This window comes from Schistocerca cancellata, chromosome 2 (assembly GCF_023864275.1).
Source record: "Schistocerca cancellata isolate TAMUIC-IGC-003103 chromosome 2, iqSchCanc2.1, whole genome shotgun sequence".
Taxonomy (NCBI): Eukaryota; Metazoa; Arthropoda; class Insecta; order Orthoptera; family Acrididae; genus Schistocerca; species Schistocerca cancellata.
The window spans coordinates 259,874,880-259,991,957 of NC_064627.1; the positions used below are offsets into that span (position 1 = coordinate 259,874,880).

Genomic DNA, 117,078 nt, shown 5'->3' on the forward strand with positions numbered 1-117,078 from the left:
CAAGATTAATGTTCCTGTGTGTGTTAATAATTTTGGTCAACGAGACGTAGTGATACCCTGTGGAACCGTACTTGCATGTGGACAAGAGTTAGGTGAGTAAGGATTACAGTGTGACAAGCCGTTAAAAAGTAAGAAAAAGAAGCAGTTACCCATGAAGAAACTGCATGTCGTGCCAACACATCTCAGTAAGCATGCAAGCAGACGCTTGCTTTAACCATTGGGTGTGTGTGGAGTTCTTAGCATAAGTTAATTTAAGTTAGCTTACGTAGTGTGTAAGTTTAGGGACCGATGACCTTAGCAGTTTGGTCCCTTAAGAATTCACATACATTTGAAGATTTGTCTTTACAGCCGGCCGGAGTGGCCGTGCGGTTCTAGGCGCTGCAGTCGGGAACCCAGCGACCGCTACGCTCGCAGGTTCGAACCCTGCCTCGGGCATGGATGTGTGTGATGTCCTTAGGTTAGTTAGGTTTAATTAGTTCTAAGTTCTAGGCGACTGATGACCTCAGAAGTTAAGTCGCATAGTGCTCAGAGCCATTTGAACCATTTGTCTTTACTTAGAGAAAAGTATTATCTCATCAATAACCTTCAAATCGTGAGCTACATACTCAGTTTCTTATTTATGAAATTAGTCAATTTACTCTTGGCACATTCGTTGCCTATGTCTTCGGTCACTTTCAGAACTCAGTTTACTAATGAAATTAATTAATTCAGTAAGATTGAACCTCAAATTACTGGTGTATCCATGTATTACCATAAAAAAATAAAAACGGTCAGTAGTTGAGGGAGTATGAATCAGGACAGTGGCGAATTTAAGTTTACAAAGATAATGACAAGTTTTTATTCTTTGTCTTATAACTACAATAAGCTGATAAATCTTATTAAAAAGTGACAAACACAAATCAGAAAAGGGATGCTGGTTGATTGGCAATTCTATTCAAATGGAATCAACTACGACCAAGTACACCACAGATTAAGGTTCAACAGAGAACAAGGAGCTATGAATACTGTTTAATAACCCTACGCCGGTACAGCAATACTTTACCCTTTCACTTCGATTCAGGCGGAGGCAGAAAACGGAACGCTGTGGGCGAGGAGCGGCGCGCTGCAACACCTGTAATGTTCTGACAGTACACGAATATCTGCAAACTACACGGACTGCCGTTCTAATTAGTAGAACGCGGGGACCTTCCCTATTAGAGGCCTGAAATTTCGACAGTTTTCAGAGTGAGGTGTACCCGTTCGCTGGTCTGGCCAAACCAATTTGACTCACAGGAACGACAACGCGTGCTGGATTTGTCATACGTCAGACTGCCGTCTCAGGACGAGTAAGTTCCCGCTCATGACACACGATATGTCTGAGATGATATGCAGTTCCACTGTCGGTACAGTTGGAAACTGCCACTTGCTCTTAGGCCACCACAAGCTGTAAACCAAAAGTCTCACTCACTAGGGAGAGATCGGAAGTTCTCCTCCAGGTCACTTTGTGCAGACCAATTGAACTGACCTCAACTCATTGAATCTCGCGTCTTAACTGTTGTGTTGGTCTGGTAGCCAATCCAGGCAAAACACCGGGGTTCCCACGCTCGGGGAGCAAGCCTGTGCTTCAGAGATCTTGAGAAGAGCCAATCAGTGACTCAAAATCTCTCTTGTTGCAAAAAGAAGATTTTAGACTAGGGAGGCGTCATTCTCATGATGAGCATGGCCATGTTTTGGCAAAAAAACGTCTACCTATACGGGACCACAGTCCCTTTTTTTTGTGGAGAGACCTAATTTTTCCAGGCCGAACACTTTCAATTTCTGAAAGAAGGCTGTTAAGCTTCCCAAACTGTCGTGACCATGAAGTATATGTTTCTACCACTCGCTAAAATAACTTGGCGACTTCCTGTCGTCAGAGGAGTTATAGTCTTACTTCACATGCACCAGTCACTCGGTCTGTATCGTCCCAGCTTCTAACATGAGAATTCTTGGAGATTTATAACCATTCCACCATTTGCACAAAAGCTCAAATTACAGCAGTCGTTCGTAAATGGCTTCCTCCACCTACTTTCCACCATTTAACCGTCCTTGCTGCGGTCTGCCGCCTGGCCCAGGTAAAATGTTTTGCAAACCAGCATCCTCTTGCTCCAGCCATAAGTGGGAAGAGGGGAGTGGCATGGTCCAAAGTTCCTCTGCAGGTATAATTCACAGAGCGTTGCTTCCCAGAATCACTTGCACAGCCAGGCTTCTGGACACAACATTTATGGCCGGGAATCCATCTTTCTCCCTGTTCTCTGTCACCCCCACTATGGACTCTCGAGCATAAGTTCTCTACAGGCTACACATGCATTTATGTGAACATTCGGCCCACTATTTTCTCATGTAAAAAGTCTTAAACCACACAGACGACATGTAGTGCTGGGAAACACCGAGATCATGACCTGAAATATGAATATTAATACCTGTGTCACAGAGAAACTTGTCACATCTTATTCTGGAAGAGTATTCTTCGTTGACAGAGGAACATCAATAGTTCCCAGAAATTAGACCTCATACAGCACGAAATTCCAACTGGAGATGCTAGGCCAATTACACGGAAACCACGCTGACTACTTTTACATCTACAATTAATTGTGGAGGATAGTATCAAAAAGTAGCTAGATGCGTGAGTCATCCAGTCTTCAGCTAGCCCCTGGTCTTCAGTGATTGTTCTGGTCCCAAAGAAATCAATCAGTGAAGAGAAAATATATCATCTATTTGTCGATAAGAGAGCAATAAACAGAGTAATGACTCTGGATATGTACCCTCCAACCCGTATCGACGAAACACTTGACAGATAAAGAAACTGTAGGTATTTTACCATCTCTGTTATGCATTCTGGGTAACACCAAATTCCAATGGAACCCCACAACCGATCGTAAACTGTCTTTGTTGTGGATTGGCAAGAGTGCCAACCCGGTATGAGAGGAAGCCGAAAGGCACGCGTTTTAGCTCACGCAGGCTGGCGTGAGGTCTGGAACAGGTCAAGGAAATTAGACTAGCAAGAAAGGACGTGGCTGTGGAATACTTAACTTTAATCCATAAATGGTGAACATCGCTCTTGACGGTACATGTTTTACAGCATCAATAGTAACTGGTAATGGCGCCTTGCTAGGTCGTAGAAAATGACGTAGCTGAAGGCTATGCTAACTATCGTCTCGGCAAATGAGAGCGTATTTTGTCAGTGAACCATCGCTAGCAAAGTCGGTTGTACAACTGGGCGAGTGCTAGGAAGTCTCTCCAGACCTGCCGTGTGGCGGCGCTCGGTCTGCAATCACTGATAGTGGCGACATGCGGGTCCGACGTATACTAACGGACCGCGGCCGACTTAAAGGCTACCACCTAGCAAGTGTGGTGTCTGGCGGTGACACCACAGTCTTTGTAGTATCACCTGTTTTGTACGAATTTTTATGGATGCCTTTAGGTCAAAGAAAAGTATCAGGTACCTTCCAAAGCTTTGCTAACTTACTGTTGAGAGGACTGAAGCCTACCATGTGTCATGCCTGTCTTGATGAGATAGTCGTTATTTCAAGGACTATTAACGAACATGTGGATAGAGCGAGGAATGCATCTTCAAGGTTGCAAAATGTGCACCCAATTTTAAAGAGAGAAAAATGTTCTTTTGCAGAGACACAGGTCAAGTACCGAGGGCATACCATCAGTCCATCTGAAGTGGAAAAAATTTGGAAATTTGTGTTAAGATCTTGTGGGACCAAACTGCTGAGCTAAGCTTTCACACTACTTAATCTAACTTAAACTAACTTACGCTAAGGTCGACATACAAACCCAGGCCCAAGGGAGGACTCGAACCTCCGACAGGGAGAGCCGTGCAGACCGTGACAGGACGGCCGAGACCGCGCGGCTACCCTACACTGCCATCTAGAGTGAAACCACATCCCCATTTAAGAGATGCAGTAAAATGTTTTCCAGTTGCTACCAACACACAAGAATTGTAGTCTATTCTCAGATCAGCAAACTACTATCATCGTTTTGTGAGAGACTATGCCGTGATTACTAAGACGTTAGCAAAATTACAGAAAAAACGTGCTGTTTTTGAATGGACAGAAGAATATGACTTAGCTATGAAACAAGGTTGATAAGCTCAACCCTGTTAATTTTCCCAGATTCTCAAAACCATTTATCCTCTAATTTTGCTGTTGGAGCAGTTCTGTCAAGAACACAGTGATGAAGGAAGGTCTATTGGCTACTCTATAAGGCAGAAATTAACTACAGGGCAACTGAAAAATAATTACTGGCCCTTGTATTTGGAGTAAACTATTTTAAATGTTACTTAAATGGAAGAAAATTTACTGTGGTCACTGACCGTGCTGCCATTTTGTGGATGTCGAGTTTAAAGGACACCAGTAATCCTTTAACCTGCTGGGCATTAAAATTACTGGATCATAATCATGACGAACACCATACATCGGGTCGTTTACAATAAAATGCTGATGCTCTAAGTCGAAAAGTCAGGATGGTGGACAGACGATGTTTTGATAGAAGTTCAAGAAGCACAAGAGACACATGTGTAATGTCACCTGATTTCGTTGCAGAAGATGGTATTACACTTAATAAAATCCCGTGGCCAGATAGTGGTAATTCCTGGAGAGGTACCATGAAGTATAATAGCTGAGTGCCGTGTCAGTTTACAAGCATGCCACAGTGGACAAAGGGCTACAGACACCTGGTCGCAACACGTTCGTGAGGAGGAGGTGACAGAGCGGTGTGTAAAAATATAACCGTAATTGGTTGCCTTGCGCACTGAGAGACCAACCCACCCCAAACAAGGGTTCCTCTGCATCCTCTCCCAGAAACACCATTTAAAATCATTGCCGTCGACATTGTCGACACTTTTCCACAAAGTAATAAGTACCTTTTGTTCATCATTTATCATTTTTGCATATGTCTGATTTTGGTACCTCTGGCTGATATAACAGCAGAAACTGTAGCTCGAGCATTTGTTACTCATTTGGTCTTACCTTTTGGCACTCCGATCGCTATCCTTAACGACCACGGAACGAATTTCATGTTCTACCTTTTTGTACAGGTATGAAAGCCATTGCGAATAAGGAAACTGGAAACGACGTCCTTCCACAGAAGGCGAATGGCTCCATTCTACAGTATGAATGCTATCCTATTGTGTAAATCGAGCAAACAATGATTGAGACAGGTATATTTTGTATGTAGTTTCTGCATATAGCAGCTGCATTGGTGAGTCGACTGGATATTCCCTCTAAGAGGCCATATGTGGAAGACCTATAAACTCACCGTTCGAAGTAGACACCAGGCGTCGAGTGCAGCAGAACAATGCCAAAACTGCTGCCAAACGATTGTAACATAGCAACAATGGAGCTCTTCTTCCCCATTAGAAAATAGGTGATTTGGTTTTGCTTCAAATCCAGTCATTAATAAGGGGAAAACAAAGAAATTTCGTCCCCTTATGAAGTCCCTTATCCAATTTTACGTTTAACATCCCCTGTCAATGTCGAAATTCAGTATCCAGACCGTGCTGTTATTATCCACTTCGACAGATTAAAGCTATAGCACGGACAAGTTCCGCCACCTCCCGTAGTAGCTTCAGGTGCATTTCAATGAAAACACACTATAACGGAGAAAGTAAAGATGAAAATGATTAAACGGCCTCCTGCCCGTCCATGTGTCTGCTTTGAGAAACAAACATCCGTGCCTTATTGCGTACAGCTTTGCTAACAGTGGTGTTGTAAATTCCACGAAAGTTCACTGACGGAAAAATTATTAGAACAAAAAATAATTAATATAGAGTAATGGTGTGGCCGAGCCGTTCTAGACGCTTCAGTCTGGAACCGCGCGACCGCTACGGTCGCAGGTTCGAATCCTGCCTCGGGCATGGATGTGTGTGATGTCCTTAGGTTAGTTAGGTTTAAGTAGTTCTAAGTTCTAGGGGACTTATGACCTCAGATGTTGAGTCCCATAGTGGACAGAGCCATTTGAACCATGTTTTTTTTGCCGGCCGAAGTGGCCGAGCGGTTAAAGGCGCTACAGTCTGGAACCACACGATCGCTACGGTCGCAGGTTCGAATCCTGCCTCGGGCATGGATGTGTGTGATCTCCTTAGGTTAGTTAGGTTTAAGTAGTTCTAAGTTCTAGGGGACTTATGACCACAGGAGTTGAGTCCCATAGTGCTCAGAGCCATTTTGAACCATGTTTTTTAAACATATTACGTGATTAACCTTGCGAGATTTCAGGTTAACGTAAGTGCGAGGTAAGCCATTGCAGATGTGAAATACTGATACGTTAATTACCGCTGTAACCGCCAGAATGTTAAATACAAGCATGTATTGTGTCGTACAGGTGCCAGATGTCAGTTTGTAGAATGGCCTTCCCTGCCTGTTACACTTGATCGTTCAATACAGGGACAGTTAATGCTGGTCGTGGATGACGGTGGAGTTTCCGTCCAAAAGTATTCCATATGTGCTCGACTGGAGACAGATCTGGTGATCGAGCGGGCCAAGGCAACATGTAGACACTCTGTAGAGCATGTTGGGTTACAAGAGCGGTATGTGGGCAAGCGTAATCCTGTTGGAAAAAACATCCCCTGGAATGCTGTTCATGAATGGGAGCACATCAGGTCGAATCACCAGACTGACGTACAGATTTACAATCAGGGTGCGTACGATTACCACGGCAGTGCTCCTGCTGTCACACGAAATCATAACCCAGACCATAACTCCACGAGTAGGTGCAATGTGACCAGCACGTAGACAGGTTGGTTTCAGGTCCTCAGGTGGCTCCTTCTAACCAACACACGGCCTCCACTGGCGCCGAGGCAAAACCAGGTTCGTCAGAAAACACACAGACCTCCATCCCGCCCTCGAGTTATCTCTCGCTCGACACCAATGAAGTCGCAAATGGCCTTAGTTTGGGATCAGTGAAATACATGCTACAGGTCGTCTGGCTCCTTGAAGTGAACGATTTCTAACAGTCCGTTGTAATACCGTGATGCCAACTGCCGTCCAGACTACTGTTGCAGATGCTGTACGATGCACCAGAGACATACAACGAACGCGATGGTCTGTCCTCTCGGTAGTGCCAAGTCGCGTCTGGATGCCGATGTACTTGCGACCATATATTTCCATGACCCCTCCTGCCAGAAATCATATCCAGTGGCTACACTACTGTCAACTCTTTTTGCAGTGTCGCAGAAGGAACATCTAGCTTTACGTAGCTCTGTTACACTACCTCGATCAACTCAGTGCAGCGTTGATAATGGCGTCTTTGTCGCCTTAAAGGCATAATTAACTAACATCAACTCACCACTTCCAATCTCAAAGGAAACTAACGCTGACTGCTGTTACAAGGTGTATTTAAAGCAAACTTCATAGTGGCGCTATCAGCCCTATTCATGTACGACTGGCACGAAATCTGAGTAGACATCATCTTTCAGAAGCAGAAATAGCTGATCAACTTAAGTTTATGCCGTACAACTCCTTGTTGATGTTCTGATTTTTTTCCGTCAGTATATTTGTCATTTGCAAGTGTTCTGTTGTCAGTATGAGAGTATTAGCTTGGAAAGACATTCTGTTCCATTGGTTGTCGTGTAGGAGACTTTTCTGTAATTTTGTTATTGTCTGTGCAGCAAAACGGAGTTGAGGAGCAGATTTTCCACAAAAGTAAGTAAGCAGGAGTCCCAGGCTTTGGCACCCATTTCCACTCACCGCTTCAATCTACGCTCATGCTCATAAATTAAGGATAATTGCAGAATTGTGTGCCACACGACGTGGCTCTACACAAAACTGGCGCTAATAGCATAGGCACATAGGGAACACACGCGACACAGATCTGTAAGTCCACGGTATTGGCGATAAGTTGAGAAAACCGTCCCTAAACACATGTGCTAGAAAACGCCACTGTTTCCGGCGCATGTACGCTGACATCAGTATGTGATACGATCACCATGCACACGTACACAGGCCGCACAAAGAGGTTCGCATACTCTGGATCAGGTGACCAAGCAGCTGCTGGGGTATAGCCTCCCATTCTTGCACCAGTGCCTGTCGGAGGTCCTGAAGTGTCGTAGGGGTTTGAAGACGTGCAGCGATACGTCGACCGAGAGCATCCCAGACGTGCTCTTCTGTTTCAAGGTACTCCTCCACGATGGCAGCTCGGTGGGGCCGTGCGTTATATCCATCAGGAGGAAGGTGGTACCCACTGCACCTCTGAAAAGGCGGACATACTGATGCAAAATGACGTCCCGATATACCTGACCTGATACAGTTCCTCTATCAAAGACATGTAGGGGTGTACGTGCACCAATCATAATCCCACCTCACACCATCAAACCACGACTTCCATACAAGTCCCATTCAAGGACATTTAGGGGTTGGTATCTGGTTCCTGGTTCATGTCAGATGAAAACCGGCGGGAATCACTGTTCAGACTAAACCTGGACTCGTCCGTGAACATAACCTGGGATCACTGTTCCAATGACCGTGTACTGTGTTCTTGTCACCAGACTTTACGGGCTCTCCGGTGACAATGGGTCAGTGGAATGCACCTTGCAGGTCTCCGGGCGAATAAAGCATGTCTGTTCAGTCGTCTGTACACTGTGTGTCTGGAGACAATTGCTCTAGTGGCTGCGATAAGGTCCCGAGCAAGGCTATCTGCAGTACTCCGTGGCCGTCTGCGGGCACTGATGGTGAGATATTGGTCTTCTTGGTATTGTACACTGTGGACGTCCCGTACTGTAGCGCCTGGACACGTTTCCTGTCTGCTGGAATCGTTGCTATAATCTTGAGATCACACTTTGTGGTACACGGAGGGCCTGTGCTACGACCTGCTGTGTTCGGCCATCTTTCAGTCGCCGTAGTATTATACCCCTTATAACGTCATCAATATGCGTTCTTTGAGCCATTTTCAACACACAGTCATCATTAGCACGCCTGAAAGCGTCTGCTCACTTACTCGCTGCACAGTACTCTGAGATGCACCAACACACCAAATCACTGAACACTTGCATGAATTCAGCCTATATGACAAGTTTCAATCCGGTTTCCGTAAACATCACAGCACAAACACTGCTCTAATTAAAGTAACTGATGACCTGAAATGTGCCATCGACAATCGAAAGGCAACAGTATTGACGCTACTGGACTTCAGCAAAGCTTTTGACACTGTTAACTTTGACATACTGCTCAGAAAAATGCAACAGCTTAATTTCTCTGATAGTGCAATGAGATGGTTTGAAAGCTACTTAAAAGACAGGCAGCAATGTGTTATCTGCATAAATGAAAAATCTTCCTGGAAAGATGTTTCCTCAGGAGTGCCACAAGGATCAGTCTTAGGACCACTTTTGTTTTCTTTATATGTCAACGATATTTCGTCGGTTCTGTCCTCCTGTAAATATCATTTCTATGCCGACGACCTCCAACTCTACCTAAGCGTCAGACCTGAAGACGTAAACACTGCAATCGCTCAGATGAATGATGATCTGTCTTCAGTAGTGACATGGGCGAAAAACCTGGGGCTTAAACTAAATGCAAAAAAGACGCAAGTAATCTTAACAGCCCATCAGAAATTAATAAGTTCAGATTTCCGAGAACGGCTGCCTCCTATTCTGCTCGACGGTACTCCAATACCATATCAGAAAACAGTGAAGAACTTGGGTGTAGCTTTGGATGAGCATCTCAGCTGGGCGGAGAATACAGTCGCAGTGTGCCGAAAGACGTCTGCTTGTCTCTATGCTCTCAAAAAGTTTCGGAACATATTTCCACAGGACTTGAAACGCCAGCTCGTGCAAGCACTCGTTCTACCGAACCTCCACTATTGTGATGTGATTCAGCAAGGCACGAGTAGTGAAAACAAAAGACGGCTAGAGCTAACCATGAATGCCTGTGTGCGTTACACCTGCAACATTCGCCGATATGATCATGTTAGTGCTTCATACTCCGAGCTAGGGTGGCTGCGGCCGAACAAATTGCGTGACTACCACACTCTATGTCTACTTCACAGACTCCTCGTCGCGCAAGCACCCCAGTACCTTGCTTCAGAGATTAAAAACCTGTCATGCCATCATAATCGAAACACGAAGTCACTCTTATTTGGTATCCTAACTGTGCCCACTCACAAAACAAAAACTTTTGCAAACTCCTTCTCAGTTGCCGCTGTCCGCCTCTGGAACAAACTGCCCCTTACCTTGCGCAAAATTCAATCTCCTGCTGCTTTTAAGAAGAAGTTGAAGCATTTCCTACTATCATCCTCATAAAGTTCTCCACAAAATTAATGTTCCAGGCCAATCCTCTCATCCGTCAAATAGCAAAGCTAGCGTCTCCTATCTTGCTCCTGAGATGCCTTCCTTTTCATCTATCTCTATTAGCCACCCAATCTTCTTTTCCTTTATATTTCCTTAATTATGTTTCATCATGTCTCTCTATTCTTCTCCTCCCTTCACCATGAGTCTCCCTCATACTCCCTGCTGCCAGCACTCCTATCTAAAATTTGTCTCTTCAATAATGTCTAATTATAACAGTGCTTATGATCTACGAATATAAACTCTATATGCATGTATTTTTCCAGGTGTACCTTTCTAATTGTTTATTTCAATTTTTGTGCTAGATGTAGTTTAACATGCCTACTAAAACGTATGAATGTAAAATAAGTAGAATGCCTGGTTAGATGTAAGAGAGGGCCTGATGGCCCTAATCTTGCCAGGTTAAATAAATAAATAAATAAATAAATAAATAAATAAATAAATAAATAAATAAATAAACACACCTCCATGTGGACTGCTGCGAGCTCCACCGTGCGACGACCGCAGGTCAAATACACCGCATGGTCATACCCCGAGGTGATTTAAACCAGCAAACCGCCGACCAGAGCATTGCTTCATCATGTATCAGCATTATCCTTAATTTATGATCATGAGTGTATATACATAAAATCTGTATGAGACCAGTAAATTCTCTGGAATGTGTCGTTTCATTCGTATAAGTATCTGCATCTGGGTTTCAGGCTGGATTCCCCGTTTACGTTCGATGCTGAGGTGCTATTCCAGAACATAGTGAGTCTCGGCAATTTTGTTAGTGTGTAAGGCGGAATTTAAAGTAGACTGAGGAGGTCGGGAGAATTTGGATCGATGAGGGAGGTGTGCTAGGGTGATCCGTGAAGTTGTGAAAACCGCTATGCCCCAGTGGCTTTGTGACTAACGTACCTCGCTAGTAAGCAGAAGATCTGGGTGCGATTCCCGGCCGTGGTACAAATCTTCACCTGCCGCTTTAGTTTACATACATGAAAGAAAATTGATTTTGGTGGTTACTAGATGACGTTTCCTGTTTCTAACGCCACAAAGAAATAAGTTGTAGGGTAGAAAGTGTTTGATGATTTATGCTCTAATTTATTTCATGTGCTGTGCCTAAGTTAGTTTATTACAATATACAGCAAGTTGATGAGAGCAGAGACTCCTCCTGAAGTTATTTTCGAAGTGTAAAAATGAACTAAGGAATTGCGCCGTGAACTGAATCGGTAAAACTGAACTGTTGACATCCGTTTTCCTGACTAGTAAGCATAAATGAGCAGATTACGAATGTCCTAAAACACGACCTAGTAATTTTCCCAGTTTTAGCAGTCCAAGTATACTAGGGGTAAGCAATAAAGTGGCAGGAATGTAGCATTGTTAATCAGGTTTTTTTATATTCGATAAGAAATCTTATACTGTACTACTTGAATTTTCTACGTAAAACACTTTTAGCTAAGGTCGACTGTGGACAGTTGTTATTCAGTCTAGAGAAGTAAATATATATGTCACACTCGCACACGTAAGTTCTTGCAACCAACATTAGACCCAGGTACATTTGAAGAAGCTACCGAACACACTGATCTAACCACCAGTCGTCAGAAAGACCAGTTTCCTACACTTTAATGTGGGATCTGTGCTTTAATAAGTTAAACTAGTCTTGAATGAAATCGTATTACGAGGAATTGCCTATTTTGCTTTGTGCACGATACATCAGAAGAAACAGTAAAGCGATACATTGTAATTTAAATTATATCAGTCAGGGAGTTTTTATGTCTCTATCTGAAGTAATACAAACAACTAAATCGTGCAGGCAACAAGACAGGGTGATTTCGTATGTGCCACGTTGTTGCTCCATCTTCTAAAGTCAACTGTCTCCGCTTTATCACCATTTTCCGATAAGTATTTGTGAGAGCATTATCCAAAAACAACAGTTCATGCCGAAATATTCTGACAGTAAACCAGTTAAACAGTTCAGAGAAAAATATCCGTTACCACTCCACTACGATCCTGACACAAAAAAGAACAAAATCTAATACATAAAGTGTCTGCTGTAAATGAGAGGAAGGAACTATTGTCAAGGTAAGTCACTTATTGCTGATCGTCGCTGCACGCAGAGATCTTCAGTCAGCTCTACAACAACCAGTACTTAGCCGCAGGTAGGTCAATGACAATAGATCTAGTGATTGTGCCTTCGGGGCACGACACCACGTTGTCTCACAGCCACATTCACTAGGCGTCAGTAACATGTGACAATAGAGGGACAAGAAGCACTCTAGAAGGATGCTCACAGTAAGTTTATACTAGTTGACATAAAGAGAGAGAGGCATCCGTAATTCGCTCACTTCAGACGCGAAGCAAGGAATAACTGTGTCGGAATAAGGTCAGTTTATATAAGAAAAAGCAAAAAATGCTATACTCATAACTGCGTTGTGGAGAATCTACTGCTCAAGTCACTTTGAAATTTGAGTTCTAACGTGTAAGTTCTCTTATATTATTTTGAGACTGATTACGCTGCATTTGCAAGGTTACTTATTTTGCTGTGTTTTGCTAATGACATTGTATGGAAACTAAAATATTATTAGCTACCAATGAAATTCCCTCAAACTACTTCATACCGCTCTGCAATCTTATACTACTCCATCTCTCACTTCTTTTTTATGTACTAAGGATAGCCTTTTCTTTCTTTTTTAAAAAATTTGATTGCAATGTCTTTTTTGTTAAAGTTGATCTTTAAATTCATAAATAATATATTTACTCACTGTACGCCAGGTAGGATTAATAACCAGTGAATATTTTTATACTGAACTAGAAAATTATTTGATCTTTTTCTTTCTCATACAACACCTGGACTGGTGAACCAGCGACTTAAATTCCCTTTCCCATACGCTCGACCTGGTCTTGAATAAATATTTTAAAAATGAAACACAAGTGGTTTTATGCTATCATCACTGTATGTAATAAAAAATACTTCACCACTTTAGGTGCTGGCTTACTCACTAATCAGCTTCAAAATCACCATTGTATTATTCAGTGATGGATCCACAAGTCAGTAATCAAGGAGAACGAAAGATGTTGAAAACCTATATTTCCTTTGTTGTAAGTCTACACCGCCTTTCGGCGCGTAATAAATTTATCTCATTTTAAGCTAAGGATGGTTCATGATCAGATTTGTCGACTAATGAATACCATTAGAACACTTCAAAAGTCTTAACCTAATTACATCCTAATCCTATTGAAACTGTACAAACATCTAATGAGAATCATCGGATATGCATCTACTCATTGGCAGGTAGAAACGTCTCTATGAAAATGGTTATTTAGTCTAACGACACTTCAGACTCCTCCAGACAAGCTTTCAACATCTACTAACTAAAACCCCATTAATTGTAAAATCAACAGAGGTCTCATTATCCTTTAACATTATCGTACAAATTCACATAGTTACGGATATTGTTTCCGATGACTAGTTTTTTTCCGTTATGCTAAGGTCAGCGCCATTTCTTTATGGACAAGAATGCTGAATGTTCTTTCTTTCTTCAGAATGTCACAGAGAGTCATAGTTCGCACAAGAATGAAGTTGTCACTCTTCCTCCCACACATCGATATACTGGAACAATACAGCTGCCAACAGATATCACAAAATAATAAACTAAGCATTGACGCTGTACCATTCTTCATTGTGTATATAGTACAGTGTGACTCACAACCCTGTGGTATGGTCTAGAATTTCTTTTGGTAATCACAACAGGAGTAAAAAGCTCTTTATTTTCAATAGAAACATCCCAGTTTAAAAGGGTGTGTGAATTATATACATGAAAATAAATTTTTTTGGAAATTTGTGGTAAGGTCTTATGGGACCAAACTGCTGAGGTCATCGATCCCTAAGCCTACACACTACTTAAACTGACTTACGCTAAGGACAACACACACACCCATGCCAGAGGGAGGACTCGAACCTACGACGGCGGAAAGCGCGCGGACCGTGACAAGACGCCCCACACCACTCGGCTACCCCGCGCGGCGCCATGAAAATAAACCTTCGGATATTTATTACTCTTAAATTCCGGATCAAAGAGAACCCTTACTTTGACGACCATATCTGGAGTTACTGAATTCACTGTTGTTGCTGTGTTGCCTCGCAGCTACAGTATACATTGTGGCCGATCCACCACTGAGGCAGTTCATTCATGTAGGGTGGTCAGAGACAGTTTGAAATGCTTGAAAGCGTGTTGTAGGATAGGCGTTGCACGGTTGCACAGTTTCCGAGTTAATTAGCATTCAAGTTGGCCAATGTGGCAGTTGTGCGAACAAATTCAAGCGGCCAGCCAGATACGATTAGTGTCAGTTGTTCTCATAGCAAAGATCAGCGATTCTCAATCTTTGGGGCGCGCTCCGTTAGGGTGTGTGATAACAGTAAATGGGGAAGGGGGACCGAGCTTATTGAAAAGAAAAACATGTGAATTCAAAAATGAACTTACAGTAAGAAAACAAAGCAACATACATTCGACACAATAAAAAAATTTAAATTTCCATTTACATTGATGTAATGCACTTATAAATAGGTCTGTATCAGTACTACACAATGCGTGTAATAATTAACTTTTCAATACTACGAGGTGCATTCAAGTTCTAAGGCCTCCGATTTTTTTTCTCCGGACTGGAAAGAGATAGAAACATACGCATTGTTTTAAAATGAGGCCGCATTCATTGTCAATACGTCCCAGAGATGGCAGCACCGAACGGCAGATGGAATTTTACCGCCAGCGGCGAGAACGAGAACTGTTTTAAATACTTAAAATGGCGACGTTTTCCTTACTTGAACAGCGTGCAATCATTCGTTTTCTGAATTTGCGTGGTGTGAAACCAATTGAAATTCATCGACAGTTGAAGGAGACATGTGGTGATGGAGTTATGGATGCGTCGAAAGTGCGTTCGTGGGTGCGACAGTTTAATGAAGGCAGAACATCGTGTGACAACAAACCGAAACAACCTCGGGCTCGCACAAGCCGGTCTGACGACATGATCGAGAAAGTGGAGAGAATTGTTTTGGGGGATCGCCGAATGACTGTTGAACACATCGCCTCCAGAGTTGGCATTTCTGTGGATTCTGTGCACACAATCCTGCATGACGACCTGAAAATGCGAAAAGTGTCATCTAGGTGGGTGCCACGAATGCTGACGGACGACCACATGGCTGCCCGTGTGGCATGTTGCCAAGCAATGTTGACGCGCAACGACAGCATGAATGGAACTTTCTTTTCGTCGGTTGTGACAATGGATGAGACGTAGATGCCATTTTTCAATCCAGAAACAAAGCGCCAGTCTGCTCAATGGAAGCACACAGATTCACCGCCACCAAAAAAATTTCGGGTAACCGCCAGTGCTGAACAAATGATGGTGTCCATGTTCTGGGACAGCGAGGGCGTAATCCTTACCCATTGCGTCCCAAAGGCCACTACGGTAACAGGTGCATCCTACGAAAATGTTTTGAAGAACAAATTCCTTCCTGCACTTGAACAAAAACGTCCGGGAAGGGCTGCGTGTGTCCTGTTTCACCAAGACAATGCACCTGCACATCGAGCTAACGTTACGCAACAGTTTCTTCGCGATAACAACTCTGAAGTGATTCCTCACGCTCCCTACTCACCTGACCTGGCTCCTAGTGACTTTTGGCTTTTTCCAACAATGAAAGACACTCTCCGTGGCCGCACATTCACCAGCCATGCTGCTATTGCCTCAGCGATTTTCCAGTGGTCAAAACAGACTCCTAAAGAAGCCTTCGCCGCTGCCATGGAATCATGGCGTCAGCGTTGTGAAAAATGTGTACGTCTGCAGGGCGATTACGTCGAGAAGTAACGCCAGTTTCATCGATTTCGGGTGAGTAGTTAATTAGAAAAAAAATCGGAGGCCTTAGAACTCGAATGCACCTCGTACATTAAAAACAAATTATATAATTATTAGTAAGTCCCTTGGGCCAGATTTGCAGAGCAAAGATTTTTGAAGGAGGATTTAATATTAGAAATAGACACTCCGAGCACTTGTCCTATGTTTGCTGAGATCTATACTTTGTCTTCAAAGCAGCCAACGTATAAAATTCAGTTCGCTAAGGTACCACATTGAAAACCGTATCTCTTGTTTTCAGTGCAGAAAACTCATCAATCCACGTCTGCTCGTAAGTGAAAGAGTGATTTTTTACTAAATGTCTTTTCATTTCGCCGCTTGCCGTGAAGTGCATGAAGACATTTTCTTCGGCAATTGAGAGACATTCAGGAGTATTTTCGTGCGCTACGTGCAGGACGTAGAGCTCTATGGAGTCATCGATTCCAGTTCTGTAGCGCATCGGTGTTGTCAACTATCCTAAATCAACCAACCAACCAAAAAGCTATGTACAGGGTGATTTAGGTGCCCCTTACGCTGTCGTTTTATGCAACCTGCAATGTTATGTAGCTGGCATTCATAAACCACGGGCGAGATTTTAATATTCTCTCGTTCGCTACGCGCAAACTTGGTTTACATTAGAAGCCGTAGTTGCCAAGTTATTCAAGAAAAACGTACAAAAATGACCTTCAAATGTACCCACACCCCCTCACTCAGCCGCCACTGCGCTTCTAGGGCTATACTCGGTCGCTAGTGTAACGTCCGTTATATGCAATCTGAGCAGAGAAAAATTGCTGAAAATCTTTCTAATGTATAATGTCCGAAATCGGACTGATTGATTAACGAATCGCGGTTTAAGATCACATACGACGCCGTCACATTGTTGAAAGAGGATTGTCTTGAAATTACTGTTAATCAGTAGACTGACCACGAAGTATTTTCTTTTGAATTAACAGTCTTTGTTAAAATAATTCCGTGACAAAAAAATTTAAAATTATGAGTGCGCCAATTTATGTTCACTATGGCAAATAGGACCTCGTTAAAATAGATATGCAGGTTCCGTTGGCGGCTAAACTGATCGCGACCAAGCTGGCTAATTCTGTTCACCAAAAACTCATCACTTGTTCCTTGAGATGAGGTATTAAAAGATAATAACAATATGAAAATGATGCATCACAATATAGTACATTGTTTTCACCATAACTTTTTATTTTAACGTAGCTTATACGAACTCTGTACATGTTCAATTACAAGCCAAGGGTGAAGATCAGAACCGACCGCAAGAGAGAGACCTAGAAGCAAGTGATATAAAAACAACAGAGTTTCTCCTTTCTTATTCATGGAGGTAATAAATCAGCGCTATTATATGATTGAAGTCCAAACAGCGTCCGAGTCCCTTGCTCGTGATAACAGTCTTGTTTCCACTTGAGGAAAAAACATAATTTTCCTTTCAAATCAGGTTTTTCAGGCTAAGAAAGAAGGGGAAAAAATCTCGTTGAGTCCTTACATCCTAAGCATCGTTGGAAATTTCCGGCATTACTTTGTACATCATGTTCCTTATCTGTGGTCCCGCGAAAACATCAACTTTGATCTTTGCATCAGGCAGTTTTGGAAAGAATCATGTCCGGTATTTGAAACGTGCCGAAACCTCATTCATACCTCTAATAACCTGTTTCAGTTAACCTGCCGTCATGTGGTTGGGGGCATCAACAACTATGTTGAGTCTACCAGTGATTCTCATTTGATATTATTCTTTCCCACACAAAATTCGTATTTCTTTGGCCAGTGATGTGTCTCCAGTCTCGTCTCTTACAGTGATCATCAGTGTCGTTTCTATCAGAGAGATAAAGAAGGCAAGGAAAAAGTATAATCACTCAGAAAACCAAATATTTCAGGATCTCCTGTTATCTTCCATCCATATCGGAGATATACTTGACTAGTGAATCTAAGATCATTTTGCATCACTAATATATCAGGAATGCACTGCAAATTACCAAATGTCAATGTACTTTTAACAAAAGCAAAGGAACAATGAGTATTTCGCAATCTCCTTAGAGGTAAACAGTTAGCAAAAAGTTAAAATGTAAAGACAAACAAAAGATTAAATTTTTCAACACGGTGTGACGCTGACTGACAGTTTTTATCGATTCATAGCATCTTGCTGAGTTTCAAAAAGTAGACGATTTTAACGTAATCGTTACCAGTCGTATGTCTATCACAATTTGTTTCGCTGCTGACTATTTCCCATTGCTTAGTTCTTACTGTGCTACACCTAATTGTCCATCTTCTGTTGCTTCCTCCACTTAATAATTAGACGGCGGGAAGAGTTTTCTGCAATCCTGCTTAGTGGCGTTTCAACTCGGACATGCATTTATGTCAGTTACTCAAACTTGGCTTTGTAGATACTGCAAATCTTTAATTTACAATGTTTCTCCATTCCCTTTACACTTTCGAACGTATTACTCCACTTTATCAGCAAACGTTATAAATCCCCCCTCGAATTTCTTTCTTCCTCTTTCCAGTACTAAACACAAGATCAGAATTGCTTCTCTCGGTATTTTCACCTTCCCTGACACCATCCCAATTTACTTCGCAAACTATGGAGCTATTTATTTAGTAGCTGCCATCGCTCAGTAACAAGCTCTTTTTTCCTGACATAGCGAGTCGCATATAGAATAGACCCCGCAGTGAATATATTCCCCCTTCAACCAACTTGAACTACTCCGCGAGTTATTTTACAGATTCAACTATGTTTGTCGTGTGTTGCTCCACAGCTAATAAACATTTTGTGCAACTCATTACAGAAATACAGACGGATGTTAGATGACTTTTTTTCAACCAGTTTCGGCCTTTCAGACCATCTTCAGGTACAAAAACATCACCATAGTGTACGCATATTCACACTATGATTTCCAAACATTCAACTCAGTCTGTCACAGTTATTTTAAAATCACATTTGAACAAAAACTCACACTTGTGTATATCTGTAAGGGATGACAATAACTGCTCACACACATTCCATAATACCTTTTAAATTGTTCCACATAAGATATATCGTGGAAAAGCGGTACTATCTGGCATGTTGTAAGGATGAATTACGTTCTATTACTCCCAGCGAATGTTTTATACACAGATAGGTCATGTATGTTATTTGGGACAATGATAAAGGTATTATCTAACCTGTGATGAGTGTGGACAGTTCGTGTTGCTCATTAAAGATATCCAGTGGGAGCTTCTCTTTCAACCGTGATGTTAATGAACATATGAAGGAGACTGATATGATTGACGTGTCTAGCAATCGTAATGACACATGTGTACACCATACTCATGTTTTCTTCCCCTGAAAATAGTCATAAAGTCAGAAAGTGGATCTAAAATACTTTATAAACATTCTACATAGCATCTATTGTAGGTCTACTTGTTATAAATTTCATAAACTGTTTAAGACAATTTTTCCACGAACAGGACACGTGTCTACATATGGTCCTAACCCGGTTGTGTAGCATAATGGTTCTCACAACTCACATAGACCTTAAAAGTAAACATCTCGCGAGTTACAACCGGATTCTGAGCATTGTTTACTACTTTGGGGTTTTGGAAACACTAGCAGACACGGCCTTTTTTAGCAAATTAATTAATTGCTTTTTAATTCTTTTATATCCTTTGAGAGGATTAATTTCAAACTTTTTCGCTGGCGGAATAACGTAATTTCGTAGGAATGTTTCAAGATCAAGTACGTGAATTATTCTTTAGCGCTGGTGCAAGATCTCGAAGTGGGAACAAAAAGTAGCTCGACAATTAATGTATCGCGCGTTACAGTACGTACCTCCGGGGTACCAGTGTCTCAGTCTAACAACAACGTTGACACGTGTTTGCTTCTGAAAGCTTGCAGCCGGCAACTGTCTTGCGATGGGCCACTGTCGTGCGACGACTATAATAAGTAAAATTCAACTCGTTTCCTTTATACGTTGTGATTCTCATCCATCTCATTTTGATGAGTCTACTGCGGCTGAAGTAGTTATGCGGTCTGTTACTTTTGTAGACAAAACTTCGCTGGGCACGTAGAAGTTGTGTTCACACAATATCTCCATCTCATTTTGATGAGTCTACGGCGGCTGAAGTAGTTATGCGGTCTGCTACTTCTGTAGACAAAACTTCGCTGAGCACGTAGAAAATGTGTTGACACAATATCTGGAAGATTTGTTTTTTGGAAAGAATTTTATTTTTTCGTACGTCAATGTTATCCTCTACAATAGCGCCTATTAGATATTATGCATTTATGCTTTTCCAATCGCTACGACATTTCTGGAACTCGATCTTTGGGATAGCTTTTAATTCTCTCAGCAATTAGATTTTAATCTCATCTGTGCTTGTAAACCGACTTCCCTTTAAGAGTTTCTTTATTCATGGATACAGAGGAACGTCACGTGAGGTCATGTATAGAGAATATGAAGGTTGGGGAATCATTGTTGTATTGTTTTCGGTCAATAATTCACGAACGAGAAACGAACTGTGAGTAGGTGCACTATTATGATACAGAAGTCATGAATTCTGTCTCCACGAATACTAGCTTTTTTATGCCTCCACAAAAACTACGTTGTAATAATACTCCTTACTGACCGTTAGACCTAGTAACAAGAGCTAATGGTACACAACGTCGTTAAAATCGAAGAACACTGTGAGCATGACCGCACATGTCCAGCTTTATTCGGCCTTGGTCATCCCGATTGATTACACTAGGACGAGTGACGCTCGTTTTCGACGGCGACCTTAATCCCATGTGTCATCTGCTGTTACGATATTTTTCAATATTTCTGCATGGTTATTGTCTACATGTAGCGACTCCTGAGCAACTTACATTCTACTATCTTTTTGTTAGTGATCCAAAAGTTTTGGAACAAACTTTAGTAACTCACATTCATACACAAAACACTCGAAGAAGACTGGCCAGTGTGGCCGAGCGGTTCTAGGAGCTTCAGTCTGGAACCGCGCGACCGCTACGGCTGCAGGTTCGAATCCTGCCTCGGGCATGGATGTGCATGATGTCCTTACGTTAGTTAGGTTTAAGTAGTTCTAATTACTAGGGAACTGATGACCTCAGATGTTAAGTCCCATAGTGCTCAGAGCCATTTGAACTCGAAAAAGTTTCGTTTCATAAGGCAGCTGATACGCCAACATCATCAGCGACTTGTCTGATTGTGATTCGGATAACGTTCATAATAATTTCTTTAAATTTTTCCACGATTTCAACGGCTGATGATATGGTGGGACGTACAGGGAGCTGGTCATCTTCAACATCTTAACACTTCTCTCCGAAGCGATAATACTGCTCGTAAATCCTTGTTTAGCAGACTCACCAAAAACAATATTTAGTATTTCTAAAACTCTTCTGCACTTTATTCCCTATTAACGGCAAAATTTAATACAGACTTCTCAATTTTTTAGACAAAATAAATGATAACCGGTAAACGTGGGTAGATGTAAGGACGTGACAGAATGAAAAGAAGGGGCAATCATGTTTGCCGTTGTTCATGGCCAAACGGTGTGACAAGTTGTTGGTGTTTCGCGGCCGACTGTTCAGCGTGTCTACAAGTAGTTGCGTAACACATGTGACCACGAAACACGTAGGTGTTACATGCTTCACCCACTGTCCCTGCTGTCGAGACATCTTCGCGGGTACCGGGCGCGGTTGGGCCACCCTCTCCCCAAGGGGAGTGGCGGGTTCAGCGGCGTCAATGTGGAGGCTGGCCGTGTGGCATCGCCTGCTCTGCCTGTGAGTGGACATGTGGCCGCTCCTTTAGCAAGGTCCGAGCAGGCACACGGGGGGAGGGGTTTATTAGTGATTGGGAGCTCCAACGTTAGGCGGGTGATGGAGCCACTTAGGGAAATAGCGGAAAGGTCGGGGAAGAAGGCCAGTGTTCACTCTGTCTGCTTGCCGGGGGGTCTCATCCGAGATGTGGAGGAGGCCCTGCCGGCGGCGATGGAGAGCACTGGGTGCACCCGACTGCAAATTGCTGCTCATGTCGGCACCAAAGACTCCTGCCGTCTGGGTTCAGAGGTCATCCTCAGTTCATACAGGCGGTTGGCGGAGTCGGTGAATGCGGAAAGCCTCGCTCACGGGGTGGAATCTGAGCTAACTATTTGTAGTATCGTTCCCAGAACTGATCGCGATCCTCTTTGGAGCCGAGTAGAAAGCTTAAACCAGAGGCTCAGACGATTCTGCGGAGATCTGGGGTGCAAATTTCTCGACCTCCGCTATCGGGTGGAGAAATGTAGGGTCCCCCTAAAATAGGTCAGGCGTGCACTACACGCAGGAAGCGGCTACAAGGGTAGCGGAGTACGTGTGGAGTGCACATGTGGGTTTTTTAGGTTAGAGAATTCGCTCCCTAGGCCCGACAAGACGCCTCCTGAGACGCGGCAAGGTAGGAGTAGGCAAAATTCAATAGGGAATAACAATATTAATCTGCTAATAGAAAACTGCAGGAGCGTCTATAGAAAGGTCCCAGAACTGCTCTCGTTAATAAACGGTCACAATGCCCACGTAGTACAGTAATGAAATTCTAAATTCAGATTGGAACGTATACCGCAGAGACAGGCTGGACAGTGAAGGGGGAGGCGTGTTTATAGCGATGAGAAGTGCAATAGCATCGAAGGAAATTGACGGAGATCCGAAATGTGAAATAATTTGGGTGAATGTCACGGTTAAAGCAGGCTCAGACATGGTAATTGGATGTCTCTATAGGCCCCCTGGCTCAGCAGCTGTTGTGGCTGAGCACCTGAAATATAATTTGGAAAATATTTCGAGTAGATTTCCCCGCCACGTTATAGTCCTGGGTGGAGATTTTAATTTGCCGGATATAGACTGGGAGACTCAAACGTTCGTAACAGGTGGCAGGGACAAAGAATCCAGTGAAATTTTTTTAAGTGCTTTATCTGAAAACTATCTTGAGCAGTTAAACAGAGAACCGACTCGTGGCGATAACATATTAGACCTTCTGGTGACAAACAGACCCGAACTATTTGAAACAGTTAACGCAGAGCAGGGAATCAGCGATCATAAAGCGGCTACTGCATCGATGATTTCAGCCGTAAATAGAAATATTAAAAAAGGTAGGAAGAGTTTTCTGTTTAGCAAAAGTGACAAAATGCAGATTTCAGAGTACCTGATGGCTCAACACAAAAGTTTTATCTCAAGTACAGATAGTGTTGAGGATCAGTGGACAAAGTTCAAAACCATAGTACAATATGCGTTAGATGAGTATGTGCCAAGCAAGATCGTAAGAAATGGAAAAGAGCCACCGTGGTAAACAACCGAGTTAGAAAACTGCTGCGGAAGCAAAGGGAACTTCACAGCAACCATAAACATAGCCAGAGCCTTGCAGACAAACAAAAATTACGCGAAGCGAAATGTAGTGTGAGGAGGGCTATGCGAGAGACGTCCAGTGAATTCGAAAGTAAAGTTCTGTGTACTGACTTGGCAGAAAATCCTAAGAAATTTTGGTCTTACGTCAAAGCGGTAGGTGGATCAAAACAAAATGTCCAGATACACTGTGACCAAAATGGTACTGAAACAGAGGATGACAGACTAAAGGCCGAAATACTAAATGTCTTTTTCCAATGCTGTTTCACAGAGGAAGACTGCACTGCAGTTCGTTCTCTAGATTGTCGCACAGATGACAAAATGGTAGATATCGAAATAGACGACAGAGGGACAGAGAAACAATTAAAATCGCTCAAAAGAGGAAAGGCCGCTGGACCTGATGGGATACCAGTTCGATTTTACACAGAGTACGCGAAGGAACTTGCCCCCCTTCTTGCAGCGGTGTACCGTATGTCTCTAGAAGAGCGTAGCGTTCCAAAGGATTGGAAAAGGGCACAGGTCATCCCCGTTTTCAAGAAGGGACGTCGAACAGATGTGCAGAACTATAGACCTATATCTCTAACGTCTATCAGTTGTAGAATTTTGGAACATGTATTATGTTCGAGTATAATGACTTTTCTGGAGACTAGAAATCTACAATGAAATGAACACCCTTAGCTGCTTACAGTCGCGCTATCCTCTGTGTCCTCGGTGGCTCAGATGGATACAGTGTCTGCCATGTAAGCAGGAGATCCCGGGTTCGAGTCCCGATCGGGGCACACGTTTTCATCTGTCCCAATGACGTATGTCAACGCCTGTAAACAGCTAAAGGTGTTCATTTCATTGTAATTTCATTCTAACGAGCTGCATGGTCACCGATGGTATCTGTTCTTTCGGACATCTTAGTATAACAAGAAATCTACTCTGTAGGAATCAGCATGGGTTTCGAAAAAGACGATCGTGTGAATCCCAGCTCGCGCTATTCGTCCACGAGACTCAGAGGGCCATAGACACGGGTTCCCAGGTAGATGCCCTGCTTCTTGACTTCCGCAAGGCGTTCGATACAGTTGCCCAGTTCTGTTTAATGAACAAAGTAAGAGCATATGGACTATCAGACAAATTGTGTGATTGGATCGAAGAGTTCCTAGATAACAGAACGCAGCATATCATTCTCAATGGAGAGAAGTTTTCCGAAGTAAGAGTGATTTCAGGTGTGCCGCAGGGGAGTGTCTTAGGACCGTTGCTACTCACAATATACATAAATGACCTTCTGGATGACATCGGAAGTTCACTGAGGCTTTTTGCGGATGATGCTGTGGTATATCGAGAGGTTGTAACAATGGAAAATTTTGCTGAAATGCAGGAGGATCTGCAGCGAATTGACGCATGGTGCAGGGAATGGCAATTGAATCTCAATGTAGACAAGTGTAATGTGCTGCGAATACATAGAAAGAACGATCCTTTATCATTTAGCTACAATATAGCAGGTCAGCTACTGGAAGCAGTTAATTCTGGGAGTATGCATTAGGAGTGATTTAAAATGGAATGATCATATAATTTTGATCGTCGGTAAAGCAGATGCCAGACTGAGATTCATTGGAAGAATCCTAAGGAAATGCAATCCGAAAACAAAGGAAGTAGGTTACAGTACGCTAGTTCGCCCACTGCTTGAATACTACTCACCAGTGTGGGATCCGTACCAGATAGGTTTGATAGAAGAGATAGAGAAGATCCAACGGAGAGCAGCATGCTTCGTTACAGGATCATTTAGTAATCGCGAAACCGTTACGGAGACGATAGATAAACTCCAGTGGAAGACTCTGCAGGAGAGACGCTCAGTAGCTCGGTACGGGCTTTTGTTGAAGTTTTGAGGACATACCTTCACCGAGGAGTCAAGCAGTATATCGCTCCCTCCTACGTATATCTCGCGAAGAGACAATGAGGATAAAATCAGAGAGATTAGAGCCCACACAGAGGCATACCGACAATCTTTCTTTCCACGAACAATACGAGACTGGAATAGAAGGGAGAACCGATAGAGGTACTCATAGTACCTTCCGCCACACACCGTCAGGTGGCTTACGGAGTATGGATGTAGATGTAGTCGGAATTTTGGTCGGAAAGAGATCCTGACTGAGAGGGACTGGAGTGCATTCACAGCTTGTGAATGAAAATTACTTCCAAGACCGACAGCAATAGCTAGAGGCAGTGAAAGGTCTATCTCGACCTGTTAGCGAGAGAACATTGCGATAGCAACTGCATGCAATGAGCAATTCGAGTCGGTCACCTCCCAAGAAGCCGTTGCTCCCATATGCACATAAACTTATGTGACAAAATTCGTAGGATACCTCCAAATATCCTGTCGGACTTACTTTTGCCCGGCGTAGTCAAGAAACTCTACGTGACATGAACTGAACAAGCCGTTGGAAGTTTACTGCAGAAAAATTGAGCTATGTTGCAACATAGTCGTCCATACTTACGAAAGAGTTGTCGGTGTAGGCTTTTGTGAGCGAACTGACTTCTGATTACGTCCCAAAAATATTCGACGGGGTTCATGTTGGGTGAACTGGAAGGCCAAATCATTCACTCGAATCGTCCAGAATGTTTTTCAAACCAGTCGCGGACAATTGTTGCCCAGTGACATGGTGCATTGTCATCCATAAAAATTCCGTTCTTATTTGGGAACATGAAGTCCATCACTGGCTGCAAATAGTCTCCAAGCAGCCGAATACAAGCATGTAAACACACAAATTATGGAGCCGCCATCAGCTTGCACAGTGTCATGTTGACAACTTGGGTCCACGACTGCCTGGCGCCTGCGCCACACTCGAATCCTACCATCAGATCCTACCAACTGAAATGTGGGACTTATCTGACCAGACCACGGTTTTCCGGTCATCTAGGGTCCAACCAATATGGTCATGAGTGCGGGAGAGGCATTGTAGGCGATAACGTGCTGTTAGCAAAGGCATTCGCGTCGGACGTCTGCTGTCACACCCCTTGAACGGCAAATTTCGCCGCACTGTCCTAACGATACGTTCCTCGTACGCCCCACATTGATTTCTGCGGCATTTCACGCACTGACAAATCTAGGTAAACTCCGGTACTCCCGGTCAAGTGAAGACCGTCGGCCACTGCGTTGCCCTGGTCAGAGGTAATGCCTGAAATCTGATATTCTCGGCACACTCTTGACATTGTGGATCTCAGAATATTGAATACCCTAACAATTTCCGAACAGGAATGTCCCATGCGTCTAGCTTCAACTACCATTCGTTGCTGAAAGTCTGTTAATGCACGTTGTGCAAATGAGAGCTGCACCAATGCACTGTCCTTTTATATTTTATTTACGCGATACTACCACCATCTGCATAAGTGCATATCACAATCCCACGACTTCTGTCGCGTCTATGTAAAGCTCCGCATCTTCAGTGGGGTACAAATCATCGACTGTGGACAGTTGCTGAATGGCGGAACGTAAAGTGGTCCGACGAATCGCGGTTTTGCCTATGTTCACGTAGTTGAGTGCATCGAAGGCCAAATGGAGCACTTCGTCCTGAGAGTGTGCAAGGTCAGTTTTCAAACCGGAGATGAGTCTGTGACGCTTTGGTGATGTTTTTCTTATCATGAATTTGGTTCACTCCCTGAAGTGACCACTAACTTGAGGCAGCAGATTCATTTAAACATTGTGAATGATCCAGTGTTACCTTTCAGTTTACAGCTGCATCATGAGTACGCTATTCACACCCGTGTTTTTGAAAACGACAACAGCAAAGTTCATCGGGCTGTACGGACATATGCGCCAGCCGTGGTGGCCGAGCGGTTCTAGGCGCTTCAGTCCGGAACCGCGCCAATGCTACGGTCGCAGGTTCGAATCCTGCCTCGGGCATGGATGTGTGGAATGTCCTTGGGTTTGTTAGGTTTAAGTAGTTCTAAGTTCTAGGGGACTGATGTCCTCAGATGTTAAGTCCCGTAGTGCTCAGAGCTATTTGAACCATTTTTTTAAGAATATGTGACTGGTTTTCTGAACAGTTACCCACCCTATTACATCTCGACTGGCCTGCAAGATCACCTGACTTAACCCTGTAGAAAATCTGTGGGACATGTTGGAACAATGGATAAAATGCCGACAGTAGCGTCCCCGCAATTTGGCGGAACTGCGCAATCAGATCCTCCACGAGTGGCTCAACGTGTATTCGACGTATCTGCATAACCTTATAGACTCACTTCACAACCGAATCCAGTCGGTTATCAAGTCCAGGGGCGGAATTACACGGTATTAAATGATACTTATAATCATTTCTCTAGGGGCGACTAATTTTTTGTCTGCGAACTTACAACATAGCTAACACCAGGGTCTTATCATGCTTGTTAGGCTACTAACACAACGAAAATCATGCAAATCGGACTAGCGCGACACGCAGAAATTAGAAAATTCCTTTTTCAAGTCACCTCGTACCTCGTCAGGCTGGGGCAACCTCCCGTCAGCGACTTAGAGACATACACCTTTCCGTAGAATCCAGAACACAACGAACTAGAGAATAATATCACGGCAAAGGGACATTCCCGTCTGAATTGAATCACGGACGTCTGTGACAGAAGTCTTAGAGATAAATTCTTTTTGCACATCAGCCACATCCTTAACCTACCATTTAATATTTTATTTTATTGCCACTGAAGTAATGTTTACTTGGCGAAATATTAGTCAAATCCGTTGTAACCTCCCCCTCACTTATCTACCTTAATGACAGTGAAAAATTAAACCGCGTGTACCTAATGGAAATTTGGGAAAAGCAATCGTCACCGAGGTTAATTTGTCGGTAAAGAGGGAGGAAAGGGTTACATCTAAATGAAAGGAAAAATGCTAATGAAACTGGTGGAAATTAATTTTGAAATAGGGGTAAAGTTAATAAAAAAAGTAAATGTGCGGCCGTTACGTTAACAATCAACTAGCGGTAATTAGATATTTGAGATTTGGGGGAAATTACGGCCGCCAGACCTAAGGACAATTACTATAGTAGCTGAAAAAGAAAGGTTATTACACATATAATTAGCACTAGAAGCGTGGCAACTGAAGGTTGACACGTGTAGTGTGAAAACTGAAAGTTTGTCAGAAGTAATAAATTTCGCTACACTCTGACTTAATTTAGCAATAGAATTAATAAAACCGGTAAATCGAAAGTTAATTTAGTGACTGAAGTTAATAGTGAGCTTTCTTTCTGAAGCACATCGAAATTCAGTAAAATACGGTTAGTCTTGGACTACCTCAACAATCATTTCAAAAGCTACTTGAATCTACGCAATTTAGAAATAAGAGATTTAACTTTGAACTTGAATTAAATGATTCTGAACAATTAACAATAGTGAAATTTAGTACATCCCAAGCTGAGCTGCAGTCACAGGTAAGCTAAAATATGGTAACAAAACTAGCACTCTTAATTTGTGCTTGTGTAATCTAACTATTGTAGCCAGCTATGAATACTTTAACTGAACTTTGAAATTAAAGCAGCGAAATTGTATTATATTACTTTAATGCTTTCGTTTGAATTTCAACGACACTCGGGTTCATTTCGGAAAAGGAAGGGACCCTGCTTGGCAATGCAATTGGGACAATGAGCAACAAAGGTTCATGCTAAGTTGCTGTAATTTTGTGATGCAACAATTTTAAAAGTTTGAAAAGCTGAGGTCTGCCATACAGTTCTAAAACTTTACGTGCTTCCAGTCTTCCTTGTTGGTTGATTGAAGGTTTGAAGCCATCGATCGAGGAGGTGGCGACAGTCACTCATTGTCGGCCGTCGCTGTTGCAGAAGCTGGATGTTGGCGCGCCTTCTTCTCGACACGGTCACCAGACGAAACGGGCTCATGATGTGCGCCAGCTAATGCTTCCCGTCCGCGACACCATGTCAGAAACTATCATCGCAAGTCGAGCGCAATTACATGCTGCCAAACCCCGAAAGCGCGGCAACTCGCGGGAGCTTCATCCAACACACCTGCTCCACTCGCTACTCCCGCCAGACTCCCTCTGCTCAGCCCGCGCTCCACGCGGCAGAGTTAACACTACCAAAGATCCTACACACTTTGATTCATCACACGACCTATCGATGTAATCGTTCGATAGCAGTTTTCCCTAGGCAAGACCCAGCGTAAAAATACAAATAATATTTACGAAACAAACAATTATACATCGACATAAAAGCATAAATATATATATATACAAACAGTAAAACAATTACAATATATAAAGAAACAGAAATGTCATATCTTGAGGTAACAAAACAAGGAAAAAAATTATAGTACAATAGATGGAAATAGGAGGATATGCATTTCCGGCGTTACACCGTCAATATTAGTCAAACCCGTAAAAGAACACGCCGTCCGCAGGCGAGCGCTGTGGATGCTGTAGAACTTGTTCCAGACGGCCGAGAGGCTCAACGTCGCTGACGTCATGGCATTGACTTTGTGTATATGTGAAAGTCGGCTGTATGGAATCAGTGCAGTGAGATGGCTATGCGTGGAGATGTGGTGTATCAGAACAGAGCTACTGCGTTCGAATGTGTCCACGACCACATCGTGAATGTAGTCGCCGGATTTTCTGGTGCATCAGTTCGGACTTCCCAACATGTGTCATGTCAAACGGAGTACGAGCAGTGGTCGTAAAAAGATCCTAACTAACAGCGCCCAAAAACTAGTGCCGTGCTTTGTCAGTGACACTCGTGCTAAAGGAATTTCTGTTGCCGTTGAATGCGGATGCATATCAACCAAATTCCGACCGAAGATTGCGAAGGAAACTGCAGAAATTTGGAGCCGGTTACCCCCCAACAGGCGACTGCTTACAACTGCACTTGCTGAAGCATGTCTTCAGAGGGCCAAACAACCAAGAGACTGGGCAGTAGCTGACTGGAAGCATGTACTGTCATCCGACGAACCGCGCATTTGCCTGTTTTCAAATGATGCAAAGTGTCGAGTGCCCAGTGACGCATCTCCTCCACAGTGTGTGGAGCGCGTAGTTTAAGCCGAAAGTGGTTCTGTGACGTTTTAAGAGTGTTTTCCGTTCCATGATTTTGGCCCACTCATTGACGTTACCGCTGATATGAACAAGAACGTTTATTTTCAGAATTCTTGGTTAGTTAGTTGGTTATAGATTCCATAGATCATTTGAATGAGACATTTATCGAAATGATGTGGAACGAGCCAGTTTACAGGATATATACATCTGATCAGAGTTAACGTTACTGAACACATTAACATTTTATTCCTACTCATGCATCTACACTTAAAAACTTCTCTTTCTCATTTTTTACTGCCTTCCTCTTTTTAAGGATAACTTCGTCAACTGCATAGAAGGAGTTATCCAAGAGAAATGATATGAAATTAGATTTAAAATTTTCTACGCTACCTGCCAAACATTTTATGTTATTGGCAAATGAGCAAAAAGTTTTGTTGCTGCATATTGAACTCCTCTATGAATCACTGACGGCTTTAACGATGAGTAATAAAGGCCAGCCGGCCGCTGTGGTCGAGCGGTTCTAGGCGCTTCAGTCGGGAACCACGCAGCTGCTACGGTCGCAGGTTCAAATCCTGTCTCGGCCATGGATGTGTGTGATGTCCTTAGGTTAGTTAGGTTTACGTAGTTCTAAGTCTAGGGGACTGATGGCCTCAGATATTAAGTCCTATAGTGCTTAGAGCCAATAAAGGCCAGTTTTTCCTGGAGCGTTGTAGGTGTGTACATCATTCAAATTGCGGTGGATTATTTATGACGTATTTCATTATCGGGAATACCTATTGTGACCCTCCAGGGTGCAACAACGTCACGGGGCGGGGGGAGAGGAAGGTGCAAGCTGAGTTTACCGAAAGCCATTTGTTGCTTCACAATAGCTGGAAGTCGTTTATTTAACGAGACATTCTTAGAAACATCACTAACATAAAAAATCAGTAGTAACTGCCAGATTGATTTCTGGATGATGAGCCAAAAGGAGCTAACTTATAATATTTCTTTTTTCTTTTTCAGGGCAAGTAATATCTCTCTAAAATAACAAGTTTAACAATCATGAAAATACAGCTTGAGATTCCTTTAGGCATCAGTAAGATTTCAGCCAGGCAAATCTGAACCTCACGACAATTACAGAAAGAGCATTACCAAGACAATTTGGAAACCACTCTTTGAATAGCAAACTTCAAACAAGCAAGGTGCCCCTTATTTAGAAAAATTTACAATTTCAGGATTACCATTATAATAGCTTCACAGCGCTTTCGGCGCTACCAATTTAGCAACTTATCAAACATGAAGGTAACAACGTTCAAAAGTTTACGAGTTCAGCATTTGACAATATTTTAAAATTTACAGGTCCAGGATTACAACAGAGATCTGGAACGTCCTTTGGCCACTAATAATTTTCGAACAGAAGGTAACAACGATTTTAAAATTTACAGCAATCCACAATTAAGAATTTAAAGATCTTCAAATCGAGTAGCAATAGAAGACAAGGCCGGGCTGACGCAGGCAAGGCTTGGCTAGGTTGGCTTAGGGTAGTGGACACCTTGATTTAAACTTAAGTCCCAATGCCATAAGATTAAAAACTTAACTTCTGGAAGGATGCCGTGGTAAGTGAGGAGACCGCGCCGCCTCAATGGCTACTGCAAGACACTCAATTACCAGGGGAAATCAACGTGATCACGACTCCATCAGCAGACGGTCACTCGAACACCCAGACAGTCAATCGGTCGCAACTGCGTACAACCCAACACTCCATACCAAAACGGCTCCGCACAAGTAGCCGCCCACTTGGACGAGCGACCGCCGACCAGGCCCCGTAATCGCAAACTCACCGTTCGTCACCGGTTCCTCTCTCTCAGTGCCCCACCGTCCGTCAACAACCTGGTTCCAACTTCCTCCAACCAAAGAGCGTGCAGGGAAACGAATCGTGCCAGCAAGCAACGATATAACAGCTCGGAAAACGAGCCGACAAGACTCAACAGCGCAGTTGCAATGCTCCTTCCAGTTCAAGTTTTCATCGGTATGTACACCCAAAAATCTGGAGAAATCTACCCCTCTTAATAGCTCATGCTCATGTTCATATGACTCTATTCGTTGTACAGAACCGAATGTAATGTTATTTTTTCAAATTTATGGAGAGTCTATTTTCAGAGAACCACCTAAAGATTCTTTGGAAAATAACATTTACTTATTCTTCTGTTGCTTTCTCTAATGGGATTTATTATAACACTAGTCTCGTCTGCATAAACTACCAATTTTGCTTACTGAATGTTAAGTGGAAGGTCATTCACGTTTATAAGGAATAGGAGTGGACCCAAAATTGAACCCTGTGGAACTCTCTTTGTGATTTTTACCTCAGTCCTATCCTTACGACGTCGTCTGAATTATTCAGCACAACCTTGGTGACCAAGTGTTGTCATTTCTGCTACATCGTCATGGTTAGTGTGGTGTGAACACTCGCATTTTCCATTATGACAATGGCTGTGTACACAGTGCTCCACACATTCACTCATGGTGTGACGAACTATCAGGCATCCTATCTCACCCCACCTGGCCCGCTATATTACTCAATCTTAATTCCATGGCAGTGGGATGCGACTGTTTGGAAACGTAGAATACAATATCCACGCAGTTTTGTAGCATTGCCGGATCTAATAACCAGCGACTGGTTTCAGCTGCAGAATACTTTCATAATCATCTGCAATGGCGGTCGAAGATTTCCGGTAGAAGAAGTCACCCGCGTTACGTCAAAGAGGGCGAAGGAGCGGACAGAGGTTCACTGCAAACGTTTACTCTTGGTGCAGAACCACTCGTGAACAGCGGAAAAATCAGCAAAGATCAACGCCATGAGAATGTAGAAGGCAGTGGAAAGCGCTGCAATAAAGACGTCCAGTGTCTATCCACAAGGCATGTGGCCTGTTATCTAAAAAATGTCATGACGATCTCCCATTGGCAAAAAGATTCCGGATTAGTCCCCCAATTCTGATCTCCGGGAAGGAACTGCCAATAGATAGGTAACCACGAGAAAAGATTGAATAATCAACGAAAGGGTTACATACTACGAGTATGAGCGGAGAATATCAGACGTTTGAACGTGGAGGGGAAGACAGTAAATCTCAAAAAGGAAATGCCAAGGCTCAACCTAGATACAGGGGGAGTCAGTGAAGTGAAGTGAAATGGAAGGAAGATAAGTATTTTACGTCCGATGAATAGGAATAGTTGGGCATAGGAAAGGACGACGGAGATTGAGCCACTGTGAACAGTTCAGTGATAGGATAGTTCTCGTCAGATTCGACAGCTAACCATCGCCGTCGACAACAGTTCAGGTATATATGCTGACATTGCCTGCATACGACGAAGAAAAAGGGAAAGTATATGAGGGTACTGGAAGGGTTGCTGAGTAAGTAAAGAGTGATGATGATCTAATAATCATGCGTGACTGGAATGCGTTATCTAGGGAAGGAATACAAGAAAGAATTGCGGAAAATATGGACTCGATAGCAGGAATGAGAGAGGAGAAAGACTAATTGAGTTCTACAATACATTTCAGCTAGTAGCAGCGAATTCACTGTTGAAACCCACACGAGCAGAAGATACCCTTCGAAAAGACCAGGAGACATGGGAAGATTCAAACTGGTTACATGATGCTCATACAGAGATTTCGAAACCAGATATTAGATTGTAAAGCGCACTCATGAGTAGATATAGGCTCGGATTACAATTTAATAATGACGGAGTGTAGCCTGAACTGTAAGAGAATCGTCCGGAAGAATCAGTGTGGAAACAAGTGGGATACTGAAGTACAGAGGAATGATGTCGTGCATCCGAGACTGAGGAAAGATGAGATGCATTTGAAATAAACAAAGGTCCAAGAAAGAGAAATGCGAAGAAATCTTGGGTAACAGAAGAAATACTTCAAATGATTGACGAAAGGAGGAAGCATAAAACTATTCAGAGAAATGTAGGGATACAGCAGTATAAGCCACTCACGAATGAAACAAATAGGAAATTCAACGCAACCAATGCGAAGTGGTTACTGGAAAGACGTGAAGGAATGGAAAACATAACGATAATCGGCAGTACTGACCCAGCATAAAGAAAAATTAATACAACCTTCGACTAAATTAAAAGTAAGGGCTTGAATATTAAGAGTGCAATGGGAATTCCACTGAAAAACGCAGGGGAAAGAACGCCTAGGTGGAAAGAGTGCACTCAAGGCTTCTACGAAAGGAACAGTCTGATGAGGGGATAGAAGAAGAATGGGAGTCGATAAGAGACCTTTGCAAGATTTGCGATCAAATAAGGCAGAAGAGATACGCAAAGTATCTCCAGAATTTCCAAAATCATGGCTATTCAAGTTGATGTGTAAGATGTATGAGACTGGAGATGTAACATCAGCCTTTCTACCACAATCATCCTAACAAGCCATGCATCCAAGTCGCTGACACGAATAATATACAGAAGACTGGAAATAAAACTGAGCCTCTATTAGACAACTATTTGTCTGGTGCATCAAAGAAGGAGTTCAGACGTTGCGATTGGTAGTGGAAGCAAGACACGTTCACAGGATCCGCCAACCTTGAATAGGCGTTCGATAATGTAAAATGGTGTAAGAAGTTAGAAATACTGAGCAAAATAGGAGTAATTTATAGAGAAAGACGGGTGAGATAGAGCATATGAAAAAACAAAGATGGAAAAATAAGATTAGAAGTACAAGAACGAAGTACTCGTATAGAAAAATGTATAAGACAATGATACAGTCTTTTACCCCTACTTTCCAGGCTATAGATCGAGGAAACAATGAAGAAATAAAGGAAAGACTCGCGATTAGGATTAAAATTCGGGTTGAAAGGATATCACTCCTGATGATACCACTATCCTGCATGGAAGAGTAGAAGTGTTGGAGGGTATAGGTACTGAATGGAGTGAACAGTTTAATGACCACAGAAAGTGGATTAGTGTAAGCCCTGGCAAGAGGAAAATAATGAGAAGTAGCAAAAATGAGATTAGTAAGAAACTTATCATCAAAATAGGGGAGCACGAAGTTAAGCCATTCCGTGGTCTCAGAGGCTAAATGACACATGACGGACGCTGGAGTGTGCCGAGGCAGCAGACACGACTACTCGTGCTGTATCAGGCGGAGGGCAGCTTACGTAAAAAACTGTCGTTAGTCGTCAGCTTCGGGCAAATGTGGCGTGAAACGGCTTCTGCGTGCCACATAGGGTAGCAACCGACAGGTCTCTAGGGCAGATATGGGCGGCAACAACAGCACGTGCGATTTGGGCTTGTTTCAAGAACCGTTCTGTAGGGTTGGAAAATTACCCCCTCTCTTTCTTCCTCGCGGTAAAGAGGTCTGATTGGCCTCTGTACACATATTGAAAAATATTTAAAAAATGAGTGAGGTATTCAACGAAAAATTTTAACAAGTGTCTTGTGACGTCTGCCCAGGTCAAATGACGAAAACAAGGACAAAAAAGTGGATGCATCTTGATTAGTAGTCAAAACGTCCTGGGTCCCGGGTTTGAACTTCGTCTGTGTTTAAATTTTGAATAAAAATCGTCAGCAATGGCAGCCAACGACTTCCGGCATAAGAGATAACCCTAGTTCTGCCGAGCGGTTAGCCGACACGGTATCTCAGCGTGTTCGGTCAGAGGGTTAGCTACCCTCTGTAATAAAAAAATTGAGTTAATCGATCAACAACGAACTTTAACGGATGTCTTACGACGTCCGCCCCGAGCACATGCAACGAACAAAAGCGAACAAAATGAGATTAAAAAAAAAAGCGGTTTAAGGCGCTGCAGTCATGGACTGTGCAGCTGGTCCCGGCGGAGGTTCGAGTCCTTCCTCGGGCACGGGTGTGTGTGTTTGTCCTTAGGATAATTTAGGTTAAGTAGTGTGCAAGCTTAGGGACTGATGACCTTAGCAGTTAAGTCCCATAAGATTTCACACACATTTGAACTTTTTTTTTGTCCTTGTGGTGGGAGACTGTACCTACAAGGCGGATGTATCCGCTATGATCAACAGCATGAGGACATTGAAGCAAGTGGAAAGAAACTGAATAGCCAACGATAGGGTAACGTTGTGTGAATCGGGGCGTGGAATGTCAGAAGTTAAAATGGAACAGGGAAGCTAGAAAAACTGAAAAGGGAAATGCTATAGTAGGGGGTCAGAGTGTAGTGAAACGGAAAGACAAGGATTTCTGGTCAGACGAGAACAGCAAACGGTATTGCGGGAGTGGAATTCATTCTGAGTAGGAAGGGAGGGCAGAGAGTGACTTACTGTGGGCAGTTTGGTGATAGAGCTGTTCTCATCAGAATCGACAACAAACTAACACAGGCAACAACAGTTCAGTTATACATGCCGACGTCGCGAGCACAAGGTGGGGAGAAAGAGCAAGTATATGAAGAAATTGGAATTGTAAATCAGAATGCAAAGGGAGATGAAAATATGAGTGTCGTGGGAGATTGGAATGCGGTTGTAGGGGAAGAAGCAGAAAAACGGGTTACAGGAGACTATGGGCTTGATAGTAGGAACGAGAGAAGAGAAATAGTTACTGAGTTCTGCAATAAATTCCCACTAGTAATAGCGGATACTCTGCTCGAGAATCACAAGAGGAGGAGGTAAACTTGGAAAAGGCCAGGAGATACGGGAGTTTTCCAGTTAGATTACATGCAGAGATTCCGAAACCAGCTATTGGATTGCAAGCCGTCATCTGGAGACTCAGATCATAATTTGGTATGATGAAGAGTGGGCTGAAGTTTGAAACGTTAGTCAGGAAGAATTAATGCTCAAAGCTGCGAGATACGGAGATATTAAGGAATGATGAGATACGCTTGAAGATGTTTGAGGCTATAGGTACTGCGATAGTGAATAACTCAGTAGGCAATTGAAGATGAATGGACATCTCTAAAAAGGCAAATCACAGAAACTGGAAAGTAAAACATATGTACAAAGAAGGTAACAGCGAAGAAACCGTGGTAACAGAAGTAATACTTCAGTTAATCGATTGAAGAAGGAAGTATAAAAATGTTGAACGAAATTCAATAATACAGAAATGTAATTCACTTAGGAATAAATTAGTAGGAAATGCAAGGAAACTAAGGGGAAATGATTACATAAAAATTGTGAAGAAATCGAAAAAGAAATGATTATCGGGAGGACAGACTCAGCACATAGAAAAGTCAAAGCAACTTTTGCTGAAACTAAAAGCCAGGGCGGTAACATGAAGAGTACAATGAAAATTCCACAGTTAAATACAGAGGAGAAAGCGGATAGGTGGAAAGAGTACAGTGAAGGACTCTATGAGGGGAGGACGTGTCTGACAACGTGATAGAAGAAGAAAAAGGATTCGACAGGGACAAGATAATGGATCCAGTATTATAGACAGAATTTAAAAGAGCTGTGGATGACTTACATTATATTCCACCAAAATTTCTGAAATCATTGGAGAAGTGGCAACAAAACGACTATTCACGTTGGTGTGTAAGGCGTATGAGATCGTCGATATATCAGCAGATTTTCAGAAAATCATCATCCACACAGTTCTAAAGGTGGCAAGTGTCGGCACGTGCGATAACTATCGCACAATCAGCCGAACAGTTCATGCCATCCACGTTGCTGACAAGAATAATATACAGGAGAATGGAAAAGAAAATTGAAGATCTGCACGACGACGATCAGTTTAGTTTTAAGAAAAGTGAAGCCACCAGAGAGGCAGTTCTGACCATGCGGGTGATAACTGAAGCAAGGCTGAAGATAAATCAAGACACGTTCACAGGATTTGTCGACCTAAAAGAATCATTTGAGGGTATCAAATAATGTAAGATTTTCGAAATTCTGAAAAAAAATGGGGTTTAGCTATAGGGAAAGGCAGGTAATATACAACATGTACAAGAACCAAGAGGGAACAATAAGACTGGAAGACCAAGAACGAAATGCTCCTATTAAAAAGGACGTACGACAGGAACGTAATCATACATCCCTACTGTTCGACCTATACATCGACGAAGCAATCACGGAAACACAAGAAAGATTCAAGAATGGGATAAAATTAGCTGATGACACTGTTACATTGCTGTCCTTAGTGCAAGTGACTAGGAATTACAGTACCTGTTGAATTGATTGAACAGTCTAATAAGTACGGAATATGGACTGAGAGTAAATCGAAGAAATACGAAAGTATTGAGAAATAGCAGATATGAGAAGAGCGAGAAACACACCAGAACTGCGAATCTTAAAATAGACGAAGTTAAATAATTCTTCTACCTAGGCAGCAAAATAACCCATGATGGACGGGATAAAGAGGACGTAAAAAACAACTAGCACTGGAAAAAAGTGCTTTTCTTGCCATTGCTTTTATGAAACGTAGACCTTAATTTGAGGAAAAAATTTCTGAGAATGTACGTTTGGAGTACAGCATTGTATGGTAGTGAAACGTGGGCTGTGGGAAAACTGGAATAGAAGAAATCAAAGCATTTGAGATATGGTGCTACAGACAAAAGTCGAAAGCCAAGTGGACTGATAAGGCAAGGAATGAGGAGGTTCTCTGCACAATCTGCGAGGAAAGGAATATATGGAAACCACTAACAAGAAGAAAGGACACTGTTTCCGATGTGATAGTGAAGTGCAAGCGTGAAGGGACACTTAAAGCACAAAAGCGTACAAGCCGGCCTGATCTGTTGACTGAGAGAGACCACTGACAGTTGAAGAGGGTGGTAATGTGTAATAGACAGACATCTATCCAGACCATCACACAGGAATTCCAGATTGCATCAGGATCCACTGCAAGTACTATGACAGTTAGGCGGGAGGTGAGAAAACTTGGATTTCATAGTCGAGCGGCTGCTCATAAGCGATACACCACGCCGGCAAATGCCAAACGACGTGTCTTGGTGTAAGGAGCGTAAACATTGGACGATTGAACAGTGGAAAAACGTTGTGTGGCTTGATGAATCACGGTACAAAATGTGGCGATCGATGGCAGGCTGTGGGTATGGCGAATGCCCGGTGAACGTCATCTGCCAGCGTGTGAAGTGGCAACAATAAAATTCGGAGGCATTGGTGTGATGGTGTGGTCGTGTTTACAAGGAGGGAGCTTGCACCCCTTGTTGTTTTGCGTGGCACTATCACAGCACAGGCCTACATTCATGTTTTACGCACGTTATTGGTTCCCAATCTTGAAGAGCATACAGGTATGGCGATTGCATCTTTCAACACGATCCAGCACCTGTTCATAATGCACGACATGTGGCGGAGTGGTCACACGACAATAACATCCCTGTAATAGACTGGCCTCCACAGAATCCTGACCTAAATCTTATAGAACACCTTTGCGATGTTTTAGAACGCCGACTTTGCGCCGGGCCTCACCGACCGATACCTCTCCTCAGTGCAGCACACCATGAAGAATGGGCTGCCATTCCCCAAGAAGCCTTCCAGCACGTGATTGAACGCCTGCGAGAGTGGAAGCTGTCATCAAGGCTAAGGGTGGGCCAACACCACATTGAATTCCAGCATTATTAATAGAGGACGCCACGGACTTATAAGTCATTTTCAGCCTTGTGTCCGGATACTTTTGATCGCATAGTGTAATTCCATGGGACAATAATAATAAAAACAGGGGAAGGTGGGCTAAACAAAAAGTCAAATAAAAAAAATAAATGAAGTGACAAGAACGGGAAAAGTAGCCATAGCTTTTTTTAAAGTTTTTTTTATTTCCCTGAACACTGCTGCTGCCTGTCGAGGTCGGACTAGATCCGTGATAGACCGTCTTTGTGGTCAGTAAGTTTGACCGAAAAACTTTGTTCCATATTCCTTGGTAAAAACTTTTTAGATTTTCTGTCGTCTGCTGTAAGTAAATACTATTGTTACTTTACTCTTACGTGGAGCGTAATACGTTTTTTACAATATTTTGCAATATTCAGTGTTTAAGCAACATCTCTCTGCTTACAAACGTTGTTCCTTGCACTTTTTTCGCTTTGATGGTTTCATCTGTGAACCTCTAATACCGACATGGCGTGCGATCTCGGAAAGTGGTCACACTACTTTTGGGGACATGTGGCCAATGTGGTTATTGCAATAAGTTAGTTGCTTACATGTATCCCCCATAACACTACAGATCGGACTGAGTTCTAAACACTTTTTCATAAAAAGCTATCATTCCTCATTCTGTCATTTTGTGACGATTGTTAATTATTTAATTTAACATTATTTAAAATGGGCTCTGTTCTGTTACACATTCAGGTGACAGAAGTCATGGGACAGCGATCTGCACATGTACACATGGCGGTACTATCGCGTACTCAAGGTATAAAAGGCTAGCGCTTTGTACTCAGATGATTCATGTGAAAAGGCTTTTCGAAGTTATTATGGCCGCACGACGGGAATGAACGGACTCTAGACGCAAGCGATATTCCATTTCGGAAATCGTTAGGGATTTCAGTATCCCACAATGTCAAGAGCGTGCTGAGAATACTGAACTTGCGGCAATACCTCTCACCATGGACAACCCAGATGCCGACGGCCTTCATTTAAGGACGGAGAGCAACGGCGTTTGCGTAGAGTTGTCAGTGCTAACAGACAAGCAACACTGCGTGGAGTAACCGCAGAAATCAATGTGGGACTTACGACGAACGTGTCAGTTTGGACACTGCGGTGAAATGTGGCTTGAATGGGCTATGGCAGCAGACGACAGACACGAGTACCTTTACTAACAGCCGGCGCCGCCTGCAGCGACGCTCCTGGGCTCGTGATCATGACGGGTGGACCCTAGACGGCTGGAAAACCGTGTCCTGGCCACATGAGTCCCGGTTTCAGTCAGTAAGGGCTGATGGTAGGGTTCGAGTGTGCGTAGACCCCACGAAGCAATGGACGCAACTTGTCAACAAGCCACTGCGCAGACTGGTGGTAACTCCGTAATACTAGTAGTGTGAGCTGTGTTTACATGGCATGATCTGGGTCCTCTGGTCCAAACCAACCGATCATTGGCTGGAAATTATGTTCAGTTACTTGGACATAATTTGCAGTCGTTCATGGACTTCATGTTCCCAAGCAATGACAGAATATTTATGGATGACTATGGGCCCTGTTATCAGGCCACAATTGTAAGTGACTAGTTTGAAAAACATTCAGGAGGTGATTTGGACTCCCACATTAATGAAACTTCCTGACAGATTAAAACTGTGTGCCCGACTGAGACTCGAACTCTGGACCTTTGCCTTTCGCGGGCAAGTGCTCCACCGGGCGTGAGTCGTGCTTCGGTAGCTCAGATAGTAGAGCACTTGCCCGCGAAAGGCAAAGGTCCAGAGTTCGAGTCTCGGTCGGGAACACAGTTTTAATCTGCCAGGAAGTTTCATATCAGCGCACACTCCACTGCAGAGTGAAAATCTCATTCTGGAAACATCCCCCAGGCTGTGGCTAAGCCATGTCTCCGCAGTATCCGTTCTTTCAGCAGTGCTAGGTCTGCAAGGTTCGCAGGAGAACTTCTGTAAAGTTTGGAAGGTAGGAGACGAGATACCGGCAGAAGTAAAGCTGTGAGGACCAGGCATAAGTCGTGCTTAGGTAGCTCAGATGGTAGAGCACTTGCTTGCGAAAGGCAAAGGTCCCGTGTTCGAGTCTCGGTCGGGCACACAGTTTTAATCTGCCAGGAAGTTTCATATCAGAGCACACTCCGCTGCAGAGTGAAAATCTCATTCTCCCACATTAATGTTTGCGAGACATAATTATGAGGTCAGTTAGTCCACTAAATGCTGCGCCGGTACCGCTTTCGCAATTATGACCAGCTATAGAGGCAGCACGGCTTATTATTTTTGTAGGAGATATCCAACGACTTGTTGAGTGCTTGCCACGTCAAGTTGCTGCACTGTGCCGAGCAAAAGAAGGCCCAATACTATATTAGGGGGTAATTCAAGGCTTTTGCCGCTTCAGTGTATATTCATTTTCACTTTAAAATATTTGCTTGATGCTTGTAACATGTAGATTCAAACTGAGTAGGCGGCAAGCTCTACTAGTAATGACGGTTTGGTGAAAATACAATTTTTTCCCATCTTCCCTTGGAAATAACAATTAACGAAACGCAGTGGTTAATTGGTACCGTAATATGAAGGTCGTAAATTAGAATGATGAATGGTATAAACAATCGTGCGTTCCTGAGAGGGACCGATTCAGATGCTGATTACCTCATTCCGGAGTAGGTACACATGTGAAGCGTATGGGAGCTGTGTCGGCTTTGACGGAAACGTCAGCCGAGAACAGTGGGAGGAATTATGAATAGCGGCCAGTGGCGAGTAGTTGGTCCCTGGAGAGTTATCTGCAAATAGCGGTGGGCCACGATTGGCCAGTCCGAATAGGGTAGAGGGGGAAGGGGTGGGCGGCCGGGCTGGCAGACTGCGCGACGACACTGTCGGCCCCCCGTATAAAAGACGCCGCCGCCGCAGCCGCCGCCACACTTCGGCAGACGACTCGGCTTAGACGCCCAGCGGCACACGACGGGCACCATGAGGACCTCTGTGATGCTGCTGCTGGCCTCCTTGGCCCTGCTGGGTCTGGCTCCCGGCCTCAATTGTGGTACAGGTTAGTTGACTTCCATTACCCCGGCTCTCACCCATACGTCGTCGGAAGTACGTAGCAGAGGTGAATGTATAATATAACATATGGTGAACATCTACGTATAATATTTGCCGTTTATTCATAACCCAATGTGGTTCTCTTCATCAACTTTTTATTGACTTATTTCTTTATTTGATATGACCTCTTACTGGTTCCACATCCTATTTCTTATAAAAAATAAGTCTTCTCGACGCTTCTGCTCTGTATTATATGTTATAACTTTTTACTTTACTTACATTCTTCTCTCTGCCTCACCATACAGTGCCATAAAACTACCCCGAATTTCGTTTCAGTATGTCCTTTACACGACTCTTCTATCAGTTCTTTCCTAGGACTACTTATCTCCTCATTTACTTCCAGCAGCAGTTAGTTTATTACTACCTCGAACTAGACACCTTCAAATTATTCTATCTTCTTTATTGATTTCCACAGAACATATGTCACCTACACCCAATTTTCTCCTCTGATTTATAGTTTCCGTTATCTCTTTCTTTTCTCATACACACTCTCTCTCTCTCTCTCTCTCTCTCTCTCTCTCTCACACACACACACACACACACACACACACACACATACACATGCACAGTATTCCATATTTCGAGAGGCACTAATATGTATCAAAACAACAAACAAATATCCAGTTAGCACTCGTCAACTACTGCTCTTTTCCTATACCAATATTCAAAAGTTCACTCTTTTCGTTGATAATACTCGTCAACATTATTTCAAAATACTCGAAGCGTTTGGTGGATTGATAAGAAAAAAGGAATATATCATTGATCATTGAAAAGAAGAAGTGTCTGGATGACAGGACATGTCTTAAGACATCAGGGAATAATTTCCATACTGTGAGAGCGAGCTGTTGAGGTGAAACTATAGGGCAAGGCAGAAGCCAGAATACATCCAACGAATAACAGAGAACGTAGGGTGCAAGTGCGACTATTAGATGAAGAGATTAGCACGGCAGAGGTTTTCGTAGTGGGCCACATCAAACCAATTAGAAGGCTGACGACTTTTGAGTCATCAGTCTTCTGACTGGACTGAACCAGTCCGCCATGAATTTCTTTCCTATGGCAACCTCTTCATCTTGAGTGGCACTTGCACCTTACTTCCTCAATTATTTGTTGGGTATATTCCGATCTCCATGTTCCTCTACAGTTTTTAGAGTCTATAATTCCCTCTAATACCAAGTAAGTTATTTATTGGTGTCTTACCACATGTCCGATCGTCCTGTCCTTTCTTCTTGCCAGTGATTTCCATATCGTCTTCTCTTCGCTGATTCTGAGAAGCCCTCTTCATTTCTTACCTTATCAGTCCATCTAATTTTCAAAATTCTTCTGTAGTACCACATCTCAAATGCTTAGATTTTCTTCTGTTCCGGTTTTCCCAGAGTCCATGTTTCACTACCACACAACGCTGTTCTCCAAGTGTATATTCTCACAAATTTCTTCTTCAAATTAATGCCTATGTTTGATTCTAGTAGACTTCTCTTGGCCATGAATGTCCACTTTCCCAGTGCTCATCTGCTTTTGATGTCCTCCTTGCTATGTCCATCATCGGTTATTTTGCTGCCTAGGCAGCAGAATTTCTTAACTTCGTCTGCTTTGTGACCACCAATTTCTCCGAGTCTCATTTCTCCTGCTTCTCATTACTTTCCTCTTTCTTCAGCGTAATCTCAGTCCATATTCTGTACTCATTACACTGCTTATTCCACGCAACACATCTTTTAATTCTTCAGCTTCTCTGAATATAGCAATGTCATTAGCGAACATTGTCGTTGATATCCTTTCACCTCAGATTTTAATCCCGCTCTTGAACCTTTCTTTTATTTCCGTCATTGCTTCGTCGATGTATAGTGGAACAGTAGGGGCGAAAGAAGTCATCCCTGCATTACCCCGTTTCAGTCCGAGCATTTCTTTCTTTGTCTTCCAGTCTGATCGGTGCCTCTTGTTTCTTGTACATATTGTACGAATACATTGCTCGACTTTCTCTATAGCTTAAGCCTATTTTTCTCAGAATTTCAAACATCTTATTAATGTTGCCGCCCATGCTTTTAATTTCACCAAAAGTTTTTTTGACTTTGCTATAGGCTGAGTCAGTCATACTGACGGTCATTTCTGTTTCGATTTCTTCACATTTTTCCTGTAGCCATTTTGCCTTGGATTCCATGCACTTCCTATTTATTTTACTCCTGAACGATTTATATTGTCCTGTTCCTTTCAATTCGTGAGCGCCTTTGTACTTCGTCCTTTCGTCGATCAAGTATTTCACCTGTTACCCCAGTATTTATCTTTCCAACATCTGTGCTTGTTCTTTTTAGAGGTGTCCACTACTCTTCAGTTTAACTTCTTACTGTTGTGGTCTTATTTATCGAAGTATCCACATCTTTAGCGCACTTCAAACCGTTCTCAATATTTCTAAGTACTTTAGTATCCCACTTCCTTCCACTCTGATTCTTCTGTAGGATTCTCTTTAACGTCAGCCTCCTCTTCATTATTAATAAATTGTGATCGGGGTCTATATCTGCTTTCGGGTACGCCTTACAATCCGGTACCTAATTTAGGAATCTCTGTCTGACCATGATGTAAACTAGCTGGAAGCGTCCCGTATCTCCAGGTGTTTATCCAAGTATACCTCCTCCACTGATTTTTCAGCAGTGTATTTGCTATTACTAACTGTAATATATTGGAGAACTCGATTACTTTTTCTCATTCCTACTACCAACCTCATATTCTTCCTTTCACTCTTTTTCCTATTCTTTACTTTACAAACGCATTCCAGTCTCTCATGAGTATTAGTTTTCATTTCACTTTTGCATACTGAATTACCTGTTCAGTATCCTCATATACGTTTACTATCTCTTCATCTTCTGCTTGTGCCGTCGCCGTGTACGTCTTAACTGTTTTTGTCATCATTGGTTTGCAGTCGAATCTAATGAGAACAACCCTATCACTGAACTGTTCACTCTCTGACCTATCTTTCTATTCATAACGGATCATACTCCAGTTATACCATTTGCTGCCGGTGGTGATATTACTCTGTATGTGTCGTACAACCAATCCGTATCTTCTTTCCACTTTAATTCACCGACCACACTATATTAAGAGTGAGCCTTGGTATTTCCCTTTTTAGATTTTTTAGCTTCCCTACCACTTTCAAAATTCTGACATGTCTTGGTCTGATTCACAGAACATTACCCCTTCCTAGGTTGTTCCATATTTTCTCGTTGTCATCTAACCTTTGGCAATCTCCTCTCGGAGTTTCGAATGGGGGTGTAATCCGGAATCTTTTGTCAATGGGAAGATAATCATCACACCTTTACAATCACAGGGCACATATCAGGTGGATACACTTTATGGATCTTTAATTCAGTGGTTTCATTGACTTCTGCATCCTCATGCAGTTGATTATTGCTAAGTCTTCCCCTTTAGGGGCAGTTTCCCACCGTAAGAACAAGAGAATGGCCTGAACCTCTGTCCGCTCCTCTGCCCTCTTTGACGAAGCTGTTGATAGAACAACGGTGACTTCCTATGCCGGAAGTCTTCGGCGGTCATTGCTGATGATTTTTATCAGAAATTTAAGCAGTGGTTCGGTTCGAATCCGGGACCTAGAACGTCTTAATTACCAGTGACAGACACTACCTCTAGACCGCGGGTTCACCTGACTAGTGACTTCCTCCCTTTCGTCTCTGCTTTATTAATCGTTATGGACCAGTGAACTAGGCGTAGCATCTTTGACTAGTAATGGAAACATCCTGGATTCCGAGTTCAAACCCAGCTACTGCTTAAAATTTGAGTAACGATCATCTGACTTGACAGCCTAAGACTCCCTGTACAAGCAGTCACAAAGCGTTGTCAAAGAGTGCGGAAGAGCGCACAGAGCGTCATGACAACCTCTGGCTATTGGGGCGGGAAACTGCCCCTAAAAGGTGGCAGTATTGATCAACGGCGTGAGGATGCAGAAGGCAAAATAAATCATCCCATTAAAGACTCACACTTGGTATCCACAGGACGTGTCTGTTGTAACTGGGGAAGTGTCTTAGTGATATCTAAATTGGTGAAGAACTCCAGATTAGCCCCCTAGTGCGATGTCCGGGAAGGCACTGCCATGGGGGCAGATTGAATAAACGATAAAACTTTAATATTCTACGAGCCGAAGTGTGGAATGCCATAAGTTTGAATGTTAAAGGAAAGTTAGAAAATTTGAAAAGGGAGATGGAAAGACTCAGTCTAGATGTAGCCGAGGTCACTGTAGTGAAATGGAAAGAAGGTATGGATTTCTGGTCGGACGAGTAAAGGCTAATATCAACAGAAGCAGGAAATGATATAACACGAGTAGGATTAGTTATGAATAGGAAGGAAGTACAAAGATAGAGATACTGTGAACAGTTCAGTGATAGGGTTGTTCTCATCAGATTCGGCAACAAACCAACGTCGACAACAATAGTTCAGATAGTAGGTAAAAAAGAGATGAAAATCAAACATTCGCGGGGGACTGGAGTGAGGTTGTAGCGAAAGGATGGAAGAAAGAGTTACGGGAGAACGTGGGCTTGGCATAGGTTAGTGGGTTTCTGTGAAAAGTTCAGTGATAGAGTTGATCTCCTTAAAATCGACAGTAAACTAACACCAACGACAATAGTTCTGGTATACAAAGCGAAGTCTCATGCAGAAGATTAAGAGACTGAGAAAGAACGGGTAATTCAGTAGTTCATAGGAGATGACAATCTGTCAGTCACGGAGAATTGGAACACGCTAGTAGGTGAAGGAATATAAGCCAGTTATGGGAGAATTTGGGCTTGTTAGTAGGCAGAGAGTAGAAAAAGTAATTGACTTCTGCAACAAATTTCAACTATTAATGGCGTAAAACTCTGTTAAAAAGTCACAGAAGGATTAGGTATACTTGGTAAAGGGCCAGAGGCACAAGAATATCTCAGATGGATTATAATATGGCCAGACTGGGATTCGGGAATTGGACTGTAAGGTGCGTTGTTATAAATTCAAAACTGTGATATGATGTGCGTGCAAATTACCAATGTGATCATCCTTCGGTGGAAGCCAGAAATGTAGTAAATTCAAAGAGCATACAGCGAAATCAAACAGCAAGTTTATAATGTGATTCTTCAATTTCTCCCGGCGTATTTCTTGCTCGAACAGTCCACGGGTGTGCTGCCGGTACATAGTGTCCAACGGGCACAATATTTCGGCGATCAGACATGTCGCCATCGTCAGGTGCGCTGACGAACTGAGCTCCTGAGGGCGGGCGGCCGTCCTAAACCCCCTTCCCCCGCTCTCCGCGGTCCGCGCCCGTGGCCGCGCATCGGCGGTAGCTGAGAGGCTGGCGTCGGCGTCGGTGGCGGCGTCGGTGTAACTGCCTTGTCCGCCCTGGTCGCCCGTTCGTTTTCTTTGCTGAGCCTCTTTTTCATTAGACTCAGTGCTGGTTCCCACGCCTTGCTGAGGTTATAGCCGCAATCTCAGTTCGTCAGCGCACCTGACGATGGCGACATGTCTGATCGCCGAAATATTGTGCCCGTTGGTCACTTTGGACCTGCAGTACACCCGTGGAATGGTCGAGCAGCAAGTTTATAAGTTCTAGGGATTGACACTTAGACCAAACAGATTAAGTAAAGGGTTAAAACATGGAGTGTTTAAAGTTGTTGCAATGCGTTTTATACAAATACAGATCTCAGGACCTGACATTTTGCTTTGCCATGGACTCGACTAGCATATTAAGGGATTAGGAGGGGTGGAAATGGAACGCTTCACCATTCTTCGTAGTCAGCTGTTGTGCGGTGGTGTGGGCGGCATACGCTGTATGAGTACGGGAATCATATCGTAGCTGCATGGCGGCGACTTGGCAGTCAGCATGTGTCTTCAACGGCTTTTGCGGCGAGGCTGGGACGGTTTCCGCGTTGACTGGCCGCGGCGGTTGAGTTTCAGAAGCTGCGTCCCCGCAGTGTTGGGAATTGGATGTCAGGGCAGGAAACTGTAACGTGCAGTCGAGTGTTTAATTCCCACGCACTGGACCGCAAGTGTTCATCCATTTAGCATGTAACAGAAAAAAGAGTAAATCACAAAGTACTGGCGAACATTCAGACGGGAGAAAGGATGAAATTCGAGGTCCGCAGACTAAATAGACAATGGGCTGTCGAGCTTCCATGACGTCTTGCTTTCACCCTGTCTGGCCAGCTATCTCTTCGTCTCTCCCGATTCTCCTCAGCTCACAGAATGTCAGAATTTTTCGTCCTCTCAGTCACTGGTGGGCCGAATATGCAACACCACCCACTGACTGATCGCAATTTCGTGATGATGCCTCCCACTGTAGGGTGGAAATTTCCAATCTTATGTGGGCTGACATGTGACTCGGGCACTCTCGTTTTTCTCACGTTGTCTCTGTCGAGGCCATTGCCAGCATTGGTCACAATCAATCCAGAACATTTTTCTGATGTTTGGCCGTATTCTCTAGTTGTTGTGAATGCAGCCAATCTGCTGGTGTTAGGAACTTATAAGCATCTTTCTCACAGTCCGCCCAACATTTTTAGGCAGGCCATTTCTTCTGCAGCGTTCGAAAGGTTCAAATGCCTCCGTGTGTGTATTCTTGGCGCTTTAATGTGTTCAGTCTGTCTTGGTGCCTGCAGGGCTCAACGAATTATCATCACGTTTCTCACTGTCCGCCAAAATCTTTAATGTTGGCCGATTCTTCTGGAGCCATCCAGAACTCTAACACGTCTTTCCTGCCTTAAGGACGTTTTTACATCCACGCATCGTCCAAATGCCTGCAGAGGCAGCGGGTTTTTTCATCGTCTGCCAGTCTCAACATAAGGCGTTTATTCTTAAGAGAGCCAAGGAAATTCACAAACCTCCTTCCTGCATTCGCGCCTGCACCTTTCCGCAGTTTTAACATCGGTTCCCGTCAGGTCACCGAAGTTGAGCGCTGTTGGACTTTTCTGGCATTTGGATGGGTCACGGTTTAGGTCTGGCGAGCACTATTGATAAGCAGGATGCACTCAGCCCTTGTGAGGCCAATTTATGAGTTACCTGATTGAAAAGTTGCATCGCTAATCACGAAAACTGACAGCAGCTAGGAGAACCGTGTGCGGACAACATGCCCCTCCATATTCGCAACCAGTGACGCCTGACGGCGGAAAATGACATGGTGCTTGGTCGGTACCGTTGGCCCTTAGAAGCCTGTTTGGACGGTGTCCACACTTCCAAGTTGTCCCTGCCAACAGTCCCAAGATGCTCCCAACTTCCTGGCTGGTGGTGAAAGTGCCTGGCTACGAAGGTATTTCACAGCTCCTTGTTTCTTAGCTCTTGATTCATTTGGTTGAGTCTCACGACAGATCGTGAGAAAAGTAATGACACTGAGAACACTGCTAGAAATCTGACAACGCTGTGTTCTTCTCCTTGTGTAGACCAGTGTGTTCACTCCTTTCAGATGCTCAATCCGAGTTTCATCACCTTGCATCTATCACGTGATTTTTGGGGAGCGCCATCAGTGAAGCTGTGTTTTTGTTGTGCGCTACGAAAATGTAACAGCGTAATTTATGGTAGAGCAACATTATGCTATCAAGTTTTGTATTAACCTCGGGGAATTCGTGAATGTGATCTTTCAAAAGTTGAAACAGGCGTGTGGGAAACGTTTCTTATCAAGAGTACAACTTTTCTTCTGGCACAAATCATTTTTGGAAAGCCGGGAACACTCTGGTCGTGAACCTCATCATAATTTGTTCCTCTACGACAACCAAGTGTTTGACTAAGGTGTCCTTGAAAGGCTCAGGAAAAGGGTGAATCGAGTGAGACCGGTTGTTGCAGACAAGTGCTCCATGCCACGCTGCTACTTCCGTCATGGAATTTTTCACCTCCAAGGGCATTTTTTCTTTTCCCGGATCTGAGAAATATCTTAAAAGGACGTCAGTTTGGGACCCTGGTGAACACTCAAAAGAATGTGATAGGCATGTTAAAGGTCCTACCAGTTGAAGCCTTCTGCACTTCTAACAAGTATGGGAACAACTACTCCGCCGATGTATAACTGCCGAAGGGAACCACTTTGAAGGGGACAGCACTGTTGTTTCAAAAAAATAAAAACTCTGGTAGATAAAAGATAAGTCTCAGTACTTTTTTCTCACACACCTCGTGTGTTCACCTGACGAGTCGCACATACACCTTTAGAAAATGAAAAATCTTAAAATCTTCACTCCATCATATTAATACACAAAAATCGCACTTCACACACAAGTTCCGGGTTTTTGTTTTTGAGATGTGATGTTTTTAGTTGTATTCTAGCGTGTCAAGCTTGGTTGGCCATTGATAAATCTATACAAGATACACATAAATAGACACACGAAGTTCAACAATAAGTAAAGAATACATGAAGAACATACAACACACTGAACATGTGCCGACAATGTCACAAATGTAAATAAGACATACACACAAGCAGCATGGAATTAGGATCTGTGAAAATAAAAATAAACCATGTGCAGCAATAATTTTCGTTGTGGAGATGTATATGAGAAACGAAAATACTATTCACATGTAAGATACATAGAACTAGGGCGTTTGAAACACACATAAACAGTACCCAGTAATGATATTCATAAATAAGTTGCGAATCACAAGCAACTTTATGAGAAACACACAAGACATATATAATTAAGAGATCAATCGTACACAGTTACAATGTCCGTCGAGTTCTATAAAAAAGGTACAAGCTGAGTGTCAGTTGCCGAGCGGGATTAGCCGAGCGGTCTGCGGCGCTGCTCTCATGGACTGTGCGGCTGGTCCCGGCGAAGGTTCGAGTCCTCCCGCGGACAGGGGTGTGTATATTTGTCCTTGGGATAATTTAGGTTAAGTAGCGTGTAAGCTTAGGGACTGATGACCTTAGCAGTTAAGTCCCATAAAATTTCACACACATTTGAACATTTTTTGAGTTTCAGTTCCAAATGTTTGGTCACGCAGAACAATAAATATTAGTGAGACACATTCTTAGAGTACCATTGATCAGGCCGGATAGGATGGGATGGGTAATACCTTAACGTTGTTAACAACAACTCCTCCGCGAGTTTGGTTCTCACCGTAAAAATAGTGGTGTCTTCCGGTCTATCACACTAACTACAGCCATCAGGAATAAGGTACAAATCATCGATCTCTAGAGGCATCCTCCTTATTCACTACATTTACTAGTGTCAGTTGTGCGAGCCGCTTGAAAGGACTCAAATGTCAACAATAAAAAAAAACATGCGTGTATTTAAATTCATACACAAAAAAAGAAAAGAAAAAAAAGAAAGGAAGAAAGACGCACCATGAAGGAACTAATTCGGTAAATAGGATGTATATACACAGACAAAAAAATGATAACGATTTCAGAAAAATTGAATAATTTATTCAAGACAAACAGCTTCACAAACTGAGCGAGTCAATAACCCGTTGGCCCACTTCTGGCTCGTATTCAAGCAGTTATCCGGCTTTGCAGTCATGGACAGAGCTGTTGGATGTCCTCCTGAGAGATATAGTGCTAAATTATGTCCTAATGGCGCGTGAGATCGCCAAAACCCCGAACTGTTTGGAAGGCCCTGTCCATAATGCTCCAAAATTTCTCAATTGGGAAAGATCGGGCGACGCTGCTGGCCAAGGTAGGATTTGGCAATCACGAAGACTAGAAGTGGATAGTCTCACGTGTGCGGACGGGCTTTACCTTGCTGAAATGTAAGCCGAGGTTTGGCTTGCTATGAAGGACAACAGAAAGGGGCGTAGAACATCTTCGACATACCGCTGTGCTTGAGGGTGTCACGGTGACATCCAAGGAGTCCTGCCATGAAAAGAAATGGCACCCCAGACCATCACTCCTGGATGTCAGGGGACAGTCAGCTTGGTATCCCGTTGTTGTCCAGTCCGTCTCCAGATACTTCACTGGTTATCAGGGCTCAGTTAGAAGCGGGACTCATCACTGAAGACAGTTCTACTCAAGTCAATGTGATTCCAGGTCGAATGCCATGGGCGCCATCCCCGTATTCCAGCACCTCGCTCCCGTCTTGCTCTCCTACGCCCATTATTGTGCCAGTTTTGCTAGTCAATACTCCCCACAAACGCTTGTGGAGCCCTATTTTCCTTTCTCATTGCGCCAGCGTATGCCGTCCTGTTTGTCTTGTTCCTCATTGTCGCCCAACGACCTTAAAATATCGAGGAACTGTTCTCTCGACAGGGCTCGGACGGGTGCACGCTGCACATAAGCAGGAAAGTGTGAGCGCATCGCGCTACACCAAACTTCATCTATCATTTTGTCGTCCAGTTATCCTGCCAGAACGATAAAGCGAACAACGTACGTCGCCAGGGGTTGGCGTGACCGTGACGCATACTGTCCCCGATATACTTTCATCTTCGCACTCGCCAGGTTGCAATATGTCGTCAGAAACGCGGTGCAGAAATCCTTGTAAGTACTGCTGTCGCTAATCGCTACATGAAACCAGGCAGCTTCTTCCTTCTGAGGCGCCTGCCGTGCAAAAAGCAAAGCACTGAATTCCGGCACTCCTTTCGCACGCAGATACGCGATAAAATTCTTTAGTTACGCCTTAGGGGGAACGCCACGCGATCGAACGAACTTTGACAGTGGTACACTATGTGATCAATGTATCCGGACACCTGGTTGAAAATGACTTACAAGTTCGTAGCGCCCTCCACCAGTAATGCTGGAATTCAATATGGCATTGGCCCACCCTTAGCCTTGATGATAGCTTCCACTCTCAGTCATACGTTCAATCAGGTGCTGGAAGGTATCTTGGGGAATGGCAGCCCATTCTTCACGGAGTGCAGAATGTCGGCCGGTGTGGCATGGCACGGACTTTCTAAAACATCCGAAAGGTGTTCTATAGCTTTCAGGTCAGGACTCCGCGCAGGCAGTCCTTTACAAGGATGTTGCTGTCGGGTAACCACTCCGACACACGCCATGCATTATGAAGAGGTGCTAAATCATGTTGAAAAATGCAATCGCCATCCCCGAATTGCTCTTCAACAACGGGAAGCAAGAAGCTGCTTAAAACATGAATGTAGGCCTGTGCTGTGATAGTGCCACGCAAAACAACAAGGGGAGCAATCCCCCTCCATGAAAAACACGACCACACTTTAACACCACCGCCTCCGAATTTTACTGTTGGCTCTATACACACTGCCAGATGACGTTCACTGGGTTTTCGTCATACCCACACCCTGCCATTGGATGGCCATATCGTGTGCCCTGATTCGCCACTCCAATCAGCGTTTTTCCACTGTTCAATTGTCCAACGTTTACGCTCCTTACACCAAGGGAGGCGTCGTCTGGCATTTACCAGTGTGATGTATGGCTTATGAGCAGCCGCTCGACCATGAAATTCAAGTTTTCTCACCTCCCGCCTAACTGTCATAGTACTTGCAGTGGATCCTGATGCTGTTTGGAATTCCTGTGTGATGGCCTTTACAGATGTCTGCCTATTACACATTACGGCCCTCTTCAACTGTTGGCGGTCTCTGTCAGTCAACAGACGAGGTCGGCCTGTACGCGTTTGTGCTGCTGCACATGTCCCTTCACGTTTCCACTTCACTATCATATCGGAAACAGTGGACGTACGGATGTTTAGGAGTGTGGAAATCTCGCGTACAGACGTATGACACTAGTGGCACCCAATCACCTGACCACGTTCGAAATCCGTGAGTTCCACGGAGCACCCCATTCTGTTCTCTCACGATGTGTATTGTTTACTGAGATCGCTTGATATGGAGTACCTGGCAGTAGGTGGCAGCACAATGCACCTAATATGAAAAACGTATGTTTCTGGGGGTATCCGGATACTTTTGATCGCTTAGTGTATGTCTACACCGTACTTGCGAATTACAGCCTGTAAATCCGTTGGCGTGACCCGTGTTGCAAGGATACTGGCTGTGGCATCATAGATACTTCTCACTCGAGAACAGACACTTTTCTTTGTACGGCATTACAGTGCCTGTGTTATTCCGAATTACGATGCGATGTTCTTTCGGACATATATGCACATTCAAAGGAACAGGCACTGAGGTGACTACAGCCGTTACGAAACATGCGAAATATATCCACAATTGCGGATATGGAGAATCATCAGCTATATAATGGATTGACGACAGTGAAAATTTGTGCCGGACTGGGACTCGATCCCGGATTTCCCGCTTATCCGCCGACACCGGGCAAGCGACTTTCATGTAAAAGTCTCGCCTTTACGGGAATGGTTGTACGGGTACAGGTTGTATACACATGTTTGACGACATATGGGGGTTTCGATGTGGCCGTGAGTCACGCTCCGATAGCCAAACACACACATCAAAAAAAGTTTTGCATCACCCCTTTCCGGGAACTTCAGAAGATAGACGTCGTCTGTGGATATTGTATCACAGACAGAGTCCCTTTGGCTGTTCAGAGATGTCAATAAACCCGTCCAAAGACGTAAACAACCACGCGTGAGCAGCGCCTATTAGACTGAGTGGGTCCGACAGCCGATCACTTCCAGTCATTCCAGCAGGAAGGAGGTACATGGCTCGTGTTGTGTGTACTTCAACCATGCCTAGAGGGACAATACCGCAGTTTGATCGCGTCCGCATTGTTACTTTGTGCCAATAAGGACTCTCAATGAGGGAAGTGTCCAGGTGTCTCGGAGTGAACCAAAGTGCTGTTCTTCGAACATGGAGGAGATACAGAGATACAGGAACCGTCGATGACATGCCTCGCTCAGGCCGCCCAAGGGCTACTACTGCAGGGCATGACCGCTACCTAAGGATTATGGCTCGGAGGAAACCTGACAGCAACGCCACCTTGTTGAATAATGCTTTTCGTGCAGCCATAGGACTTCATGTTATAACTCAAACTGTGCGCAATAGGTTGCATATGCGCAAATTCACTCCCGACGTCCATGGCGAGGTCCATCTTTGCAACCACGACACTATGCAGCGCGGTACAGATGGGCCCAACAGCATGCCGAATGGTCCGCCCCGGATTGGTAACGTTCTCTTCACCGATGAGTGTCGCACATGCCTTCAACCAGACAATCATCGGAGATGTGTTTGGAGGCGAACCGGTCAGGCCGAACGCCTTAGACACACTGTCCAGCGTGTGCAGCTCAAAAATGGCTCTGAGCACTATGGGACTCAACATCTGAGGTCATCACTCCCCTAGAACTTAGAACTAATTAAACCTAACTAAGGACATAACACACATCCATGCCCGAGGCAGGATTCGAACCTGCGACCGTAGCGGACGCGCGGTTCCAGACTGTAGCGCCTAGAACCGCTCGGCCACCCTCGGCCACCCTATCGAACATGCCTGGAATAGATTGAAAAGGACTGTATATGGACGACGTTCAAATGTTAAAATGTGAGTGAAATCTTATGGGACTGAACTACTAAGGTCATCAGTCCCTAAGCTTACACACTACTTAACTTAAATTATCCTAAGGACAAACACACACACCCATGCCCGAGGGAGGACTCGAACCTCCGCCGGGACCAGTCGCACAGTCAATGACTGTAGATGGACGACGTGACCCACCAACCACTCTGAGGGATCTACACCGAATCTCCGTTGAGGAGTGGGGACAATCTGGACCAACAGTGCCATGATGTACTTGTGGATAGTATTCCACGACGAATACAGGCACGCATCATTGCAAGAGGACGTGTTACTGGATATTAGAGGTACCATTGTGTACAGCAATCTGGACCGCCACCTCTGAAGGTCTGGCTGTATGGTGGAACAACATGCAATGTGTGTTTTTCATGAGCAATAAAAAGGGCGGAAATGATGTTTATGTTGATCTCTACTCTAATTTTCTGTACAGGTTCCGGAATTCTCGGAACCGAGGTGATGCAATAATTTTTTTGATGTGTTTAGTTAGGAAACAGCTTGCGATAAGCGGGAAATCCGAGTTCGAGTCCCGGCCCGACACAAAATTTCATTCCATTAAACAGTTGATTGTTGTCCATAGTCGCAACCGCGAATGCATTTCATACTCTTATTTGCGTCTGCGCAGGTGATTTACGTTCATCATGTACGCGAGTGGTGATCCCCACCATTTTTGTGTTTCTCCGCGTTTCTACGTTAGCAACATCTCCATCACACGCTTTTCTGACCTCGGCCAGAGAGCCAGTAACGTCCATGCATATATTTACAGTCTCGGATCCCAATCCGCGTCTAACTTCTGACCATCAATCTTTTGACTGCTAAGTTTTAGCTTGGCTTCTACTCTCGAAAATTGTTTCGGTCTTCTCCATAGCGGTGTTTAACTGAGCTGTGATGGTTGCTCACGTTGTGAGAATACGATCCAGTGGACCATGACTTTTCATACTCCCCACAGAGGTGCCTTGTCTTTCATCACACACTTCCGAACGTTAATCACTTGACCGGTCCATTTCCAGTGGGCTCTGACTTCCGTGCGCCCCTCAGACATGTCCTGTGTTTCCTCACTCAAACCCGAACTTTCCTCAACTGACCTGCCGGTTTCCATATCTGTCAATCTCCTCGAACTCAGTTTCACGGGAAACGTGACCACAAACCAAATGTACTATGCAGAACGAGCTGCCACAAATAGAACAATTCTCTGACAAGTCTGTTAGCTGCAAATGGAGCAATGGTAACAAGAAACAGAATATTGGCAGTAACGAACTACACATTCTAAATTTGCTTCAGAAAATACAGAGGATTCTGCGAGAGCAAACACACCATCCGTGCGTGTGACACCACTCATAATGAGGTTTGCGTATTCCGTACAGTTATGGGACGTTTATTCTGACTGAGTCGTGTCTGAAACTTTAATAAAAGTTCTCATACTAGTAATAAGGTGAAAATTACATCAAATCGAAACTCAGTGTTGTGCACCAAAATGTAAATTAAAATCTCTTATAAGATATGTAGGCAAATTACCAATGAGATCACTCCACGCTGGGAGCGAAAAGTGCAATAAATCCAAACATCACACTGTAAAATCAAAAAGTAAAAAGTTATGGGTTCTAGAGGTTTGATAGGCAGATCAAACAGATTAATTAAAAGTATGTTTTGGGGGGTATCCGGATACTTTTGATCACATAGTATATGTCTACATCGTACTTGCGAATAACAGCCTGCAAATCCGTTGGTGTGACCCGTGTTGCAAGGATACTGGCTGTGGCATCATAGATACTTCTCACTCGAGAACAGACACTTTTCTTTGTACGAAATTACGGTGCCTGTGTTATTCCGAATTACGATACTATGTTCCTTTGGGCGTATATGCATGTTCATAGGAACAGGCACTGCGGCGAAACGTACGAAATGTATGTTAATGGATGTTTACATTTATTACAACACCTTTCATACAAATAAAAATCTCTGGGGTGATGTGACGGGGCGTGGACACGACTCAGATGTCAAGATGTAGAAGAGGAGGGGCGAGGAAAGAATCATTTCATTATTCTTCATAGTCATTTTTGTGGTGGTGTGGGTAGCAGGCGCTAGGTTGGTACTGCGCTCATCTTGTAGTTGGATGGCGGCGGGTTGGTAGTTCGCATCTGTGTTTCCATTTTAACTTGCTGTGGTGGTTCTGATGCAGAAACAGCGCTGTCACAGTATTGGGAGGAAGACGTCAGGCAAGAAAAGTGTAATGTGCAGTCGAGTGCCTAATTTTCAAGCACTGGGCCGAAAAGATACGTCCATTTACACTATAACGTGAAAATGATAAGTCACAAAGTGGCGATGAACGTTCAGATGGAAGTAAGCTTCAGAATCAAACTCTGCAGACTAATAGACAATGTGCTGACTAGCCTCCATGTCGTTTTGCTCTAACGGTCTCTCTCGACTCTCCTCAGCTTACAGACTCTCAGCGTCGTCATTGGCGGGTGCGAATTTCCAGTGCCACCCAAAGACTCCTTGCCGCTTTGTGTCCACGCCTCCCAACGCAGGGTGGATATTTCTGATCCTGTGTGAACTGGCATGCTACTCGGAAACTGTTTTTTTTTTTTTCATATTTCCTCTGTCGAGGCCGTTCTCAGTGATGGTCCCATTCAACCCATCCCGTTGTTATAGACAGAGAGATGGTCTGGGTTTTCGGCGGGTCGGGGTTTAATTTCTCGTGTCTATTCGTCGTTGTCACTGTGCATGCTGCAAATTAAAATTCACCTACCTCAGAACGGCGTCTGCTCAATGTCCATTCACTTGGCAACGTAGATACTCACAAGAAAAAAATGGTTCAAATGGCTCTGAGCACTATGGGACTCAACATCTTAGGTCGTAAGTACCCTAGAACTTAGAACTACTTAAACCTAACTAACCTAAGGACATCACACACACCCATGCCCGAGGCAGGATTCGAACCTGCGACCGTAGCAGTCCCGCGGATCCGGACTGCAGCGCCAGAACCGCTAGACCACCGCGGCTGGCTACTCACAAGAGGATGTAAAAGCAACGTTGATGAAAAACACCACCTCCTATCTACAGCCACTCAGATCGCGCAACTCTAGTTGTGAAAGAAAGTTCTGTAGAAATACTGTCATCAAATTTTATCGGGCAGTAAGAAAATGGATTGGGTTCTGAAAAATAATGTCCGAAATTTCCACACAATAATTTTTATTTTGTCCTTGATAGCCAAATAAATGGTACTATTCAGTCCACATTTAAACTACTGGCTATTTCCTTCCAGATCACGATTCATACACACATTTCACAAGCACGGAAGCCAGAAATCTGTCCAAACCCGACCCAATTAGACAACATTTTCACAGTCATTAATTTCACCACTAACATCAGTTATTACATTCGGTCCTTTTTGTGGATTTCTAAAAAAGAAACTGCTCGACAAAAATGCTCAGTAGTTGAATACTGAAACATATCACGCGGATTCTATGAAGTCCAATATTTCACACGCGAATATCTGTCCAACAGATTTAGTCAAAACCTCTGAAAATTCACCAAGCAGTCCTCAACAACAACTGCTATCGACTTAGCTTACCAGTAACTCAAACACTAAGTAATTCTTCATCTTACACATTAGTTTTACTGGCACTAGCAACATGACCGTCCGCATTCAAAGCTAGCGAGCGACTCCCTTCTTCCAGCCTCACTCCCAATATAACAATCAGGTAACGAGCGGGAACCGTCTCAGTTCTGATTGGCTGATCATACTGACTGGCAATCAGAATAATGACTCGTGATCATACTCGCACCAAAACTGGTCTGTACCAACCCTTATACACAGATGCATCTGCGTCAATCTGAGTATAAATATTAACATAATGTTTAATAAACGAAAACGAAAAGACCATAATTCTGGAAATATTCTTTAGATACAGATTTTACTCCAGGTGACTTTCTGGCTGCTCTGTTACAATACAATCACACCTAGGCATACCTCATCAGCAAAATGGGTAAATCCCCTAGGATCATTTTCCCACGACAGAATTGTGTAACTCTTCCCTTTACTTAAGACGGTATATAATCCTATATTGAAATTTGACGAATGGCCCACATACACACTCTCATTTACTCACAGGCTCACATAACACATAATAAAATAAGTACTGATTTTATTAGTTCTTTCTGAAGTTATTCTATATTTCATACTACGAAAATTGTAACGTATTTGAAATTTTTTAAATTAAATTTCAGTTAAATAATCCTATCCCCTGATACTTCAGGTGAGTATTTCAATTGACAACGAAAACCAAGTCATAAATGTTCCCAGGTGAATTTCCTTTCTTAAGTGTAGTTTTTCTAACTTGAAACTAAATTTTTCTGTCTCCGAAAATATGCTCGCTAGAACGCTAAAATTTTTGCACCACCTTTCTATTAATAACAAAGGGCAGTATACAAATTTTGAAAGCGATTGCACAAAAACTACTATCCTTTATTTAGATTCTTATAGGTGGTGAATGTACGCGTTCAATAAGAGATATTGAATGACTTTCCCATGGCAGGCAGTGACAGATGCACGTGTGTCTCCCGGGTAGGCCGTTAGATGTTAGTCCCCGAAGTTACATACAGCAAGCTATCCTAAAACAAACATTCGCTCGAAACAACTTGCGACGCTACAGGTTGCAAAGTTATTTATTTCAGTAATGCTTTTCACCCTTTTGGAGGCTATTCGATTGCGTAAAAGTAACTGAGTATTAAACCCATCTGTCATAGAGTCCTAGAGAACGAGAGGTGGACGTTAATCACATCCACCATAACAGGGGCAATGCTTACAAAATTATAAACGCGGTATCAACTGTGCATGATATAACAGGTCCGCTTAGCTTTCACACAGATATGAAAGCCATTCTAGGAAATATATATTAGCTGTACACAACCTAAGGTACCATAACTTATCGAGACACGCGAATAGTTTTCTCGGGTCGATTGTACCTAACATGGACAACTTGTTCACGTTGTAAGAAATCAATTACGAAGTCCTAATGTTTAATGTCGTGGCTAGTACCCCTATCAGTTCCAAATTATTGCATCTGCGGCTGCGACCGTCAGTTGTCGTTTCATGGTGATCTCAAAAATAAAAAAGCGATTTGTAAAAAAATTGTTGCATTACATAAAGAATACGTTTCTTTTTCGTTGTGATGAATGATATTGCTTATGCTGTAACTACTGTGCATGAATAAACTGACCACAACGTAACACATTTTACAGCTGACAAGGACTTCCTGATCAGGCAGAAAAAACTTCTGCAGCTCTTATGGCACGTTGGACAACCTGCACTGCTCCCTGAAGTGAACGAGATATCCAGTTCCTTTGAACCTGAAGAACGCGTTGCACAGTTCAAGGTACGTGAACCAGCGAAACCAGTGTTTAGCTGTGGCAGGTGCTGTGTTACTAAAAATATCGTATGTAGCAGGACCGCCGGCCGGGTTGGCCGAGCGGTTCTAGGCGCTACAGTCTGGACCCGCGCGACCGCTATGGTCGCAGGTTCGCATCCTGCCTCGGGCATGGATGTGTGTGATGTCCTTAGGTTAGTTAGGTTTAAGTAGTTCTAAGTTCTAGGGGACTGATGATCTCAGCAGTTAAGTCCCATAATAGTGCTCAGAACCATTTTTTTTTTTGTTGTTGCAGGACCCAGAAATTGTCAACCAATTCGTTAAGTACTACACACACGGCTACGTAAAGAAGCGCGGCGAAGAACTGCCGGTGCACTACAAGTACGACGAGCTTCAGGTCAAGGCACTCGTCAACTTCATACACTGCGCCGAGAACTTCGATACCTTCTATAAGGTGGGTACCGGTGTTCATTTCGAATACGACTCAACAACAGAACTTTCTGATTCCTTCTGTCCATCCACAGGCAGCTGCGTGGGCCAGGGAACACGTGAACGAGGATCTGTTCTGGTACGCAATCAACGTTGTCAAGCTACACCGCGATGATCTTTTCCAACTCGCAATGCCGCCCTATTACGAGCTCTACCCCCAGCTCTTCGTTAGTGACGACGTCATCAGTGAGGCGTGGAAAGCTACCCTACGAGGTAAGAGCGACAGTCTGCTTTCTTCACCATACTTTGTTTACAGTGCAAGCTAATTCCGCGTTTTATCAATCATGTGCTATAGTGAAACTTCCTAGCAAATTCAAATTGTGTGCCGGACCGAGACTCGAACTCAGGACGTTTGCCTTCCGCAGGTGGGTGCTCTACCAACTGAGCTGTCCAAGCACGACTCTGGAATAGTCCTCACAGCTGTACTTCCACCAGTACCTCGTCTCATACCTTCTAAACTTTACAGAAATTCTCCTGTGAAACTTGATGGACTACCAATCATAGAAGACAGGATATTGCGGAGACATGGATTAGTCACAGTCTGGGGGATGTTTCAAAAACGATATTTTCACGCTTGCAGCGAAGTGTGTTCTAGCACAAAACTTCATGGCAGATTAAAAATCTGTGCGAGAGGGAGACTCGAACTCGTAACCTTTAACTTTCGCGACCTTGTACTTAAGCCACTGAGCTACCCAAACACGACTGAGGAGCCCTCCTCGCAAACATACTTCCGCTGGTACCTCGTCCTCTACCTTCCAAAGTTCACAGAAATCTCCTACGAAACTTGCTGGATTAGCGCTTCTGGAAGAAATGCTACTATGGAGACATGCTTGAGCCACCACTTAGAGGATGTTTCCAGAATGAAATTTTCACCGTGCATACGAAACTTCCTGGCAGATTAAAGCTGTGTGGCAGACAGAGACTCGAACTCTGGACCTCTGCCTTTCGAGGGCAAGTGCTTTATCGACTGAGCTACACGACTCACGATCCGCCCTCACAGCTTCTCAAGGCAGGAGACGAGGTAATGGTGGAAGAAAAGCTGTGAGAAGTAGTCGTGAGTTGTGGGTGGGCAACTCACACGGTGAAACGCTTGTCTACGAAAGGCAAAGGTCCCGACTTCGAGTCTCGGTGTGGTACACAATTCTAGTCTGCCAGGAAGTGGCATACCAGCGTAAACTCCCCGGAACAATGAAAATTTCTTTCACGTGCTATAGTGTTATTAGGAAATCTAGAGTAGATATCAGATTTAGATGAAGAGCTGTGTTTGGCGGTCAGTGGCTTGATAGACAATTCCAAGACACTCACCGTCATACACACTTGGTGCAGGGACATTCTTCCACCATCATCTTTCCTATCTTCTGACTTTATTCTTCCTAAAAATATGGTTATGGTTCTTAACTCGGTTTTCCAAAATTTTGTTGATTTCATTCTCTTTTATCTATCCATCTTGAATGCAAGAATCTTGTTTATTTTAGAATATTTTTTTCCAATTTATAGTATGTCTTAAAGTTATAATGTGTCATAACCTCTTCCCTGTCTCCATAAATTCCTATCTTCTAAGAATAAATCGCTATTTTTAAGATAAATATTTAAAGCTGCAATATTATTAATCCCAAATAAGAAATAACGAATTCTGCGCATGCGAAATTTCGTATTGTGAAAGTACGACCCGTAACAAGGTGGCAAGGTCATTTGTAAATGGCAGAAAATAAATAATAAGTAAATAATAATAATCTACCGGTCCCAAGTTTGGCAGTCTCTAAAATACTTTGAAATGTCAAAGACGGCCAAAGCTGTATACTGAAATGTTGTTGGCGTTACCTTATCCATTTCAAGTTTTATTGGTACATATTAAATATGATGCCATTCAAATTTAGTTCTTTTTTTACAGTGATGTCACAATAGAGCATGCGGCAGAGAGCAATTTTGTACTGTGATTCGTACCTCGCTTTCCCCGCACGGTTGTGAAATGTTTCTGCGTCCTTCATATGTACCCTATCGCACGCAGTCTTTCCGCATATGTATGATAGAAGTAGAGTCGTTCTATAATGGCCTCTGAAATATGCTGAGCAGCGTTTAACGAGAAGAAAGCCGTCGTTCCTTACAAGACCATCACGTAAAGTACCTGAATACATCAGACTCACACAATGCTCGTTAAAGTATATGACAGCAAACGCAACGTAGTTGATTTACGACCATGACACGCGAATTACAAATAATTATTACATTATAATAATCACATTTTCGCTGTAGTATATTAATATTGCAACGTACAGATACACGTACGTATTACAGAAACTGAAGATTCAGTTGTTTTACTCGAAAATGAGTTAATTAAGCTATACATGTTGATGAGTTAATATGATCGCTTCTTTCTTTCTTAACCGATAACAGTGTAGAGTTACAGAACACAGCATGTCATTCTCAATGGAGAGAAGTCTTCCGAAGTAAGAGTGATTTCAGGTGTGCCGCAGGGGAGTGTCGCAGGACCGTTGCTATTCACAATATACACAAATGAACATCGGAAGTTCACTGAGGCTTTTTGCGGCTGATGCTGTGGTACATCGAGATGTTGTAACAACGGAAAATTGTACTGAAATGCAGGAGGATCTGCAACGAATTGACGCATGGAGCAGGGAATGGCAACTGAATCTCAATGTAGACAAGTATAATGTGCTGCGAATACTTAGAAAGAAAGATCCTTTATCATTTAGCTACAATATAGCAGGTCAGCTACTGGAAACAGTTAATTCTGGGAGTAGGCATTAGGAGTGATTTAAAATGGAATGATCATATAAAGTTGATCGTCGGTAAAGCAGATGCCAGACTGAGATTCATTGGAAGAATCCTAAGGAAATGCAATCCGAAAACAAAGGAAGTAGGTTACAGTACGCTTGTTCGCCCACTGCTTGAATATTGCTCAGCAGTGTGGGATCCGTACCAAATAGGGTTGATAGAAGAGATAGAAAGGATCCAACGGAGAGCAGCCCCCTTCGTTACACGATCATTTAGTAATCGTGAAAGCGTTACGGAGATGATAGATACACTCCAGTGGAAGACTCTATAAGAGAGACGCTCAGTAGCTCGGTACGGGCTTTTGTTGAAGTTTCGAGAACATACCTTCAACGAGGAGTGAAGCAGTATATTGCTCCCTCCTACGTATACCTCGCGAAGAGATCAACACGAAACTGGAATAGAAGGGAGAACCGATAGAGGTACTCAAAGTACCCTCCGCCACACACCGTCAGGTGGCTTGCGGAGTATGGATGTAGACGTAGATGTAGATTAAATCTCATTTTCTTTCTGCTTGAGGAGACAGAAGAATACTGAATGATTGAGGAATAAAAACTCCATTAGATATGAATGACGTAAATTTTAGTAGAATCAGCTGCATTCTGCAATATGCGGGAGTGGATAAAAAATATGGAGACAACAAAAACACAACACATTACCTTGCATAATAAGGAGTAATAAGACCGTTGGCGTTCAAAGCAGTTTCTATTCGGCTCGGTGTGAATAAACAGAGATCCTGTACGGTTTTCAAGGGAATATTAGACCACTCCTACTGCAAAATAGGTAACGATGATGGAGATGGAGATCGATCACATTTCACGAACTTTCAATAAAGTTAAGCTTGCTTAACTGCGTGCTCACAAAACCAGTCCTGAAAGATGCGAGCTGTGAGAACAAGGGCTCTGCCGTCTTGGAACTCATCATCACCATTAGGAAACAAACATTATACCGTGGGATCGACTCGATCAGCTTAACTGTTCATATAATCGCTGGCAGTAATGCGACCTACCGGAGAAACCATGGGGCTCAACTGCTTAGTAGAGTGGTAACGTGCTCCCTTCCCATGCCAGCAGGCCCGAGCTCGATTCACTGCTGGGTTGGAGGTTTCCTCCGCTCGTGGACTGGGTGTTATGTTGACCTCACCATCATTTCATCCTCATCACCGGCGCTCAAGTCGTCCAGTGTGGCGTCGACTGCGGTAAGACTTGCACTCGGCGGCCGAACTTCCCTGGCTGCGGCCTCCCGGCCAACAATGCCATACGCTCATTTCATTTCAATTTTTTTTCATAGAATATCACGATATGGCTGGCCAAATCATCACCGAACACCCGTCATGTATCTGTCTAGGGACGTAAACTCGACGAGAAGTTGGAAAAGATATGAAACAAGACTCACCCGACCAAAATAAAATGTTCAAATGTGTGTGAAATCTTATGGTACTTAACTGCTAAGATCGTCCGTCCGTAAGCTTACACACTACTTGACCTAAATTATCCTAGGGACAAACACACACACCCATGCCTGAGGGAGGACTCGAACCTCCGCCGGGACCAGCCGCACAGTCTGACCAAAGTACTTTCTTGCATTGCTCCCTACTCAGTTTTATGGCTTCGCCATCACGTATTCCTGCTATGGGCATTGGCACAGCTAATGAGTAGTACTGGAATCCCAGCTCACCCTGCAGTTCCCTGAGTATGGAAATCCCTTCGTGTACTTTCGGTGCTAACAGGGTTCGCGAGTGGTGACTTTCAGTTCTGCAGTGACTTTTGCAGCAGTCGTCCTCTTATTCTTCGTCACAGTTCTCTTCAGCGACCGTCCGTCACGGTCACTCAACTCACACTTTCGTCCGCGTTATGACCTAGCGCGTCATATTTTTCTTCTTTCTTTGCAACATCAGACACTCCGGCTACCTAAGTTATGGCAGCATCCAACACACGGGCACCAAAAATTTGCCCACGTTTGACTTCACTTAATTCCGACATAGTACACTCACAGCTACACAGAACATTGTTCTCGCCAGACTAATACACTATTGGCCATTAAAATTGCTACACCAAGAAGAAATGCAGATGATAAACGGGTATTCATTGGACAAATATATTATACTAGAACTGACATGTGATTACATTTTACACAATTTTGGGTGCATAGATCCTGAAAAATCAGCACCCAGAACAACCACCTCTGGCCGTAATAACGGCCTTTATACCCCTGGGCATTGGGTCAAACAGAGCTTGGATGGCGTGTACAGGTACAACTGCCCATGCAGCTTCAACACGATACCACAGTTCATCAAGAGTAGTGACTGGCGTATTGAGACGAGCCAGTTGCTCGGCCACCATTGACCAGGCGTTTTCAGTTGGTGAGGGATCTGGAGAATGTGCTGGCCAGGGCAGCAGCCGAACATTTTCTGTATCCAGAAAGGCCCGTATAAGACCTGCAACATGCGATCGTGCATCATCCAGCTGAAACGTACGGCTTCGCAGGGATCAAATGAAGGGTTGAGCCACGAGTCGTAACGCATCTGAAATGTAACGTCCACTGCTCAAAGTGCCGACAGTGCGAACAAGAGGTGACCGAGGCGTGTAACCAATGGCACCCCATACCATCACGCCGGGTGATACGCCAGTATGGCGATGACGAGTACACGCTTCCAATGTGCGTTCACCGCGATGTCGCCAAACACGGATGCGACCATCATCATTATGTAAACAGAACCTGGATTCAACCGAAAAAATGACGTTTTGCCATTCGTGCACCCAGGTTCGTCGTTGAGCACACCATCGGAGGCGCTGCTGTCTGTGATGCAGCGTCAAGGGTAACCGCAGCCACGGTCTCCGAGCTGATAGTCCATGCTACTGCAAACGTCGACGAACTGTTCGTGCAGATGGTTGTTGTCTTCAAACGTCCCCATCTGTTGACTCATGGCTCGGGACGTGGCTGCACGATCCGTTACAGCCATGCAGATAAGATGCCTGTCATCTCGACTGCTAGTGATACGCGGCCGTTGGGATCCAGCACGACGTTCCGTATCACCCTCGTGAACCCACCGATCCATATTCTGCTAACAGTCATTGGATCACGGCCAACGCAATCGCTACAATCCGACCTTTATCAAAGTTGGAAACGTGATGGTACGCATTTCTTCTCCTTACACGAGGCATCACAACAACGTTTGACCAGGCAACGCCGGTCAACTGCTGTTTGTGTATGAGAAATCGGTTGGAAACTTTCCTCATGGTGCACGTTGTAGGTGTCGCCACCGGCGCCAACCTTATGTGAATGCTCTGAAAAGCTTATCATTTGCATATCAAAGCATCTTCTTCCTGTCGGTTAAATTTCGCATCTGTAGCACGTCATCTTCGTGGTGTAGCAATTTTAATGGCCAGTAATGTACTTGTAATATTGTGAACATTGAACAGGTTACGTTCGTGGTCAAATACAGCAGCGCAATCTGCAGGCTTCGCTAGCACTGCGTTTATGATCAAGCATGCATTTCTCGCAGTGCTTCCATATGTTTGTCTAACCCCTGCAAGTTTCTTCTTCTTCACCTGTCCTCGTCCATAACTAAATATATATCTTCGTTACTTCTAAAATAAGTCTGTGGTTATATTAATTAATGATTAATGCCCTCAAACCCACAACAGGGAAGACTTTCAACAAGGGGGAGCCGTACGTGATCCATGCCAACTACAGCGGCCCCCCTTATGCCGAAGAAGCTGACGAGCTGCTGTCCTACTACACTCAGGACGTGGGCCTGCTCGCCTTCCGAGACTTCCTGTGCTTCCGCTTCCCCTTCTGGGCCAAGCTGGAGGACTACGGCCAGGCCAACGAGACCCACAGGGGAGACCGCTTCTACTACGACATCAAGGCCACCCTCAGCCGATACAACCTGGAGAGGCTCTCGAACAACCTCCCTGACATTGAACCTCTCGATTACGAGAAACCAGTCCCAGGAGTCAAGCCGGAGGGCTCACTGGTACAGTCTGTCAGGACACTGGAGCAAAGGCTTTGGGAAGCAATCGATTCTGGATACGTACTTGATGTAAGCGAAACTCTCTCTTGTGTCGTCGGGATCTTTTGCAGTGGTATAATTCAATACAATCTTCTCGGTTTACAAGCTACGTTACTTTGAATAAGTATTGAGTATTCATAGGACAATGACATGGACTGAGACCAGCGTTTCGGCTCACGTCCCAAGTATGAGCTACGTCCTGTTAAAGACAACGTATGTCTTACATTCATGGCGTGTTTGACGTCCCTTGTAAAAATGGTAACATTTACGTAGAACAAACTATTCACACAGTTTCTGAGGATTGCACAGAGCGCTCACAACATATTAAACAAAGGAAACTTGAGAAGTCGCCCGTGGCTGAACATTGCCTAGAAAATGGACATAAAATACACTTTGGCTCAGACATAATTTCGAATTTGTGTTATAAAAGGAGTGGCCGAAATTAAAATAAAAAATTGAAATAAACAACAACAATATTGCAGAATGAGATTTTCACTCTGCAGCGGAGTGTGCGCTGATACGAAACATCCTGGTAGATCAAAACCGAGACTCGAACAAGGGGCCTTTGCCTTTCGCAGGCAAATACTCTCGGTCCGAGGAACAGTTTTAATCTCCCAGGAAGCTTCAGCAGCGATATCAACGGAGACCAGGGGTACACGGTCAATAAGACATGGGGTCGAACGAAAGCAGAACGAAGGTTTGATGCTTGTAGGGTGGCGGGAGCAGCCGTTTCAAACATGACTCCGGCCGCTTGCGCCACCTCACGCCCCTTGGTTCCGCAGTTGAACGGAGCTGTTATGAGCTGCCGAATTTGCCTTTTGTAAATGCTTTACTTCGACCCTCTGTGGAAGGTTCGAGACGCTGTTATTGCGTCTGTATAGGCAGCACTCCATCTCTGGCAGTCAGCGATTTTAAATCGCCATGACGGTAGTGGAGACAGCTATCGAAAGCTAGAGTTTTTATTCGAAGTGACGCGGCTTGAAAACAGAGAAGATTTAATTGCAACTGATACTTATTTTACAAAAATCAAGAATGTCGGTTTCTAAGCTGACATTGACTTCTTCATATCTCTCGTTTACAGACGGAACTCAGGAATCACTCTCTTCGTGACCCATCGAGCATTGAGATCTTCGGACGAATCGTTGAAGGTAATGCAAACTCTCTCAACAAGGACTACTACGGTTCATTCTACCATACTTTGTTGGAGTACGTGACGCACGACGGTGAATGCTGCTTTTATCACCCGGTACGACCCGTCAATGATGACTTTTTTGTATTTTGTAATTCGTTGGACACGACATTACTAATATCATCTTGCTTGTTTCATAGGCGGAACCCTCCATCGTGGGCACAACAATATCTGCCTTCAAGTCTCCTCTGTACTACAAGATTGCTAAGCGAGTTGCTCTGGTACTGGACGAGTTCAAGGACCGCCTTGGACCTTACCCACAAGAAGAGGTAGGAAAATCAGATTTTTCACGTATAGATATCATTCAGTTAAATACACTACTGGCTATTAAAATTGTTACACCAAGAAGAAATGCAGATGAGAAACGGGTATTCGTTGGACAAATATATTATACTAGAAATGGCATGTATTACATTTTCACGCAATTTGGGTGCACAGGCCCTGAGAAATCAGTACCCAGAACAACCACCTCTGGCCGTAATAACAGCCTTGATACGCCTGGGCATTGAGTCAGAGCTTGGATGGCGTGTACACGATACCACAGTTCATTAAGAATAGTGACTGGCGTATTGTAACGAGCCAGTTGCTAGGCCACCATTGACAAGACGTTTTCAATTGGTGAGAGATCTGGAGAATGTGCTGGCCAGGTCAGCAGTCGAACATGTTCTGTATCCAGAAAGGCCCCTACAGGACCTGCAACATGCAGTCGTGCATTATCCTGCTGACATGTAGGGTTTCGCAGGGATAGAATGAAGGGTAGGGCCACGGGTCGCAACACATCTGAAATGTATCGTCCACTGTTCAAAGTGCCGTCAATGCGAACAAGAGGTGACCGAAACGTGTAACCAATGGCACCCCATACCACCACGCCGGGTGATACGCCAGTATGGCGATGACGAATACACGCTTCCAATGTGCGTTCAACGCGATGTCGCCAAACACGGATGCGACCATCATGATGTTGTAAACAGAACCTGGATTCATCAGAAAAAATGACGTTTTGCCATTCGTGCACCCAGGTTCGTCGTTGAGTACACCATCGTAGGCGCTGCTGTCTGTGATGCAGCGTCAAGGGTAACCGCAGCCACGGTCTCCGAGCTGAGTCCATGTTGCTGCAGACGTCGTCAAACTGTTCATGCAGATGGTTGTTGTCTTGCAAACGTCCTCATTGTTGACTCAGGGATCGAGACGTGGCTGCACGATCCGTTACAGCCAGGCGGATAAGTTGCCTGTCATCTCGACTGCTAGTGATACGTGGCCGTTGGGATCCAGCACGGCGTTCCGTATTACCCTGCTGAGCCCTCCGATTCCATATTCTGCTAACAGTCATTTGATCTCTACCAACGCGAGCAGCAATGTCGCGATACGATAAACCGCAATCGCGATAGGCTACAATCAGTTATTTTGCTTCCCAAATAGCAAAACGTGATGGTACGCATTTCTCCTCCTTACAAGAGGCATCACAACAACGTTTCACCAGGCAACGCCGGTCAACTGCTGTTTGCGTATGAGAAATCGATTGGAAACTTTCCTCATGTCAGCACGTTGAGGGTGTCCTCACCGGCGCCAAACTTGTGTGAACGCTCTCTCTCAAAAGCTAATAATTTGCGTATCACAGCATCTTCTTCCTGTCGGTTAAATTTAGCTTCTGTAGTACATCATCTTCGCGTTGTAGCCATTTTAATGGCCAGTAGTGTACATTCACTGTTGGCTAAACTGTCAAAATTCCTAACTTGTTCCAGTAATTTGCAGCAAGTACATGCGTCATTGTCGAGATAAATATTTTTCGTCATTATCTTGTGAATGATATTGTTAGCTAGTAGCATTATGTTAGTTACGGGCCTGTCATGGTTCACACTTCTATGTCCCCTAAAGAATCATAAGCTACTAGTACTGCCAGAATTTCCAATGAATTCAAGTTTAAGCACTTTCTTTTATAACAGGGGAGCCACAGTATTTTCTAGGCATTGCTTCAACAAAATGTAACGTGAGGTGAACAACGTATCCGGAGCTCTGCATTCATGTTGCTGTTTACGCATCACTTGCATTAAATTTCGTATACGGCTTCTGACGTCAGTTTCTATCGATGCTGAAAGGCACGCAACGGACATAGTAACGCAGTACGTAAGTACTAAAATTGCCCCATGTCATTTATTTTTTCACACCAGCTGTTGCTGCCTGGCGTGGCGGTGGAGAGCCTGACCGTTGACAAGCTGGTCACGTACTTCGAGGACTATGATTTTGAGCTGAACAACGCTATTCCGGTGGCGAGCCAGGAGGAGGCCGCCAAACTAAACGTGGTGGCCCGCCAGCAGCGTCTGACGCACATGCCCTTCAATTACCACGTCAAGGTCACCAGCGACAGGGAGAGGGACGTCTTCATCCGCTTCTTCATTGGCCCTGTCTACGATGTCTATGGCAAGAAGCTGTCTGTGGAAGAGAGGCGGCACAAAATGGTCTACATCGACTCATTCGGCATCAAATGTAAGTTATTTACAGCGACCTGCTTCTTAAGGAAAATTTAGTGTAGTTACTCTTTCAAATTCTGGAGGTAGCAGGGGTAAAATACTGGGAGCGAAAGGCTGTTTACAATTTATACAGGAGCCACATGGCAGTTATAATAGTCGAGGGGCATGAAAGGGAAACAGTGGTTGGGAAGGGAGTGAGACAGGGTTGTGGCCTATCCCCGTTGTTATTCAATCTGTATATTGAGCAAGCAGTAAAGGAAACAAAAGTTCGGAGTAGGTATTAAAGTCCATGGAGAAGAAACCAAAACTTTGAGGTTCGCCGATGACATTGTAATTCTGTCAGAGACAGCAAAGGACCTGGAAGAGCAGTTGAACGGAATGGACAGTGTCTTGAAAGGAGGATATAAGATGAACATCAACAAAAGCAAAACGAGGATAATGGAATGTATGCGAATTAAATCGGGTGATGCTGCGAGAATTAGATTAGGAAATGAGACGCTTAAAGTAGTAAATGAGTTTTGCTATTTGGGAAGCAAAACAACTGATGATGGTCAAAGTAGAGAGGATATAAAATGTAGACTGGCAATGGCAAGGAAAGCGTTTCTGAAGAAGAGAAATTTGTTAACATCGAGTATAGATTTTAAGTGTCAGGAAGTCGTTTCTGGCCGGCCGCGGTGGTCTAGCGGTTCTAGTCGCTCAGTCCGGAACCGCGCGACTGCTACGGTCGCAGGTTCGAATCCTGCCTCGGGCATGGATGTGTGTGATGTCCTTAGGTTAGTTAGGTTTAAGTAGTTCTAAGTTCTAGGGGACTGATGACCACAGATGTTAAGTCCCATAGTGCTCAGAGCCATTTTTGAATGAGGAGGTATTGAACAGAATTGCAGAGAAGACAAATTTGTGGCACTAGAAGAAGGGAACGGTTGGTAGGGTATATTCTGGGGTATCAAGGGATTACCAATTTAGTATTGGAAGGCAGCGTGGAGGGTAAAAATCGTAGAGGGAGACCAAGAGATGAATACACTAAACAGATTCAGAAGGATGTAGGTTGCAGTAGGTACTGGGAGATGAAGAAGCTTGCACAGGATAGAGTAGCATGGAGAGCTGCATCAAACCAGTCTCTGGACTGAAGACCACAACAACAACAACAGCTGCGCCTGAAGAGTTAGTAATCTTTACGTGAGTAACATTACAATTTTAAAACTTTATAGTAGTTTAACACTGAGAATCCGGCTGGTACTCGGACCTGGTACCTTGCCTTTCGCAGAAAGTGATCTTACCTGCTGAGCTATCCAGCCACCACTCGCGTCGTTCCTTCCCAACTTCAGGTCTGACAATGTTTTACGTACCTTATGCACATCAAACCTGAACTCCTATCACAGCCTGTACCAGCCATGTTTAAAAGAAGTAAGAATGAACACTTCCAAGACAAAGTTGCAAATGTACCGCTGTATACATACGCTTCTACCATCCAGTAATACGGGCTACCGTCATTGATTCGTATTCTGTGAGACACAGTACGAGTATACACACATCAGCAAATCAACTCCCGTGTATTCTATCAGTCATATAAAATGTTTGTTTTGTAAACTCAAAAGCCTTTTTCTTGCTGCAGTATATTTCAGGGACGTTTCGCCTTTTATATTAAGCGATTCGTTCGTCTTTCTAGAATCTGCTTTTCTTCTCCTCTGGTAACAGCAGATTTAAGCACGAGAAACAAGTAAATTATTGAATCCACTGCATATACTTGAATTTAAAAGGCTGAATGCCTTTGAAACGTTAATAAATATTAGACTATACTAAAAAGGTGTTAGTATTTATAGAGTGAACTTTTATACAATCGCTGCAGAAAACTGCCACACCAAATGCCAGACCGGACATTCAGTTAATTTCAGGGGAGTTCTCTCAAGAATGGAAGGCTCTGTTTTCCCCCCTCTTCGTAAAATTCAACCTAGTACTCTGTCTCTATTGATACAACATTAAAGTAGGCCTTACCTGTTTATACAAATTATGTCATTTTAAACGCTCCATCTAAGCACACTCCCAGCACTCAATCTTCTGTCGCCATTTTCTAACTCATAAAGGTTATTAAAACAATCACATCTATAGGTGTATTTTCTGTCCCCCAGCCGCACACAAATGTCAAGACCACAGCTTGCTATATCTCTCTTTTTTTCGTCGGTGTAGTGCTGGTTTTAAGTGGCCCTCCACGAATTTCTCTCCAGTCCTCATCTAGTAGCAGCACTTGAACCAAATTACTCATTTATTTGATGTTAGATACATTCTAATATCTCTCTTAGCAGATTTTACCGCCTACAGTTTCCTCAAGTACCATGACAGTTATTCCTTGATGTCTTAACGCAGTTACAACCAGTAGCGAGGACGTGAGAGTACAGGTTCAGTCCCCATTCTTGCCAGATTTCAGAAGACGTCTCTCAGGGTTCCCAGATCCAATACAAGATTGCGCATGTAGGCCAATTGTCAATGTAAGGAAATTCAAACAATGGCAACAAATTCAAAATTCTTGGTTCAAAATGATGCGATAATTTAAAAAAATCGAAGATTTGCGCGTTTGCTGCATTTGAAATGGCAGTAGGACAATGATTGGCGTAAATTTAAAATGGCGGGAAATTCAAAAAATGGCCTATTTCCTAAGTATTGGGGGTGGTGCCAAAGTTCATAACATTTACCCATAAGTTTAATAAACACAAAAAGTACACATAACAGAGACTTTAGTCATCAACGATATATTCTCCTTTACTACTTACAGCAGTCTGCCGACACTAGTGCAACTTTCCGAATCCGCGACTGTTGATATCAAGTAGTATTGAGGTGAAGAACTCGTCGAGCCACATTCGAAGTGCACTTTCATATGGAAAGGAAGTTCCTTGAGGGTTTTTGGCTAGAGAGTGGAAAAAGTGAAAATCAAGGCGAAGTGAAAAAGGTGGGTAGTGAGGGCCTCGCAGCCGAACTCCTGCGTGGTGTTTTTTGTCAGTCTATCTGTCTGCAGGACGGCGTTATTGTGGAGTAGCATAAATTCACACAGTCTTCCTGGTCGTTGTTCTTGCACTGCATCTGCAAGACATCTCACTTGTTCACAATAGATGTCAGCAGTGATGGTAACACCTCAAGGAAGCAATTCGTAGTACACCACACCATCGCTGTTCTACAAGATGCGTAACATTATCCTTTGTGAATGCGCGCAGGTCTTGGGACGGGTAGCTGCTGCTTTATTTGGGCTCAACCATTCCTTTCTTTTCCTTGTGATAGCATAAAGCCACTATTTCTTGTCACCAGTAACGGTACGGGCTACGAATGGTCGGTGCCGTTCACAAGCCATTTGATGACGAGTGAGCGGAAATGCACATATGGCCATCCACTGATTTTTGTGATTTTGGGTTAGGGAATGTGGCACCCGTACACCCGGTTTTTGAACCTTCCCCATCTCTTGCAAATTTCGCACGATGATGGAATGATCACAGTTCATCACATTTGCCAGTTCTCAAGTACTCACCTAACTCTGAAGGTCTCCCTCAACGTGGACAGTCTAATGTCAAAACGATCCTCCTTAAAATAAGAAAACCATTTTCTTGCCATGCTGTGTCCAGTGACATTATCCCCATACATGGCGCAAATGTTTCTAATTGCCTTGACAGCTGTCACCCACCTACTGAACTCAAACGGAAGAATATGTCAGAAATGTTCCGATTTCTCCTCTTGGCACTCTACTTCCTAGCATCCACATCTTCACTCACAGTCTCCAAATGACAAAATGACAATACATAAACTCGAATAGCAACAGTGAACTACAAATAAAAAGTGATAACCGATAAATAAACGCATAGCAACGGGAATGCGAATATGCTAAACCAAAACGCTGCGAATTTGTGCACCAGCTAATATAAATTGGCAGGGTATTCAAAACATTCAAGATGGGCAATTGTACTAATAGCAGAAAATTAAAAAAGACCACCAAGCCTAAGAACTATGTTTTTAAAATCCATCACCAAAAAAGATGTGAGGGCGGGGTGGTATCTATCAGACAAGCACTAGCCTGTCTAGTTGCATGAAAAATCAAGGAAACAGCTACGACGTTAGCACTAGAAAATGGCTATAGCCAATCTAGATCAGATGTTGCAAGACTGTGAGGCTGCAAAGCACAGAAGCATCAAACACACACTAAACTTTTACGCATCCAGCATGTGCCATCTGCAGCTGAGTGTGAAGCAAGCTTGCACTAAGTGACAAAGGTAATTGTGAGCTCCAAATACGTTGCAAATATAGGTGACTAAAATAACGACATATTACAACAGAAATGGTCTGTAGTGTAGCTGTACAATGCATTTGTAGAAGAAAAACAGCAGTGATAACTACCAGATCCCAGGTCCTTCAGGTGAACGAGAGCCACGTTGATCCAGTGACTCCTCCAGCAGAATAGCTATGCACCAGCACATACGGCCTGGCATAGCGAGGTGTGGTGCTGTGCTGACTCGGCTGCTCTACGCTCAACTGGCTGAGAAGGCCAGAGCAACCAACACCAGTGTTGGTAAAAGGGTTTACGGAAAATCCCACATTTGGAAAGGTATTCAAAATGTGCAGGCCTTTCAAAGGCTAGTCTTCGATGTTGTATGTTAACCGGGGACCTAGAAACGACGGAGAGGCTCCGTCCCCACTGCAGTCCCAGGGGTCCATAACCCCACGACGACTACCACAGTCCACTTCACCCCTCCGCCGCCCCACACCGAACCCCGGGTTATTGTGCGGTTCGGACCGGTTGAGCCCCCCCCCCCCCCCCAGGAAACGTCTCACACCAGACGAGTGTAACCCCTATGTTTGCGTGGTAGAGTAATGGTGGTGTACGCCTACGTGGAGAACTTATTTGCGCAGCAATCGCCGACATATTGTAGCTGAGGCGGAATAACAGGATCCAGCCCTCATTCGCCGAGGCAGATGGGAAACCGCCTAAAAACCATCCACATACTGGCTGACTCACCGGACCTCGTCACAAGTCCGTATGGCGGATTCGTGCCGGGGACCAGGCGCTCCTTTCCGCTCCGGAAAGCCGTGCGTTAGATCGCTCGGCTAACCGGGCGGGCAAGGCTAGTCTTACTTAGTATAACAATCACGCGACTTTGAGGCCATTGAGTAATTTGTACGTGTGGCTGATAAAGCCAAGATCAAAGGTGCACTTGAAGAATATCAATACTGATGGGACAAATCATTATAACCACCTGCTTAATAGCATGTTGGTCCACATGCTGTACCTAATGCAGTGGCCCTTCTACAAGGCATGGTTTGGACAAGTCCTTGGTAGATTTCCGGAAATATGTGACACAAAATGTTTACGAAATTCCTGTAAATGTAGGCGCAAAGCTGACGTCCCATTGGGTCCAGCTCAGACGAATTTGTTGGCAAAGACATCGATGTGGATGCTCTTCAAATCGCTCTAGCACATTTATGGCCTTATATATCTTTAATGATGTCGATGTCGACTGTATATTAAACTCCAGTCTTCAATCTTATAAGCAGAATGTGACCTAGTTTTCAGATCAGCATTTCATTTTCAGTGATTTTTAAGCGTTTTCTCACATAAATTCTAGTGAATGACAAGGTTTCTGTCTAAGCTGCTTGCAAGTATGCCAGATGCAGCAGAGAAATGGTGTAGTCCAAATCAGTCCTTCTCTTCATCGTTTGGCCGTCTCTGTCCATAGGGCCTGCAATTTGGTTCACACGTCTTTGTCCAGCCTTCCTTAGCAATTGCTTCTCAGCCATTCTTGATTCTCTTAGTAGTTAATATTGTTTTTTCTATCATCATGTTTGTACAACACTCTCAGTATTTTATATCAACTGATATTGACGTCTTAAATATGTAACGAATTTGACCCACAGCTTCTCGCAATGGGATAGTCTCCACGAGTCTTTAGGCTATAGGGAACGATGAGTTCGACATTTGTACTGAAATCACCGTATTTTGCGCTGAAATCAATAAATTTTGTTTTGACCTTATCTAATATTGTGCTAAAAATCTGTGAATTTTGTGTCAGAATCGGTCACTTTTAGCATTTCCGATGGGGAAGCGAAAACTACAACCACCCAAAATGGAACAGTGATACACAGTGTGTAAATACAACATATTTTAGTACAATTATTTTTAATTTTTATTGTTTTTCCTATGTAATTGCAGTGTTGTTGTATTATTTTATGTAGATAACTCTCAAAACATTCGTATGATCACTAAGAACATGTATGGTCATGAAACAAAAGGTCTAAGAGATACATTTTCTGCTGCAGCTCCTTGCAGTTTCATCCAACATTTCACCATTATGAACCTCTCCTCTGGAGGGCAATTTCTGATTCCATGTTAGGCATAGAATTGGTCCTGCGGCCATCCAGGTCTGTCAGTGCGTCTGCTATCCATTCTGGGGTGTTATTCAGCTGTAATATCAGACCTACCAGACTTTTATTCAGGGTAAAACATCAGTAAAGTAGGAGACAACCGTCACAAATATATTAGAGGCAGATAGTGATGCTACATCAAGTGTAACAGTAGCATATGTTGTCCATGGGAAAGTGTCATCTACTAAATGAAATATAGGAAGGATAACGAAATTTAGTTATATAGTCAGGATGAAGTTAAACATTGTGATCAGAGTATGCCATAAAGGTGACCGCTAGGCTTACTATGCCTCTAGAAATTGGTGCAGAAAGCATACAAAATCGTAGTGCTGCTATTGCCAGAGCTCTTATAAATGTGAAGATAAAGTTTGAGTAGTACTAGAAGCACAAATGTCTAAAATTGATATGACGGTTGTGAGGCTGAAACAAGGAGTCTTCTCCATCTCGAAGTATTACACCACAATGGGAAATATCATGTTGGACTGAGACCACAGCCACGATTTAAGTTATTCTATATATCACCATATTACAGCAAAATAGTAACAAATTGCGCCTTGTTACAACATATTGTAGCAAATTACTCTACACATGGCTATGCTATCAGAACTATTGCAGCAAATTGCTCCATGTAAGAAACGTTTGTTATCTACTACTGATAGTGCTAACTTCTGGGCTCGCACTGTGGAGACCACAGCACCTCTCAGAACAGAATTGTAACAAATTACCCCAGACATCGTCATGTCACAACAAAACTGTAACAAAAAAGTACATGAATTGCTATTTTACCGAAAAGTTGTAATAAATTGTCCCACACAGCACCACTGTTACACAAAATTATAGCAAAATGCACCTGTTACAGCAAAATTGTAATAAATTGTCCCATACATCGATTTGCTACAGCAAAATTGTAACAAATTGTCCCATACTTCACCATGTTACAGCAAAAAATTTAACAAATTACCCAATACATCACTATGTTACAGCAAAATTGAGAAAAATTTCGGAGATATCTATTTTGATAAATAATGCCAAAAACTCTCATGAAAGCAGAAAGGAACATCCTACTTTTAATTACATATAGTTCAACTACATGACTGTGTGTCATTTGCAATATTTGTTTCACTCTATATATAAATGTGATACAGAGTCTTAAGCAAAATTCAAGCAGCTTTCTTAAATTCCACGGTTTTCTGCTGACATCATGTCGAAATTCTGCTACAGGTGGAATTTTTCCCAGGGAGACTTTATGGTGTCAATAGATGACACACTTTAAAGTAGGTTAAGAATAGTGACATCTGCATTATGTATGAACCTGTTGGTATAAGTTTCATGCAAAATGTTGTAAACGCATTGTGTAGGATTAGCTACATTGTATATTTATTAGGGCACTTGTAAGGAGTGATGGAAGCTGTGGAGTGAGTGAGCAGTATTAATTGCCTCCTGTGGAAGATACATTTTCTTGTGCTCCATGACAGAACTCTATGTTTCTACCACTTTACTAAATAAATGTCTGTTAAACGTAGTTATTCCATCAGTTTTTGAACTCAGAAAAGGTTAGTACAAGTGGACATCTTGGATTTTCTTAATTTCCTGCCATTTGCAAAGGAGAATCTTAAATTTCTGACCATTTTTGGAATTTTTTACGTTGGACAATTGTTCTACTTCCGCCATCTACGGCTGTGAAATCAGACGGTTGTGGAAAGGAGTGGGAAGGATCTGGCAATGTTGCAAGATATTACTGGGCAATGTCAAAAATCCGGCAACAGTGCAGGCAGCACATGTACCTCTGATTTCCCTGCTACTCCTACTGTCCTCTCCCTACTGCTTGTATTTTCCATAGGCTTTTTTTTTTTTTTTTTTTTACTGATTCTGCAGAGAACTTCCAGAATTCTTATCTTATCCATCCTCCACCTTATTACTGACATCCTTTTATGTCACCACAGCTCAAATGCTCCGATTCTCAACTTTCTGATTTTCCCACAGTCCATGATTCGCTTCTGTACAATGTACTGCTCCAGATGTATATTCTGGGAAATCTCTTGCTGAAATTAAGACCGATGGTTGTTATTAATAGACTTCTTTTGGTTATGAATGCCTTCTTTGCCTATGCTAGTCTGCTTTTTATGTACTCTTTGCTCTGACCATCATGTGTTATTTTTCCTTCAGAGACAGTCAAATCCATTCATTTCATCTATCTTGCGGTTTCAGTTTTGATGTTAAGTTTATCGCCAAACTCATTTGTATTACTCCTTGTTATTTTCGTTTTTCTTCGATTTACACTCAACCCACGTAACTCTTTTTGCAGTGAAAAAGGGAGTGAATGAGCTGCTGAGGAGATCAAAGGACATCATCTCCTACACCCAGCTGCCAATGAGCTACACTCAGCTGTTCGGAGCTACGGAGGCCGCCTTGGCTAGTGGGACACAGCCGTTTTCCAACTACATCATGCGCATATTTGGAGACATCGATCGCCTGATGCTGCCACGCGGAACCCGTGAGGGTCTGCCACTCTGCACCTATGTAATCATCAGCCCGTGCTCAACCAATACCAACGGAAGAATTGACCCATACACCAAAGACATGTGCCCCAAGACCTCCCTATTCCCATTCGACAGGCCCATCAACGAGCTGGAATTTGAAGTGCCTAACGCGCTTTTTGGAGAAACTGTCATCTTCCACAGGAACGCCGAAGAGGTCGTTGTGGTCTGAAGCTACACACTATTCTCTGCCAGTACAAAGCATGTGTAGTTGCAGTGTGTGAATGCTGACGCTTTGAACTTAATAAACTAATATAGCATAATAATCTGTTTCCTCTATCATTTCATTACCCTTTTCACCACAATTTTCTTTTAATTATTGTCCCATGGTATTTCGATATCGATGTCACCATAGAATGTGTGGTGGTTTGGATAGGATGGCGAAATTATTCAGAAATGATGTTATCGATTGAACAATGAAGACTTAGCTCATTCCAAAATCCTAGCCTGTGGATTAAATAAAGACTTGCTCGATTAGTTGCTCGTACATACTCATGTTAATACGAATATTTGTACACAGAGTTTACATATTCTAAATGTAAGTCAGTGTATTGTTGTGAAAGGAAACTGTCATAGAATGTGCTTTATCTTCCACGATTTTCGAGATGTAGCTATTTAGAACTGAAAGGATTACGAAGAGCAAAGGTGATATTAGCTCTATAGATTGTTACCTGAAGCGCTTGTTAGTCATTTATCCATCAAAACACACGTAGAAAGTGCCACCGCCAACTTCAGTGTATCTTGGGATCGTGAAAGGCTTGTCTTATTCCTAAATGAGACTACGTTCTACACAACTTGCACACATGTATAATGAGCGTGAACAAATCAGTTCCTTCCTTTCTGGACTTTTTGGCTCTAGATATCAGTCCCGTACCAGGACGACGTTCAGTGGGAGAGAGTATTGTACCTTGGGATGCTTTCAGAATTTTCGTCTCTAGCCAGCTCTGTGATAGAAATTAAATATCTTTTCTTATTCCATTTATAAATTACTGCGTTCACGTTTTACGTGTTGCAATGTTTTTCTGAAATTGCACAAATTCCTCCAGAAAATTAATGTTTTTTTCCGATGTAAAAACCTGTTTCAGAGTACAACATGAACATGAACCTAGAGACAAATATTAGATTGAAATTTAAAAGCACTCCAATCGAGAAAATCTTGTCAATACAGTTTTTAGTCGTTTACAGGATTTGTCGACCTGGAAAAGGCGTTCGATAATGTCAAATGATGTTCAGAACTCTGAGGAAAATGTGTGTAAGCTATACAGAAAGTCGGGTAGTACGCAATATGTACAAGAACCAATACGGAAGAATAAGACTGGAATACTAAGAACGAAGTGCTTGTATTAAAAAGGTTGAAAGACAAGGATACAGTCTTTCGCCCCTCGTGTTCAATCTATACATCGAAGAAAAGATGACGGAAATAAAACAAAGATTCAAGAGTGGAATTAAAATTTAAAGTGAAAGGACATCAATGATAAGATTCGCTGATGACATTACTAACCCCCTCGAAAGTGAAGAGGAATTACAGGATCTGATTAATAAAATGTGCAGTCTAATGAGTATAGAATATGGATTGAGAGTAAATCGAAGAAAGAGGAAAGTAATGAAAAGTAACAGAAATGAGAATAGCGAGGCACGTAATATGAGAATTGGTGATCGCCAAGTAGATCAAGTTAAGTAATTCAGCCACCTATGCGGTAGAATAACCCATAATGGGCGGAGAAAGGAGGACATAAAAAGCAGACTAGCACTAGCCAAAACGGCTTCCTGGCCAAGAGAAGTTTATGAGTATTAAACATATATCTCAATTTGAGGAAGAAATTTCCGAGAATGTACGTTTGGAGCACAGCACTTTATGGTAGTGAGACATGAACTGGGGAAAAACTGGAACAGAAGAAAATCGAAGAAATTGAGATGTAGTGTTGCAGAAGAATATTAAAAGTTAGGTGGACTGTTAAGGTAGGGAATGAGGCAGTTCACCGCAGAATCGGCAAGGGAAGGAAGATAAGGAAAGTACTGGCAAGAAGAAGGGGCAGAATGATGGGACATCTGTTAAGACATCAGTAACAACTTCCATGGTATTGGAGGGAGCTGTAAAGGATAAAAGCTGTAAAAGAAGAAATATATTGAAACACATCCGTCAAATAATTAAGGACGTAGATTGTAAGTGCTACTCTGACACAAAAAGTTTGGCTCAGAAGATGAATTCGTGGCGTTGCGCATCAAACCAGGTAGAAGACGAATGACTCAAACAAATAAGAGAATAAAGTCACCTATTACACTATTACTCTATTACACGCGAATAATCAGTAAATCAAACAAAATGAAGTAAAAGTATTAAGAAAAAACAGTTACTATTTAGAAAATTGATATTAAAGCTATAAGAAACTACACAAATTATTACATTCAAGACAGGTAAAATTGTTACGATATTAACGAAACTCAGTTAATTTGCAAGTATTCAATGTTCCATGGTAAACATTTTTGCTTCTGTTTCAAGGTACAAGTGTGTATGACCAAGGAAGTATGGTTTTACCATCCACTCGTTTTATAACTAGACTTAAGAACACAGAACGAGTACATTAACGCGGAAATGGAAACTTGACTCACCAAAATTTTGTCTGTTCTGTTCCATAGTAAGTTCAGCGTCCAAAATATGGCTAAAACAATTTAACAGTAGCTGCGTATGTATATTAATAAGTAATACAAACAATTTATAAGTAGAAATGTTTAATTTGAACATTTATTATGATCGCAAAGTTTGTAAAAACTTATATCTTAACCAAATTAATTTTTGCTGAAAATTTTGTAGAGGTCTTGCGTATCATGAGAAGCAAGCAAGCAAGTGTATATTTTAATAACTCGTACAGACACTTTACAAGCGGAAAATATATATAATTTAAAGTTCCTTAGAGCTTGCAAGTATGGTACACATATCGAGCTTTTGTCGTAAAAGAGTACTGCTTAAACTAAAAGTTTCTATAAGCAGTGCTAGTATGTAAGCTGTGAGTGGTTTAATAAGTACTGCAGACAATTTAAGTGTGGCAGAATTTAACTGTAACCCTTCAATAAGAAATACAGACAATTTAGATGCTTAAACGTTTATTTTTGGAGCTTAATTGTGTCTGCGAAGTGTGAGAATCTCACAATGAATGAGATATAATTTTATTTTCGAAATATCGGCTCAGACATTGCCTTTGGAAATGTCACATCTTTCGAGATTACTGTCTTTCGTTACCTCTCTCATGAGTGGGTGTTTCTAAACAGTCCATGTCATTCTGCAGTTTACACAAAATATTATAATAAAATACCTTATTTCTTCTTAAAATCCAACATCTTATTTCTTCCTTCCCTAAAAAACGTCGGATTATTCATGTGTGTGTTTGTGTGTGGTGGTATTTTCGATAAATGTTGGTCTAGGTGATAACAGGTTTTATTTTAACGAACCATAGTGTCCTAATACAGCAGCAATTGGATTGTAATACTTATCATTGCTGTATTTTCTTACAACACATTATCTGCGCTTCCCCCTTCCGAAATGGTGAAGAAAGAAACGACGTTATGTGATGACAGTCCACACATTACCAAATAGAATCTACTTGACATACAGCAGGGCTTCACAACATACGTGCTCGCGGAGCAAGCTGTGAGCAGCAAGGCGCGAGCACGGCGCAGTGTGAGCACGCTACCCCCACTACCAGACCAGAGAGGAGAGTGGGGAGAGTCACGTGGGGCACACAACAGCTGCCGCCAGTCAATGTAAATCCGTGGCGACCTGTAGGGATATCACTCACGAATTATTACTGTGACAAATGAAACAAATAAAGGAAAATCTACACGTGCCAGATAATTTTATTAGCTTAGTGTATGCCTCTACATTTGTATTAATTTGTGAACAGTTACACAATAAAAGGTGTCACTGAAGTGTGGGATTCTTGGTTATCTTGTACTTTTTGCTCTTTACAATTGCGTCTATGTTCGGAGTAATTGTTCTTGTGCATCTTAGGCGCAGCGTGCAGTTTAAATTTCGATCAGACAATGCGTTTCTCAGGCGCATCTTGTTACATTTCATTGCAGAGAACAGTTATTCACAAACATACATGGAACCGAACATTGATATTATTGTAGCCGCCAGTTTGTGCAAATGAGGAAATCTATCCTGACGGAAGTGTCTGTAAAATTCCAAAATGTTTTTCTTGTTCTGAAATTTGTCTCCGTATTCTCTGTCACACTGCAGGTCAATAATTTCTAGTTGCAGCTGAGGACGAATCTCTTCAATATTCGCTGAATATGGAGAGGAGAACAGATCAGAATCACTGTCTAGTGCTGTCAGATCTTGAAAGCGTTGATCAAATTCTTCCTTAAGGGCAACTAAACTATGTGAATAACGTTCACAGTCTCTGTGAACATCTTGCATGGATGATAATTTAGGAAAATGAGCTAGATTTCCTGTTTCCAGCTGACTCACCCAAAGTGTCAATTTCATTTTAAAAGCTCGTATTCAATCTATGAAATGAGTAATTAGCAGATCTTTACTTTGTAGTGAAATGTTCAAAGCATTCAGACAGATAGTTAAATCTGCTAAGAACGCGAGATCACACTTCCATGAAGGCTCTTTCAATTCAGCAACACACATGTTATTTATTTCCATGAACATATTTATCTCATCTAATAGGCAAAAATACGATTTAATAATTCGCCACGACTAAGCCAGCGGACCTCGCTGTAATAAGGCAGGCTACCATACTGGCTTTCTACATCCTCAAGAAATCTTTTAAATTGTCTGTGTTGTAGCCCATGCTTCCTTATATAATTGGTTGTATGAACAACAACACTCATCACATTTTTTAGAGTGATACTCTTTGCACATAAGTTTTCCTGGTGGATCACCCAGAGAACGCCCTATTATATCTCTTAAAAGAAAAAACAATGTTATGTTGTTTATTTAGTTAGCGGAAACACTCTCCTCGTAAATTTGTTTGAAAATACCAAAGAGATATAATAAGCAAAATAATGAATTTCGTAGGTTGCCAATTACGTATTATATCTGGTTTTATCGAGCGCCAGGCTCCCTACAAATTACTGTAAATGCAATAGCGTAGTATTACTCAGCTCTGAAATTATTACTATCACAGAAAATAGACAAGTTTTAATAAAATTATTTCACTGGATTACTTCAATTAATCTCACTGAATATTTTTACTTAATTTTTTCCGCTCCAGCTATCAGACATTGTGCTGTGAAAAAATATTTTTAAATGTACCGCGTAATGGCGGCTAATTGTTAACAATCAGAGATTACTGTTACTCCCTCCGCAGCAGCTGGAAACATGCTAAATAATTTTCATTAAATATTCTTTTCATAAGATAAATGTGTCGTAGGTTCTTGAAATAACACACGGAGATCACTTTATACTAATATATTCGTACTAGGACACAGTTTACACCATTAAATATTTGCAATTACGTTACGACAGAAACAAATGCTAGCGCAGCACAATAGCTTGCGTACCTTATTCCAGCTCACACCAGAACGAACAGAACAAAACAGAATAGACAGAAGAATGAGCATTGCATTGTATTTTATACTCTAACAAAGATAATCACATTACAATCTCATACAATAAAAATAATGTCTTTTCTGCATTTATCGATATATATATTGTATATTTTTACAGTTAAATCAATGTTTGCAATTAATTTTGCGTCACATACTGTCTGTTTTATTTATGTTTCACCTTGATAAGGGTGAATATCGCAAAAGGGACACTACATGGCCCCCTGGGCTACAAGGAACACACTACTTAATGTTTGGTCCTTGTAGACCACGAGTGTCACTTTTCTTTCGTTCGTTGATCACTTTCAGTTCACTTTACCGTGTATTAGTTCATGGGTACACATTCATTTTGAGTCTTTTTACATAACATGGCTGGGGACAGTTACAATATAACAAGCTCTTCCATTTGGACGAGGGCGGCAGGGAAACCCCAGAAAAACCTCGGCAGAGCTGATAGATTTAACCCTTTGTGTTACTTACATAAGTTGGTTCTACATGTTTTGGTACTATAAGTATTTACATCAAATATAAAATTTTCTGAAAAAGAAACAAACATATAGTTTTTATATGAAAGTGTTCATCACATTTTTTTATTGTGTTGGTAATATTTTTAGCTTTTTTCTATTTTTGCCGGCGCATTTCTAGTCGTGTGGTGTGGATGACGCTGTATGTCGCTACCGCGATGCCTCGTGCCCGTTGCCATGGAGCGTCGGCTGGAAATTGTTGTCTTCTTTCTTGTCCGTAGGCGGCGGTCAGGATGTGGAGTACGGAACGACGTTATTTTGTCTGCGTGGTGCGTCTGCATTGTTGCGCACCGCTCGTTAAAGTTTTCAGCACGGGAGAGGATGTTGACTCGTGCAAATCATGAAACAAATGCACATATGTTATAGAACGGATTTTGTAAGATGTTATGGCTGTGGGTAAGAACTGATTAGTCAACATTATTGCATCATCGAGGCACAGGCTCAGTTACTTGGTATTTTCGTGTTCGTTTTTTCGCGTACTACTCTCTCGCGGATTGTAAAATTGTTGCTCTTTGGTTTATTTATTCTCTTTGTGACAACACATTTACGAAAAGAGTTACGTGAAATACTTTTAGCAATGCTGTGCTTTGCTTTTCTTTATCATCATTACCTTTTAGCGGAATAAAATGTATGTATGGAAGTCTGATTGTTCTGGATCTGGCCTACAATTTAAAGAACGATTTATCGTAACTGCAACTCATGCTACGAATCAATATATCTTCCCTACTTCATAGTGATTAAAAGTTGAAATTACTTTGTTCTGAACACTGATGTTACAGTTCGTATGATCGTTCGAAAACACAAGTTCGCAGTGGATTTTATTTCTCGTTAAAATGCTATTTCATACCACGACTAGCCCAAGAACATGAGACTCTCATTAAAAAATACGTTGTCACTATAAAGTTTGCCAGATCAGAACGGAGCACAGCAAGATTCCTATCAGAGTCTGAAGGTACATTAAATTATTTGCACTGTAAATTATATCCTATCAGCAGCCCGCGTCAATCTGCAACACATCATAAAATCTGCTGATCTTCACTGCCAGTCTGGGAGCTAAAAGAAATAATGTTATTTTACTATTATTTTACCGTTTCCTTGCGGTATGCTCGACTATATTGTACGTCGTTTAAATACGCCGCGGCAGCGGCTCTTCGTTCTCCACGCAGCTCAGCACCACAGATAATATTTATATAACTGAAAAATGTCTCAACAGGATGGGATAATATGCAAGCAAGCTTAACAATAAATAATACAAGTTTTCATTTAAACAACTCTATTAAAACCTTTAAATATCTCAGTGATTACAGACCTTTGTGAATTCACACGTAATGGCGTACATTGCTTAGTCTCGACAAAAGAGTGCTACATTGGCGTTCTCTACGACAACAACAGGAGATCTTACTCGCACAACTTCCAAATTAAGAAGACAAAGACATTAATCTACATCACGCATTATATACTAGTTCCTTTTTTAATCTCTGTTTAACATTTATCTTCTGTGTCGGTTTTATTACTCGCCGACGCAGACGTTTTCAAAAATAAATAATAAAAAAAAAAATACATAATTTTATGCAATGACACAATATGATACATCTAATTCTCTAATTACTACATAATATATTGTTTTTGTTTCTCTAGACGTTACAATGCCCCCTGGCAGCAATTGACTAACGTTGGAAATGTTCGGCAATATGCTGCCACTAACGTCTGTTTGGTTATTGTCTGTTACCTTGGTTGGATCATTCACTTTACACTTCTTAGTTCTTTTACACTGTAGGTTTAATTACACTTTTTATACTGTTCTTACACTTTGAGAGGTGACCGTCAACCTAGTCCCAGGGTCATTACATTTATTTGGCTCCCCCATTCTACATCTACATCTACATTTATACTCCGCAAGCCACCCAACGGTGTGTGGCGGAGGGCACTTTACGTGCCACTGTCATTACCTCCCTTTCCTGTTCCAGTCGCGTATGGTTCGCGGGAAGAACGACTGTCTGAAAGCCTCTGTGCGCGCTCTAATCTCTCTAATTTTACATTCGTGATCTCCTCGGGAGGTATAAGTAGGGGGAAGCAATATATTCGATACCTCATCCAGAAACGCACCATCTCGAAACCTGGCGAGCAAGCTACACCGCGAAGCAGAGCGCCTCTCTTGCAGAGTCCGCCACTTGAGTTTGTTAAACATCTCCGTAACGCTATCACGGTTACCAAATAACCCTGTGACGAAACGCGCCGCTCTTCTTTGAATCTTCTCTATCTCCTCCGTCAACCCGATCTGGTACGGATCCCACACTGATGAGCAATACTCAAGTATAGGTCGAACGAGTGTTTTGTAAGCCACCTCCTTTGTTGATGGACTACATTTTCTAAGGACTCTCCCAATGAATCTCAACCTGGTACCCGCCTTACCAACAATTAATTTTATATGATCATTCCACTTCAAATCGTTCCGCACGCATACTCCCAGATATTTTACAGAAGTAACTGTTACCAGTGTTTGTTCCGCTATCATATAATCATACAATAAAGGATCCTTCTTTCTATGTATTCGCAATACATTACACTTGTCTATGTTAAGGGTCAGTTGCCACTCCCTGCACCAAGTGCCTATCCGCTGCAGATCTTCCTGCATTTCGCTACAATTTTCTAATGCTGCAACTTCTCTGTATACTACAGCATCATCCGCGAAAAGCCGCATGGAACTTCCGACACTATCTACTAGGTCATTTATATATATTGTGAAAAGCAATGGTCCCATAACACTCCCCTGTGGCACACCAGAGGTTACTTTAACGTCTGTAGACGTCTCTCCGTTGATAACAACATGCTGCGTTCTGTTTGCTAAAAACTCTTCAATCCAGCCACACAGCTGGTCTGATATTCCGTAGGCTCTTACTTTGTTTATCAGGCGACAGTGCGGAACTGTATCGAACGCCTTCCGGAAGTCAAGAAAAATAGCATCTACCTGGGAGCCTGTATCTAATATTTTCTGGGTCTCATGAACAAATAAAGCGAGTTGGGTCTCACACGATCGCTGTTTCCGGAATCCATGTTGATTCCTACATAGTAGATTCTGAGTTTCCAAAAACGACATGATATTCGAGCAAAAAACATGTTCTAAAATTCTACAACAGATCGACGTCAGAGATATAGGTCTATAGTTTTGCGCATCTGCTCGACGACCCTTCTTGAAGACTGGGACTACCTGTGCTCTTTTCCAATCATTTGGAACCTTCCGTTCCTCTAGAGACTTGCGGTACACGGCTGTTAGAAGGGGGGCAAGTTCTTTCGCGTACTCTGTGTAGAATCGAATTGGTATCCCGTCAGGTCCAGTGGACTTTCCTCTGTTGAGTGATTCCAGTTGCTTTTCTATTCCTTGGACATTTATTTCGATGTCAGCCATTTTTTCGTTTGTGCGAGGATTTAGAGAAGGAACTGCAGTGCGGTCTTCCTCTGTGAAACAGCTTTGGAAAAAGGTGTTTAGTATTTCAGCTTTACGCTTGTCATCCTCTGTTTCAATGCCATCATCATCCTGGAGTGTCTGGATATGCTGTTTCGAGCCACTTACTGATTTAACGTAAGACCAGAACTTCCTAGGATTTTCTGTCAAGTCGGTACATAGAATTTTACTTTCGAATTCACCGAACGCTTCACGCATAGCCCTCCTTACGCTAACTTTGACATCGTTTAGCTTCTGTTTGTCTGAGAGGTTTTGGCTGCGTTTAAACTTGCAGTGAAGCTCTCTTTGCTTTCGCAGTAGTTTCCTAACTTTGTTGTTGTACCACGGTGGGTTTTTCCCGTCCCTCACAGTTTTACTCGGCACGTACCTGTCTAAAACGCATTTTACGATTGCCTTGAACTTTTTCCATAAACACTCAACATTGTCAGTGTCGGAACAGAAATTTTCGTTTTGATCTGTTAGGTAGTCTGAAATCTGCCTTCTATTACTCTTGCTAAACAGATAAACCTTCCGCCCTTTTTTTATATTCCTATTAACTTCCAAATTCAGGGATGCTGCAACGGCCTTATGATCACTGATTCCCTGTTCTGCACTTACAGAGTCGAAATGTTCGGGTCTGTTTGTTACCAGTAGGTCCAAGATGTTATCTCCACGAGTCGGTTCTCTGTTTAATTGCTCGAGGTAATTTTCGGATAGTGCACTCAGTATAATGTCACTCGATGCTCTGTCCCTACCACCCGTCCTAAACATCTGAGTGTCCCAGTCTATATCTGGTAAATTGAAATCTCCACCTAAGACTATAACATGCTATAACGGGCTACGTGCGATCAGAAAACCTGGGAAAACTGCGCCGGAGCCATGGTCATCTCGCCTGGTTTATTTTAATACCCAGTTTGATCACAAAAAGTTCAGATTCTATCCAATGTTCACATATAACAAAGGCTATTTGTGAGAGCATGTTAAACCTTTAGTCTCTTTGTTACCCATATAATATTTGTGTTTTGGATTGTAATGAAAGTCACTTATTACACATTTTTACAGTAGTATCATGAATCTTCCTTGCATTTACTCGCGACAATTGGTTTAAAATGTCTAGCATTCATGCGAGTATACTTCATTAACATGACGAAAACATATTATATCTATATATCACTGAACCAATGAATACTTTGAGTCCGTATTGAATAACTCAAGAAAAAAAACAAATGTTTGTCACGTCATTTCGTGTCCACTAAACTCTATTCATGTTAGTGCATTAAACACATATTTAATAGTTCATTTGAATGACAACAATGTTGTACGGAGCTGGCGGCGCGAAGCAATTGTTGAGTAGCGTCGTTTGGAACGCCGCGTGCCGACGGCCGCTGGGTTCGACGACCGGCTCTCAGTAACAGCGGCGTTGTGCTGACGTGGCGCCCAAGCAGTCGCGAACCGCGCTGAACCATTCGCCGATGTCGGCGAGTGGCAGTGGTTTACCGCGACCGGCTGGCTGGCGGCACGGCACTCGTCTCGGCTTCTCCGCATGGCTCCCCGTCGTAGCGCATGAAACAAACATTCCACAACGGTGTACTGTCTTTAAGGATACAGATTACTAGCTGTGGAAGAAGATGCAACTTGTTAAAAGCGTTTATTGTTCAGTAAGCCGTCGCTTCACTGGTATGCACAGGATGGTTTGGCGTGATAACAGGTTTCTTGTGGCATTGTGACACTGGTATTCAAGGTTCGTCACACGCACATTGTACTACACATTTTCACTCACTCCACGGTTGGTACACTGCCAGAGCGTCTTTCAACACGTGAAAATGTTTCGTAACACACATACTAAATGTCTCCGTCGAGCGATGTTCGTTTAAATCGACTCCGAACGGATCAATAACTACTGTTTTTATACACTGTCTATTGTTCGTTGAGCACTGCACTAGGACAGTTTATCACTCAACACTAGACTTATCGACGTATATATTGGTGCAGATACAACAGTCATTTTCTGTCCCTGCTACACACAATATTCCGTCCTTTCCTCCATTGTTTATGCACACAGTTTATTTTTTAATACCTTTTAACTGTTCTTCACATACTCACTCTAATCTACATGGCGTCTATTTGTTTTTACCTTATCACAACACACTTTTCATATTGTTACTAGGCGTATATAGCCCTTTTGTAAAATTTTTTAATTTTCTTATCAGTGTAGCTTGCCTGGTTATCACCCATCTATCAAACAGATTTTACCATGTGCATGACAGCTTGACTTGGGCATATTGCTCAATAAATACTTCATTTAGCACTAGCATTATTTTTAATGATTTTTCCTATATGACTACAGTGTAGGTTCCACATTGGTTGACTTAATTCGCGTATCGCGTAATGAATATTCAAGGGCGTGTACCAAGTACACAGGCTTCAATTGAAGCATTGTTATATACAAAGCGGAGTTTCCACGGAACCGGCTTGTTTTTTGATTAGCTTATGCTCCAGTGTCGTTCTCAAATCACTACTGGCAGCAAACATCACATAATTGTTGCATATTACAAAGTCCATGTTTGGCTAGTCAAGACTCTCTCTCTCAGGGTTCCTTATTCTAATACAATTACAACAGTTACCTTACTATATTAGATTGCGTCATTAATTGCACTTACACACTACACATAGAAAATGGTTCAAGAAATTAATCCTTTGTATAATGATTCAAGAAATTAATCCTCACTTTATCAACAAGAAGATTGTTCGTTGCTTAATGAGCATATAATATTATAAATGGCTCTAATTGTCTGTAAACAAAATCTTTCCTGTGTAAGCTATTGCCTACTTTCTGAATCCACTTCCTCCAAGTTTCATTACACACAAATTTCTTTCTTAATACTAACATACTTATATTCTAAAACACAATTAAAATCTTCTTACAACTATTACTCTTTATATGTGATATGTCACTGAATAAATAACTTCACATCTTTACGTGGATACAATCCTTTGATCTTCCCCGTGTGGGGATGTGCTAACAAATAGCTACATTCGTGTGGCACGCTTATTACTTCAAAGGGCCCTGAATATAGCAATTGCCACTTACTATTCTGTTTTAAGGTGGCTGAGGATTTAGGGTGGTTACGAATAAGTACTAGATGTCCTACATTATATTTCTGTTCGTTAGTTACACCTCGGTCGTACTTACTTTTCCTCTTTGCCACACAGCTGGTTAGTCTGTTCCATATCTTTTTCATCTTTTCCTCCCTTGTTTCTGCCTTGACTGGTAGTCTCGGCAAAGGCGTGAGCCATTCATTCGGTGTCTCATTAAATCCATTCAATATCTCTACCGGTGGATAGCCTGTACTTGAATGGGGTGTTAAATTGTGTATTTCTACAAATTTCGGTACTAGCCCTGGCCATTTTGTATGTCGGTTCCCTATGTAGATTCTAAGGAACTTATTCAATTCTCTGAATATTCTTTCAACTAGACTTGCTTCGGGATGGAACCGGGATACCAGAATATGCTGTATATTTTGTTCCCGTAGGTAATTTTTCCAAGTTCGACCCGTGAAATAAGAAGCATTATCAGTCGTTATGGCTTCGGGTTTTCCCACTTGAGGCAAGTATTCTTGATTGATCCGCCTGACCATGGTTTTGGCAGTAGCTGATTTTATGCAATAAATTGCCAAGTATTTGGAAAAAATATCGTACATGGCCAGTATATATCTCATACCTCCTCTGGCCATGGGATGGGGACCGGCTACATCCACAGATGCTATTTGAAGCGGCCTGAGTGGAACTATGGGATGTAGTTCAAACTTAGTGGATCTATTATAATGTTTTGCTTTTTGACATATCACGCAAGTTCTAACTGTTGCCTGAATCTGGTGTTTCATACGGGGAAAGTAACAGTATCTCGCCATGATCTCTGCACACTTTCCAATCCCTGCATGGCCCCATGCCAAGTGCGTGTGCCATATCATAACTTTTACCGACTGGTTAGGTATACATACTGCCCAGCAGTCTTCTTTCGTACTAAGTTTATGATACAAAATATGGTTCACTATTTTAAAACCTTGCTCATCTCTATTGTTCACACCCTCTTCAATATTATTAATGATTTTTTTCCACATCGGATCTGCCCTTTGTAATTCGAACATGTTTTTACATATATATAAAAAATCTTTCATGTAAGTATTGTCACGCACTAACAGCACTTTATACTCCGCGGATTGCTCTAACATTTCTGCTAAATCCGGTAATCCTACCGGCAGTCGCGACAGAGCATCCGCTATTATGTTATCTTGGCCTTTTATGTACATAATCTTTATCCGGTATTCTTGTAAGACAAGCATCCATCTCCTCAGTCTGGTATGGGATAGTTTGCATGACATCAAAAAACTTAACGCCTGGTGGTCACTATACACTCTAATCTCCTTCCCTTGTAGATAATAATTAAACTTTTTTACAGCCCAGACTACTGTAAGTGCTTCCAGTTCGGTTGCCGAGTAGGCTCTCTCGCAGCTAGTTAAAGTCCTACTGGCGAAGCCGATAATCTTTATTGTTGTCGGGTCGTTTCCTTCCCCCCACTGAAATAAGCACGCTCCCAGGCCATAGGAACATGAATCCGTCGCAAGACAAAAATCTTTTGACAGATCTGGGTGCTGCAAAATATTTGCATTCAGTAGGGCGGTTTTAATCGCTTCGAAAGCTTGTTGACATTTGTCAGTCCAAACCCACCGCACATTTTTTCGTAGTAGATTTAGTAGTGACGCGTCATTTAACAACTGATTGGGCACGAACCTTCTGAAAAAAGACGTGAGCCCAAGGAACGCTTTCAATTGTCTCTTAGTGCGGGGGCTTGGAAATTCTCGGATCGCCTCTAGTTTTCGTTGTCTGGGCGGATACCAAGTGGTGTAATAAGATGGCCTAAAAATTTAATTTTATTTCGTCCAAATTTTGACTTTTCTAGGTTTGCTGTCACACCTGCTTGCTTAAATCTCTCTAGTACTCTACGCAACAACTCCATATGTTCGTCCCAAGTAGCAGTAGCGATTACCAGATCATCAACATATACAGTGATTTTTTCTAATAAGTCTGGACCCAATACCGTGTCTAATGCAGTAATAAACACTCCAGCACTCACATTCAATCCGAAGGGAAGTACCTTGAATTGGTAACTCCGCCCTCCGAATATGAAAGCTGTGTACTTCCTGGATTCCGGTGTAAGGGGAATTTGCCAATATGAACTTTTCAGATCGACCGAGGTCAAGTACTGTGCTCCATGAAATTTTTGTATCTGCTCATCTAAATTCTCAGGGCGAGTCCGGACAGGTATGATAATTTTGTTAATGTCCCTCGCATCTAACACTAGCCTGATTTTTCCATTGGCTTTCGCCACTGCTACAAGAGGACTACTGTATGGAGAGAAGGAGGGCTCAATGATATCCCACTCTAACATCTTCCGAATCTCTTTAGCTACCAATTCCCTCCTCGACCAAGGGATGGAGTAAGTTGCGCGACAGTATGTTTTATGGGGCATCACCTCTATGTGATAGTGGTACCCTTTGACTATTCCTGGTCGGTCGGTAAATACCATAGTGTATTCCGATAGCAGCTGCGTCAACTGTTGCTTTTGTGTATCGCTTAACCCTTCAGATTCCTGCACTTTGGTTTGAAATGCCTGAACATTTATTTCAAAATTTCGATCCTCTAAATTCGGATAATAGAGGTCTGCTGCATGTGAAAAATCATCAAGGTGTAGTACCCAAGGGTTCCTACCTTTGATATTGATTCGATTACAACACGGCACAAGTACCTCCTTCGATTTCATCATAGATAACTCAATCCTCCTACCCCTATTAACTATGCTTAATTTCCCCAAGGAGAGGTCGATCAATGCGTCCCTCTCGCGGAGAAAATCTACTCCCAGAATGCAGGCCACCTTCAATCCTTTAACAACGAGGAACGAGCTCACTATGGCTTCGCCCTCCTTACAAATCTCCACCTGCACCTGGTACTTAACTGATTGGCTCTGTGCACTAATGGCTCCAGACACCTTACAATTATTAACCGGGAAAGTCGGAATGCTATGTCCTTTTCCCAGTGCCTTAAATAACTCCATACTCATTACACTTACTGAGGCACCTGTGTCGATGATTATACTCACTGCAACATCATTGATTTTCGCTTCGATAATAGCTTGCACATTTTCGTTATTATCTTTCTTACATTCGTGCGGTTCGTTCAGTAGATCTTTATCCATACTGACACCGTCGTTGTATCGCAGCATACGTATCCCAGGTATATTATTATCACTCGTGTTGCTCTCACTCCATCCCTCGGCCATCGATGGAGAGCATATCGAGGCCGATTCTAGTTTGTTGGATTAGTTACTTGTGAAGTACTTGGACGGCTATTGTCCGCGACCTCCACTATATGTACACTCTGATTTGTCGGCCGCCACGGCTGCGCAATAGGCGCGTTTTGCGGTGGTGGTCTATTGTTGTCATACCGGTCATTACCCTGTCGCTCTGGGCTTCTTCGCTGATTTTGCTGCCAATTTCGATTACTATCACTATAATTGCTCTGCCACTGACCTCGCGCATTCTTCCAGCGGTTGGTCCCTGACATTCCGGATTCGTACCGGTCGTCAAATCGACGCTTTTTGTTATAAGTTGTTTGTCCATACCCGTTCTGTCCTCTACCATTACTACCATTTTGCGAATGTTCTTGCCGCTTGTTACCACCCCCACCATTTCCATGGTTGTGGTTTTGTGCACTACTATTTCTGTCATGTTTACATCCTGACCCATTATTCCGCGAGTGATCACACGCTGATTTTGCGTCTTCCTGTATCAAGTCTATAGAATCTAGAACAGACAGGAAGTTTTCCATATCGCTTTCTGGTACGTGTATTAATTTCTCTTTGATATGAATGGGTAAATGTGATTTTAGTAGTCTTATTATGTCTCTTGGTGATATAGGCTCGTCCCAGTAGCGTGTTTTGTTTATATATTTTTCAAAATACCGTCTCAAATTCCCCAGACGAGGTGAGTACGGTTCGGGATTATATACTTCTTTTCTTAGCCGCTCTTGTATACAAGGCGACCAATATTTCGATAGAAATGCCCTTTCGAACTGTTCATATGTCATGCAGCTGTCTGCCACTTCTGTAGCCCACAACGCTGCGTCCCCTTGAATGTACGACATTACGTATTGAATTTTCTGTGTTTCGTTCCACACACTGGGCAAGATATTTTTAAAGCTTTTTATGAATACTACTGGGTGTACTGATTTCCGTTCAGTAGTAAACGTTTGAAATTGTCTATTTTTGATTAAACTTTCTTCCACTAATATTTTTGAACTACATGGTTTTGCTCCTGGGACATATGCTGTGTGCTCCGAACCGAAGCTACAGCTCTTCGCATTATCGACTACAGATTCCCCATTGTTGTATCGCGTATAAGTTTGTGCGTTGCCAAAACCATGGGCTGTTGGCGACAGAGGTTCCTGTTCCAAATGCTTTCTGCTTTGTGCTAAACCCTTCTCCAGGTCGGATATCCGTTTGTTCATATTCACTTGCCACTGCGGAATATCCTCACTGAGTATTTGTTTGATGGTTTGCACGTCGTTCTGTACCTGACTATTTACTGCGGTACTGAACGATTCGGAGCCTCTGTTTGCTATGGCTGCTTGTACTTTGGAATTAATGTTCTGGTCAATCTCACACTCCTTCACTTTTAGCCATGAGTTGAATTCTGTTTCAATTTTAGTTGCTTGTTCGTTCCACTTCTGCTCTACAAGCTGCGTGGAATCTATTTCTAGCTTTTCTACTCGATTGGCTAATACACCTATTTCGTCTACCCTGTTAGTGTTTGCTACTTGCAGGTTGTTGACCTGTTCAGTCAGCTCCTGCACGGCCTTAGGTATCAACTCATAATTCTGTTTCATATCTGCAATCTCTTTTTTCATGTTTTCTAACGATTGCACAAGTTGCTGGTCCCGCTCAGCTTGCCGGCGATCTCGCTCAGCTTGCTGGGCAAGTAAATTTTCTGCTAGCCTACGATCTCGCTCAGCTTGCTGGCGGTCTCGCTCGACTTGCTGTTGCGCAAATTCTGCCTGGTAATTCAGCACGCGCTCTAATATAGCCTGAAGCGAATACCCACCAGGCAGATTACCACTCTCTGGTTCCTGCTTTTCTGGTGGTGGTACAACTTCTTTCTCTACATCCCCTTGAGGACTAGTGGGCGGTGGCACCACTTCCTGTGCCCCTGCCCCCACATTCTCACATGTTATATCCTCAAAGAGAGTACTAGTACTACTTGAGGTACCCGGTTCCACATTTCCTGCACTAACTAATTGTTGTTCCTCAGTATCCATATTGCTCGGACGTTGACTACGCAACTTAACCATATTCCTAAATTGCTTACTAAAACACAAAGTCTGACAGTTTTGCCCCTTGCACACAAAATACGTTAATTTATCTACACTAACTGCACACTAAAAACTACTATCTACCATCAACTTTGACCTGTCACAAACACTAACATCAAACTACGCACAATATGCACACCACTAGCGAAATGAGATCACTTCACTGGAGCTCAACTTCTACAAACAGGACAACTACACTGTAGTCTTACCTTTAGTTTATCTTATCTCGGGGTTCGGCTGCCCCCGGATTACGTAGTCGTTACAGCTTCTCAGTACTATCAGGATCGTCTTCTCAGACTCGTTTGCAGTAGTACGTTTTGTCATGAAAGAGTGTTTACACATTCATTAATACATAGCATTGATCATGATATACATACATACATTTATCACCTAATACATATATATCTACACATACATAACAATCAACACTGAAAGAAAAATACATAAAATTTTATATTTGTGGCCACTGCAAATTCGGGCCCCACGTTGGGCGCCAGTTTCGCGTACTACTCTCTCGCGGATTGTAAAATTGTTGCTCTTTGGTTTATTTATTCTCTTTGTGACAACACATTTACGAAGAGAGTTACGTGAAATACTTTAGCAATGCTGTGCTTTGCTTTTCTTTATCATCATTACCTTTTAGCGGAATAAAATGTATGTATGGAAGTCTGATTGTTCTGGATCTGGCCTACAATTTAAGGAACGATTTTTCGTAACTGCAACTCATGCTACGAATCAATATATCTTCCCTACTTCATAGTGATTAAAAGTTGAAATTACTTTGTTCTGAACACTGATGTTACAGTTCGTATGACCGTTCGAAAACACAAGTTCGCAGTGGATTTTATTTCTCGTTAAAATGCTATTTCATACCACGACTAGCCCAAGAACATGAGTCTCTCATTAAAAAATACGTTGTCACTATAAAGTTTGCCAGATCAGAACGGAGCACAGCAAGATTCCTATCAGATTCTGAAGGTACATTAAATTATTTGCACTGTAAATTATATCCTATCAGCAGCCCGCGTCAATCTGCAACACATCATAAAATCTGCTGATCTTCACTGCCAGTCTGGGAGCTAAAAGAAATAATGTTATTTTACTATTATTTTACCGTTTCCTTGCGGTATGCTCGACTATATTGTACGTCGTTTAAATACGCCGCGGCAGCGGCTCTTCGTTCTCCACGCAGCTCAGCACCACAGATAATATTTATATAACTGAAAAATGTCTCAACAGGATGGGATAATATGCAAGCAAGCTTAACAATAAATAATACAAGTTTTCATTTAAACAACTCTATTAAAACCTTTAAATATCTCAGTGATTACAGACCTTTGTGAATTCACACGTAATGGCGTACATTGCTTAGTCTCGACAAAAGAGTGCTACATTGGCGTTCTCTACGACAACAACAGGAGATCTTACTCGCACAACTTCCAAATTAAGAAGACAAAGACATTAATCTACATCACGCATTATATACTAGTTCCTTTTTTAATCTCTGTTTAACATTTATCTTCTGTGTCGGTTTTATTACTCGCCGACGCAGACGTTTTCAAAAATAAATAATAAAAAAAAAAATACATAATTTTATGCAATGACACAATATGATACATCTAATTCTCTAATTACTACATAATATATTGTTTTTGTTTCTCTAGACGTTACAGTTTGCACGTACTGGTGCTGAATGATGCAGGAGATATGATGCTGAAGTAAGCACTGCACATCCCTGTTGTCATCAGTTCGTATGGAATATTTATGTTTCACAATTTTTGTTTGACGGCATTCCACCGTAGTTGCCGTTGCAGTAACGTCCTACTACGTGGTCCGTGACGTCATATTAATTGTTGGCGCACAGGAGGTAGCGACTAAACTAAAAATGTTGTCTGTACAGTTTCGAACACACACTGATCACAGTTTTGTGTTTTCGGTCACTGCACACAGATATGTTTTGTTAATGTTTGTACCTCGCGTTTTTTCAGTTGTACAGCACATAAGTGTTCACTGTCCAAGTTGATCACTAATACAGTTCTCAAAGTTCACACTTCCTCCGCGAATACCAACACACTATTATAGTTCCTGTTAGTATTGCTTACAGCATGACTTTGATACAATTGTATTACATGATTACTGTTTTTTTTTATATCACATAGTGACACAGATGTCTGTTCGTTTACACAATATGTTACAATGAAATTTCACAGATCAAAAGCACTTTTGTTCTGTTATTGCATACAATTAAGTGTTACATCATACATGCAAACGGATTCTGGCCTGACTTGCAAAATTTTTATATTTAAGCATTAATAAATTTGTCATAGGGTATATTCATTTGGGGATTAGGACCGCTGCGCATGTGCTTGCTCCATAAGCTGCTAGCGTAATCGCGTATCCTAACAAAGGTTTGCAACTGTCAAAAACAGGCTCTAAAGTAGAGCTCTTATTTAATCTCAAATGTTGTGGCTAGATGCTTATACTTTCTCTTTTACGGTCAAAGCACAGCATCACAGATGTCACATGGCATGTGCACAGTCTTTTGCATATAGCATTTCTATTCATTTTTCATGTGACAGATTAGAATATTTAGTGCATCCTTTAAATAAACATTTATCACACAGCATAATAAAATTTATAGTTACTAACTCTGATAACCACTGAAAAACATCTTACACTTACTGATTATGTTTCTAAACAAATACTATCATTGGACTGATGGTCCTTTAGCTTCTTTTTACTCATTTTTGAAGGCTGATGTGTAAATCATCCCTTGACATAAAGACAAAACATCTTACATACTAAGCACAAACAAAACATCAAATTCTTACAACTACACAAAAACATATATTGAAGTCTGTGCAAAACCTACATATTACATAAAAATACGGTAAACCATTCATGTCCTATTGTCAGGTACCACAAATTTCTTTAAGTCCTTATGAGAATACAATCCTTTGATCTTCCCGCTCATCACATCAGCTATAAGGTAGCTACAACCGTGCGGTATTTGTATAATTTTAAATGGTCCATTATACAGCATTTGCCATTTCTTGTTCTTCTTTGTTATGAGTGACGACTTAGGATGGTTTCTTATCAAAACTAAGTCGTTTATCTGATATGGGACTGTCCGTTTTATTGACTTGTCATATCGACTTTTTCGTTGGGATTCAGTTAGGTAACATGATTCTTGTGCTTTGTTGTTAAGGGTTTCGTTCCAGCGAAACGTTTCGTTGTGAGCTACGTCCGAATAATATTCTCCCTGGCCCCTTAAATTGCTGCTTATTTGAAATATGGGCATCTCTTCGCTTTTTACTCGTACGCTCGGGCAATCTTTACCGGGTGTACTTACTGTTCGTGTTAAATCCAGTACACTCTGCTTATTTTCATTCAGTAGGGAGATCTTCCCGCGGGAGAAATCAATTTTTGCTTTTTTCTCGCTCAGGAAACCTCCCCCCAGGATGCAGGTTACTCTCAATCCTTTGACTACGAGAAAGATACATTTTACGTTATCTTCCCCTAGGCATAAATCTACCAGCACCTGATACTGAACGTTTTGTGCTTGTGCTCCCATGACTCCAATGACACAGCAGTTTTGTACAGGAAATGTCGGTAAGTTGCGGTTTTGGCTCAAGGTTTTGAATAGATCATAGCTCATAACATTAGTAGTGGCACCTGTATCCATGTATATTTCTACTGGCAATTCATTAATTCTAGCTTTTATGATGGTTTGTACTTCAGTTATTTCTTTTTTGTTACATTGGTTTGATTCCATAAGTAAATCATGTTGTGTACTGTTTCCATCTTGGTACCTCAGTAATAATACATTATCTTGTGTATTGTTTCTGGCAGTGCCCTCTGTTTTTTCGCCGGCCATCAATTGGGAGCTTATTGTGGCCGTTGTTCGTTTGACGGTCTTGAACTATGGTGGTTTCCGTCCGTGGGCATTTCTACTATCCTTACGCTGCTATTCGAGTCTGTCCATGTTTATGGTATTGCATTAGTATTCTGCATAGAATTCCTATTGTCACACTGGTACTGGTTACCGTTAGGAGGCGGAGGTGGTGGCATGGAATTTTGCATCCACTGCACCGGGTAAGTGCGGTTGTTGGCGCTACTGCTTTGTTGTGGCCATTGACCTTCATTTCGACGTTTGTTATTGTAACTATTATTACTGTTACTGTATCCGGGATGTCCTCTATCTTCCCACCTACGTTTTTGATTGTAAGATGGTTGACCGTTTCCGTTCTTCCTGTTATGTTCTGCGGATTGATCTTCCTTTCCATTTCCGTGGCTTCCAAAATTGGAATTGTTGTTGCCATTTTTAAACTTGCGTGGTGAACCATTACTGTTCTCCCGGTCTTTATTTATCCTATTTTCTTCCTGGGAGAGATCGATTTCGTCCAGCACAGACAAGTACCGTTCCAGGTCATTTTCGGGTACATTTATTGTCTCGTATATGACCGGGCAATCGTAATTTTAAGATTCTGATCACATCACGGGCTGATATGGGGTCATCCCAATATCTAGTTTTGTTGATATATTTTTCAAAATATTTACGGAGTGTACCCTGTTTGTGATTGTACATTTGCCGGCTGTATACTTCAGTCCTCAGGCGTTCTTGAATAGCCTTAGACCAGATCTGTCTAGAAAAGATTTTTCAAATTGTGCCAGGCTATGGCAATTTTCTATGACTTCATTTGCCCATAAGGCAGCGTCGCCTTGTATATGTGCGATTATGAACTGAACTTTTTGGCGTTCATTCCAGGCACTCGGTAATACATTTCGGAATCCTTTTATGAAGATTACCGGATGCACTGTCTTCTTTTCCGCGTTAAATGCTTGGAATTGGCTGTGTTTTATTAAGCTTTCATCAATGTTATTGCTTGTGGAAGTGGAGGCTGCCCCCACGGGGTTATGAGTAGGAATGCTTCCTGTAAATTGTGTGTTTTCTCTTTCCGAATCGCTTTTTTGTTGGTATGAACTGTACGTAATATTCTCATTACAGTACACGTTCCTAACAGGCGTGCCACAGTTGCTAAGCATTTGCAATTATGCACGTTCAGGTTTAGCAATTCTGTATGTCATTTCTTGCTGCCTTTTAAAAAAAATATAGGATGGGGCCCCTCCACGCCCGCACCAACGTGGTGACCAAACCAAAAGTTCTACTGTCATCTCCGTAAGCATGTTAGTATTTGAATCAGGCGTCACAGGATGCAGGCTGTGATGTTATCCATGCGTCTGGGTAAGACTACTCATTAACATGGCCCATCGGAGATAGATAGTGGTCGAAAACGATCGAAGGGTAGCGGTTGTAAGAGCAGAGGAAAAAAAGTGCCAAGGCCAGCGCCAAGGGAAAAAAACCTCTGCGACAGTAGGACGGGTGGTAAGGGCAGTAGCGGCTTGCTAGCTGCGACAGAGCATGCAAGGTGAGGGAAGGTTAGCGTGAGGTATCGTGCAACGTTACCTATGTACTGCGTGGTCGTTAGCTGGGTCAGTCCGGTTGCTGCGGCTGGGCTCGCTTGTAGTCTCCTGGGCCGGCCGCAGTGGCTTCCTCCCTGTAACATAGAAGTTCGGCGCGGCAACGCATGCGCTGCTGTTAGGCCCTCTGCTGCGCCTTGTCGTCAGTGACTTGGTGCAGCTTCATCAGGCTGGTACAGAGCGGCGGCGATCGGCTACCGTACAGCGTCCTCCTCTACTGCACGGCGCAGCCCTTCTGCAATGCAGCTGTGAGCTGCTCTGCTTGTCCAGTGATCCGCGCCGCTTCGGCGTCGGAGGGATGCACGCCGTTCGCTCGCGCTTCCGCGATGACGGCTGCCTTTCTGTCTTCGCGGTCCCTTTGAAGGGCCGCTCCCGCAGCGGTCGGCGTCGCCACCGGTTCCGCTGGGGCGGCGGTTGTCTTCTTTGCGCCTCTCACCTGCGGTGCTGCTGGAACAACCGCTGGGATAGGCGCGCGAACGTCCTTCTGCGAGGTCGCAGGTACGACTGCGCTGAGGCCTTGGGCGAGGACTACTCGCAGGTGCCTCAAGGCCTCATCCTTCTCTGCAGCCACTGCCACAGCGGTACTGACAATTTGTATCTCGCTTCGCTTTTTTCACCTGCGAGTGGTAGCGTGTCTACTGTGGGTTGTTTACATACAGCTGCTCCGTTAGTTAATTTTTGCAGAGCAGACTGTATTTTGCTTTCTACACGTTCTGTGATCTGGCTTTCTTTTTCAGTGAGCCAGTCATGGAACTCTTTTTCTACTTTCTGGGCTTGATCATTTAAATGCGTTTCTATGGTTTCTTTTTGTGTCATCTCTAAATTGTCCATTCGGTTCGCAAGCTGTTCTACTTCGTCCCGGATCACTGTGTGTGCCGTCTGAAGCGTTTGCACATCTTGTGCTATGTTGCTTACAATGTTCGGCAGTTCAGCTTGGGCTTTCTTTATTTCTGTCATTTCTGAATATATCTTTTCGAACATTGTACCTATACTTTCTATTAAGACCTTTTCTCTTTCTTCGTTTTGTTCCCTTATCTGCTTGACTAGCTGTTCGTTCTTTTTCTCTAATTTCCGTAAAAATTCAGCAAATGGATCCGGTATTGGTGAGCATACCGGTGTGGTAGTTGTTCTAATCACTGGAAAATTATCACTAGCCCTGCTAGTAGCACCAATCGGTTTTACTGTTTTCGTCTGCTGGCTACTTCCTGGCATATCACCGGAGACTACATTGTTTACATTTTCTCCCCCTCGATCACTATTAATATTTAGTAAGTCAGAGTCACTATCCATATCGCTCAATAATTGCACATTATTTGTAACATTGGACACATTATCTGGTTGCAAATCTAACACACGTCCAACTTTTCCCTTAATGACGATAACTTTCACTGGGCTAACTACAAAAATTGTTCCTAACTACAAATGCGGACTAAGTTCAAAAGTCAAACTGCTTATTGTTTCCAAAATCACACAATATTAATATCTACAACACTGTACACCATGTACCATCTATGATACTATACTTTGATGATACGGGCAAAACATGTAGCAAGCTTTTATGCATAGTGGTCCTTACCTTGATTTCTTATTTCTTTTCTTTTCTTTTTGCTATCTTGTCCTCTCAGGGCCTATACAGTTCTTCTCCGCTTTCCTCGTTCAAGTTTATACATGAAATGGAATTTGATAGACATTAGAATACATACAATACATGTTAACAATTACATACATACAAACCCTAAAAAAAATATTTTATCTCTTCGAGCCCCACGTAACAGGGCGCTATTTATTATATCTCTTAAAAGAAAGTAATGTAACTATTTATTTAGTTAGCGGAAACACTCTCCTCGTAAATTTGTTTGAAAATACCAAAGAGATATAATAAGCAAAATAATGAATTTGGTAGGTTGCCAATTACGTATTATATCTGGTTTTATCGAGCGCCAGGCTCCCTACAAATTACTGTAAATGCAATAGCGTAGTATTACTCAGCTCTGAAATTATTACTATCACAGAAAATAGACAAGTTTTAATAAAATTATTTCACTGGATTACTTCAATTAATCTCACTGAATATTTTTACTTAATTTTTTCCGCTCCAGCTATCAGACATTGTGCTGTGAAAAAATATTTTTAAATGTACCGCGTAATGGCGGCTAATTGTTAACAATCAGAGATTACTGTTACTCCCTCCGCAGCAGCTGGAAACATGCTAAATAATTTTCATTAAATATTCTTTTCATAAGATAAATGTGTCGTAGGTTCTTGAAATAACACACGGAGATCACTTTATACTAATATATTCGTACTAGGACACAGTTTACACCATTAAATATTTGCAATTACGTTACGAAAGAAACAAATGCTAGCGCAGCACAATAGCTTGCGTACCTTATTCCAGCTCACACCAGAACGAACAGAACAAAACAGAATAGACAGAAGAATGAGCATTGCATTGTATTTTATACTCTAACAAAGATAATCACATTATAATCTCATACAGTAAAAATAATGTCTTTTCCGCATTTATCGATATATATATATATTGTATATTTTTACAGTTAAATCAATGTTTGCAATTAATTTTGCGTCACGTACTGTCTGTTTTATTTATGTTTCACCTTGATAAGGGTGAATATCGCAAAAGGGACACTACAGCCCCTTATTTCATTCGGCACGGTCAGTTTTTGCATTTCTCCTTTAACAGCGCAACGAAACCTAATTTTTCCGTGTCATCGCTGGTGCACCGTCTGTAGACACTGAAACTAAAGAATTCCACGACAGTCCTATATTATCAACACTTTCTTCAACACTATTTAAAATATCACCTCCGGTTGTAGTGTTCTTCATGGTTACTACATCGAGGAGCTCCTTCCTCACCTGATCTCTATTAACACCTCTAATAAATATGGAAAGCTGCGCTGTTCCAGTGATATCAACACTTTCGTCCAGAACTAGAGAATACGCCATAAAATCTTTATAGATATTTGCAAGCTGGCTCTGGACGTCGTCTGCCATGTCCTGTATGCGACGCATAATGGTCATGTCAGATAATGGCACAATCAGAAACTGTTCAACTTGAGATGGACACAAATGTTCCGCTGCAACTACCAAACATCTTTTATTAAATCGCCATCAGTGAAGGGGCGCAGGGAGTTTGCTAAAAAGAAAGCAATTTTGTAGCTCACTCTTAGAGCTGCCTCAGTTGATTTTTCTTCGTCATACAGATCTTCTTCCGATAGCTTCCTTTTAAGTTTAATAACTTCCTGTGCACGATCTGGTCCATCACATTTTCCACTTCCGTAGTCTTTCGCGTGGTACGACATATAATGTCGCTGCAAATTAAATTTCCTAAAAGAATTCAGCGTTTTGTGACATACTAAACATTTTGCAACACCATCTTTTTCTGTAAACAGATACAATTCCTCCCAATGGGGGTTGAACTGCGAAAGCATGGTTGGGGTTACACAACGGCGACTTGAAATGATTCTTAACCAGCGAAGTGACTGTTAGAGCTGATCGTAAACTTTTAACGTTACACAGTCGGCGCGAATTCAATAGGCAAGCTGCGGTCCTATTCATACGTGAGCGCGCATTTCCCCTCCCTCCCCTCCCTCCCTACTCCGCGACCTTGCACCTGCTCGCGAGCACGTGCCTGAGCAGACGCGAGTACTCGCGCTCAAAACCGGCCAGTTGTTAAGCCCTGACATACAGTATTTCGATACTATTGCAACGTAGTCGATACACTTTCTGACACATTTTAGAACATTGTGCATCATAGCTGAGGAAAGTAATTAATTTGAGCCTTAAAACGTTCTTCTTGTATGTAATCTCAACTAGGTCCAAATCTCATTATAGTGATACATTATCTTCGCTTCCCCTTCCTCCTTACACATACTTTGGAATTCACAGTCATGATGGGATATGTGTGCAGAGATTTAATCTTTCATTTTAGTACTGGGCTCTGATTGGAGGAGAGAGGAGGGGAGTGGAACACCTTGCACCTTGTACATGCACCATTTTATATACATAAAGCACATATTTGACCTTGCCAGCATTTTAATATTACCTCAGAGATATATATTTCTATGTAAATAATATAATTTGAAACGGCCCCATATCGAATCCGCCTGGCGGATTAACGACGAGGGCTGGTGTGCCGGCCAGCCTGTAATTTTTAGGCTGTTTTCCATATCCTCCTAGGTGAATACCGCGCTGGTCCCCACGTCCCGCCTCAGTTACACGTTTGGCAGATACCTGAACACGTTCACACTATTCCATGGATTACACCAGACGCAGATAGCTGCGGTACACTTATTCCATCCGGGGGGGGGGGGGGGTTACGGGGAGGTGGCAGGAAGGGCATAGGGCATCCGGCCACCTCTTAACTTTAACCTGCCCAATCCGTTTCTACCAATTTAGATCCTGCGCAACTGCGGGATTAAGGCATATGCGATAGATAGAATGTAATTTGAAACTGTTTCTATACTGGAAGTAATTCTCTTTCAGGTAATAATTAACATCTTTGACTGAGGGATATGTAATTTGTTACTACATATTGGCGATATTTATAATACTATATCTGACTGACTGGGGATAGGGAAGTGTAAGTCAGGAATAAAGTAAATTTATATCATTTAAATCTGCGCTCTGACTGGTTGGAAAGAGGAGTGGGTATAGGGTATAATCCATATAACTGGTCTATTTGCATCAACTTATAGTTTTAATTTTGCACTGTGATTGGCTGAAGATATGAGAGTGGTGAATGACTTTTAATTTCCCATAGCACAGTTGGGCTATTTCTGCCATCTTGGATCTTTCCACCTTATGATTGTCTGGAGACAAGGAGTAGTGCACTGTCTGACTGGTTGGTGATAGAGGGAGAGGAGGCTTGTTTTTTATTTTCGATTAAGGCAACTGCGCTATTTCCGCCATCCTGGACTTTTAATACTGCAGTATAACTGACTAGTGACAAGGAGTAGACATGCCCTTCCACTGATAAGGATGGTGATGTCACTGATGACATCATCTGTTCTAGGTCATCAGTTATGTCACTTATGACGTCAACAGTTCCAGGGAATCGATGATGTCAGGCATGACCTTGAACACAAGTCGATGATCGAGTTCAAGGTCAGTTAATGTGTCTGTAAGGATTCTGGGTGGGCCTGACTCGCCTTACCTATATTACTCACTTCCCATCTGACAATTTTTTGGTTGCACGAGTTTCTGTTTAAAAGCCACAAGGAATTTTTTCTTGCCTCCTTTACATCTTTTTTATCTTGTTGAATCTATATATGCTTCAATATTTTTCATTACGTGTAGATGCCCATATGTACTGAACGACTGGTTTCGAGTCTGACGCTGTGACATACGCTGTGACATAGCATCCGAATAACAGTAACACATTTGTCAAATCTAAGGGTACACTTATCAAACGACCTAATAACATTTTAGCCCTAAATCCGGTTCGCATGAACCTGTTTTCCAGCACCACTTCTGGCTGGTCAAGTAAACAATCCAACATCAAATTATGAAGTGCAGCTGGACAATGGACAAAAGTGAATTAAAAACATTTAGACACATAATAATCTGGAAATATGAAACGAGCCATTCCACCTTTGTTGAACACTAATGAAGCACTGACATGAACGATCCCAAGTACCTTTTTGTACGTTTTCTTAATGTCAACAACTTACTTATTTAATATTCTTTTTGCTCTTTTGTCTCATTTTATTCGCAAAGAAATAAAAAACTGACGTTACGATAAATCTATATCCACATGATGCCTCTTTCCTTGTGTGCAATTGCAGGTGTGTGGGAATAAAAGGACATGCACATTAATTTGTGGGAAGTATGCACATGTGCAACAGAGTACCCAAGTCTGCATGTTGCCTCATTGTACAAGCAGTCTGATGTGGATGCCCTTCTCTGCTTGGGCATCCATTGCGATGAAAAAGCGTAGAGAAAGAAAACGCAAAAGCGGCTGTATGTAAAAAAGTATCTAAATAATAGAGGTACAAGAAATACAGAGTGACGAAACGTTGTGTTTTAATTTCAGAACGTGGTCACACTGAGGTTGCTATAAGCCTGGCAATAACATCTCGTTAGCTAGAGTAAGTATATATGGAGAGAATGGGGATCAAGTGTGTCACTGGTGACGTCCTTGATGACGTAATGGGTTTTGCCACCCCACTCCCACCAACAGCATTATGACTGTGGACATCAATATGACAGTTGGAAAAGGCTGCTTAATGTGTGTGACCTCCAATTCTAGAGTAAAGATCTATAATAAATTTATATGCCAAATCATAAATCCTGGCATGAACGAAATTATTGTAGCAACATTACAGATTTTGCAGAGTGTCCAGACATGCAACTGTGAGAAATTATTACTTGCTCTGTGGTTAAAGAACATGGTATTACCAGCCTGGGGGCTACTATATACAACTACAAAATGGATCGTGTATTTGATCCTGTGTAAGTATGTTCAAGTGTTTTAAACTCTAACGAGCAGTATTTACAATGTGTTCCATTGTACTCTGTGCCAATCACATCCATGCGGTATCAGCTAATGGATGATTTGCAGAACAGCTTCTTTGTGGTATTTAACAGTGTTCTGCTGGTTGTCTACTGGACTAATAAGATTATCCGAACATTGACTTATGTACAAATAAGTTTTCCAAAGAGACAAGACCGAGAGAAACTTATAAAATATGTTCTGCCTGCATACATTTAATTATCTACTTGTAAACTACGTGGAGATCATTGAGTCTAACAAAGAAGTATTACACAGGCGTGTAGGAAGGAATAACACATTTCTCTGGAATTCAGGACATTTTTCTCCACAATATCATAAAATATAGACATTGCAGCATTAAACCTAGTTCCCACAAACAATGTTATTCCACAAGCCCTTGGAAAAAGGACCAAGAACCAGTGTATCGAATAGACTTAAGCCATTCCCTGTTAAACAAACATCATTAAGCGCAGTTAATGTGTTGTATCTACGAAGAATAAGACAAGAAATGGAAGAGATCGTTGCCAATAACCGAAAACTGGGGTATATGTCTAGAACAACTGTCATAAAGGACGAAGTTCAACCCCCATTGGGAGGAATTGTATCTGTTTACAGAAAAAGATGGTGTTGCAAAATGTTTAGTATGTCACAAAACGCTGAATTCTTTTAGGAAATTTAATTTGCAGCGACATTATATGTCGTACCACGCGAAAGACTACGGAAGTGGAAAATGTGATGGACCAGATCGTGCACAGGAAGTTATTAAACTTAAAAGGAAGCTATCGGAAGAAGATCTGGATGACGAAGAAAAATCAACTGAGGCAGCTCTCAGAGTGAGCTACAAAACTGCTTTCTTTTTAGCAAAATCCCTGCGCCCCTTCACTGATGGCGATTTAATAAAAGATGTTTGGTAGTTGCAGCGGAACATTTGTGTCCATCTCAAGTTGAACAGTTTCTGATTGTGCCATTATCTGACATGACCATTATGCGTCGCATACAGGACATGGCAGACGACGTCCAGAGCCAGCTTGCAAATATCTATAAAGATTTTATGGCGTATTCTCTAGCTCTGGACGAAAGTGTTGATATCACTGGAACAGCGCAGCTTTCCATATTTATTAGAGGTGTTAATAGAGATCAAGTGAGGAAGGAGCTCCTCGATGTAGTAACCATGAAGAACACTACAACCGGAGGTGATATTTTAAATAGTGTTGAAGAAAGTGTTGATAATATAGGATTGTCGTGGAATTCTTTAGTTTCAGTGTCTACAGACGGTGCACCAGAGATGACAGGGAAAAATTAGGTTTCGTTGCGATGTTGAAGGAGAAAATGCAAAAACTGACCATGCCGAATGAAATAAGGGGCGTTCACTGGGTGATCCACCAGGAAAACTTATGTGCAAAGAGTATCACTCTAAAAAAATGTGACGAGTGTTGTTGTTCGTACAACCAATTATATAAGGAAGCGTGGGCTACAACACAGACAATTTAAAAGCTTTCTTGAGGATGTAGAAAGCCAGTATGGTAGCCTGCCTTATTACAGCGAGGTCCGCTGGCTTAGTCGTGGCGAATTATTAAATCGCATTTTTGCCTATTAGATGAGATAAATATGTTCATGGAAATAAATAACATGTGTGTTTCTGAATTGAAAGAGCCTTCATGGAAGTGTGATCTCGCGTTCTTAGCAGATTTAACTAGCCATCTGAATGCTTTGAACATTTCACTACAAAGTAAAGATCTGCTAATTACTCATTTCATAGACTGAATACGAGCTTTTAAAATGAAATTGACACTTTGGGTGAGTCAGCTGGAAACAGGAAATCTAGCTCATTTTCCTAAATTATCATCCATGCAAGATGTTCACAGAGACTGTGAACGTTATTCACATAGTTTAGTTGCTCTTAAGGAAGAATTTGATCAACGCTTTCAAGATCTGACAGCACTAGACAGTGATTCTGATCTGTTCTCCTCTCCATATTCAGCGAATATTGAAGAGATTCGTCCTCAGCTGCAACTAGAAATTATTGACCTGCAGTGTGACAGAGAATACGGAGACAAATTTCAGAACAAGAAAAACATTTTGGAATTTTACAGACACTTCCCTCAGGATAGAGTTCCTCATTTGCACAAACTGGCGGCTACAATAATATCAATGTTCGGTTCCATGTATGTTTGTGAATAACTGTTCTCTGCAATGAAATGTAACAAGACGCGCCTGAGAAACGCATTGTCTGATCGAAATTTAAACTGCACGCTGCGCCTACGATGCACAAGAACAATTACTCCGAACGTAGACGCAATTGTAAAGGGCAAAAAGTACAAGATAACCGAGAATCCCACACTTCAGTGACACCTTTTATTGTGTAACAGTTCACAAATTAATACGAATGTAGAGGCATACACTAAGCTAATAAAATTATCTGGCACGTGTACATTTTCCTTTATTTGTTTCATTTGTCACAGTAATAATTCGTGAGTGATAACCCTACAGGTGGCCGTGGATTTACATTGACTGGCAGCAGCTGTTGTGTGCCCCACGTGACTCTCCCCACTCTCCTCTCTGGTCCGGTAGTGGGGGTAGCGTGCTCACGCTGCGCCGTGCTTGCGCCTTGCTGCTCACAGCTTGCTCCGCGAGCACGTATGTTGTGAAGCCCTGCTGTATGTCAAGTGGATTCTATTTGATAATGTGTGGACTGTCATCACATAATGTCGTTTCTTTCATCACCATTTCAGGAAGGGGGAAGCGAAGATAATGTGTCGTAAGAAAATACAGTAATGATAAGTATTACAATCCAATTGCTGCTGTATTAGGACACTATGGTTCGTTAAAATAAAACCTGTTATCAACTAGACCAACATCTATCGAAAATACCACCACACACAAACACACACATGAATAATCCGACTTTTTTTAGGGAAGGAAGAAATAAGATGTTGGATTTTAAGAAGAAATAAGGTATTTTATTATAATATTTTGTGTAAACTGCAGAATGACATGGACTGTTTAGAAACACCCACTCATGAGAGAGGTAACGAAAGACAGTAATCTCGAAAGACGTGACATTTCCAAAGGCAATGTCTGAGCCGATATTTCGAAAATAAAAGTATATCTCATTTATTGTGAGATTCTCACACTTTGCAGACACAATTAAGCTCCTAAAATTAAACATTTAAGCATCTAAATTGTCTGCATTTCTTATTGAAGGGTTACAGTTAAATTCTGCCACACTTAAATTGTCTGCAGTACTTATTAAACTATTCACAGCTTACATACTAGCACTGCTTATAGAAACTTTTAGTTTAAGCAGTACTCTTTTACGACAAAAGCTCAATATGTGTACCATACTTGCAAGCTCTAAGGACCTTTAAATTATATATATTTTCCACTTCTGAAGTGTCTGTACGAGTTATTAAAGTATACACACAGCTTGCTTGCTTCTCATGATACGCAAGACCTCTACGAAATTTTCAGCAAAAATTAATTTGGTTAAGATGTAAGTTTTTACAAACTTTGCGATCATAATAAATGTTCAAATTAAACATTTCTACTTATAAATTGTTTGTATTACTTATTAATATACATACGCAGCTACTGTTAAATTGTTTTAGCCATATTTTGGACGCTGAACTTACTATGGAACAGAACAGACAAAATTTTGGTGAGTCAAGTTTCCATTTCTGCGTTAATGTACTCGTTCTGTGTTTCTAAGTCTAGTTATAAAACGAGTGGATGGAAAAACCACACTTCCTTGGTCATACACACTTGTACCTTGAAACAGAGGCAAAAACGTTTACCATGGAATACTTGCAAATTAACTGAGTTTCGTTAATATCGTAACAATTTTACCTGTCTTGAATGTAATAATTTGTGTAGTTTCTTGCAGCTTTAATATCAATTTTTTAAATAGTAACTGTTTTTTCTTAATACTTCTACTTCATTTGGTTTGATTTACTGATTATTCGTGTGTAATAGAGTAATAGTGTAATAGGTGGCTTTATTCTCTTATTTGTTTGAGTCATTCGTCTTCTACCTGGTTTGATGCGCAACGCCACGAATTCCTCTTCTGTGCCAAACTTTTTGTGTCAGAGTAGCACTTACAATCTACGTCCTTAATTATTTGAAGGATGTATTTCAATATATTTCTTCTTTTACAGCTTTTAACCTTTACAGCTCCCTTCAATACCATGGAAGTTGTTACTGATGTCTTAACAGATGTCCCATCATTCTGTCCCTCCTTCTTCCCAGTACTTTCCATATCTTCCTTCCCTTGCCGATTCTGCGGTGAACTTCCTCATTCCCTACCTTAACAGTCCACCTAACTTTCAATATTCTTCTGCAACACTACATCTCAATTTCTTTGATTTTCTTCTGTTCCAGTTTTTCCCCAGTTCATGTCTCACTACCATAAGGTGCTGTGTTCCAAACGTACATTCTCGGAAATTTCTTCCTCAAATTGAGATATATGTTTAATACTCATAAACTTCTCTTGGCCAGGAAGCCCTTTTTGCTCGTGCTAGTCTGCTTTTTATGTCCTCCTTTCTCCGCCCATTATGGGTATTCTACCGCATAGGTGGCTGAATTACTTAACTTGATCTACTTGGCGATCACCAATTCTCATATTACGTGCCTCGCTATTCTCATTTCTGTTACTTCTCATTACTTTCCTCTTTCTTCGATTTACTCTCAATCCATATTCTGTACTCATTAGACTGCACATTTTATTAATCAGATCCTGTAATTCCTCTTCACTTTCGAGGGGGTTAGTAATGTCATCAGCGAATCTTATCATTGATGTCCTTTCACTTTGAATTTTAATTCCACTCTTGAATCTTTATTTTATTTCCGTCATCTTTTCTTTGATGTATAGATTGAACACGAGGGGCGAAAGACTGTATCTTTGTCTTTCAACCATTTTAATACGTGCACTTCGTTCTTAGTATTCCAGTCTTATTCTTCCGTATTGGTTCTTGTACATATTGCGTACTACCCGTCTTTCTGTATAGCTTACACACATTTTCCTCAGAGTTCTGAACATCATTTGACATTATCGAACGCCTTTTCCAGGTCGACAAATCCTGTAAACGACTAAAAACTGTATTGACAAGATTTTCTCGATTGGAGCGCTTTTAAATTTCAATCTAATATTTGTCTCTAGGTTCATGTTCATGTTATACTCTGAAACAGGTTTTTACATCGGAAAAAAACATTAATTTTCTGGAGGAATTTGTGCAATTTCAGAAAAACATTGCAACACGTAAAACGTGAACGCAGTAATTTATAAATGGAATAAGAAAAGATATTTAATTTCTATCACAGAGCTGGCTAGAGACGAAAATTCTGAAAGCATCCCAAGGTACAATACCCTCT

The 117,078-nt window shown here is 42.4% G+C and overlaps 1 protein-coding gene across 1 annotated transcript; it reads left to right on the forward strand.

Annotated features, from left to right (window-relative positions):
* The first annotated feature begins 42,974 nt into the window (after positions 1-42,974).
* LOC126144998 (allergen Cr-PI-like) lies at positions 42,975-81,968 on the forward strand. Its single transcript, XM_049915525.1, has 9 exons — positions 42,975-43,083; positions 61,762-61,895; positions 62,182-62,340; positions 62,411-62,588; positions 68,816-69,213; positions 70,265-70,429; positions 70,513-70,641; positions 72,541-72,856; positions 81,539-81,968. Exons 1-9 carry the CDS (start codon positions 43,008-43,010, stop codon positions 81,940-81,942), a joined length of 1,959 nt encoding a protein of 652 aa, XP_049771482.1. The 5' UTR covers positions 42,975-43,007; the 3' UTR covers positions 81,943-81,968.
* The last annotated feature ends 35,110 nt before the right edge of the window (positions 81,969-117,078 follow it).

What these genes read in the sequence shown, in the direction of transcription:
- LOC126144998 (XM_049915525.1), top strand. Translation starts at nt 43,008, where the DNA reads ATGAGGACCTCTGTGATGCTGCTGCTGGCCTCCTTGGCCCTGCTGGGT. An exon ending in GTGGAAAGCTACCCTACGAG is followed by an intron (nt 62,589 to 68,815) that starts GTAAGAGCGACA and finishes AACCCACAACAG; the next exon opens with GGAAGACTTTCAACAAGGGG. An exon ending in AATGCTGCTTTTATCACCCG is followed by an intron (nt 70,430 to 70,512) that starts GTACGACCCGTC and finishes CTTGTTTCATAG; the next exon opens with GCGGAACCCTCCATCGTGGG.